General features: G+C 37.3%; 1 protein-coding gene across 1 annotated transcript; it reads right to left on the bottom strand.

The window, feature by feature from the left end:
• Positions 1-36861: 36861 nt before the first annotated feature.
• Positions 36862-129393, bottom strand: LOC138306851 (uncharacterized). Its single transcript, XM_069247357.1, has 7 exons — positions 129168-129393; positions 88322-88559; positions 46613-46809; positions 46080-46317; positions 42718-43928; positions 42254-42439; positions 36862-41513 (listed from the first exon to the last, which is right to left on the bottom strand). Exons 2-7 carry the CDS (start codon positions 88479-88481, stop codon positions 41397-41399), a joined length of 2109 nt encoding a protein of 702 aa, XP_069103458.1. The 5' UTR covers positions 88482-88559; positions 129168-129393; the 3' UTR covers positions 36862-41396.
• Positions 129394-144179: the final 14786 nt, after the last annotated feature.

Below are 144179 nucleotides of genomic sequence, written 5' to 3'. Positions count from 1 at the left end.
CATTAGTGGTAGTAACAAATCTGTCTCTCAATGAGAGGGGGCTACATTAGTGGTAGTAACAATCTGTCTCTCAATGAGAGAGGGCTACATTAGTGGTAGTAACGAAATCTGTCTCTCAATGAAAGAGGGCTACATTAGTGGTAGTAACATAATCTGTCTCTCAATGAGAGAGGGGACTACATTAGTGGTAGTAACAATCTGTCTCTCAATGAGAGAGGGGCTACATTAGTGGTAGTAAACAATCTGTCTCTCAATGAGAGGGGCTACATTAGTGGTAGTAACATATCTGTCTCTCAATGAGAGGGGGCTACATTAGTGGTAGTAACAATCTGTCTCTCAATGAGAGAGGGCTACATTAGTGGTAGTAACAAATCTGTCTCTCAATGAGAGGGGCTACATTAGTGGTAAGTAACAAATCTGTCTCTCAATGTGAGAGGGGCTACATTAGTGGTAGTAACAAATCTGTCTCTCAATGAGAGGGGGACTACATTAGTGGTAGTAACAAATCTGTCTCTCAATGAGAGAGGGCTACATTAGTGGTAGTAACAAATCTGTCTCTCAATGATGAGGGGGGCTACATTAGTGGTAGTAACAAATCTGTCTCTCAATGAGAGGGGCTACATTAGTGGTAGTAACAAATCTGTCTCTCAATGAGAGGGGGCTACATTAGTGGTAGTAACAAATCTGTATCTCAATGAGAGGGGGCTACATTAGTGGAAGTAACGAATCTGTATCTCAATGAGAGGGGGCTACATTAGTGGTAGTAACAATCTGTCTCTCAATGAGAGGGGCTACATTAGTGGTAGAAACAAATCTGTCTCTCAATGAGAGAGGGCTACATTAGTGGTAGTAACAAATCTGTCTCTCAATGAGAGGGGGCTACATTAGTGGTAGTAACAAATCTGTCTCTCAATGAGAGAGGGCTACATTAGTGGTAGTAACATATCTGTCCCTCAATGAGAGGGGACGACATTAGCGGTAGTAACGAATCTGTATCTCAATGAGAGAGGGCTACATTAGTGGTAGAAACGAATCTGTCTCTCAATGAGAGGGGGCTACATTAGTGGTAGTAACAAATCTGTCTCTCTATGAGAGGGGGCTACATTAGTGGTAGAAACAAATCTGTCTCTCAATGAGAGTGGGCTACATTAGTGGTAGTAACAAATCTGTCTCTCAATGAAAGAGGGCTACATTAGTGGTAGTAACAAATCTGTCTCTCAATGAGAGGGGACTACATTAGTGGTAGTAACAAATCTGTCTCTCAATGAGAGGGGGCTACATTAGTGGTAGTAACAAATCTGTCTCTCTATGAGAGGGGCTACATTAGTGGTAGAAACAAATCTGTCTCTCAATGAGAGGGGCTACATTAGTGGTAGTAACAAATCTGTCTCTCAATGAGAGGGGGCTACATTAGTGGTAAGTAACATAATCTGTCTCTCAATGAGAGAGGGCTACATTAGTAGTAGTAACAAATCTGTCTCTCAATGAGAGGGGGCTACATTAGTGGAAGTAACAGATCTGTATCTCAATGAGAGAGGGGCTACATTAGTGGTAGTAACAAATCTGTCTCTCAATGAGAGGGGGCTACATTAGTGGTAGTAACATGATCTGTCTCTCAATGAGAGGGGGGCTACATTAGTGGTAGTAACAAATCTGTCTCTCAATGAGAGGGGGCTACATTAGTGGTAGTAACAAATCTGTGTCTCAATGAGAGGGGGCTACATTAGTGGTAGTAACGAATCTGTATCTCAATGAGAGAGGGCTACATTAGTGGTAGTAACAGATCTGTGTCTCAATGAGAGGGGGCTACATTAGTGGTAGTAACAAATCTGTCTCTCAATGAGAGGGGGCTACATTAGTGGTAGTAAACAAATCTGTCTCTCAATGAGAGGGGTACATTAGTGGTAGAGTAACAAATCTGTCTCTCAATGAGAGGGGGCTACATTAGTGGTAGAAACGAATCTGTCTCTCAATGAGAGGGGGCTACATTAGTGGTAGTAAACAAATCTGTCTCTCAATGAGAGGGGGCTACATTAGTGGTAGTAACAAATCTGTCTCTCAATGAGAGGGGCTACATTAGTGGTAGTAAACAAATCTGTCTCTCAATGAGAGGGGGCTACATTAGTGGTAGTAACACGAATCTGTATCTCAGTACATGTCTTAGAGGGCTACATTAGTGGTAGTAACAATCTGTCTCTCAATGAGAGGGGCTACATTAGTGGTAGTAACAAATCTGTATCTCAATGAGAGAGGGCTACATTAGTGGTAGTAACAAATCTGTCTCTCAATGAGAGGGAGGGCTACATTAGTGGTAGTAACAAATCTGTCTCTCAATGAGAGGGGACTACATTAGTGGTAGTAACAAATCTGTATCTCAATGAGAGAGGGCTACATTAGTGGTAGTAACAAATCTGTCTCTCAATGAGAGAGGGCTACATTAGTGGTAGTAACAAATCTGTCTCTCAATGAGAGGGGCTACATTAGTGGTAGTAACAAATCTGTCTCTCAATGAGAGAGGGCTACATTAGTGGTAGTAACAAATCTGTCTCTCAATGAGAGAGGGCTACATTAGTGGTAGTAACATTCTGTCTCTCAATGAGAGGGGACTACATTATGGTAGAAACGAATCTGTCTCTCAATGAGAGAGGCTACATTAGTGGTAGTAACAAATCTGTCTCTCAATGAGAGGGCTACATTAGTGGTAGTAACAAATCTGTCTCTCAATGAGAGAGGGGTACATTAGTGGTAGTAACAAATCTGTCTCTCAATGAGAGAGGGCTACATTAGTGGTAGTAACAAATCTGTCTCTCAATGAGAGGGGGCTACATTAGTGGTAGTAACAATCTGTTCTCAATGAAGAGAGGGCTACATTAGTGGTAGTAACATATCTGTCTCTCAATGAGAGGGGACTACATTAGCAGTAGTAACGAATCTGTCTCTCAATGAGAGGGGCTACATTAGTGGTAGTAACATAATCTGTCTCTCAATGAGAGGGGCGACATTAGTGGTAGTAACATATCTGTCTCTCAATGAGAGGGGGCTACATTAGTGGTAGAAAACAAATCTGTCTCTCAATGAGAGGGGGCTACATTAGTGGTAGTAACATAATCTGTCTCTCAATGAGAGAGGGCTACATTAGTGGTAGTAACAATCTGTCTCTCAATGAGAGGGGAACTACATTAGTGGTAGTAACGAAATCTGTCTCTCAATGAGAGGGGGCTACATTAGTGGTAGTAACAAATCTGTCTCTCAATGAAAGAGGGCTACATTAGTGGTAGAACAATCTGTCTCTCAATGAGAGGGGGCTACATTAGTGGTAGTAACAATCTGTCTCTCAATGAGAGAGGGGACTACATTAGTGGTAGTAACAAATCTGTCTCTCAATGAGAGAGGGACTACATTAGTGGTAGTAACAAATCTGTCTCTCAATGAGAGGGGACTACATTAGTGAGTGTAAGTAACAGATCTGTCTCTCAATGAGAGAGGGCTACATTAGTGGTAGTAACAAATCTGTCTCTCAATGAGAGGGGGCTACATTAGTGGTAGTAACATATCTGTCTCTCAATGAGAGGGGGCTACATTAGTGGTAGTAACAAATCTGTCTCTCAATGAGAGGGGGCTACATTAGTGGAAGTAACAAATCTGTATCTCAATGAGAGAGGGCTACATTAGTGGTAGTAACAAATCTGTCTCTCAATGAGAGGGGGCTACATTAGTGGTAGAAAACGAATCTGTATCTCAATGAGAGAGGGCTACATTAGTGGTAGTAACAAATCTGTCTCTCAATGAGAGAGGGCTACATAAGTGGTAGTAACATATCTGTCTCTCAATGAGAGAGGGGCTACATTAGTGGTAGTAACGAATCTGTCTCGCAATGAAAGAGGGCTACATTAGTGGTAGTAAACATATTTGTCTCTCAATGAGAGAGGGCGACATTAGTGGTAGTAACATATCTGTCTCTCAATGAGAGGGGGGCTACATTAGTGGAAGTAACAGATCTGTATCTCAATGTGAGAGTGCTACATTAGTGGTAGTAAACAAATCTGTCTCTCAATGAGAGAGGGCTACATTAGTGGTAGTAACATAATCTGTCTCTCAATGAGAGAGGGCTACATTAGTGGTAGTAACATATCTGTCTCTCAATGAGAGGGGACTACATTAGTGGTAGAAACGAATCTGTGTCTCAATGAGAGGGGCTACATTAGTGGTAATAACAAATCTGTCTCTCAATGAGAGGGGACTACACATTAGCAGTAGTAACGAATCTGTATCTCAATGTGAGGGGGCTACATTAGTGGTAGTAACAAATCTGTCTCTCAATGTGAGGGGCTACATTAGTGGTAGAAACGAATCTGTATCTCAATGAGAGAGGGACTACCTTAGTGGAAGTAAAAATCTGTGTCTCAATGAGAGAGGGCTACATAAGTGGTAGTAACATATCTCTCTCAATGAGAGAGGGCTACATTAGCAGTAGTAACGAATCTGTCTCGCAATGAAAGAGGGCTACATTAGTGGTAGTAACATATTTGTCTCTCAATGAGAGGGGGCGGCACATTAGTGGTAGTGACATATCTGTCTCTCAATGAGTGGGGACTACATTAGTGGTAGAAATGAATCTGTCTCTCAATGAGAGGGGGCTACATTAGTGGTAGTAACAATATCTGTCTCTCTATGAGAGGGGGCTACATTAGTGGTAGTAACAAATCTGTCTCCCAATGAGAGGGGACTACATTAGTGGTAGAAACGAATCTGTGTCTCAATGAGAGGGGGACTCTATATTAGTGGTAGTAACAAATCTGTCTCTCAATGAAAGAGGGCTACACTAGTGGTAGAAACGAATCTGTCTCTCAATGAGAGGGGACTACATAAGTGGAAGTAATGAATCTGTCTCTCCAATGAAAGAGGGCTACATTAGTAGTGGTAACAAATCTGTCTCTCAATGAGAGGGACTACATTAGTGGAAGTAACAGATCTGTATCTCTCAATGTGAGAGGGCTACATTAGTGGTAGTAACAAATCTGTCTCTCATTGAGAGGGGACTACATTAGTGGAAGTAACAGATCTGTATCTCAATGAGAGAGGGCTACATTAGTGGTAGTAACAAATCTGTCTCTAATTGACAGGGGGCTACATTAGTGGTAGAAACGATATTTGTATCTCAATGAGAGAGGGCTACATTAGTGGTAGTAACAAATCTGTCTCTCAATGAGAGAGGGCTACATAAGTGGTTAATAACATTATCATGCTATCTCAATGACGAGAGGGCCACATTAGAGCAGTAGTAACGGAATTCTGTATCGTCAATGAAGGGTTACTTCACGTGAATATTTAGAATATCCCAAGAACAGCCATTTAATTAGCATTTTTGACAATCTGCAATGACATATTTTTGGTTGGTACTGAAGTGACTTAAGCACATCTAGCAGTGGACCAAAATATTTGTGGCACAGTGAATGCATAGTTACAAGTGGGTACTGCATGGATGGCATTCTATCATTAGCCCTCCCTCTATGGGTTATGCGAAGATTACGACGATGATTACGCCTGAAGACCTAAAATAAACCTGATGTAGGTCAGTGGTTTGTCTGTGGGTACTTACCAGATTTCCTCCACTATCCAAACCTTTCATATTCCTTAATGGATCCATCACAAGACCAAATTCATATATTGATATGTTTAACATCAATAGGATTCAAGTTATACACACGGTAAGCTACAAATTTTAGTATTCTATTCAATTCCTCGTCCGTGGGACTATCTAATTCAACGATTACTTTCCTAAGCAGTTATCATGTCAATCATATCTTATCAAAACATGTCCACAATCGGAACTACAGAATCAGTATTATAACATGAACGACCTGTAATTATTGAGTTAAAGTTTAGGATATGTGGGATGATGATTCAACCTTAGTTATGACCCAGTAAACTTGACTACAGGAGCCGGCTGTACTCAATTGAATCTATTTCTCTTTCTGGGTCATCTTTTACATGAAATATTCAATGAATCATTCGGAGGGCTCATTGATGTTGTATATAAAAGACGGTTTTCAACTGTGTAAACCATGCAAACATTCTATAATAATACAGAAAGTGCTAGCTATGTATGTATCCCATCTGGCCACGTGCAGATCTGTTTAAGAGTGATGTCAGCCTCTCTATATTTATCCAGCTGGCAGTGTATTTTAGGTGGAACCAACTGATCAAGATATAGTTTTTTACTGTCAGGACTTCATGTCTGCATGACTTGATACATAAACGCATGACTTCAGGAGCTGCAAGTAAATTCATAATGGGCAAAGCCTTAAGTTTGTCTCGAATTCAACCACTGAATTTCTCAAAATTAATGTAACCTGAAATTTGGCCTTCATGAGATAACTAAAAAAAAAAAGCCATGGATTCTTAACATTCAAAATACTTTTTCATTAACTAATATCAAAATTGAAGTCTGCGTATCTTTCCCATCAACATTGTTATCCCATATTTAATGACACCGTCGTAAAAATCTCAAAAACGAAAATATTATCGTAAAGAGAGGTGACGTCTAGTAAACAATTATTAATACTGACATGAACATTCACAGAAATGTAATCTAAAACAAATGATTTTTGTTCTTGCTTCGGACCATGTCATTTTCTAATCAAGCTAGGGCCCCATGAAAATGCCATCAGTCGGAATGAATGACCCAGACAGACCTTAGTCTGGAATAAAATCTATTTCTGGCTCATAAAACCTACAAATCAGGTCATATTTGATTGGTGTTACACAATGATTTTTTATTGATTACATCAAGTTGATAAAAAAAAGAAGGCAATAATCCACAGCTAAATTAGGTGAAAAGTCTTGTAGCTTCTACCCTGCATTACCTACCTGTAAATTCATTAGCCTACATGGCCGTGCCTGGCTCTAACCATGTAGTATGTGTCTTATCCAGAAACGATTAAAACATTTTGTAGAGAATAATCATTAGTTGAATGCACAGGAACTGAGCAAACTGAATCAAATCAATTGTGGCTTTATTGCATATTGCATGCCCTGAAGATCATATCTTTATGATAAGAATTTTATCAACAAAATGTTTCAGCAAAGCTTTTATTTTATTTGATCAGTATGATATGGGCTGAATTTAGATTTCTTAGTCAAGGTCAAAGGTACAAAAACCATGCAGTAATGACCTTCAAAATGTCATTATAAATAGCTAATCAGATTGTACACGGCACAAAAACGTAGTTGAGATCTTCACAAGGTCGTAGGAACTACCTTCAAGACAAGAGGCCCAAGGGCCTTAACGGTCATCATCTACTACATTGGCAAATAAATCATATAAAAAAATCAGATATAGTTTCATGGTAGCCAACTCGGATTTGGGATCAACTCAGAGATTGTAATAACATTTTGTCCGGACCATGTTAGGATCATTTCAAATGCACGTTCCAGCCAATTGCACAATTATAACTTGAGAAGAAGTTCGAAATGTGTTTTCAGATGGCGGCGGTGGCGGCCATCTTGGATTCGGATCGACCCAACAACACTTTGTCAGGACCATGTCAGATCATTTCATGCAAGATTCAGCAAATTGGCACCGGTAGAACTTGAGAAGAAGTTCAAAATGTGTTTCAAGATGGCGGCTGTGGCAGCAATCTTGAATTCAGATCGACCCGAAAAATAACAACACATCTCGGACTAAGTCAGAATCATTTCCTACAAGTTTCAGCCTAATTTGCAACCGGTATAAACTTTGAGTAAGAATTTCAAAATGGATGTTTATTCACAAGATGGCGGCAATGGCCACCATCTTTGAATTTTCCGGAGTAAATGACCTGAAAAATAAACAACACTGTTGTTGGGACCTATGTTCAAGGACATATCAGACAGGATTATGCTCGTATTCAGCCAAATCGCACTGGTAGAAACATTGAGAAAGGCAGTTCAAAATGTGTTTTCAAGATGGCGGGCTGTGGCCGGCCATCTTGATTTTCGTTATCGACCCGAAAAATAACAACACTATATGTTAGACCATAATTGTTGGGGTTTGGTTTTGAGATTGTCTCATGTCAGTGGTGATCATTTTGGCGTGTGTGCAATTCTGGTGGTTTGTTGGGACGTGTCTGTCTGTAATCGAGCTCCGGTAGTCCCAGCAATCTTGCAGAAATTCAAGTTTTCAAAACACCGTAGTTACTTGAGAAGAATATCCAAATGTTTTTCAGCGGCGACTGTGGCAGCCATCTTGGATTTCGGGATCGACCGGAAAACAATAACAACACTTTGTCGGGACAATGTCATGGATCATTTCATGCAAGTTTCAGCCAAATCGCACCAGGTATGAACTTTGAGAAGAAGTTCAACAATGTGTCTTCAAGATGGGCGGCTATGGCGGCCATCTTGGATTTCCGATCGACCCGAAAAATAACAACACTTTTGTCGGGACCATGTCAAGATATGTTTCATGCAAGTACGTATTCAAAGGCCAAATCAGCACCGGTAGAACTTGAGAAGTAATTCAAAATGTGTTTTCAAGATAGCGGCTGTGCGGCCATCTTGGATTTCGGATCGACCCGAAAAAATCTAACAACACTTTGTCGGGTACCCATGTCAGATTGTTTCAACATTGCAAGTTTTCAGGCCAAATCCGCACCGGTAAGAACTTGAGAAGAAGTTCAAAATGTGTTTATCAATGATGGATGCTCTGATGGCGTCCTATCTTGAATTTCAGATTCGACTCGAAAAATAACAACAACAACTCTTCTGTCGCGGACACAATGTCAGGTCCATTTTCATGTAAGTTTTCAGGAAAAAAATCCGCACCGGTCAAGACACTTCTGAGCAAGAAGTATTCACCACAGATGTGAAACAAGTTACACAGCACTGCGAACCCCGGCAGGACGGCGCATAGACGGACACACTGGACTGGCGAGACGCACACTGACACGAAACATCACAACTATAGGTCGATGAGACCTAAAAAAATACCATACTGACAAGTCCATAATGTCACAAAGATAAGAAATATTGAACTATGTACACATAATCAAAGTGCCGAGGCCACTTATAGATTGCTAGTGTATCGTGACAGGCTCTCAAACCAAATTATAAACAGAAATTGGCTTTATCATTTTAAATACTCGAATTTAGTATAACTTTAAGTGTGCAGTGTTGAACATTTTACGGAGTACTTAACAAAATAATATTTACAGTTATAGCCCGTACCTATTCATTAAGATGCTTTCCAAACGTCTTTTTTCAACAATAATAAGTTGAATACCATCATTTATGCGCAGCGACACATAACACTTGTATTTAAATCTTTGGAATCAAAGATACTATTTTCTCAAATTACAATTTTTCAGGCACAACCAATGAAACACGTTCATAATCTGAGTATCAATTCATTGTATAATAGATTCCTCTTTAATTAACACAAACATTGATTCAATTATCATCAGATTATCATTTCAAAGACAAAAAATAACATGTCAACAACATAAATCCGCACCTCTATGTACCACTGACCATTGAAGACTATTTTCAGGAAAAATATAACTTAGGAACATTTCCAGTTCCGGACAGACAAGTGTTTGTCTGCGTTTGTTCCTTTTTAGAAAACTATATTATGAGTTTAAGTACATGCTTTGACGAATTTTGACTAATAAGATCATGGTCCAGTAAACATTTGCCGAATAAAAGGTACATTACATTCCATTACGTATATCACTCGGATTATTTCCTTTTCTCAAACAAGATCGCTAGCCGTGTTAACATCAATAAAAACAATCATTGATTATGGTACGGCAACCGGACTATTTGACAAGTCTGTCGTGAAGCCCTAACAGTAACAGGTTGGCGAGAAATTGTTTTCGGTGCATAACATTATACCCTTGAGGTTGATGCTTTGGCCGAACTCTTTGACTACCATCAATAAACAACCAAGTTCACACAACTTTTTGCCAAGCTAAAAGGTGACATTAATTGGTTTACTAATTAACACTCAATATTTCCTTTTGGCCGATTCTATAACCATCTATGAACATCAGAAAACTTCATACAATACATCCAGCCTTTAGCAAGCTCTTCATTAGGCCTACCGTACGATAACACACAAATATAAGTTCCTTTATTTTGTCACGTTCTACCATGCTCGTAGACATAAATAGATCTATATCATCTATCATATTTTAGTCAAGTCTTATATGTTTTGATAAATTTTGATACCTTTCCCCTTTCCAATATGAGCAGTTTTGTCCGAAATACCAAAAGACGACCAACTCCCAGGTGACAAGACACATACTTCAAACTATTAACTTTGTTACAGCCGCAATCAAACACAGTTTTATCATCGGATATAGTTTTCCGTCCATGAAACCAACACAAAAAACTTTATAAAGAAGCGTTATAAAACACACCTTTTCATGTTGTCTATATTACCCTTCCTTAACGAATTGATTACAATACATCGACTCAGTAGTCAATGAAATAAAGTAAAATTTTTAAATAAACATCTACACAATCCCATATCCCAACCGAACGATCCTGGCCGCGTAAGGCTAGACAGCGACCAGAATGGCGTTGTTCAGTGAATTTCCACGGGAAAGACTACTAGACAGAAGTAATACCAATATCATACATGACCCTAACTGAACACGTACAACACTCCATCAATGAGTGTATACTGTGTATGTTACACTATTCAATGTCTGTGGTTTTTGAAAATTTGTGGTTTATTTTTCCTATGCCATCACTAGTATTAAGTGAAACATGCAACCAAACAACTTTAATATCTTTCATCGCCGGAGCTGGTTTTCATTGTTCTTTGATGTGCACGAAGCTCGCCGAGCGATACGTAAGAAATAGCTGTTTCACACAGCATAAAAAAAGAAAAAAAGATTTTCGAGTCATGCACGAGTCTAAGCGGTCCGAACAAAAGTCTTAAAGACCAATAAAATTGACCCATACAGAATAATAATGCGTGTTCTAGAACAGACTCTAAATCTGACCTTCCCTGGCGTGATTGTGACCTTTTGGCAGATGACCTTTGGACAGTAAGCCTTTCACAGATGTGATCTGACCTTTCACAACATTCTACTAGTCAAGGTCATCATTCTCTTTCAAATACCATAGAGGCATTAGAGAATGTACTTCTACCATGTTGTTTTTACACCATTTAACAATTAGGTTATAGCAAGACCTTCACTGCATCGTGGTAAGAGAAGAGTTTTTAATTAAAGTGGTTAATTTTTCACGATGCCGCACAAACCATTCAGAAACGCCGTGTAAGAAATCAAATAACCCAACTTGAAGCCCTGAGCCCGACTGGGTTAAATAAAGATGGAGGCCAGACATCCTAATCTATAAACTAAACACTCTCCAGTATTTTTTTCTACTTTAATCTCAAAACCATCTAGTCTGGCTTACTAATCCAACACTTTCACACTACTAAAAAAGCGTTATTATTTCGTTTTATTCATACTCCTACTCGCAGGAATTTTTCTTCTGATACGTGCAGACGTTCGGCAGCGCATCCTCAACCCCAACCATTGAAGCTTCAATTCCTAAGCCAAAGAAAGGTCATTTTCTTCGTACTGGTTACAAACATTGACATGGTGCAGGCCCTGCATGAGTATCCTAGAAGTTGAATGTGGAGGTGTTATTGCCTACATTAATTCCATCTGAATTGGGTGAACTTTTGTCAGGCTCTTCGGAGCGTCTTGTGGTGACCAGGGCTTCATCCACGGAGAATCCAATGCACAACCCAAACTCCGGTAAAACAGTCCCACAGAGGACCAGTACAACTTTCAGTTCCTTATCAGATCCACAACATAACAAGCGACAAATTGTGGAGTCAGTTGCCAATATGTTTTCATGTACAGTGGAGTATGCTTAAATTGCAAGCACAGTTACAACGCGAAAACGCCTTATGACCACATACATTTAGTCACTTCTATCATGAAGTGACAGAATGTTGGGAAATCTCTACACAGTCCTGACAACGTGTTGGCGACGATACAACTTGAAAATCTAAAGCAAGTACAAAATCAGCAAAGTTGGTTCAAAAGTGAACCACAGATTCTGTAGGTTAGGACTACATTCCATAAGCCTTAACAAAAAATAAAAAAAGTGAGAGAAGTACTCCAAATCGTGGCAAACTCAGTGACCTACATTCCAATAGAATCTCACAGTAGTGCGCGCCAATTCCAACATAAAATGAGCACCTCTCCTTCCAAATTCTTGGTCAGAATCTCATGTTGACCTGAACATTCCAATCAATACTAGACCTCCTCCAAATCTTGGGAATCTCACCTGACACTACAATTCCAATATAATCTAAAGTCCTGTGATCACTTGTCAACTGTGGTACACGTTATACATATTGAGAAGACTTTTTCTAAGTTCTGATTACAACAAACTCCAACTTAAGAATAACGTTTTTGTAGTTATCAACATACAAATAGGGACTATAATTAATTTATTCCTAGGCCTGAGCCACATTTGGTGTACAGAACGTATAACAAAAAAACGTTCTATTCTTCTCTTAAACTTTGCGCAAAAGTCACTGTCATCTACGTCCCAGTACAACTCCTTCCTACCAGATACCTGCGTACTAATAATTCCAAGCAAAAGCACTAGAACACGAGTGAACACGGTACAGAAATGGGCCCCGTCAGCTATGTGTCTGACGTGCTTAAGTGCTAGAAAAGTAGTATTTTGACAACGAATTTCTTCTCATGTGTACACGCTATATGTTGCTTAATAAATAGATTAATGTCAACATTAATTGGGAAACCGATGATTGGTACATTATTATAATTCTTTGGGAAAAGTCTTCCAAGTATTTAAACTTGAATCCTGATTCCAAGGCTAACATTACATTAAGAGCATACAATTAACTCAAATAAATTTGCGACCAATTGACCTTTCTGACTTAGTAACCTTGGCCCATGACCTTACCTATTGGACGACAGGGTCAACTCCTTGTTTTAATTTTCTGAACAACTTTGCATCATAATGTTATTAACAACAATGTTTTATCAGTTAAGAGCAACAAACATGTGTGATTTTTTAAATTGGTTTAAAAATCCAAAATCCAAGTAATGGCCGATTTTTTAATTTAATTTCAGCCAACTGAAAAATTGACCATAGCAGGATGCGTAGGAACGATGTGGAATCATCGAGTGTACACAAGTATTGGGAAAATACTTTCCACATCTGCGATGCTTCCATCTAGTAAATGTGGGGGGGCATAAAAAGAAAAATAGGGAAAAAACGGAGCAGAAGAGACGGACGAGAACCAGACAGACAGATAACGGAAGAAGGAACAAGACCGGACATCGGACAACCTGATTGAAGCGTATAAGGGTGGCGCCGGCATTCTCGATGCCCGGGTGGCCCAAATTACACAAAATTTGTTTAAGAAATTTAGAATCAATCAAATACTGAACTTAGAAAATAACTTAATATAAAAAATTATTGAATCTCCTGTAACAACCCAGCTTTTACTTCACTTCTACTTATTTAATCAAACTCCCTTTTTAGAGCAAAATTTAAAGCTCACAGAAGAAATCTTTGATACACTGCATGTATATGCCATTGCAACATCTTATACTAAACTCACGATAAACAAATTTTGTACATGTAATACAAATATGCGATAAGAGTCCCAGTACTTTCAATTCAACCGTAAGCAAACATGGAACAAGGGTCATCAGATTACTGCTAGACTTATACAAATGATAAAAATGTATGAGTATGGTGGGATTAAGGGGTGTTGATTGGTTGGGGAGATATGTGTGGTTGTTAGTTGAGAATTGTGTGTGGGGGAATGGGTTATATTTGGTTGTGGGGACAATGAGTACAAGGTGGGGGTGTAACGTATGATGTTTCATGGGAAGAGGGCATTTGTTTATTGGTTGGTATAGGTTATATTTTGATTGAGAGGGTTGGTAAAAAATATTATGTTGATGGTTGGTGTTATTGAGTGTTGGTGTGTGAGATGGTGCTCTCTTCAATTGAGAGGGGGATGGTTATGTGTGGGATAGAACAGATTGTGAGCAGGGGCTTTAGTGTTCTGTCTCAGAAATGGGGGTAAGATGGGACTAACAATAGGTAGTAACAATATCTGATGAGGGGGACTTACATTAGTGGTTGAGTAAAATCAAATCTGTCTCTCAAATGTGAAGAGGGTATAACAAATACTGTATGAAAGAGGGCTACATTAGTAGTGGTAACAAATCATGTCTCTCAATGCGAGGGGTACTACATTTAGTGGAAGTAACATATCTGTCTCTCAATGAGAGAGGGCTACATTAGTGGTAGTAACAAATCTGTCTCTCTATGAGAGGGGGCTACATTAGTGGTAGAAATGAATCTGTCTCTCAATGAGAGAGGGCTACATTAGTGGTAGTAACAAATCTGTCTCTCAATGAGAGGGGGCTACATTAGTGGTAGTAACAATCTGTCTCTCAATGAGAGGGGCTACATTAGTAGTAGTAACAATCTGTCTCTCAATGAGAGGGACTACATTAGTGGTAGTAACAAATCTGTCTCTCAATGAGAGGGGGCTACATTAGTGGTAGTAACAAATCTGTATCTCAATGAGAGGGGACTACATTAGTGGTAGTAACAAATCTGTGTCTCAATGAGAGGGGCTACATTAGTGGTAGTAACAAATCTGTCTCTCAATGAGAGAGGGCTACATTAGTGGTAGTAACAAATCTGTATCTGTCTACATCAATGAGAGGGGGCTACATTAGTGGTAGAAACGAATCTGTCTTGCAATGAAAGAGGGCTACATTAGTGGTAATAACGAATCTGTATCTCAATGAGAGGGGTCTACATTAGTGGTAGAAATGAATCTGTCTTTCAATGAGAGGGAACTACATTAGTGATAGTAACAAATCTGTCTCTCAATGAGAGGGGGCTACATTAGTGGTAGTAACAAATCTGTCTCTCAATGAGAGAGGGCTACATTAGTGGTAGTAACAAATCTGTCTCTCAATGAGAGAGGGGTACTACATTAGTGGTAGTAACAAATCTGTCTCTCAATGAGAGAGGGCTACATTAGTGGTAGTAACAAATCTGTCTCTCAATGAGAGGGGACTACATTAGTGGTAGTAACGAATCTGTATCTCAATGAGAGGGGCTACATTAGTGGCTAACAATTAGTGGTAGAACGAATCTGTCCATCAATGAGAGGGGACTACATTAGTGGTAGTAACGAATCTGTCTCTCAATGAGAGAGGGCTACATTAGTGGTAGTAACATATCTGTCTCTCAATGAGAGGGGGCTACATTAGTGGTAGTAACATATCTGTCTCTCAATGAGAGGGGACTACATTAGTGGTAGTAACATATCTGTCTCTCTATGAGAGGGGGCTACATTAGTGGTAGAAACGAATCTGTCTCTCAATGAGAGGGGGCTACATTAGTGGTAGTAACAAATCTGTCTCTCAATGAGAGGGGCTACATTAGTGGTAGAAACAATCTGTCTCTCAATGAGAGGGCTACATTAGTGGTAGTAACAAATCTGTCTCTCAATGAGAGGGGGCTACATTAGTGGTAGAAACGAATCTGTCTCTCAATGAGAGGGGGCTACATTAGTGGTAGTAACAAATCTGTCTCTCTATGAGAGGGGGCTACATTAGTGGTAGAAACAAATCTGTCTCTCAATGAGAGGGGGCTACATTAGTGGTAGTAACAAATCTGTCTCTCAATGAGAGGGGACTACATTAGTGGAAGTAACGAATCTGTCTCTCAATGAAAGAGGGCTACATTAGTGGTAGTAACAAATCTGTCTCTCAATGAGAGGGGACTACATTAGTGGTAGTAACAAATCTGTCTCTCAATGTGAGAGGGCTACATTAGTTGTAGTAACAAATCTGTCTCTCAATGAGAGGGGACTACATTAGTGGTAGTAACATATCTGTCTCTCAATGAGAGAGGGCTACATTAGTGGTAGTAACAAATCTGTCTCTCAATGAGAGGGGGCTACATTAGTGGTAGTAACATATCTGTCTCTCAATGAGAGGGGACTACATTAGTGGTAGTAACAAATCTGTCTCTCAATGAGAGAGGGCTACATTAGTGGTAGTAACATAATCTGTCTCTCAATGAGAGGGGCTACATTAGTGGTAGTAACAAATCTGTCTCTCAATGAGAGGGGCTACATTAGTGGTAAGTAACAAATCTGTCTCTCAATGAAGAGGGCTACATTAGTGGTAGTAACAAATCTGTCTCTCAATGAGAGGGGCTACATTAGTGGTAGTAACAAATCTGTCTCTCAATGAGAGGGGGCTACATTAGTGGTAGTAACAAATCTGTCTCTCAATGAGAGAGGGCTACATTAGTGGTAGTAACAAATCTGTCTCTCAATGAGAGGGGACTACATTAGTGGTAAGTAACAAATCTGTCTCTCAATGAGAGGGGCTACATTAGTGGTAGTAACAAATCTGTCTCTCAATGAGAGGGGACTACATTAGTCGTAGAAATATATCTGTATCTCAATGATAGAGGGCTACATTAGTAGTAGTTACAAATCTGTCTCTCAATGAGAGGGGGCTACATTAGTGGTAGTAACAAATCTGTCTCTCAATGAGAGGGGGCTACATTAGTGGTAGTAACAAATCTGTCTCTCAATGAGAGGGGACTACATTAGTGGTAGTAACAAATCTGTCTCTCAATGAGAGAGGGCTACATTAGTGGTAGTAACAAATCTGTCTCTCAATGAGAGAGGGCTACATTAGTGGTAGTAACAAATCTGTCTCTCAATGAGAGGGGGCTACATTAGTGGTAGTAACAAATCTGTATCTCAATGAGAGGGGGCTACATTAGTGGTAGTAACAAATCTGTCTCTCAATGAGAGAGGGCTACATTAGTGGTAGTAACGAATCTGTCTCTCAATGAGAGAGGGCTACATTAGTGGTAGTAACAAATCTGTCTCTCAATGAGAGGGGGCTACATTAGTGGAAGTAACGAATCTGTATCTCAATGAAGAGGGCTACATTAGTGGTAGTAACAAATCTGTCTCTCAATATGAGAGGGGGCTACATTAGTGGAAGTAACAGAATCTGTCTCTCAATGTGAGAGGGCTACATTAGTGGTAGTAACAAATCTGTCTCTCAATGAGAGAGGGGCTACATTAGTGGTAGTAACAAATCTGTCTCTCAATGAGAGAGGGCTACATTAGTGGTAGTAACAAATCTGTCTCTCAATGAGAGGGGGCTACATTAGTGGTAGTAACAAATCTGTCTCTCAATGAGAGAGGGCTACATTAGTGGTAGTAACAAATCTGTCTCTCAATGAGAGGGGACTACATTAGTGGTAGTAACAAATCTGTCTCTCAATGAGAGGGGGCTACATTAGTGGTAGTAACAAATCTGTCCTCTCAATGAGAGGGGCTACATTAGTGGTAGTAACAAATCTGTCTCTCAATGAGAGGGGCTACATTAGTGGTAGTAACAAATCTGTCTCTCAATGAGAGGGGGCTACATTAGTGGTAGTAACAAATCTGTCTCTCAATGAGAGAGGGGCTACATTAGTGGTAGTAACAAATCTGTCTCTCAATGAGAGGGGACTACATTAGTGGTAGTAACAAATCTGTCTCTCAATGAGAGGGGCTACATTAGTGGTAGTAAAAAATCTGTCTCTCAATGAGAGAGGGCTACATTAGTGGTAGTAACAAATCTGTCTCTCAATGAGAGGGGCTACATTAGTGGTAGTAACAAATCTGTCTCTCAATGAGAGAGGGCTACATTAGTGGTAGTAACAAATCTGTCTCTCAATGAGAGGGGGCTACATTAGTGGTAGTAACAAATCTGTCTCTCAATGAGAGAGGGCTACATTAGTGGTAGTAACAAATCTGTCTCTCAATGAGAGAGGGCTACATTAGTGGTAGTAACAAATCTGTCTCTCAATGAGAGGGGCTACATTAGTGGTAGTAACAAATCTGTCTCTCAATGAGAGGAGGGCTACATTAGTGGTAGAAACAAATCTGTCTCTCAATGAGAGAGGGCTACATTAGTGGTAGTAACAAATCTGTCTCTCAATGAGAGGGGACTACATTAGTGGTAGTAACAAATCTGTCTCTCAATGAGAGAGGGCTACATTAGTGGTAGTAACAAATCTGTCTCTCTCAATGAGAGGGGCTACATTAGTGGTAGTAACAATCTGTCTCTCAATGAGAGAGGGCTACATTAGTGGTAGTAACAAATCTGTCTCTCAATGAGAGGGGGCTACATTAGTGGTAGTAACAAATCTGTCTCTCAATGAGAGGGGACTACATTAGTGGAAGTAACAGATCTGTATCTCAATGAGAGAGGGCTACATTAGTGGTAGTAACAAATCTGTCTCTCAATGAGAGGGGGCTACATTAGTGGTAGTAACATATCTGTCTCTCAATGAGAGGGGCTACATTAGTAGTAGTAACAAATCTGTCTCTCAATGAGAGAGGGGTACATTAGTGGTAGTAACAAATCTGTCTCTCAATGAGAGAGGGCTACATTAGTGGTAGTAACATATCTGTCTCTCAATGAGAGGGGACTACATTAGTGGTAGTAACGAATCTGTGTCTCAATGAGAGAGGGCTACATTAGTGGTAATAACAAATCTGTCTCTCAATGAGAAGGGACCACATTAGCAGTAGTAACGAATCTGTATCTCAATGTGAGAGGGCTACATTAGTGGTAGTAACAAATCTGTCTCTCAATGTGAGGAGGCTACATTAGTGGTAGAAACGAATCTGTATCTCAATGAGAGAGGGCTACCTTAGTGGAAGTAACAATTCTGTGTCTCAATGAGAGAGGGCTACATTAGTGGTAGTAACAAATCTGTCTCTCAATGAGAGGGGACTACATTAGTGGAAGTAACGAATCTGTCTCGCAATGAAAGAGGGCTACATTAGTGGTAGTAACAAATCTGTCTCTCAATGAGAGGGGACTACATTAGTGGTAGTAACAGATCTGTATCTCAATGAGAGGGGGCTACATTAGTGGTAGTAACAAATCTGTCTCTCAATGAGAGGGGACTACATTAGTGGTAGTAACAAATCTGTCTCTCAATGAGAGGGGGCTACATTAGTGGTAGAAACGAATCTGTCTCTCAATGAGAGGGGACTACATTAGTGGTAGTAACAGATCTGTATCTCAATGAGAGAGGGCTACATTAGTGGTAGTAACAAATCTGTCTCTCAATGAGAGGGGGCTACATTAGTGGTAGAAACGAATCTGTCTCTCAATGAGAGGGGACTACATTAGTGGTAGTAACAAATCTGTCTCTCAATGAGAGAGGGCTACATTAGTGGTAGTAACAAATCTGTCTCTCAATGAGAGGGGACTACATTAGTGGTAGTAACAAATCTGTCTCTCAATGAGAGGGGCTACATTAGTGGTAGTAACAAATCTGTCTCTCAATGAGAGGGGACTACATTAGTGGTAGTAACAAATCTGTCTCTCAATGAGAGAGGGCTACATTAGTGGTAGTAACAAATCTGTCTCTCAATGAGAGGGGACTACATTAGTGGTAGTAACAGATCTGTATCTCAATGAGAGAGGGCTACATTAGTGGTAGTAACAAATCTGTCTCTCAATGAGAGGGGGCTACATTAGTGGTAGTAACATATCTGTCTCTCAATGAGAGAGGGCTACATTAGTGGTAGTAACGAATCTGTCTCTCAATGAAAGAGGGCTACATTAGTGGTAATAACAAATCTGTCTCTCAATGAGAGGGGACTACATTAGTGGTAGAAATGAATCTGTCTTTCAATGAGAGGGAACTACATTAGTGATAGTAACAAATCTGTCTCTCAATGAGAGGGGGCTACATTAGTGGTAGTAACAAATCTGTCTCTCAATGAGAGGGGCTACATTAGTGGTAGTAACAAATCTGTCTCTCAATGAGAGAGGGCTACATTAGTGGTAGTAACAAATCTGTCTCTCAATGAGAGGGGACTACATTAGTGGTAGTAACGAATCTGTATCTCAATGAGAGAGGGCTACATTAGTGGTAGTAACAAATCTGTCTCTCAATGAGAGAGGGCTACATTAGTGGTAGTAACATATCTGTCTCTCAATGAGAGGGGACTACATTAGTGGTAGTAACAAATCTGTCTCTCAATGAGAGAGGGCTACATTAGTGGTAGTAACAAATCTGTCTCTCAATGAGAGGGGACTACATTAGTGGTAGTAACGAATCTGTCTCTCAATGAGAGAGGGCTACATTAGTGGTAGTAACAACTCTGTCTCTCTATGAGAGGGGGCTACATAAGTGGTAGAAATGAATCTGTCTCTCAATGAGAGGGGCTACATTAGTGGTAGTAACAAATCTGTCTCTCAATGATAGGGGACTACATTAGTGGTAGTAACAAATCTGTCTCTCAATGAGAGGGGACTACATTAGTGGTAGAAACGAATCTGTGTCTCAATGAGAGGGGACTATATTAGTGGTAGTAACAAATCTGTCTCTCAATGAAAGAGGGCTACACTAGTGGTAGAAACGAATCTGTCTCTCAATGAGAGGGGACTACATAAGTGGAAGTAACGAATCTGTCTCTCAATGAAAGAGGGCTACATTAGTAGTGGTAACAAATCTGTCTCTCAATGAGAGAGGGCTACATTAGTGGTAGTAACAAATCTGTCTCTCAATGAGAGGGGGCTACATTAGTGGTAGTAACAAATCTGTCTCTCAATGAGAGGGGACTACATTAGTGGTAGTAACAAATCTGTCTCTCAATGAGAGAGGGCTACATTAGTGGTAGTAACAAATCTGTCTCTCAATGAGAGGGGGCTACATTAGTGGTAGTAACAAATCTGTCTCTCAATGAGAGGGGGCTACATTAGTGGTAGTAACAAATCTGTCTCTCAATGAGAGGGGGCTACATTAGTGGTAGTAACAAATCTGTCTCTCAATGAGAGGGGACTACATTAGTGGAAGTAACGAATCTGTCTCGCAATGAAAGAGGGCTACATTAGTAGTGGTAACAAATCTGTCTCTCAATGAGAGGGGACTACATTAGTGGAAGTAACAGATCTGTATCTCAATGTGAGAGGGCTACATTAGTGGTAGTAACAAATCTGTCTCTCAATGAGAGGGGGCTACATTAGTGGTAGAAACGAATCTGTCTCTCAATGAGAGGGGGCTACATTAGTGGTAGTAACAAATCTGTCTCTCAATGAGAGAGGGCTACATTAGTGGTAGTAACATATCTGTCTCTCAATGAGAGGGGCTACATTAGCAGTAGTAACGAATCTGTATCTCAATGAGAGAGGGCTACATTAGTGGTAGTAACATATCTGTCTCTCAATGAGAGGGGGCTACATTAGTGGTAGTAACAAATCTGTCTCTCAATGAGAGGGGGCTACATTAGTGGTAGTAACAAATCTGTCTCTCAATGAGAGGGGACTACATTAGTGGAAGTAACAAATCTGTCTCTCAATGAGAGAGGGCTACATTAGTGGTAGTAACAAATCTGTCTCTCAATGAGAGGGGACTACATTAGTGGAAGTAACAGATCTGTATCTCAATGTGAGAGGGCTACATTAGTGGTAGTAACGAATCTGTCTCTCAATGAGAGGGGACTACATTAGTGGTAGTACAACAAATGAGAGGGGCTACTTAGTGTAAACAATCTCAATGAGAGGGGCTACATTAGTGGTAGTAACAAATCTGTCTCTCAATGAGAGGGGCTACATTAGTGGTAGTAACAAATCTGTCTCTCAATGAGAGAGGGGCTACATTAGTGGTAGTAACAAATCTGTCTCTCAATGAGAGAGGGCTACATTAGTGGTAGTAACAAATCTGTCTCTCAATGAGAGGGGGCTACATTAGTGGTAGTAACAAATCTGTCTCTCAATGAGAGAGGGCTACATTAGTGGTAGTAACAAATCTGTCTCTCAATGAGAGGGGACTACATTAGTGGTAGTAACAAATCTGTCTCTCAATGAGAGAGGGCTACATTAGTGGTAGTAACAAATCTGTCTCTCAATGAGAGGGGGCTACATTAGTGGTAGTAACATATCTGTCTCTCAATGAGAGGGGACTACATTAGTGGTAGTAACAAATCTGTCTCTCAATGAGAGAGGGCTACATTAGTGGTAGAAACGAATCTGTCTCTCAATGAGAGGGGGCTACATTAGTGGTAGTAACAAATCTGTCTCTCAATGAGAGAGGGCTACATTAGTGGTAGTAACAAATCTGTCTCTCAATGAGAGAGGGCTACATTAGTGGTAGTAACAAATCTGTCTCTCAATGAGAGAGGGCTACATTAGTGGTAGTAACAAATCTGTCTCTCAATGAGAGAGGGCTACATTAGTGGTAGTAACAAATCTGTCTCTCAATGAGAGGGGGCTACATTAGTGGTAGTAACAAATCTGTCTCTCAATGAGAGAGGGCTACATTAGTGGTAGTAACAAATCTGTCTCTCAATGAGAGAGGGCTACATTAGTGGTAGTAACAAATCTGTCTCTCAATGAGAGGGGGCTACATTAGTGGTAGTAACATATCTGTCTCTGAATGAGAGAGGGCTACATTAGTGGTAGTAACAAATCTGTCTCTCATTGAGAGGGGACTACATTAGTGGAAGTAACAGATCTGTATCTCAATGTGAGAGGGCTACATTAGTGGTATTAACAAATCTGTCTCTCTATGAGAGGGGGCTACATTAGTGGTAGTAACGAATCTGTCTCGCAATGAAAGAGGGCTACATTAGTGGTAGTAACAAATCTGTCTCTCAATGAGAGAGGGGTACATTAGTGGTAGTAACAAATCTGTCTCTCAATGAGAGGGGGCTACATTAGTGGTAGTAACAAATCTGTCTCTCAATGAGAGGGGGCTACATTAGTGGTAGAAACGAATCTGTCTCTCAATGAGAGGGAGCTACATTAGTGGTAGTAACAAATCTGTCTCTCAAAGAGATGGGACTACATTAGCGGTAGTAACAAATCTGTCTCTCAATGAGAAGGGACCACATTAGCAGTAGTAACGAATCTGTATCTCAATGTGAGAGGGCTACATTAGTGGTAGTAACAAATCTGTCTCTCAATGTGAGGGGGCTACATTAGTGGTAGAAACGAATTTCTATCTCAATGAGAGAGGGCTACCTTAGTGGAAGTAACAATTCTGTCTCTCAATGAGAGAGGGCTACAAAAGTGGTAGTAACATATCTCTCTCAATGAGAGAGGGGCTACATTAGCAGTAGTAAACGAATCTGTCTCGCAATGAAAGAGGGCTACATTAGTGGTAGTAACATATTTGTCTCTCAATGAGAGGGGGCGACATTAGTGGTAGTAACATATCTGTCTCTCAATGAGAGGGGACTACATTAGTGGTAGAAACGAATCTGTCTCTCAATGAGAGGGGGCTACATTAGTGGTAGTAACATATCTGTCTCTCAATGAGAGGGGGCTACATTAGTGGTAGTAACGAATCTGTCTCTCAATGAGAGGGGGCTACATTAGTGGTAGTAACAAATCTGTCTCTCAATGAGAGAGGGCTACATTAGTGGTAGTAACAAATCTGTCTCTCAATGAGAGGGGGCTACATTAGTGGTAGTAACAAATCTGTCTCTCAATGAGAGGGGACTACATTAGTGGTAGTAACAAATCTGTCTCTCAATGAGAGGGGGCTACATTAGTGGTAGTAATGAATCTGTCTCTCAATGAGAGGGGCTACATTAGTGGTAGTAACAAATCTGTCTCTCAATGATAGGGGACTACATTAGTGGTAGTAACAAATCTGTCTCTCAATGGAGGGCTACATTAGTGGTAGTAACAAATCTGTCTCTCAATGAGAGGGGCTACATTAGTGGTAGTAACAAATCTGTCTCAATGAGAGGGGCTACATTAGGGTAGAAAATCTGTCTCAATGAAAGGGGGCTACATTAGTTGTAGTAACAAATCTGTCTCTCAATGAGAGGGGACTACATTAGTGGTAGTAACGAATCTGTCTCTCAATGAGAGAGGGCTACATTAGTGGTAGTAACAAATCTGTCTCTCAATGAGAGGGGCTACATTAGTGGTAGTAACAAATCTGTCTCTCAATGAGAGGGGCTACATTAGTAGTAGTAGTAACAAATCTGTATCTCAATGAGAGAGGGCTACCTTAGTGGTAGTAACAAATCTGTCTCTGAATGAGAGAGGGCTACATTAGTGGTAATAACAAATCTGTCTCTCAATGAGAGGGGGCTACATTAGTGGAAGTAGTAACATAATCTGTCTCTCAATGAGAGGGGCTACATTAGTGGTAGTAACAAATCTGTCTCTCAATGAGAGGGGGCTACATTAGTGGTAGTAACAAATCTGTCTCTCAATGAGAGAGGGCTACATTAGTGGTAGTAACAAATCTGTCTCTCAATGAGAGGGGGCTACATTAGTGGTAGTAACAAATCTGTCTCTCAATGAGAGAGGGCTACATTAGTGGTAGTAACAAATCTGTCTCTCAATGAGAGGGGGCTACATTAGTGGTAGTAACAAATCTGTCTCTCAATGAGAGGGGACTACATTAGTGGAAGTAACAGATCTGTCTCTCAATGAGAGAGGGCTACATTAGTGGTAGTAACAAATCTGTCTCTCAATGAGAGGGGACTACATTAGTGGTAGTAACAAATCTGTCTCTCAATGAGAGGGGGCTACATTAGTGGTAGTAACAGATCTGTCTCTCAATGAGAGAGGGCTACATTAGTGGTAGTAACAAATCTGTCTCTCATTGACAGGGGGCTACATTAGTGGTAGAAACGAATCTGTATCTCAATGAGAGAGGGCTACCTTAGTGGTAGTAACAAATCTGTCTCTCAATGAGAGAGGGCTACATAAGTGGTAGTAACATATCTGTCTCTCAATGAGAGAGGGCTACATTAGCAGTAGTAACGAATCTATCTCGCAATGAAAGAGGGCTACATTAGTGGTAGTAACATATTTGTCTCTCAATGAGAGGGGGCTACATTAGTGGTAGTAACATATCTGTCTCTCAATGAGTGGGGACTACATTAGTGGTAGAAATGAATCTGTCTCTCAATGAGAGGGGGCTACATTAGTGGTAGTAACAAATCTGTCTCTCAATGAGAGGGGGCTACATTAGTGGTAGTAACAAATCTGTCTCTCAATGAGAGGGGACTACATTAGTGGTAGTAACAAATCTGTCTCTCAATGAGAGAGGGCTACATTAGTGGTAGTAACAAATCTGTCTCTCAATGAGAGAGGGCTACATTAGTGGTAGTAACAAATCTGTCTCTCAATGAGAGGGGGCTACATTAGTGGTAGAAACGAATCTGTATCTCAATGAGAGAGGGCTACATTAGTGGTAGTAACAAATCTGTCTCTCAATGAGAGGGGGCTACATTAGTGGTAGTAACAAATCTGTCTCTCAATGAGAAGGGACCACATTAGCAGTAGTAACGAATCTGTATCTCAATGTGAGAGGGCTACATTAGTGGTAGTAACAAATCTGTCTCTCAATGAGAGGGGGCTACATTAGTGGTAGAAACGAATCTGTATCTCAATGAGAGAGGGCTACATTAGTGGTAGTAACAAATCTGTCTCTCAATGAGAGAGGGCTACATTAGTGGTAGTAACAAATCTGTCTCTCAATGAGAGAGGGCTACATTAGTGGTAGTAACGAATCTGTCTCTCAATGAGAGAGGGCTACATTAGTGGTAGTAACAAATCTGTCTCTCAATGAGAGGGGGCTACATTAGTGGTAGTAACAAATCTGTCTCTCAATGAGAGGGGGCTACATTAGTGGTAGTAACAAATCTGTCTCTCTATGAGAGGGGGCTACATTAGTGGTAGAAATGAATCTGTCTCTCAATGAGAGGGGCTACATTAGTGGTAGTAACAAATCTGTCTCTCAATGAGAGGGGACTACATTAGTGGTAGTAACAAATCTGTCTCTCAATGAGAGGGGACTACATTAGTGGTAGAAACGAATCTGTGTCTCAATGAGAGGGGACTATATTAGTGGTAGTAACAAATCTGTCTCTCAATGAGAGAGGGCTACATTAGTGGTAGTAACAAATCTGTCTCTCAATGAGAGGGGACTACATTAGTGGTAGTAACAAATCTGTCTCTCAATGAGAGAGGGCTACATTAGTGGTAGTAACAAATCTGTCTCTCAATGAGAGGGGGCTACATTAGTGGTAGTAACATATCTGTCTCTCAATGAGAGGGGCTACATTAGTGGTAGTAACAAATCTGTCTCTCAATGAGAGGGGGCTACATTAGTGGTAGTAACAAATCTGTCTCTCAATGAGAGGGGGCTACATTAGTGGTAGTAACAAATCTGTCTCTCAATGAGAGGGGACTACATTAGTGGTAGTAACAAATCTGTCTCTCAATGAGAGGGGGCTACATTAGTGGTAGTAACAAATCTGTCTCTCAATGAGAGAGGGCTACATTAGTGGTAGTAACAAATCTGTCTCTCAATGAGAGAGGGCTACATTAGTGGTAGTAACAAATCTGTCTCTCAATGAGAGGGGACTACATTAGTGGTAGTAACAAATCTGTCTCTCAATGAGAGGGGGCTACATTAGTGGTAGTAACAAATCTGTCTCTCAATGAGAGGGGACTACATTAGTGGTAGTAACAAATCTGTCTCTCAATGAGAGAGGGCTACATTAGTGGTAGTAACAAATCTGTCTCTCAATGAGAGGGGGCTACATTAGTGGTAGTAACAAATCTGTCTCTCAATGAGAGGGGGCTACATTAGTGGTAATAACAAATCTGTCTCTCAATGAAAGGGGGCTACATTAGTTGTAGTAACAATCTGTATAACATATCTGTCTCTCAATGAGAGGGGACTACATTAGTGGTAGAAACGAATCTGTATCTCAATGAGAGAGGGCTACATTAGTGGTAGTAACAAATCTGTCTCTCAATGAGAGAGGGCTACATTAGTGGTAGTAACAAATCTGTCTCTCAATGAGAGGGGACTACATTAGTGGAAGTAACAGATCTGTATCTCAATGTGAGAGGGCTACATTAGTGGTAGTAACAAATCTGTCTCTCTATGAGAGGGGGCTACATTAGTGGTAGAAATGAATCTGTCTCTCAATGAGAGGGGCTACATTAGTGGTAGTAACAAATCTGTCTCTCAATGAGAGAGGGGTACATTAGTGGTAGTAACAAATCTGTCTCTCAATGAGAGAGGGCTACATTAGTGGTAGTAACATATCTGTCTCTCAATGAGAGGGGACTACATTAGTGGTAGAAACGAATCTGTGTCTCAATGAGAGAGGGCTACATTAGTGGTAGAAACGAATCTGTGTCTCAATGAGAGAGGGCTACATTAGTGGTAATAACAAATCTGTCTCTCAATGAGAAGGGACCACATTAGCAGTAGTAACGAATCTGTATCTCAATGTGAGAGGGCTACATTAGTGGTAGTAACAAATCTGTCTCTCAATGAGAGGAGGCTACATTAGTGGTAGAAACGAATCTGTATCTCAATGAGAGAGGGCTACCTTAGTGGAAGTAACAATTCTGTGTCTCAATGAGAGAGGGCTACATAAGTGGTAGTAACATATCTCTCTCAATGAGAGAGGGCTACATTAGCAGTAGTAACGAATCTGTCTCGCAATGAAAGAGGGCTACATTAGTGGTAGTAACATATTTGTCTCTCAATGAGAGGGGGCGACATTAGTGGTAGTGACATATCTGTCTCTCAATGAGTGGGGACTACATTAGTGGTAGAAATGAATCTGTCTCTCAATGAGAGGGGGCTACATTAGTGGTAGTAACATATCTGTCTCTCTATGAGAGGGGGCTACATTAGTGGTAGAAACGAATCTGTCTCTCAATGAGAGGGGACTACATTAGTGGTAGTAACAAATCTGTCTCTCAATGAGAGAGGGGTACATTAGTGGTAGTAACAAATCTGTCTCTCAATGAGAGAGGGCTACATTAGTGGTAGTAACAAATCTGTCTCTCAATGAGAGGGGACTACATTAGTGGTAGTAACAAATCTGTCTCTCAATGAGAGAGGGCTACATTAGTGGTAGTAACAAATCTGTCTCTCAATGAGAGGGGACTACATTAGTGGTAGTAACAAATCTGTCTCTCAATGAGAGGGGACTACATTAGTGGTAGTAACGAATCTGTATCTCAATGAGAGAGGGCTACATTAGTGGTAGTAACAAATCTGTCTCTCAATGAGAGGGGGCTACATTAGTGGTAGTAACAAATCTGTCTCTCAATGAGAGGGAGCTACATTAGTGGTAGTAACAAATCTGTCTCTCAATGAGAGGGGACTACATTAGTGGTAGTAACAAATCTGTCTCTCAATGAGAGGGGGCTACATTAGTGGTAGTAACAAATCTGTCTCTCAATGAGAGAGGGCTACATTAGTGGTAGTAACAAATCTGTCTCTCAATGAGAGAGGGGGCTACATTAGTGGAAGTAACAGATCTGTCTCTCAATGAGAGAGGGCTACATTAGTGGTAGTAACAAATCTGTCTCTCAATGAGAGGGGGCTACATTAGTGGTAGTAACAAATCTGTCTCTCAATGAGAGAGGGCTACATTAGTGGAAGTAACAAATCTGTCTCTCAATGAGAGGGGCTACATAGTGGTAGAAATCTGTCTCTCAATGAGAGGGGCTACATTAGTGGTAGTAACAAATCTGTCTCTCAATGAGAGGGGACTACATTAGTGGTAGTAACATCTGTCTCTCAATGAGAGGGGACTACATTAGTGGTAGAAACGAATCTGTGTCTCAATGAGAGGGGGACTATATTAGTGGTAGTAACAAATCTGTCTCTCAATGAAAGAGGGCTACACTAGTGGCAGAAACGAATCTGTCTCTCAATGAGATGGGACTACATAAGTGGAAGTAACGAATCTGTCTCGCAATGAAAGAGGGCTACATTAGTAGTGGTAACAAATCTGTCTCTCAATGAGAGGGGACTACATTAGTGGAAGTAACATATCTGTATCTCAATGTGAGAGGGCTACATTAGTGGTAGTAACAAATCTGTCTCTCAATGAGAGGGGGCTACATTAGTGGTAGAAACGAATCTGTCTCTCAATGAGAGGGGGCTACATTAGTGGTAGTAACAAATCTGTCTCTCAATGAGAGAGGGCTACATAAGTGGTAGTAACGAATCTGTCTCTCAATGAGAGAGGGCTACATTAGTGGTAGTAACATATCTGTCTCTCAATGAGAGGGGACTTCATTAGTGGTAGAAACGAATCTGTATCTCAATGAGAGAGGGCTACATAGTGGTAGTAACAAATCTGTCCCAATGAGAGGGGACTACATTAGTGGTAGTAACAAATCTGTCTCTCAATGAGAGGGGACACATTAGCGGTAGTAACAAATCTGTCTCTCAATGAGAGAGGGCTACATTAGTGGTAGTAACAAATCTGTCTCTCAATGAGAGAGGGCTACATTAGTGGTAGTAACAAATCTGTCTCTCAATGAGAGGGGCTACATCAGTGGTAGTAACATATCTGTCTCTCAATGAGAGGGGACTACATTTGCGGTAGTAACAAATCTGTCTCTCAATGCGAGGGGGCTACATTAGTGGTAATAACAAATCTGTCTCTCAATGAAAGGGGGCTACATTAGTTGTAGTAACAAATCTGTCTCTCAATGAGAGGGGACTACATTAGTGGTAGTAACGAATCTGTCTCTCAATGAGAGAGGGCTACATTAGTGGTAGTAACAAATCTGTCTCTCAATGAGAGAGGGCTACATTAGTGGTAGTAACAAATCTGTCTCTCAATGAGAGGGGACTACATTAGTGGAAGTAACAGATCTGTATCTCAATGTGAGAGGGCTACATTAGTGGTAGTAACAAATCTGTCTCTCTATGAGAGGGGGCTACATTAGTGGTAGAAATGAATCTGTCTCTCAATGAGAGGGGCTACATTAGTAGTAGTAACAAATCTGTCTCTCAATGAGAGAGGGGTACATTAGTGGTAGTAACAAATCTGTCTCTCAATGAGAGAGGGCTACATTAGTGGTAGTAACATATCTGTCTCTCAATGAGAGGGGGCTACATTAGTGGTAGAAACGAATCTGTCTCTCAATGAGAGGGGCTACATTAGTGGTAGTAACAAATCTGTCTCTCAATGAGAGGGGACTACATTAGTGGTAGTAACAAATCTGTCTCTCAATGAGAGGGGACTACATTAGTGGTAGTAACGAATCTGTATCTCAATGAGAGAGGGCTACATTAGTGGTAGTAACAAATCTGTCTCTCAATGAGAGGGGGCTACATTAGTGGTAGAAACGAATCTGTCTCTCAATGAGAGGGGGCTACATTAGTGGTAGTAACAAATCTGTCTCTCAATGAGAGAGGGCTACATTAGTGGTAGTAACAAATCTGTCTCTCAATGAGAGGGGACTACATTAGTGGTAGTAACAAATCTGTCTCTCAATGAAAGAGGGCTACATTAGTGGTAGTAACATATTTGTCTCTCAATGTGAGGGGGCGACATTAGTGGTAGTAACATATCTGTCTCTCAATGAGTGGGGACTACATTAGTGGTAGAAAATCGTTAGAAATTAGTAAAAATCTGTCTCTCAATGAGAGGGGGCTACATTAGTGGTAGTAACATATCTGTCTCTCTATGAGAGGGGGCTACATTAGTGGTAGAAACGAATCTGTCTCTCAATGAGAGGGAGCTACATTAGTGGTAGTAACAAATCTGTCTCTCAATGAGAGAGGGCTACATAAGTGGTAGTAACAAATCTGTCCCCAATGAGAGAGGGACGACATTAGCGGTAGTAACAAATCTGTCTCTCAATGAGAAGGGACCACATTAGCAGTAGTAGTAACGAATCTGTATCTCAATGAGAGAGGGCTACATTAGTGGTAGTAAAACGAATCTGTCTCTAAATGAGAGAGGGCTACATCAGTGGTAGTAACATATCTGTCTCTCAATGAGAGGGGACTACATTTGCGGTAGTAACAAATCTGTCTCTCAATGCGAGGGGGCTACATTAGTGGTAATAACAAATCTGTCTCTCAATGAAAGGGGGCTACATTAGTGGTAGAAACATATCTGTCTCTCAATGAGAGGGGCTACATTAGTGGTAGTAACAAATCTGTCTCTCAATGAGAGGGGGCTACATTAGTGGTAGTAACAAATCTGTCTCTCAATGAGAGAGGGCTACATTAGTGGTAGTAACAAATCTGTCTCTCAATGAGAGGGGACTACATTAGTGGTAGTAACGAATCTGTATCTCAATGAGAGAGGGCTACCTTAGTGGTAGTAACAAATCTGTCTCTCAATGAGAGAGGGCTACATTAGTGGTAGTAACAAATCTGTCTCTCAATGAGAGGGGACTACATTAGTGGAAGTAACAGATCTGTATCTCAATGTGAGAGGGCTACATTAGTGGTAGTAACAAATCTGTCTCTCTATGAGAGGGGGCTACATTAGTGGTAGAAATGAATCCGTCTCTCAATGAGAGGGGCTACATTAGTAGTAGTAACAAATCTGTCTCTCAATGAGAGAGGGGTACATTAGTGGTAGTAACAAATCTGTCTCTCAATGAGAGAGGGCTACATTAGTGGTAGTAACATATCTGTCTCTCAATGAGAGGGGACTACATTAGTGGTAGAAACGAATCTGTGTCTCAATGAGAGAGGGCTACATTAGTGGTAATAACAAATCTGTCCCCAATGAGAGGGGACGACATTAGCGGTAGTAACAAATCTGTCTCTCAATGAGAAGGGACCACATTAGCAGTAGTAACGAATCTGTATCTCAATGTGAGAGGGCTACATTAGTGGTAGTAACAAATCTGTCTCTCAATGTGAGGAGGCTACATTAGTGGTAGAAACGAATCTGTATCTCAATGAGAGAGGGCTACCTTAGTGGAAGTAACAATTCTGTGTCTCAATGAGAGAGGGCTACATAAGTGGTAGTAACATATCTCTCTCAATGAGAGAGGGCTACATTAGCAGTAGTAACGAATCTGTCTCGCAATGAAAGAGGGCTACATTAGTGGTAGTAACATATTTGTCTCTCAATGAGAGGGGGCGACATTAGTGGTAGTGACATATCTGTCTCTCAATGAGTGGGGACTACATTAGTGGTAGTAACATATCTGTCTCTCTATGAGAGGGGGCTACATTAGTGGTAGAAACATATCTGTCTCTCAATGAGAGGGGGCTACATTAGTGGTAGTAACAAATCTGTCTCTCAATGAGAGGGGACTACATTAGTGGTAGTAACAAATCTGTCTCTCAATGAGAGGGGGCTACATAAGTGGTAGAAATGAATCTGTCTCTCAATGAGAGGGGCTACATTAGTGGTAGTAACAAATCTGTCTCTCAATGAATGAGAGGGGACTACATTAGTGGAAGTAACAAATCTGTCTCTCAATGATAGAGGGCTACATTAGTGGTAGTAACAAATCTGTCTCTCAATGAGAGGGGGCTACATTAGTGGTAGTAACAAATCTGTCTCTCAATGAGAGAGGGCTACATTAGTGGTAGTAACAAATCTGTCTCTCAATGAGAGGGGGCTACATTAGTGGTAGTAACAAATCTGTCTCTCAATGAGAGGGGGCTACATTAGTGGTAGTAACAAATCTGTCTCTCAATGAGAGGGGGCTACATTAGTGGTAGTAACAAATCTGTCTCTCAATGAGAGGGGGCTACATTAGTGGTAGTAACAAATCTGTCTCTCAATGAGAGGGGACTACATTAGTGGTAGTAACGAATCTGTCTCTCAATGAGAGAGGGCTACATTAGTGGTAGTAACAAATCTGTCTCTCAATGAGAGAGGGCTACATTAGTGGTAGTAACAAATCTGTCTCTCAATGAGAGGGGACTACATTAGTGGAAGTAACAGATCTGTATCTCAATGTGAGAGGGCTACATTAGTGGTAGTAACAAATCTGTCTCTCTATGAGAGGGGGCTACATTAGTGGTAGAAATGAATCTGTCTCTCAATGAGAGGGGCTACATTAGTGGTAGTAACAAATCTGTCTCTCAATGAGAGAGGGGTACATTAGTGGTAGTAACAAATCTGTCTCTCAATGAGAGAGGGCTACATTAGTGGTAGTAACATATCTGTCTCTCAATGAGAGGGGACTACATTAGTGGTAGAAACGAATCTGTGTCTCAATGAGAGAGGGCTACATTAGTGGTAATAACAAATCTGTCCCCAATGAGAGGGGACGACATTAGCGGTAGTAACAAATCTGTCTCTCAATGAGAAGGGACCACATTAGCAGTAGTAACGAATCTGTATCTCAATGAGAGAGGGCTACATTAGTGGTAGTAACAAATCTGTCTCTCAATGAGAGGGGGCTACATTAGTGGTAGTAAACGAATCTGTCTCTCAATGAGAGGGGGTGGTAGTAACTACATTAGTGGTAGTAACAAATCTGTCTCTCAATGAGATGGGACTACATAAGTGGAAGTAACGAATCTGTCTCACAATGAAAGAGGGCTACATTATAGTGGTAACAAATCTGTCTCTCAATGAGAGGGGACTACATTATTGGAAGTAACGAATCTGTATCTCAATGAAAGAGGGCTACATTAGTGGTAGTAACAAATCTGTCTCTCTATGAGAGGGGGCTACATTAGTGGTAGAAATGAATCTGTCTCTCAATGAGAGGGGCTACATTAGTGGTAGTAACAAATCTGTCTCTCAATGAGAGAGGGGTACATTAGTGGTAGTAACAAATCTGTCTCTCAATGAGAGAGGGCTACATTAGTGGTAGTAACATATCTGTCTCTCAATGAGAGGGGACTACATTAGTGGTAGAAACGAATCTGTATCTCAATGAGAGAGGGCTACATTAGTGGTAGTAACAAATCTGTCCCCAATGAGAGGGGACGACATTAGCGGTAGTAACAAATCTGTCTCTCAATGAGAAGGGACCACATTAGCAGTAGTAACGAATCTGTATCTCAATGAGAGAGGGCTACATTAGTGGTAGAAACGAATCTGTCTCTAAATGAGAGAGGGCTACATCAGTGGTAGTAACATATCTGTCTCTCAATGAGAGGGGACTACATTTGCGGTAGTAACAAATCTGTCTCTCAATGCGAGGGGGCTACATTAGTGGTAATAACAAATCTGTCTCTCAATGAAAGGGGGCTACATTAGTTGTAGTAACATATCTGTGTCTCAATGAGAGGGGCTACATTAGCAGTAGTAACGAATCTGTATCTCAATGAGAGAGGGCTACCTTAGTGGTAGTAACAAATCTGTCTCTCAATGAGAGAGGGCTACATTAGTGGTAGTAACAAATCTGTCTCTCAATGAGAGGGGACTACATTAGTGGTAGTAACAAATCTGTATCTCAATGAGAGAGGGCTACATTAGTGGTAGTAACAAATCTGTCTCTCAATGAGAGGGGGCTACATTAGTGGTAGTAACAAATCTGTCTCTCAATGAGAGGGGCTACATTAGTGGTAGTAACAAATCTGTCTCTCAATGAGAGAGGGGTACATTAGTGGTAGTAACAAATCTGTCTCTCAATGAGAGAGGGCTACATTAGTGGTAGTAACATATCTGTCTCTCAATGAGAGGGGACTACATTAGCGGTAGTAACGAATCTGTCTCTCAATGAGAGAGGGCTACATTAGTGGTAGTAACAAATCTGTCTCTCAATGAGAGGGGACTACATTAGTGGAAGTAACATATCTGTATCTCAATGAGAGAGGGCTACATTAGTGGTAGTAACGAATCTGTCTCTCAATGAGAGGGGGCTACATTAGTGGTAGTAACAAATCTGTCTCTCTATGAGAGGGGGCTACATTAGTGGTAGAAACAAATCTGTCTCTCAATGAGAGGGAGCTACATTAGTGGTAGTAACAAATCTGTCTCTCAATGAGAGAGGGCTACATTAAGTGGTAGTAACAAATCTGTCTCTCAATGAGAGAGGGCTACATTAGTGGTAGTAACGAATCTGTCTCTCAATGAGAGGGGCTACATTAGTGGTAGTAACATATTCTGTCTCTCAATGAGAGGGGACTACATTAGTTGTAGTAACATATCTGTCTCTCAATGAGAGGGGGCTACATTAGTGGTAGTAACATATCTGTCTCTCAATGAGAGGGGGCTACATTAGTGGTAGTAACAAATCTGTCTCTCAATGAGAGGGGACTACATTAGTGGAAGTAACGAATCTGTCTCTCAATGAGAGAGGGCTACATTAGTGGTAGTAACAAATCTGTCTCTCAATGAGAGGGGACTACATTAGTGGTAGTAACAAATCTGTCTCTCAATGAGAGGGGGCTACATTAGTGGTAGTAACAAATCTGTCTCTCAATGAGAGGGGGCTACATTAGTGGTAGAAATGAATCTGTCTCTCAATGATAGGGGACTACATTAGTGGTAGTAACAAATCTGTCTCTCAATGAGAGGGGACTACATTAGTGGAAGTAACGAATCTGTCTCTCAATGAGAGAGGGCTACATTAGTGGTAGTAACAAATCTGTCTCTCAATGAGAGGGGACTACATTAGTGGTAGTAACAAATCTGTCTCTCAATGAGAGGGGGCTACATTAGTGGTAGTAACAAATCTGTCTCTCAATGAGAGGGGACTACATTAGTGGTAGTAACAAATCTGTCTCTCAATGAGAGGGGACTACATTAGTGGTAGTAACATATCTGTCTCTCAATGAGAGAGGGCTACATTAGTGGTAGTAACAAATCTGTCTCTCAATGAGAGGGGACTACATTAGTGGTAGTAACAAATCTGTATCTCAATGAGAGGGGACTACATTAGTGGTAGTAACAAATCTGTCTCTCAATGAGAGGGGACTACTTTAGCGGTAGTAACAAATCTGTCCATCAATGAGAGGGGGCTACATTAGTGGTAGTGACAAATCTGTCTCTCAATAAGAGGGGACTACATAATGTAGTAACAAATCTGTCTCTCAATGCGAGGGGGCTACATTAGTGGTAGTAACGAATCTGTATCTCAATGAGAGGGGGCTACATTAGTGGTAGTAACAAATCTGTCTCTCAATGAGAGGGGGCTACATTAGTGGTAGTAACAAATCTGTCTCTCAATGAGAGGGGGCTACATTAGTGGTAGTAACAAATCTGTCTCTCAATGAGAGGGGACTACATTAGTGGTAGTAACAAATCTGTCTCTCAATGAGAGGGGACTACATTAGCAGTAGTAACAAATCTGTCTCTCAATGAGAGGGGACTACATTAGTGGTAGTAACATATCTGTATCTCAATGAGAGGGGACTACATTAGCGGTAGTAACGAATCTGTCTCTCAATGAGATAGGGCTACATTAGCAGTAGTAACAAATCTGTCTCTCAATGAGAGGTGGCTACATTAGTGGTAGTAACAAATCTGTCTCTCAATGAGAGGGGACTACATTAGTGATAGTAACAAATGTGTCTCTTAATGAGAGGGGGCTACATTAGTGGTAGTAACAAATCTGTCTCTCAATGAGAGGGGACTACATGAGTTGTATGATTTAAGTGTCCAGGTATGAACACTAAGTATTATTACAGTAGTTGGTGGTTTTCTCTGGATACTCTTGCATGTCTTTCAATTATCCTTGTAATTAATAAGATGTAAAATAAAGCAAACCCAAGAAACTCTTCATAAGTCTAAGGCTCAATTAATTGACTTTGATAACAAGAATTTTCTCTGGACTCTGAACAGCATTTGTATGCTTTATTTAATATTATTGACTTGCATTTTTAGCCCACCATTAAACTAGGAACTTGGACTACTATGTACTATCATTTCATACATGTGTCAAACTTCTGCATGATTGTTATTGATGAAAGATCCTTTATTTCTATTTTAGTCAGATAGTCAAATTTTCATACAAGAACCGCTCTATAAGAAAGCCAATAAGTGTGAATAAGATCCTTCTAGGATGTTTTCTCTTGACCAAAGTAAGGGAAGCCTGATAAATAAAACACAACAGCTAGTTAAAAATGTACCTTTTAATGTGTTTATCTGCCTGAACAAAACGTCTCCATCTACAGAGATAACTTCTGTAAAATAACGTTGACCTATACACTGGACATTCAACACATGTAAATATGGCATAATCATGATACAGGGCATCCAACGTATGCTGTCATGGAAAATATGGTATACCATTGATGTACATATGGCACCCGAAAACGTTTAAGGGGATATAACTCTATCTTAAATTTCAATTTTATGATTAATACTTCAGTATTGATTTGGTTTATACAAACATTTAGAATGTACAATGTCTGGTTTTGTGTTTGATATTAAAGTCTTCCTTGGAAAATAAGTGATATCTCTGAAACACTAAGGTACATATATGGTCATACTACCCTAAAATGGAGTATCTTGGGTGCCCATGTAAATTCTTTAAAATAAAATGGACAGTAGCTTTAGTAAATCACCTTGAACCATAGTAATACTGACAGAATAAAATTTGTCTGTACAGATACTTCATATAAACTGCTGGTCTGGAAACTAAATCTGTCCCTGAAGATCAGGTGAGATAACTGTTGGCTCTCAAACCAACACATCTGTCCTTTGAATATCCGAGGGAATAGCTGCTAACCTTTTAATGGGTAACAAGAAGGACCACTTAGTAAAATGGGAGACCTTATAACAATGGCAATACATTATTGCAGCGATAGATGGTGCTTGGATAAATGAAGATATATTGCACTAAATGCCCAACAGGTAGTGATGTAAAAAGAACAAGGTATTCTTGTGACTCACTTATAAACAATTGGTCTGGTATTACATTAATCTGACACCAAAGTACAGAATGAACACATTTTACTGAATGTATAGAAAGACTTGTCCAGACAGACAGAGGTCGGTGTTTAACCTGTAATAGCAGATCAAACCAGGAATGGTTACTGATACAGTACACATGTGGCTCAGAGGGTGGAATGTCTTGCCTTTTAATCATGTATATAAACAAGAAATCACGTCAAGCTCAACACAAGTATTGACAAGATATTTTGAGACTGGATATAATTCCATTTTCTGAAGGTAATCTTATAGCAGAGGAAATAACCTGTTATAACCCTATACTTATAGCAGGGGAGACAATCTGTTATTACCTTACTTATAGCAGGGGAGACAATCTGTAATAACCTTATACTAATAGCAGGGGAGAAAATCTGTAATAACCCTATACTTACAGCAGGGGAGACAATCTGTTATTACCTTACTTATAGCAGGGGAGATACTTTAAAATAACCCTACTTATATCAAGGGAGATAATCTGCAATAACACATATTTAATAAACCTACTTAAAACAAGGGATATAATCTGTAATATCCCTACTGAAGTCAGGGGAAATAATCTAATAATCCTATTCTTAGAGCAGGGGAGATAATATGTAATAACCCTACTGATATCAGGGGAGACAATCAAATCTTGTATTAACTTTGAGGAATGTGAAAGAACTTTGCTTAACTTTACAGTAAGATAATCTCAATCATGAACAAGAGGCCCATGGGCCTTAACGGTCATCTGACTATTAGCACAACACAATGTAGTCATTTAAAGATTTTAGCATATTTGACCTCTGTGACCTTGAATGAAGATAAAGGTCTTTCATTTGAACAAACTTGGTACCCCTTCATCCCAGCATGTCACAGGCCCAATATCAGGTCTCTAGACCTCCTAGTTATTTTCAAGAAGTCGTTTAAAGATTTTAACCTTTTTGACCCCTGTGACCTTGAATGAAGGTCAAGATCATTCATTTGAACAAACTTGGTAGTCCTTCATCCCAGCGTGCTGCAGGCCCAATATGAGTATCCTGGGCCTTTTGGTTCTTGAGAAGAAGTTGTTTAAAAATTTAAGCCTATTTGACCCCTGTGACCTTGAATGAAGATTAATGTCATTCATTTGAACAAACTTGATAGCCCTTCATCCCAGCATATCAAAGGCCCAATATCAGGTCTCTAGACCTCCTTTTTATTCTAAAGAAGTCGTTTAAAATATTTTAGCCAATTTGACCCCTGTGACCTTAAATGAGGGTCAAGGTAATTAATTTTATCAAACTTGGTAGCCCTTCATCCAAGCATGCTGCAAGCCCAATATGAGTATCCTGGGCCTTTTGGTTCTTGAGAAGAAGTCATTTAAAGATTTCAGCCTTTTTGACCCCTGTGACCTTGAATGAAGATTAATGTCATTCATTTGAACAAACTTGATAGCCCTTCATCCCAGCATATCAAAGGCCCAATATCAGGTCTCTAGACCTCCTATTTATTCTAAAGAAGACGTTTAAAATATTTTAGCCAATTTGACCCCTGTGACCTTAAATGAAGGTCAAGGTCATTCATTTGAACAAACTTGGTAGCCCTTTGTCCCAACATATTACAGGCCAAATATCAGTACCCTGGGCCTTTCGGTTATTGAGAAGAAGTCGTTTGAATGAAAAGTTTACGCACGGCGCACTGGGTACGACGACGGACGGTGCATAATGACAATAGGTCATCCTGACCCTTCGGGTCAGATGACCTAAAAATAAACATTCATCCTAAGACGAAAGAAAGATTAAATCTAGAAGTTGTTAAATAGGTCCTCTTTTCTGGTTATAAATATACATCAGCAATATAATTAATGTCTTAAAACTACAAAGAATGAAAAACACTAAATGATATAATAGAATACAGGCCATTAGTTTATTTAGTCAACCTGATAGGAATATTTGTGGTTAAAATGATATACCAAATAAAAACATTTTGGCATATGATGACAAAAATAAAAAGTTAAAGAGAAAACAACATAACAAAACCGTATTCAGTATATATGTAATTGTATGGCAGTATTGATTATCACAGACAGGCAATAACCAGTTAAGTAGTTAAACACAGACTAGCAACGAGACTTTGGCTCAAATAAGTCGTCAACGACAACTGTAAAAACTAAATCTACAATAGGGTTTTGACTAGATTGCATTTGAGGACAAAAATATGTGTAGTTACCAAGCTCTACAACACTGGACAACTATAAGGGACAAATATTAAAATATCTTAGAGAGTCCCTGTAAGTAAACTACAATATCATGCACATAACATCAGTAGCTATATATATATATATACAATGTAAAGGGATTTCAAGGTGGGCTTGTTTGTAACCATTGTAGACTCCTGAAATGGGTAAAACATATGTTATACGTAAATCTTTGGTCCTAAAACTAGAACAACCTAACAAAGTGTTAACTACACCACCCGATAGGTGATTCAACTGAGAGATGGCCGGATTCTTCAAATAACAGTAATACATCTCATATAAGGGAAAATCATATCATTCTAAAATGACACTTGGAATGGTTGATTGTTGTTTTTTTTTTTTCTTTTAAAAATTGTTTCCTTAGTTTTTTTAAAGATGCTCCATCGCCGACAGAGCATAAATGATACTCTTCATTTGAACAATAATTGGGGTTAAATTGTGTATACAAAATGAATATGTCTAACTAACACAAAAAATATTATAAGATAATTAATTTACTTGTGGTTCAAGTGCAACCAGTTCTTCATTCTATATAAGAAATACAAAAATGTAGTGCCACAGAACATGTTTTCGGGAAGCATTCAATTATTTTGAATATTTTTATCTTGAAGTAAAATAGAAAGCTCAAACTTTTCAGTGGTGGTAATGGTGTAAAGTTAGAAACATTTATAACTGAAGAAAAATAGATAGAGAAAAAATACCATTTGTCAGCGGTGGAGCATCTTTAATAAAAATAAAGTTTTCCTTTGGATAAGTAACAACAAATTAATGTTGATATTTTTTACCTTAAATTTTATCAATTATATTTTTGGTGTTTGCTAAGAAAATCAATTTCCATTACAATTTATAAGAGACCACAAGTATGATGACTCCTGAACTTTACATGGAGCACAGCCATGATGTATAAAATATAAATCTCAGTGGAAACAATTTCATCTGTATAGTAAAGGTTTTAACAAAGAGTAAAAAAATGATAATTTGGTTGTAAACAAAATCAAAATCTGAAAGTTTTTCATTTTACAACATGCTTCAGTCCCACCGGAAATATTGTTCCTAACAAGAGTTACTTCCCTTCCAACACACTATTTTATTTTTCACAGGTAAATATTCTCGTATTTGGCTGTCGTTTTGTTGACGCCTGACCTGATATTTTTCAACCCATGTGTCTTTTGGCTAACAATCCACTGAGTTAATCCTAACATCCAGGCCCAACAAGCTCTCTATTATAAGGACCGACTCCAGTCTCTATTCACTTTAATCAGCCATACTGCAGCTTGCTTGACTTCATACAGACTACACTTTAAAATCTGTAAACTGGAAGCATATAGCACACTCCTTTCATAAGAACTCAACCTGGATTTCTTACTATGACAGCTTTTTCAGTGGTCAAATTTTTGATCTTATTTACATCCTGTGACAGGGTAAATGTTTTTGAGTGGTCACATTTTTGAGCTTATATTCACTTCCTGTGACAGGGTAAATGGTGAGTAGTCTGGTGTTTAAGTCTTTTCATTTGAGTCTTTGAGTTACGTTAGCCAGAGCAACAGCGAATGCCTGAATGGCAGTAAATGGGTACTGAAAGTCCAGTGTGTAGGCGTTACTGTCTATCCGTCCAAACTGCATAACCTAGGGAGTAAAATATCTTTTCTGAATTATTCATGAAGTAGTAGGATTCAAAGTTATAAATTTTCACAATTTATTTTATTTATTACACATCTCAGTCTGTAGAAGAATATTTTATTCTGAGTAAATTGTTTGCCCAAGGAAAAACCTACAACAGCCAAGTCCAGTCTGTTTCCTATTTTCCTTTACAGAATGAATTGCTGAGTGTATTGAACTCACACCTAGAATTACCGCCTGAAGTAACTACTGTATTCGTCCCAATATGCACCCCCTTCCTTATAAGCGCCCCTCCACCTTTTTTAGGCCTCAATTTCATTGACCTTGAATCAAAGTCAGGCTGAAAAGTGTGGCTTTTTTTATTGGTTTCTTTTGCAAAATGATTGACTGCTGACTTTCTACAATATATTTATGTAGTCCAAACTTGGTTCTATTTAACACCCTCTTATTTATTTCAATTTTCCCAGCACCTGGATATTTGTTGGGTCGAATACGGTACTCATATTTCAGTAAGTTATCCTGAATATAATGAAAAATTAACATATATAACCAGGGACCATCATGGTACTAAATATTTACGGCAGATAACCATTGAATTACAAGGAAATGAGTATTTTTCTTATTCCAGGTCATGTAAATATCAGAATGTTTTTCAAATGAGATCATCAACAATGCATTGGTGTACAAATTCAACTGCTTGTCAAATTTCCAGCACCATCCTCACTGACTGGACACTTCACACTTACCTGTCGACCTCTGAACTCTATCTGAAAGTTTTTAGCTGACTCCTGCGTGACCCGGCCTCCAAAGTCGAGCTGGTACACCTGACTGTTTTCATTCCACAGAGGTGCCTTGTTGTGCATAACAAATTGACGCATACCCATCTGTGGGAAGCTTGATCGATCTTCACTCTTACGTCTCACCTTCCGTAACTATGGAAATAAAAACATTTAATCCTCCGTAACTATGGAAATAAAAACATTTAATCCTCTGTAACTATGGAAACTGTACAGGGTATCACCCTTACATGTTTTCCCTCAAAAAATGTTGAAACATAGAAGTTACCAGTACATTGAGTTCTCAAATACATTTTATTTAACGTAATAACTATGAGAAAAAAAAGATTATTCAAACACAAATCTTTTGTATTGACAAACTATCATTGCTGCCGTGAAAAAAAAATACAAAAAAATAATTTTATAAAACTTACCTTCTGTTTAAATTGAGCTTTCTGGAATGATTCTAAATTCTTATAATTGTGAGAAAAACGGATTTCTTCAACAGATGATGATAAGTCCTCATCAGAACTTTCCATTTGTGCTGTAGAGTACTTTGACTTCCGTTTGAATATCGGACTATAATGTTTACATTTGCTTTTCAGCACTTCTTCTCGGAGTTTCCGTGTTGGAGAGTCCCCTTTCGGACTTCTCCGGATAGGAGATGCAGGTAAAGAAGCACTGTGATTAATTTCAAAGTCAGGTGTGCTCACAGAAAATGGATCCCTGTGGAGGCCGGGGCCATCATCACTGAAGAAATCTTTGGACTTTAAAGTACATGAGTGTGATTTTGGTGAATATGACGGACTACTTGTTATACTCCCATTATCAGTTAGGTTCATGTGTGAATCCATGTAATCCACACTATCGTCTGTCGCTAAGGAATCTACACTTTCTCTCCGGTCAAATAATAATTCTGGTACACCCTTGCCGGCATCCTTCAGCAGTTCCTCTGACGCTGCCAGATACAACCGTTTTTGATGTTCAGATGTTAGATTAGATGTTGGTGTTAGTTGACTTGAATCACAAATTACTGTATTTTCATGGTTTGTCTCCACGGTTTTACTGTAATCGTTGTCATCGTCTATAAACTTTATACCACAATTGGCACGATCCGCCCATCGGTTCTCCTCATCATATTTCATAATGTGTTCTACTTCATTATGTAAACTTGTCCGCATCACACCATTCATGGTTGGACTATGGTTCACCTCAGAATTCCCACTTTCCTCTGATGCAGAGGAAACGTTCACCTCCGTCACTTGAGATCCAGTGGATAAGTTTTTGACCTTTGGCTTGGCCCCTTGGCCGACATATTTATCTTTGAGCACTGAATTGGAGTCACAATTAAAGGCATTGTTTTGAGCAAGAGATTCTGTGGCGGGCGACAGTGACCTATTTTTCATGTTTGGCGTCCTTAAAGGTCTCTCAGTACCAACTAACACATTACTAATACCACAACTATCGCCCATCAGGTCCAACAAAGGTTTGTTTTCTTCACTCTGATTGGTTGAAGAATTGGATGGAAGCACGTCAACTACAACTTGGTTTTTGTTGTTGCTCCCGGCAACAGCAGTTTCTGTGACAACAAGTATTCCTTCATCATGACAGTAGTCTGCACCATCATATAACATTTCATCAAAAGCTACAAAAGACAAAAAAATATCATGATATTATATGGAACAAAAGCTGCATACATATGGTAAGGGAAAAACATAAAAAAGAATGTTAAGTCACCATTATAAAGTAAGCTTTCATTGAAACCTTGAATAGACACTAACAATATCATATCATGTTATAATAAAAGTCTCCACTATCATATCAAAAGCTTCTGACAGCCTTTTTGACCTGAATTTCTACTAAGTTGTCATTGTTATTGAATAGAAGTTATTTTGTGAAGATTATAGTTTATTTGACCCCTTTTGAACTTGGATAAACTTTCACCCTTGTATGTTGCAATCCCTATAAATATGTATGTTGGGTCCCTGAGTGGTGTACAGCAGCAATTGGTCATCTGAGCTCTTAATCTCAGGTGACCAAAAATGAGTAATAAAGTATATTTTATTCAATCAACATAATAATGGATTTTACCACATAGATACATAGTGGTAGTCTATGTGTCTTATCAAACCACATAGCTATATATATATAGAGGTAGCCTGTGTATCTTATCAAACCACATAGCTATATATATATAGAGGTAGCCTGTGTATCTTATCAAACCACATAGCTATATATATATAGAGGTAGCCTGTGTATCTTATCAAACCACATAGCTATATATATATAGAGGTAGCCTGTGTATCTTATAAACCACATAGCTATATATATATAGAGGTAGTCTGTGTGTCTTATCAAACCACATAGCTATATATATATAGAGGTAGCCTGTGTATCTTATCAAACCACATAGCTATATATATATAGAGGTAGCCTGTGTATCTTATCAAACCACATAGCTATATATATATAGAGGTAGCCTGTGTATCTTATCAAACCACATAGCTATATATATATAGAGGTAGCCTGTGTATCTTATCAAACCACATAGCTATATATATATAGAGGTAGCCTGTTTTATCAAACCACATAGCTATATATATATAGAGGTAGCCTGTGTATCTTATCAAACCACATAGCTATATATATATAGTGGTAGTTTGTGTGTCTTATCAAACCACATAGCTATATATATATAGAGGTAGTCTGTGTGTCTTATCAAACCACATAGCAATATATATAGAGGTAGTCTGTGTGTCTTATCAAACCACATAGCTATATATATATAGAGGTAGTCTGTGTGTCTTATCAAACCACATAGCTATATATATATAGTGGTAGTTTGTGTGTCTTATCAAACCACATAGCAATATATATAGTGGTAGTCTATGTGTCTTATCAAACCACATAGCTATATATATATAGAGGTAGCCTGTGTATCTTATCAAACCACATAGCTATATAAATATAGTGGTAGTTTGTGTGTCTTATCAAACCACATAGCTATATATATATAGAGGTAGTCTGTGTGTCTTATCAAACCACATAGCTATATATATATAGTGGTAGTTTGTGTGTCTTATCAAACCACATAGCAATATATATAGTGGTAGTTTGTGTGTCTTATCATACCACATAGCTATAAATATATAGAGGTAGTCTGTGTATCTTATCAAACCACATAGCTATATATATAGAGGTAGTCTGTGTATCTTATCAAACCACAAAGCTATATATATAGAGAGAGGTAGTCTGTGTGTCTTATCAAACCACATAGCTATAAATATAGAGAGAGGTAGTCTGTGTATCTTATCAAACCACAAAGCTATATATATAGAGAGAGGTACTCTGTGTGTCTTATCAAACCACATAGCTATAAATATATATAGGTAGTCTGTGTGTCTTATCAAACCACATAGCTATATATATATAGAGGTAGTCTGTGTGTCTTATCAAACCACATAGCTATATATATAGAGGTAGCCTGTGTGTCTTATCAAACCACATAGTCTGTCTTATCAAACCACATAGCTATATATATATAGAGGTAGCCTGTATGTCTTATCAAACCACATAGCTATATATATATAGTGGTAGTTTGTGTGTCTTATCAAACCACATAGCAATATATATAGAGGTAGTCTGTGTGTCTTATCAAACCACATAGCTATATATATATAGAGGTAGTCTGTGTGTCTTATCAAACCACATAGCTATAAATATATAGAGGTAGTCTATGTGTCTTATCAAACCACATAGCTATAAAGAGTGATAGTCTTTGTGTCTTATCACCTACATGACTGATCACTTTCCTCCTCAATGGCGCGTGCTGGTGAAAAGTTGGGGTCACGGCTCAGTAGCTGACCATCACTGCGAATCTCGGTCACGGTAATGGTCATCTGGCGAGGCTGTAGGTGGAGTAAGCTCGTCTTGTAGAGAATGTGACCTAGATCTTCTGGCAGGAATGGCATGGTCCCTGTGATGTGGAACTTGGTGCCCCATATGTTAGATGTGACTTCTAACAGCTTCGAGCTCTGTCAATTAGCAGAGATTAATTTTATAACACAAATCATTTCACATCAAACTTCGAGCGAACAGCACTTCATTTCCATATTTATTACATTTTTGATTATATAAAGCAAGATTTCAAATCAGTTTTAAATCTGCGAAAATCATAAAACTAATCTTAAAATTATTTTTTTATTTTAATGAAAATCAGCCATTAATCTTAGAACAGATATGAATGCAAGATAATATTTATCACATTCATACAGTCATAAACATGAACACCAAGTCATTTCCAAAGTGTGAATCAGAAACGTGACAAACCTCAGGTAAGCTATCGTTGTAGAGGAGCTCGTCCAGAGTACGGAATGTTATAGATCGCTCTACTTTGGCAGCTCGAAACTGTTTTGGCCTTTTCTTGCGTTGCATTCTCGGAGAACCACATCCATCTGTTGAAATGTCGCTGTCAGAATCAGACTCACTTTCATACTGAGGCTCATAAGGAAGGTTTCCATTGGCTGCTGAAAATAAAAGAAAAAGAAATTCAATTTATAATCAATATTAGTACTATAACACTTCAACTAAAACATTTAGTCAGTGACTAACTAATACCCCTCTAGTACCTCCCCATTGAGACCAAGTGTGGCAACCAAATTACATGTAATTTTTGAAAATAGGACCATTATATTTGTCATCCTTTAAAACCAAACATGCTAACCAATGATCCACACGTACAGTTTGTTTATGTTTATTTTGATGTTTTCATTTATTAACCAAGGCAACCAAATGTCCTCAGATGTTTCGAAAACTTTACGTTGTGTTTGCAATACTTTGAAATAGCAATTTCATTCTTAATAAGACAATATCTAAATTTTGTCTAATCAGAAACCTCAATTATAATAAAAAAGTAAATAAATGGATTGCGAAAAAGGTTATATAACTTATACAATTCACTTTCCATGGCCTGGATGAAAGCCACTGAAGGCTCTTTGTTTTAGAGAAACCGGAGTGCCCAGAGAACAAGAGGCCCATGGGCCTTAACGGTCATCTGACTCATGGCACAAAACAACAAAGTCACAGTATAAAGTATCGGTTAACGATTAATATAAACAATACAAGGAACTCCTTAGTTGAATATGTAAGTTTCTGAAAAAGGTAAATGTCATTTGTTGAACAAACTTGATAGCCCTTCATCCAAATATGGTCGAAACCCATTCAAGGATTAATATAAGGAGGAGTCAGATTTTAAAGCCAAATTTCAGCAAAGCTCCCATTTTGGACCGCGGTCATACTATCCCCATGGGTCTTACCTCGGTCCTTTATAAAATATGATTGTCATTACCTAAAGTTCCCCCTTCTGAATCAATTAAAACCACTATAGACCAATTTTCATTAAGATCGGAGACTGAAACCTTAAAACAGGAAGTGGGCCAGCGGCCATCTTGGAATACCAAAATCTTTAAGAAATTTTTTGCATGTTGTTTGGCATCAATTAAAACCCCTATAGACCAATTTTCATTGAGATCGGAGACTGAAACCTTAAAACAGGAAGTGGGCCAGTGGCCATCTTGGAATACCAAAATCTTTACGAAAATGTTTGCATGTTGTTCGGCATCAATTAAAACCCCTATAGACCAATTTTCATTGAGATCGGAGACTGAAACCTTAAAACAGGAAGTGGGCCAGCGGCCATCTTGGAATACCAAAATCTTTACGAAAATGTTTGCATGTTGTTCGGCATCAATTAAAACCCCTATAGACCAATTTTCATTGAGATCGGAGACTGAAACCTTAAAACAGGAAGTGGGCCAGCGGCCATCTTGGAATACCAAAATCTTTACAAAAATGTTTGCATGTTGTTCGGCATCAATTAAAACCCCTATAGACCAATTTTCATTGAGATCGGAGACTGAAACCTTAAAACAGGAAGTGGGACAGCAACCATCTTGGAATACCAAAATCTTTACGAAAATGTTTGCATGTTGTTCGGCATCAATTAAAACCCCTATAGACCAATTTTCATTGAGATCGGAGACTGAAACCTTAAAACAGGAAGTGGGCCAGCGGCCATCTTGGAATACCAAAATCTTTACGAAAATGTTTGCATGTTGTTCGGCATCAATTAAAACCCCTATAGACCAATTTTCATTGAGATCGGAGACTGAAACCTTAAAACAGGAAGTGAGCCAGCTAAAATTAAGAAAATTTGCCCTTTTGGGGCCCCACCCCTCAGTTCCTAGGGTTCATACCAGACTCATTTATATAAAATATAATTGTGTTTCCCCAATGATGCTTCACACCAAATATGGATAAAATTCATCCAAGGATGGAGGAGGAGTAGGATTTTAAATCTAAAATCAAGAAAATTTCCCCATTTGGGGCCCCACCTCTCAGCCCCTAGGGGTCGGACCATGCTCATTTATATCAAATATGATTGTCCGTCCCCAATGATGTTTCACACCAAATATGGATGAAATCCATCCAAGGATGAAGGAGGAGTAGGATTTTAAAGCTAAAATTAAGAAAATTTGCCCATTTGGGGCCCCACCCCTCAGCCCCTAGGGGTTGGACCACGCTCATTTACATCAAATATGATTATCCTTCCCCAATAATGTTTTACACTAAATATAGATGAAATAAATCCAAATAAGGAGGAGTAGGATTTTAAAGCTAAAATTAAGAAAATTTGCCCTTTGGGGGCCCCACCCCTCAGCCCCTAGGGGTTGGACCACGCTCATTTATATAAAATATGATTGTCCGTCCCAAATAATGTTTCACACCAAATATGGATGAAATCCATCCAAGGATGAAGGAGAAGTAGGATTTTAAAGCTAAAATTAAGAAAATTTGCCTTTTTGGGGCCCTACCCCTCAGCCCCTAGGGGTCGGACCAGGCTCATTTATATAAAATATGTTTGTCCATCCCAAATGATGTTTCACACCAAATATGGATGAAATCCATCCAAGGATGAAGGAGGAGTAGGTTTTTAAAGCTAAAATTAAGAAAATTTGCCCTTTTGGGGCCCCACCATTCAGCCCCTAGGGGTCGGACCAAGCTCATTTATATAAAATATGATTGTCCTTCATCAATAATGTTTCACACCAAATATGGATGAAATCCATCCAAGGATAAAGGAGGAGTAGGATTTTAAAGCTAAAATAAGAAAATTCGCCCTTTTGGGGCCCCGCCCCTCTGACCCTAGGGGTCGGACCAGGCTCATTTATATAAAATATGATTGTCCTTCCCTAATGAAGTTTCACACCAAATATGGATGAAATCCATCCAAGGATGAAGGAGGAGTAGGATTTTAAAGCTAAAATTAAGAAAATTTGCCCTTTTGAGGCCCTGCCCCTCTGACCCTAGGGGTCGGACCAAGCTCATTTATATAAAATATGATTGTCCTTCCCCAATGAAGTTTCACACCAAATATGGATGAAATCCATCCAAGGATGAAGGAGGAGTAGGATTTTAAAGCTTAAAATAAGAAAATTTGCCCTTTTGGTGCCCCACCCCTCAGCCCCTAGGGGTCGGACCAGGCTCATTTATATAAAATATGATTGTCCTTCCCTAATGATGCTTCAAACCAAATATGGATGAAATCCATCAAAGGATGAAGGAGGAGTAGGCTTTTGTATAAATAGTCTTACGCACGACGCACGGCGCACGGCGGACGGCGGACGGCGCACGACGACGGACGAAACACGATGACAATAGGTCATCCTGACCTTTGGTCAGATGACCTAAAAACCCACATGATTGGGCAGGTGACCACTAACCTTTTCACATCCGTGCTGGGTACAGAACCCGGCCAGCTAGGTGAAAGGCAAGCGGCTTAACCACTACACCACCCGATCACTCTTATTATTCTATTCTATGGTAACCGTTGTAAAACCATTTGATTGAGTCAAAATTCATACTTATTCTTTGCAGTACGAAACAAAAATTTACACACTCATTCTAGCACAAAAAAACAACACTTTTCCATTTGGTACATGTCAGTCAGTTTGACAAAACAGGTACATAGTCTTCCAAATCAATAAGACAACTTATTCTCATTGTGTCTAACAACAATAACCCTTCAATGGTAAGCCTGTAGGAATTCCCAACTGAGGGCATGTTTTATCATCAAAATATGTCAGATGAGAATATCAAGTTCCTATCCTGAGGGCTAATGAATGTATTTGGTCCTGTGAGGGAAGTTAATTCTCTGTTTGTTCCATTGTGACATACTTGTAGGATCAGTTTCACAGAATATGACCTGTCTTTAAGTAGCAGAGTATCAACAAACTGACAGACTCCGGGCGGACAACATACAGATATAAATGGTGGCTGATATCACATCCATCTATATCTATAGGAAACTCATCACTACTTCTTAATGGTAGTCACGTGGACAACGTAAACAAGTACATGTAAACTTGTGTGATACATCACAAAGGCTATCACGCACATTTCAGTTCTGCTGTCTACTATTAATTAGGTCAGGTTCTTGTTCTTAGGACAAATATCCAACAAAACATTTCCACAACAGTAATACAATAAGTTATATTTCTCAAAAATAATCACTCACAGGACAAGGATGGTTCAGAACGTTTAACAGCCTGGTTTATCCCCAGTAAAGCTGGTCAAACAATATCAACATGCTATTTCATACTTGGACACAAGAGAGAACATACACAGAGGCTTGTAGATATTTGAGTCTTTAATAGATTAATATATTTTAATTTGACAGAATGGAATATCTAACGGCAATCTATCATATAGTCATTGACCTGTTCCTGCTGTATGATCATCTGGGTAATGTAGGTTGGGGATTACCTATTCCTGCTGTATGATCATCTGGGTAATGTAGGTTGGGGATTACCTATTCCTGCTGTATGATCATCTGGGTAATGTAGGTTGGGCTGGGGGTACTTAATGCCATCAGTCACTGCTTGGACTTAGTGCTGGATTGTCAAAATAAAATCTCAGAAAGTTTTACATTCTAACAATGATATTTGTGTATTGAAGAAACACTTGTTACTCACCTTTTCTAATAGGGGTTAAATTTTCATGTAATACCATTCATAAAAAACAGAAGATGTACAAAGATGTGAGCTAAAAACAAATCACTGGGTCTGTGAGATCTGTGGCCTTACCCATGACAATATAAATGAGTTGATTTTGAGATTTTATTGGTCTGTAGCCTGTGAGATGACAGGACAAATGGATTTGCCAATATCTTACCATGGGAATGATTAGGTATGGAGTGTAAGCTACAGTGGTTTGTAATTCATCAACAGGCGTATGTGATCCTTACTAACAGATGTCTAATGATGGATGGACACTGGAAATCTCCAGTGACAGAACTACTGAATAGCCATCTTGACCACAGCATAGTTGACAGTTACATACCCTACATAGTAACAGCTGATTCATTAAGGGTGACAAAAACAGGTTAAACAAGAGGCCCACGGTCACCTGATATTTGATACAAATTAGTTATGTCATTTACTAGCCAACTGATGTCTTTTGTTCATGAAATAGGAACATAGATCTAATAGGATCTAATTACATACAAAGTTTCATTAAGGTTGGTGCATATTAACTCACAAAATCGTGTTCACAAGGTTCAGTAATTATAATTGCAAAGGGAAATAACTCGGTAACTAAATTACAGCTGAATCAAGCTGATTTTCGAACTTGTCCAAGATCTTTCGATTGTTTCTACATACAGTTTCATTAAGCTGAGTACATATTTACTCAAGTTATCATGTTCACAACGTCCAATAATAATAATTAGTGCAAAGGGCAATAATCTAGTAAATTACAGTTGAATCAAGCTGATTTTCAAACTTTGCCGAAATATTTCCAATGTTAGTATACACACAAAGTCTCATTAAGCTTGGTTCATATTTACTCAAGATATTATGTTCAAAAGGTCCAATAATAATTATTAGTGCAAAAACTAACTCCGTAAATTACCATTGAATCAAGCTGAATTTCAAACACATTCGAGATCTTCCCAATGTTAGTCTACACAAAAAGTTTCATTAAGCTCAGTTAATATTTACTCAAGTTATCATGTTCACATGTTTCAATAATAATTAGTAGTGCAAAGGGCAATAACTCCATAAATTACTGTCGAATCAAACTGAATTTTGAACTCTTACAGAATCTTTCCAATATCAGTCTACACACAAAGTTTCATGAAGCTAGGTTAATATTAAGTTATCTTGTTCACAAGGAAATGTTAAATGTACGTCGCATGATGACGGACAAAAGACTATCGCAATAGGTCACTGACCTATGGTCAGGTGACCTAAAAACTTTTGTATTGATACAATTTTTTCCCCTTTTCAGACGGAGCTTGTAATATGGTCATCGTTTCCAGGAAAGTAACAGTCATTTTTAGAGGTGACCTAGTTACTGGTGTTGGAATTGGTGGTTCTATAAGGACACATGATCTGTCAAACCAGTTTTCATTTCAATACTGTTTGCTAATGTCTTTCTTATCCAAATGGCTTACAAGGAAGGCATACCCAAAGGGCTTACAAGGCAGGCATATCCAAAAGGCTTACAAGGCAGGCATATCCAAAAGGCTTACAAGGCAGGCATACCCAAAGGGCTTACACGGCATGCATACCCAAAAGGCTTACAAGGCAGGCATACCCAAAAGGCTTACAAGGCTTGCATACCCAAAAGGCTTCTAAGGCAGGCATACCCAAAGGGCTTACACGGCATGCATACCCAAAAGGCTTACAAGGCTTGCATACCCAAAGGGCTTACATGGCAGGTATATCCAAAGACTTACATGACAGGCATATTCAAAGGGCTTACAAGGCATGCATACCCAAAAGGCTTACAAGGCATGCATACCCAAAAGGCTTACAAGGCTTGCATATCCAAAAGGCTTACATGGCAGGTATATCCAAAAGGCTTACAAGGCAGGCAGATCCAAAGGGCTTACAAGACTGGCATATCCAAAGGGCTTACATGGCAGGTATATCCAAAAGGCTTACAAGGCAGGCAGATCCAAAGGGCTTACAAGACTGGCATATCCAAAGGGCTTACATGGCAGGTATATCCAAAAGGCTTACAAGGCAGGCAGATCCAAAGGGCTTACAAGACTGGCATATCCAAAGGGCTTACATGGCAGGTATATCCAAAAGGCTTACAAGGTAGGCATATTCAAAGACTTACATGACAGGCATATTCAAAGGGCTTACAAGGCAGGCATACCCAAAGGCTTACAAGGCAGGAATATCCAAAGGGCTTACAAGGCAGGCATATCCAAAGGGCTTACATGGCAGGTATATCCAAAGGACTTACAAGGCATGCATATCTAAAGTGCTTACAAAGCAGGCATATTCAAAGGGTTTAAAAACCAAGCATATTCATAGGGTTTACAAGGTAGGCATATCCAAAAGGCTTATATGGCAGGAATATCCAAAGGGCTTACAAAGCAAGCATAGCCAAAGGACTTACATGGCAGGCATATTCAAAGCACTTACAAGGCAGGGCTATTCAAAGGGCTTATAAGGCAATATTATCCAAAGGGCTTACATGTCAGGCAAATCCAAAAGACTTACAAGGCAGGCATATCCGAAGGGTTTACCGGGCAGGCATATCCAAAGGGCTTAAAAGAAGAGGGGAAAGAACTCTGCTGTAACATAAGCTGGCCAAATCTTTTGACTGTAGGGCCAGGCCAGTGAACCTACAACGATGATGGACAGACTAGTGGACGCTGTCCAGTCTAATGGTCAATATTAGCCTTGATGTCTAGACTTAACATCACTTCCAACCACAACAAGAGGCCCATGGGCCTTTACGGTCATCTGACTCATGGCACAAAACAACAAAGTCACAGTATAAAGTAGTGGTTAACAATTAATATAAATAATACAAGGAACTCCTTAGTTGAATATGTAAGTTTCTGAAATAGGTAAATGTCATTTGTTGAACAAACTTGGTAGCCCTTCATCCATATATGGTTGTAACCCATTCAAGGATTAATATAAGGAGTCAGATTTTAAAGCCAAATTTCAGCTAAGCTCCCAGTTTGGACCTCCGCTGTACTATCCCCATGGGTCTAAGCCTGGTCCTTTAAAGTTCCCCCTTCTGAATCAATTAAAACCCCTATAGACCAATTATCATTGAGATCTGGAATGGAATGAACCCGAACACAGGAAGTGGGCCAGCAGCCATCTTGAAATACCAAAATTTTTACAAAAATGTTTGCATGTTGTTCGGCATCAATTAAAACCCCTTTATAGACCAATTTTCATTAAGATCAGAGACTGAAACCTTAAAACAGGAAGTGGGCCAGCGGCCATCTTGGAATACAATAATCTTTACGAAAATGTTTGCACGTTGTTCGGCATCAATTAAAACCTCTATAGACCAATTTTCATTGAGATCAGAGACTGAAACCTAAAAACAGGAAGTGGGCCAGATAAAATTAAGAAAATTTGCCCTTTTGGGGCCACCCCTCAGCCCCAAGGGGTCGGACCAGGCTCTTTTATATAAAATATGATTGTCCTTCCCCAATGATGTTTAACACCAAATATAAATGAAATCCATCCAAGGATGAAGGAGGAGTAGGATTTTAAAGCTTAAAATAAGAAAGTTTGCCCTTTTGGGGCCCCATCCCTCAGCCCCTAGGGGTCGGACCAGGCTCATTTATATAAAATATGATTGTCCTTCCCCAATGATGTTTCACACTAAATATGGATGAAATCCATCCAAGGATGAAGGAGGAGTAGGATTTTAAAGCTAAAATAAGAAAGTTTGCCCTTTTGGGGCCCCACATCTCAGCCCCTAGGGGTCGGACCAGGCTCATTTATATAAAATATGATTGTCCTTCCCCAATGATGTTTCAAACCAAATATAAATGAAATCCATCCAAGGATGAAGGAGGAGTAGGATTTTAAAGCTTAAAATAAGAAAGTTTGCCCTTTTGGGGCCCCACCCCTCAGCCCCTAGGGGTCAGACCAGGCTCATTTATATAAAATATGATTGTCCTTGCCAAATGATGTTTCACACTAAATATGGATGAAATCCATCCAAGGATGAAGGAGGAGTAGGATTTTAAAGCTTAAAATAAGAAAGTTTGCCCTTTTGGGACCCCATCCCTCAGCCCCTAGAGGTCAGACCTATCTCAAATATATAAAATATGATTGTCCTTCCCCAATGATGTTTCACACTAAATATGGATGAAATCCATCCAAGGATGAAGGAGGAGTAGGATTTTAAAGCTAAAATAAGAAAATTTGCCCTTTTGGGGCCCCACATCTCAGCCCCTAGGGGTCGGACCAGGCTCATTTATATAAAATATGATTGTCCTTCCCCAATGATGTTTCAAACCAAATATAAATGAAATCCATCCAAGGATGAAGGAGGAGTAGGATTTTAAAGCTTAAAATAAGAAAGTTTGCCCTTTTGGGGCCCCACCCCTCAGCCCCTAGGGGTCAGACCAGGCTCATTTATATAAAATATGATTGTCCTTGCCAAATGATGTTTCACACTAAATATGGATGAAATCCATCCAAGGATGAAGGAGGAGTAGGATTTTAAAGCTTAAAATAAGAAAATTTGCCCTTTTGGGACCCCATCCCTCAGCCCCTAGAGGTCAGACCTATCTCAAATATATAAAATATGATTGTCCTTGCCAAATAATGTTTCACACTAAATATGGATGAAATCCATCCAAGGATGAAGAAGGAATAGGATTTTAAAGATAAAATAAGAAAATTTGCCCTTTTGGGGCCCCACCCCTCAGCCCCTAGGGGTCGGACCAGGCTCATTTATTTAAAATATGATTGTCCTTCCCCAATGATGTTTCAAACCAAATATAAATGAAAACCATCCAAGGATGAAGGAGGAGTAGGATTTTAAAGCTAAAAATAAGAAAGTTTGCCCTTTTGGGGCCCCATCCCTCAGCCCCTAGGGGTCGGACTAGGCTCATTTATATAAAATATGATTGTCCTTGCCCATTGATGTTTCACACTATGGATGAAATCCATCCAAGGATGAAGGAGGAGTAGGATTTTAAAGCTAAAATAAGAAAATTTGCCCTTTTGGGGCCCCACATCTCAGCCCCTAGAGGTCAGACCAGGCTCATTTATAAAAAATATGATTGTCCTTCCCCAATGATGTTTCAAACCAAATATGGATGAAATCCATCCAAGGATGAAGGAGGAGTAGGATTTTAAAGCTAAAATTAAGAAAATTTGCCCTTTTGGGGCCCCGCTCCTCTGACCCTAGGGGTCGGACCAGGCTCATTTATATAAAATATGATTGTCCTTCCCTAATGAAGTTTCACACCAAATATGGATGAAATCCATCCAAGGATGAAGGAGGAGTAGGATTTTAAAGCTAAAATTAAGAAAATTTGCCCTTTTGGGGCCCCACCCCTCTGACCCTAGGGGTCGGACCAGGCTCGTTTATAAAAAAATATGATTGTCCTTCCCTAATGATGTTTCAAACCAAATATGGATGAAATCCATCAAAGGATGAAGGAGGAGTAGGCTTTTGTATAAATAGTCTTACCCACGACGCACGGCGCACGGCGCACGGCACACGACGACAGACGAAACACGATGACAATAGGTCAGGCTAAAAATTCAAAATTAATGCTTTCAGTTTGATGATTTTGTATAGATATCGATCAGAACCCTTAACTGTCAGATTTAGTTGGATCATGATGCTCGAATAACTCACATTGGTCATTCTGAGTGACATCTCATATATATAGCGTATTATGTACCAAAAATGGGATAGAATGAGATTGGCTTGACCAAGCCTGTAATCTGTAGCAGTCTTATATATCCCCAACGATCCATCAACAAAGACATTATCGCAGTTAAAACTACGTCATCCATCTCATCGTGATTCACAAATAGCTTTCATTACATCGGCCAATCACTAGGTGTCTCAGGCATTTGTTTGTCCTAATTTGATACAGCCATTGGTCCTCTCCCTCACAACGCTGTTATTCTATCATGTAAAGATTAATCTGCAAATCTCCTGTATTCCTATTACTATGACAAATGACATGACATTGGTTTGAGTCCTATCAACTACAAAATATACACACAAGGGTAAAACAAGAGGCCCATGGACCTTAACAGTCATCTGACTGAGGACCTTAGGACCATAACCACCATGGCAACATTTTAAACCCACACACAATATTTGTTTTCATAATGGCAACTGTGGCAGTCTTGATTATTATTTAACCAGCCCAAAAATGCACAAACTTTTATCAGGACAATCCCAGTATCGTTCCAGACTCAATCCCAATGCTGGACTCATATAACAAAATGGCCATAATAGCTGGAACAGCATTTGATGATGGTTAAAGCCTGATGACTATTGGTATTATTTTATGTTTGATGACTTACCTACACTGTATCAAATCCTCCTAGCTCTAACAATAGACTATTTTGTACAAGAGATCATAGAGGAATCATGGTGCCCACAATTGCTAATGTATGGTATTGCCGGTGTTTCTCTTTTTGTTTGCCTCCAAAACAACGATAATTTTAGTGAACACACAGATCTATTTGGAAGTAGTTTTGACTTCTAATGTCAAATTCCGAAAATGACACTCAGTTACCATGTTACTTCTGTTATTGTATAATTGATCTCAAAATAAATCATGCACCACATGGATATGAAGCCAATTCAAAACACGTCATTCCTCTATCACAAGAAGGTGTAGCAAGCTTCACTATTCAAAATTCAAGACGGCTTCATATAAGCTGTGTTGTTTGCACACTTTAGAGACCAAGGAAAACTTATACAGCTGAAATTTGTTAACTCAATTTGAAGACTTATTGTTTCAATTGAAAGCATTTAGTTGGTCCAGTCACCAATCTCTCCACACTGTATAGTGAAATAGACTTCACTTTCATTCTTTTAATGGTACCACCAGCCCTGAGTGAACATAAGCTTTGACTGTATATGGAATTAGAAAAAGATTCATTCGGACATTTCTGTATAATAGCGGTACCATTAAGTATTGACAGACGGAAGACAGATGATGGACCAGGACCAGGATGTCTGACTAAACATTACACAATTCCTGTGTAAACTACTGAAACATTAAGGAAAAGACCCTAGAGCACTATCACTTTCCCTTCTTGTAACAGCAATTTTCCATCGGAGACATGGCCTTCTTTGTGCAGACTGGTTTACCCGTGTATAAGGTTTTGTTTGTAATGCTTACATTTCAGTCTCAAACATTTGAGCCCAATATCTTTTATACCAACACTGACTAAAAGCAATAAAAACAAGAGATCCCAGAGGGATCTTGGCGCCCACCAAAGAATGATCTATGTCTGACAATGGAAAGAGGGATCTTTTCCCTGCTTTTCAAACTTTTTCAAACACACGACATATAAAATTTGAGACAGATCGCTATAGTACTTTCTAAGAAATAGTGGTAACAAACTTCAACAATGAAATCTAAGATGGCGGCCGGTTGGCTATCTTGTTTACCGATCAGTCCCGAAAGGCATTATGCATCAGTCCTAAAAGGTACTATGCACAACTATGGTACAAGGGGAACCTACACATAAAATTTGAGAGAGATCCCTTCAGTACTTTCTGAGAAATAGCGGTAACAAACTTAAACAATCAAAATCCAAGATGGCCGTCGGTCGGCCATCTTGTTTACCGATCGGTCACAAATAACAATATGCACAACTAGGGTCCTTGGGGAACCTTCATATGAAATTTGTGAACGATACCTTTAGTACTTTTTGAGAAATAGCGGTAACAATCTTTAACTATCAAAATCCAAGATGGCCGCCTGTTGGCCATCTTGTTGAACGATCGGTCCCAAAATGCAATATGCACAACTAGGGCCCTAGGAGAACCTATATACGAAATTTGAGAAAGACCCCTTCAGTACTTTTTGAGTAATAGCTGTAACAAACTTTAACTATCAAAATCCAAGATGGCCACCTGTCGGCCATCTTGTTCACCGATCGGTCCCAAAATGCAATATGCACAACTAGGGCTCTAGGGGAATCTATGTATGAAATTTGAGAAAGATCCCTTCAGTACTTTTTGAGAAATAGCAGTAACAAACTTTAACTATCAAAATACAAGATGGCTGCCTGTCTGCCATCTTGTTGACCGATCGGTCCCAAAATGCAATATGCACAACTAGGGCTCTAGGGGAACCTACATATGAAATTTGAGAAAGATCCCTTCAGTACTTTTTGAGAAATAGTGGTAACAAAATTTAACTATCAAAATCCAAGATGGCCGCCTGTCGGCCATCTTGTTGACCGATCGGAGCCAAAATGCAATATGCACAACTAGGGTCCTAGGGGAACCTGTATATGAAATTTGAGAAACATCCTTTCAGCACTTTTTGAGAAATAGCGGTAACAAACTTTAACTATCAAAATCCAAGATGGCCGCCTGTCGGCCATCTTGTTGAACGATCGGTCCCAAAATGCAATATGCACAACTAGGGCCCTTGGGGAACCTACATATGAAATTTGAGAAAGATCCCTTCAGTACTTTCTGAGAAATAGTGGTAACAAGTATTGTTAACGGACGGACGGACGGACGGACGGACGGACGGAAGGACGGACGGACGACGGACCACGGACGAAAGGCGATTTGAATAGCCCACCATCTAATGATGGTGGGCTAAAAAAAAACCATATACATGTATATGGTGATAAATATATCAAAAAGCTTTCTCCATGTTGAAAATTACCCAACAGTATGAACCCCTTGGTTGATGTGCACACTCTAGGCAAAAGTATGGTGTCTATATAATGGGTACCACCACTGATGTTGAAGATACCATGGATATTCAAGGCACTTTATAGTCCCATACTAGTATGCTATTGGCAAAACTTTAAAGGCATTTCCCACTGGTACGGCACTCTGGCCAGTATTGGGAATGAGAGTCCTTTTGAGATATTTCTATATCATGTGTGCCTTTTTAGCTACAATGATTGGCCGGTACCATAAATTCTGACACCATATCAATGAATGTGCATAGTCATATACTGAAAACCATCATAAGCATGATTGAATTACCTTGGACTATTATGGGATGGATGAATTTTCAGTAACTGTTACTGAACGGTTATGTTCACTAGAACTATTATGAGATATATATGCTTCCTCTGTCAATAACAATTATTAGATAAATGAAATGTGATAAGATTTATCAATCGACTATTTTTGGGATGGATTGGTTGTAAACAAACTAATATGGGCAAGGACCTATCAAAGGTTAAAAACTGACCTATCAAAGGTTAAAAACTGACCTATCAAAGGTTAAAAACTGACCTATCAAAGGTTAAAAACTGACCTATCAAAGGTTAAAGTCAACAACAACAACCTAATAGGTACGCATTGTCTAAACCAAGTTCTAATAGATAAACAAGAGGCCCAGAGGACCTGTATCACTCACCTGGATAGTAATGCCAAGTAATGTTCTGGATACACGTTCATTGCTTCTTTTCTAAAGGAAATTAAATATTCACCTCTATTTCTCCTATCAGGTCAGAGAACAATTTTATACAAATAGAGGTTCCCCAACAGGCGACTGTTGTTTATCATGTTTTTCAAACTCGAGTTAGTTAATTTTTAAATTTGAAAAAAGACACAAGCTTTAGCAAGTGTCTTCTGAATATTTGAAAATTAACTAATGAGAATATAGATAAACATGATTAAACAACAGCCACATGATGGGGAACTTGTTTATCCCATAACGTTAACTTTATATTTATACCGATATATGTAGTCCGAAGTTGAAAGCCAATCGGAATCAAGAGATGTAGGAGTTGACCAACCAGAGGTGCATAGGTGTTTACACACTGGATGTTACGCAAGGATGTTTCTGGCCAAATTTGGTTACAATTCATGCAGAACTCTAGGACAAGTAGTGATTTATAGGATTTACCTCTATTTCCCCTATTGGGCCCCGCCCCTCCTGCTCTGGGGGGGTCAGAGTCAAAATTTATACAAACTCTGTTTCTCTTCCCCCAAGGATGTTTCTGGCCAAATTTGGTTATAATCCATGCAAAACTCTATGACCTAGTAGCGATTTAAATGATTTACCTCTATTTCCCTTTGGGACCCGCCCATCCTACTTCCGGGGGGTCAGAGTCAAAATTTATACAAACTCTGTTTCTCTCCCCCCAAGGATGTTTCTGGCCAGATTAGGTTAAAATCCATGCAGAACTCTATGACAAGAAGCAATTTTTAAAGGAATGACATAAGCTCACCGGCCCTCGAGCCAGGTGAGCTAAAAAAACACTTCAATTTTTTTTACTTCTATATATAGAAGCCTGAATTTAGAGAAAAGAACTACAGTGAAACCTCGATGTATCGAGGTTCAAGGGATCGTCAGAAAAACTTCGAAACATCGAGACTTCGAATTATTCATGGTTGCAATTAGACCGATTTTTTTACCATGACCAACTATGGTAGCCTAGTTGTGTACTTGTCATCTCCGTTTCGTAAATTTTATAATCACTGTATTTACCACAAACAAAACAAAATAAAAACGAAGTATGCAATTTAATTACACGTATTGCTATCGTTAGCAATATATGTATATTATAAACAAGACTTACGTGAACTAGGCCTAACCCATGTACATGTGCACGTTTGTTGACTAGTTAAGCGATGGTTGATATTACGGAATGATTATAAAAAGGAAAACACATTGTAAAAACAAAACTAAAAAGGGGGAACCGAAAGCGCTACAACACCTACAAAATACTTTGATTTAGAATGATCGATTTGCTCCAGTATGTATGCCAAAGTTTTGCAATGTAAAAGTTTTGAGGATGAGTTACTAATAATGTGGCTCGCTATTTACCGTTCCGTAAATTCTACAAACCGCTACCGATGGCGGCGGCGAACATAAAAAACACGACTAACTGTATCTTTGCCGTACTAATGATTTGATAATGCAGCTTGTAAAAACAAAGCATCAGGTATCAGCCTGATCAGTGATATTAATTATCTCGTTGTCGCGAGACAGGTGTGACAGCATGCTGCGGGGTATCGGCGAACAACTGACCTGTACAGGTAAACTTTTATTCGAATCATCGAGTGTCAGTTACCTATAATTCTATAACAAATGGTCCATGAAAAAAGTTCGATACATCGAGAACTTCGATTCATAAAACTTCGATTCATACATGGGTTAGTTAGTAATGTTATATAGTGAAGAAATTCGGGACCAGACAAAAAGTTCGATACAGCGAGAAATTTGATTCATCGAAGTTCGAATCATCGAGGTTTGACTGTACATGTACCAACCCCTGACCACAAAAGTCTCATTTTTTTAGAAACACATAAATAATTCTATGATTTATATTTCACAATTTACTGAAAGAAGCCACCAGTAATAACCTTTAAGCAATAGCTGATAAAGCTTACCTTCCAATTTAACATTTTAACAGAACATTTTTTTTTTTTTTTTCAGAATATTTTATTGTAGTATTACAATCGGGATTGGGCAACAGGCTATGCCTATATTAGCCCTCTCCCCGATAGCTACATGAATAACAGTACAATACATAAAATCCATCAAATCAATAGAAATAGCATCTCGTTAACAGAAATTACAAATAATTTAGGAGAATCTCAGAAGCTTAAAATAAAGCATAAGAAATTATTGTCAGATAAGTATCACAATTTTTTTACAATATGTTAAAGATGCTCCACCACCAACAAGGAATAAATGAATTTCATTATTTGAGCAATAATTAGCATTTAATCATGTTAATATATATCTATTGAAGTAATTTACAATACATTTGGTGAGTGTGTTCCATATAGGGCACAGTGGCATGGACATTTCTCGGGATGTAATAAATTATTTTATATTTTATTTAGAAGTAAAAAAGAAGTTAAGACTTTCTGTAGAAAACATCAATTCGTTTGCTCATGTATTTGATGGAAAGAAAATAGCATTCGTTGGTGGAAAAGCATATTTAATAAATGTTCACAATATCTTAATGAATAGAATTAAATGTTCTCAGTGTCAATGACATCTCATACAAAACGTCTGGTATCTCTAATGTATTCATGTACAATTTTCAATAGTTTATCATTTGAATTAAAATAATGGCGATTATATCCATAGAGGTAAGTGTCGATAGAATGAGGAATGTTGATATCTAGTGCAAGAATTGAATTACACAAGCGAGTTCTTTGATTATTATAGAGAGGGCAATAAAGGAAATAATGATAGGAATCTTCAATTGGAAAACCACACAGGCAGGCAGGACTGTCGGTTAAATGAGAGTTAAATAAATCAGAGTTTAGATTACTAGCGGAATTTCTTAATTGGCACAATGTAATATTTGTTTGCCTCTCGCCAGAATATTTAAATGCTTCCGAACATATTGGAAAATTATCGGTAATACCAGATTGTAAACATTCCTTTTTTATTGCACGTATGGATGACATAGAGGGAAACGGACAGGACGGAGAGTTCCATTCTGACATTAAAGACGGAAAAAAAGCTATTATTGTATATTTGAGTTCTGGAGATTGGAATATTAAACAATCTAGTATGGCGAAAAGTATAGGCAGTACTGGTGTTAATGAATGGTTGTAGTCGGTCTTTTATATGGTTGGGACAGTTATTGTTGAAGATATTATAAAAAGTGATATTTTGATGAAGATGTCTTCTCTTAATGAGAGGTACAATACCAACTTCATTATATAATATATTATGACTCGTCCCCTTTCTTAAACCTGTAATTATACGTATTGCTTCAAGCTGGATTGACTCCAAGAGGTCACATTCTGCCTGGGTACAATTTGACCACACGATACTAGCATATTCAAGAATAGGTCGGATAAAAGAAGTATATATAGTTGTTAAAGACTTTCTATCTATTTTGTATTTTAACATTCTGAGTATATTTATCTTTTTGTATGCTTTTTCATAAATGAAATTGACATGATTCGACCAATTAGCCATAGAATTAAAGAAGAGACCAAGATGTTTGTGGTTAGCTACATTCACTATTGTACGGTTATTACACCCGGTCCACCCCAACTGCGAATGATAAATATTATGAAGTTCCTTACCGTCAATCGATTGATTTGTAACACAGCGAGAAATTCTGTACCGTGTAGCGATAAACGCTAACACTCTACCGACACAACGTGGCTATTTTTAGACTCGAGTACTGTCGCCAAATCCACAGGTAAATCGCGGGGCGCTCTGGCTACATCAGCTATACCAAACACAATCGTAAATGTTACAAATACCGTAAAATCTTGTGTTACTTACACACCAGTGTACTTTGCACATGTATTTTTTCTTATGGCTTTAAATACTGAAAAAAATCTACTATCGGTATATTTTGCGCATTCAAATTTTGGGGAAAACGATGTCCGGGGAACCACAAATTCAGTGTTATAAAGGTGGTAATTTCATTGCAAAACATTCACAATAAATGCTTGACAACTTGCACAAAAAGTGTTGTATTTAGAAGAAATAACATAATATAATTGCACTGTGCTTGTTTTCTTTTATTGGCCACCGTAACTGAAACAGTGAAATATATCTTGCAGAACATGTCAAAAACATTGGCAGTCCGCCGTATTCGATCCGTACACATGTCAATGTCTGGAGATATTACACATGAATAGTTATCAGAACTATTTGAAAATATTATAATTTAGTTACTTTAATATTGCCACAATAAGTTTTAAGTGTGTTTGAGATCATTAACAAACTTTAAAGAGCATTCCGATAGCATTTACGTTGGCTTGCAATAATCACATCGTGAGTGAACTCACTATCTGTACGGCACCAGATCCAAGCTGATGGCTAACTATATATAACAGTACGGTTAAAATGCCACTAACCTTCTAGCTTGTCAGTTTTGCTGTAATAATATTACAAACCACTTATTGAAAATCCTAAATATAGGACAGTTTAGGACTCGTCTTATAAATCCCACGTGGGTTTTTTTTCACACACGGCCTGCAGCCGGGACATGTTATGGCGGTTCCCTACGTAATGAGCATAGCTAGATCTATAAGGAGTTTCATATGCAGTTTTACTAGAAATATGAAGATTTGTTAAAATATCTAAAATAAAGAAATACTAGTCAAGTGAATTTTTATGCAATTTGAAGAATATTTGTTTTGTTTTTAAGTAGATACAGACGCATTGTTGATGATATATAGATCGGTTAAGCTAACTAGCCATTCAGTTTCGTTAAGCTGGATGAGAGGCCCGAGCGTAGCATCCAGTACCAGTTTACCTGTGGATTTGGCGACAGTACTCGAGTCTAAAAATAGCCACGTTGTGTCGGTAGAGTGTTAGCGTTTATCGCTACACGGTACAGAATTTCTCGCTGTGTTACAAATCAATCGATTGACGGTAAGGAACTTCATAATATTTATCATTCGCAGTTGGGGTGGACCGGGTGTAAAGACTAGGTCAGGATGTAAAGCCTGGGAGTCAGAAAATAGAAGAGCTACTGTTTTATCTGGATTAAAAGCAATTCCCCAAGCGTTTGCCCACAAAGTGATTTTTCTAAGATCAGAATTTAAGATATTTGCAGATTCATGTCCGTCTCCCTCTATAAGTGTATATAATGATGTGTCATCATCAAATAGTTTTACGTTAGAATTTAAAATTTCACTAATATCATTTATGTATAAAAGAAAGAGATAGGGACCTAACACTGAACCTTGTGGTACACCTGCCTGAATGGTTTTCCAAGAAGATCTGAATCCATCAACGACCACTCTCTGCATCCTATTACATAAGTACGATGAAAACCACTTAATCATGTTTCCGCTAATACCATATTTTTTTAATTTATATATAAGACCATCATGCCAAACGCGGTCAAATGCTTTACTAATATCACAGAAAACCATTCTTACTTCTTTACCCTTATCCATATGTTTAACAATTGTATCATATACATTTTGTATATTCAATAATTGAAAAGTAGTTGAATCTTTAGGTAAAAAAACAGATTGATTTTTGGAAATGATATTATTCTCTGAGAGAAAATTAAACATGTATTTGAAAACAATCTTTTCTAGTATTTTACTAAAAATAGAGGTTACAGAGATTGGTCGAAAATTTGATGGATCAGATCGTAGACCTTTGCCTTTATAAATTGGAGTGACATTGGAATGTTTCCATACATTTGGAAGAGTACCGGTAGAAATAGACTTGTTAAATATGATGTGTAGTGGTTTAATTAGCGAATTAGATACATTTTTAATAAATTTGGGGGGAATAGTATCCGGGCCAGCTGGTTTATTAACGTTGAGGAGATGTAACTGGTCTTTAATATCTTGTTCAGTGATATTAATATTAGAGAAGAGATGTTGAGGTTGGGGACAGTTAGGGGGTAAATCATCAGCATTCTTATTGGAGACAGATATAGAAGTAAAATAATCGTTAAAAGATTCAGCTTTATCAATAGGATGTAATTTTAACTCCCCATTTATGACCAATGGGGCATCAGTTTCATTTTTTGATTTTAAATTCATAACTGATTTGGCGATATGCCACCATTTACCAGGAGGGATAGACTTATCAACTAAGGATGATTGGAGTTTACAAAGGTACTTTTCTTTTGCCTCTCGGATAGAAGAAATTACTTGGTTTCGAATGGTTCTAAACTTGTTCCAAGAGGCAGGGGTATTGGTGAATTTAGCTTTAGAATGCTGACGATTTCTCTGTCGTATTTTTACTCTAATGTCATTCGTCATCCAAATTTTATCATTGGGCCTAATAGTTACAGTTTTTTTGGGAACATATTGGTCAATAGCTGAAAGAATTGTATCAGTGAGAATATCATTCATGTTATTAATATCACCTTGTAAGCGTTCATTCCAATCAATAGAATTAAGAAAGTTGTAAGACCCATCATAGTCTGTGTTATTAAAGTATAAAAGAGTTTTTTTAAAAGCATGCTTCTTCAGAGATTTGAAATTTAGCTCTGTAGCTATTGGACAGTGATCACTACAGGACGGACTATGCACTAAGGTATTAGAAACAAGATTAGTATTATTAGTTATGATAACATCTATTAATTTTGAAGACAAAGAAGTAATTCTAGTGGGTTCCGAGACGGTATTTTCTAATCCATATTTTAATAGAATTCTATGAAAGTGAGAATTTGGATTGAGATTAATCATATCTTGATTTATATCGCCCATTAGTATAACGTCTCTTTGTAAATCAACTACATTGTTGAGATTATCGTCAAGAATATCCCAATAATTCACTAATGAGTTAGGGGGCCTATAGATACATCCAATTAGAATAGACTTGTTATTAGTAGATATTTCAGTCCAAATGAGTTCGAGATTGTTCGACTCAAGGTCCGGTCTGCGTTTAATATTAATGTTATTTTTAGCATAAATAAGCACACCACCCCCATTATTATCGCGATCTTTCCTAAACATATTGTCAAAACTTTCCAAGGAAATATTACAATCAGGTATAGAATCATGTAAATGTGTTTCAGATATACAGAGTATATCATAATCTGAGAATTCTGCTTCCAGAGTGTCAAGTTTATTACGTAAAGAGCAAATGTTGATGTGGCATAAAGATAAGTTTTCTAACTGAGTATTGTATTGTGGACCGGGATTCGGTTGAATATCACCACAAATATATAAAATTTGATATTTGAATAATTGGAAATTGATATTTTTGAAAAAGGACAGAAATACACCAGAGAACCAGTCTGATAAAAAGTCAATCACTGTTCCTACCCTATCTGAGCAATATAATTTATCAACCATTATCAAAAATCATCATAGTAAATAAGAGATGTAATTGTGGAGGAAGTAAAACATGAGTGATAATTACATAAACCTTAAGATATGGAGACTTATCTTGGCTATATTTGAGGATTAGATAGTATGTATGACTGTTCATATTCTGAGATACATGTTGATAATTTGAAGCTAAATATTTTAACAAAAAAGATATTAGAAAATAAATCATTAAGCAAAACGCTTCAAACTCTTCCGTTGTTGACATTCTAAATCCATATTTTTTTTTATATTCTGCACACCTTATTTTTATTCTGAACAGAAGAGTAAAGAATAGCATATTCTTTAGCAAGTTATACCAATTACCTCCCTTGGTAGTGATAGAAAAGAAAATAATAATAAAAAAAAAAATGAAATAAAAAATAGAGACCGAAAAACAATCGTGATATATAATATGAAAATAAACACGAGTAAGAAAAATGATTTGGAATAGTATTTGCCAACTACACAGTAGTCTTACTATTCAGTGTATGTATACATACAACGAGCCTTGAGAAATAAAAAGGGGTTAGGATGTAATGTACAATTGTTTTGTATGTTACAATTTCATCCATATTTCCAAATAAAATACAACTACATTCCGTATATATATACTTATACAAAAATCAATGCACATTCCGGAATATGTGACCATATAGGGGTGTAAATTTGAGCCACGCCGATAATTTTAGTCCTATTCCGCACGTGTTACTACTAAATTTACCTGTAAGAGTGCACGTGACTATACGATCTCATCGACATTGGCACACATAGGCTTACAAAATAATACAAAAAACATCCATCGCATTTATGTGTACTCGCGCGCGTGTCCACATATGTATTCAGAGATTACGATCGGAACACATGCGGAAAAGTCATCAGTGAATAAACCTTTTTCTATTTAGCTGAAATCAAAATGTACTGTGTTCCATTAAGTTGGAGATGAGCTATTAAAGAGAAAACTCTACAAATTGACAAAAACATCCCCAACACTTGGTATTAAGGAAGTTTCACCGAAGAACTAAATCAATTGACTTTGAGCCAGAGAAAATAATTGGTTTTCCAGGGAAGTAAAAATGTGGAGACATTTGACATTACATAATGGGTGTCACTGGGACTTGGTGTCACACCAAACTCTGCTGCAGGTTATAACAGTACTTCTCACCCTGGCAAATCTGATGTGATCAGATTACTATATGTGCATATCAATATAAAGACAAAGTTACAGTATAAAGTATTGGTTAACGATTAATATAAACAATACAACGAACTCCTTAGTTGAATATGTAAGTTTCTGAAATAGGTAAATGTCATTTGTTGAACATACTTGGTAGCCCTTCATCCATATATGGTTGTAACCCATTCACGGATTAATATAAGGAGGAGTCAGATTTTAAAGCCAAATTTCAGCAAAGTTTCCATTTTGGACATCTGCCGTACTATCCCCATGGCTCTTAGCACTGTCCTTTATAAAATATAATTGTCGTCACCTAAAGTTCCCCCTTCTGAATCAATTAAAACCCCTATAGACCATTAAATTTTCCTTGAAATTGGAGACTGAAACGAGGGCTGGCGGCCATCTTGGAATACCAAAATCTTTATGAAAATGTTTGCATGTTGTTCCGCATCAATTTAAACCCCTATAGACCAATTTTCATCGGAGACCGAAATCGGAAAACAGGAAGTGGGCCAGCTTAAATTAAGAAAATTTGCCCTTTTGAGGCCCCACCCTTCAGCCCCTAGAGGTCGGACCAGACTCATTTATATAAAATATGATTGTCCTTCCCCAATGATGTTTCACACCAAATGTGGATGAAATTCATCCCTTTTTTGGGCCCCGCCCCTCTGCTCCTTGGGGTCGGACCTATCTCATTTATATACAAGAGATCCCAGAGGGAACTTGGCGCCCACCAAAGAATGATATATATCTGACAAAGGAAAGATGGATCTTTTCTTTACTTTTTAAACTTTTTCAAACATACTACATATGAAATTTGAGACAGATTGCTTCAGTACCTTTTGAGAAATAGCGGTAACAAACTTCAACTATCAAAATCAAAGACGACTCCTTGGCAGCAATCTTGTTAACCGATCAGTCCCAAATCGCAATATGCACAACTAGGGCCCTAGGGGAACCTACATGTGAAATTTGAGAAAGATCCGTTCAATACTTTCTGAGAAATAGCGATAACAAACTTTGAATAACAAAATCCAAGATGGCTGCCTGGCGGCCATTTTGTTGACCGATCGGTCCCAAAATACAATATGCACAACTAGGTCCCTAGGGGAACCTACATATAAAATTTGAGACAGATCCCTTCAGTACTATCTGAGAAATAGCGATAACAAACTTTAACTATCAAAATCCAAGATGGCAGCCTGGCAGCCATATTGTTCACCGATTGGTCCAAAAATGCAATATGCACAACTAGGGCCATAAAGGAACCTACATATTAAATTTGAGAAAGATCCCTTCAGCACTTTTTGAGAAATAGGGATATCAAACCTTAACAATCAAAATCCAAGATGACCGCCTGGCGGCCATCTTGTTTTTCCTATCAGCCTCAAAATCTGTACAGCACAACTAGGGACCAAGGGTAACCTCCATGTGAAGTTTGAACAAAATCCCTTCAGTAGTTCTCAAGAAATATCGATAACAAATTTCAACTGCCAAAATCAAAGATGGCTGCCTGGCGGCCATCTTGTTTTTCCGATCAGGCTCAAAATCTGAATGGCACAACTAAGGACCAAGGGTAACCTCCATGTGAAGTTTGAACAAAATCCCTGCTGTAGTTTTTAGGAAATAGTGATAACAAGCATTGTTTACGGACGACGGACGGCGGACGACGGACCACAGACGCAGGGCAATTTGAATAGCCCACCATCATCAGATGGTGGGCTAAAAAAATGATTGTCCTTCCCCAATGATATTTTACAATAAATATAGATGAAACCCATTCAAGGATGAAAGAGGAGTAGGATTTTAAAGCTAAAATTAAGAAAATTCCCCCTTTTGGGGCCCCGACCCTCAGCCACTAGGGGTTGGACCAGGCTCATTTATATAAAATTTGATTGTCCATCCCCAATGATGTTTCACAACAAATATGGATGGAATCCATCGAAGGATGAAGGAGGAGTAAGATTTTAAAGCTAAAATTAAGAAAATTTGCCCTTTTTTGGGCCCCATCCCTCAGCCCCTAGGGGTCGGACCAGGCTTATTTATATAAAACTTGATTGTCCTTCCTAAATGATCTTTCACACCAAATATGGATGAAATCCATCCAAGGATGAAAGAGGAGTAGGATTTTAAAGTTTAAATTAAGAAAATTTGCCCTTTTTTAGGCCCCATCCCTCAGCCCCTAAGGGTCGGATTAGGCTCATTTATATAAAATATGACTGTCCTTCCCCAATGATGTTTTACACCAAATATGGATAAAATCCATCCAAGGATGAAAGAGGAGTAGGATTTTAAAGCTTAAATAAAGAAAATTTGCCCTTTTGGGGCCCCACCCCTCAGCCCTTAGGGGTCGGACCAGGCTCATTTATATACCATATGATTTACCTTCCCCAATGAGGAGTAGGATCAAGCTTAAATTAAGAAAGTTTGCCCTTTTGGAGCCCCGCCCCTCTAGCCTAGGGGTCCGATCTGTCTCATTTATATAAAATATGATTGTCCTTCCCCAATGATGTTTCACACCAAATATGGATGTAATCCTCTCAAGGGTTAAGGAGGAGTAGGCTTTTGTATAAATAGTCTTACGCACAATGCATGGCGCACGGCTGACGGCGCACGACGACGGACAAAACATGATGACAATAGGTCATCCTGACCTTCGGTCAGATTTCACAACTGTTAAATGATTTCAGTCTGTACATAACAATGGAGCTGAATGGACCAAACTGAAAATCTACAGGGGTGTATGAGAAACAGTCTGAGAAATAGGGAGAGGATGGAACTAGGAATTAAAATAGTCTTCATGGGTCTATCCACAGTTAAACAGAATGTTCACTACTGAACGACTCAAGACCTAATTAAACAAGTCTAACTATATATATAGGCAACGTCAACTGTAAATCAAACTAATGTCTAACAAGAGGCCCATGGGCCTTAACATGGGCCTTAATGGTCACCTGAGTTCTGATACAGAATGAAACAAAGACATACACTATATTTGCCCATCAGGCCCTTGAAGTCAGTCAGTGATTTTATAAATTTGACTTTTTAATCTATGAAGATTATTTGGTTCCATCGACAAATCTGTGAATTCAGAAGAAAGATTTTTGAAATGTTATCCATTTTGACCCATTTTGGCCCCACCCCTCTGGCCATTGGGGGCGGCCAGGACCAATATGGATATGATGTTAAAATGCTATCTCTGGCTAATAATTCTAACCCAGATTGACTAATTTCCTATGAAAACTAAGCAAATAATGTTCCTAAATGTGTTTTTCTATATAAACTATAGTAAATTTGACCCCATCCCCAGGGGAAAATCTGAGATCCCAGGGCCATGAAATTCACAAATTTTTGTAAAGAGCCTTAAGACCTTCCAATCTATCAAGAGTATCTGGTTCCAACAAATCTGTGAATTCAAAAAGAAGATTTTTGAAATTACCATTTTGACCCCTTTTGGCTCCGCCCCTTTGGCCCCTGGGGGTCGGCCATGACCAATATGGATATGATGTTAAAATGCTATTTCAGACTAATAATTCTAACCCAGTTTGACTAATTTCCTATGAAAAATAAGGCAAATAATGTTCATAAATGTGTTTTCCTATATGAATTAAAGTAAACTTGACCCCCTCCCTAGAGGGAAACATGAGACCCCAGGGTCATATTATTCACAATTTTTGTAAAGGACTTTAAGACCTTTCCATTTATGCAGAGTATTTGATTCTATCAGGTCCAGAATTTCAGAAGAAGATTTTTGAAGTTATAGCCTTTTTTACCCCTTTTGACCCCACCCCTAAGACCCCTGGGAGTCAGTCATGGAAAATTGGTTAATAGGATTCAATGGCCATTTCATACTGATAATTCTGACAATATTTGACTCATTTCCTATTACAAATGATCAAATAATACTCAAAAATGTGTTTTCCCTATATAAACTATAGTAAAGTTAACCCCTCCCCAGGGGGAAACTTGAGACTCCAGGGTCATATAATTCACAATTTTTGTAAAGGACCTTAGGACCTTTCTATCTATGAAGAGTATTTAATTCCATCACATCTGTGAGTGGAGAAGAAGATTTTTGAAATTTTAGTAAATTTTACCCCTTTTGGCCCCTCCCACAGCTCCCTGAGGGGTGGGGACCATATAATTCACAATTTTGATTGGCCTTATGCCTTAGAAGGTTTGTGCAAAATTTCACTGAAATTGCTTCAGCAGTTTTGGAGAAGAAGTCGAAAATGTAAATTGTTTACGGACATACGACGGACGACGGACAAAAGGCGATTAGAATAGGTCATTTGAGACTTCGTCTCAGGTGACCTAAAAATTGTACCTGGTCACTGAAGCAGTGCATGGTCCTTGCTAAGTAAGTATCAATCTTCCATTGGAGATCAACTAGTTAATGAGGCAGGGATCCCAGTCAGTGCCTGAGGTTGTGGTGAGAGTCAGCATCCATATAAATAGATAACCAATTCTGGATTGGTACCATGAACCTGTACTACTGGTAACCTTTTAATTAGTCTTAATTGGCTGTGTTTTATTGATCTTTTTATACAACATGACATCTCCTTCCATTCAATGTCCTATCTCCATCACGTTGGAAACGTGTCTGTATTCATGCCTGTATTGGACATGGTTTATAACAAACAGAATCTTCAATGATAAATAATGTACTTGATTAGTTCATCAGTGTTCATTCACATAAAAAATAGCTGTCAAACCTGTCCAAAAGACGTCCCAAAGGGCAAAGAAAATGTTCATTAGACCCAAGTGGTCTTTATAAATGAGTCAAATTTTGAAACCAAGCAAGTTTGTATCTCAGAAAGTGGTCTGATTACACAGGTGGTCTATAAACAAAGGTGGTTACTATCATACAAAGGTGGTTACTATCATACAAAGGTGGTTACTATTATACAAAGGTGATTACTATTATACAAAGGTAGTTACTATCATACAAAGGTGGTTACTATTATACAAAGGTGATTACTATTATACAAAGGTAGTTACTATCATACAAAGGTGGTAACTATCATACAAAGGTGATTACTATTATACAAAGGTGATTACTATCATATAAAAAGGTGGTTACTATCATACACAGGTGGTTACTATCATACACAGGTGGTTACTAACTATTATACAAAGGTGGTTACTATTATACAAAGGTGATTACTATTATACAAAGGTGGTTACTATTATACAAAGGTGGTTACTATTATACAAAGGTGGTTACTATCATACAAAGGTGGTTACTATCATACACAGGTGGTTACTATTATACAAAGGTGATTACTATTATACAAAGGTGATTACTATCATACAAAGGTGTTTACTATCATACAAAGGTGTTTACTATCATACAAAGGTGGTTACTATCATACAAAGGTGGTTGCTATTATACAAAGGTGGTTACTATCATACAAAGATGGTTACTATCATACAAAGGTGGTAACTATCATACAAAAGTGGTAACTATCATACAAAGGTGCTTACTATCATACAAAGGTGGTTACTATCATACAAAGGTGGTAACTATCATACAAATGTGGTAATTATCATACAAAATTACTATCATACAATGGTGGTTACTATCATACAATGGTGGTTACTATCATACAAAGGTGGTAACTATCATACAAAGGTGGTTACTATCATACAAAGGTGGTTGCTATCATACAAAGGTGTTAAGTATCATACAAAGGTGGTAACTATCATACAAAGGTGGTTACTATCAAACAAAGGTGGTAACTATCATACAAAGGTGGTTACTATCATACAAAGGTGGTTACTATCATACAATGGTGGTTACTATCAAACAAAGGTGGTAACTATCATACAAAGGTGGTTACTATCATACAAAGGTGGTTACTATCATACAAAACTGGTAACTATCATACAAAGGTGGTTACTATCATACAAAGGTGGTTACTATCATACAAAGGTGTTTACTATCATACAAAGGTGGTTACTATCATACAAAGGTGTTTACTATCATACAAAGGTGGTTACTATCATACAATGGTGGTTACTATCATACAATGGTGGTTACTATCATACAAAGGTGTTTACTATCATACAATGATGGTTACTATCATACAAAGGTGGTTACTATCATACAAAGGTGGTTACTATCATACAATGGTGGTTACTATCATACAAAGGTGTTTACTATCATACAATGGTGGTTACTATCATACAAATGTGGTTACTATCATACACAGGTGGTTACTATCATACAAAGGTGTTTACTATCATACAAAGGTGGTTACTATCATACAATGGTGGTTACTATCATACAAAGGTGGTTACTATCATACAAAGGTGTTTACTATCATACAAAGGTGTTTACACAAGTCATACAATGGTGGTTACTATCATACAAAGGTGGTAACTATCATACAATGGTGGTTACTATCATACAAAGGTGGTTACTATCATACAAAGGTGTTTACTATCATACAAAGATGTTTACTATCATATACAATGGTGGTTACTATCATACAAAGGTGGTAACTATCATACAATGGTGGTTACTATCATACAATGGTGGTTACTATCATACAATGGTGGTTACTATCAAACAAAGGTGGTAACTATCATACAAAGGTGGTTACTATCATACAAAGGTGGTTACAATGGTGGTTACTATCAAACAAAGGTGGTAACTATCATACAAAGGTGGTTACTATCATACAAAGGTGGTTACTATCATACAAAACTGGTAACTATCATACAAAGGTGGTTACTATCATACAAAGGTGTTTACTATCATACAAAGGTGGTTACTATCATACAAAGGTGGTTACTATCATACAATGGTGGTTACTATCATACAAAGGTGTTTACTATCATACAATGGTGGTTACTATCATACAAAGGTGGTTACTATTATACAAAGGTGATTACTATTATACAAAAGTGATTACTATCATACAAAGGTGTTTACTATCATACAAAGGTGTTTACTATCATACAAAGGTGGGTGGTTACTATCATACAAAGGTGGTTGCTATTATACAAAGGTGGTTACTATCATACAAAGATGGTTACTATCATATTACATACAAAGGTGGTAACTATCATACAAAAGTGGTAACTATCATACAAAGGTGTTACTATCATACAAAGGTGGTTACTATCATACAAAGGTGGTAACTATCATACAAAGTGGTAATTATCATACAAAATTACTATCATACAATGGTGGTTACTATCATACAAATGGTGGTTACTATCATACAAAGGTGGTAACTATCATACAAAGGTGGTTACTATCATACAAAGGTGGTTGCTATCATACAAAGGTGTTACTATCATACAAAGGTGGTAACTATCATACAAAGGTGGTTACTATCATACAAAGGTGGTTAACTATCATACAAAGGTGGTTACTATCATACAAAGGTGGTTACTATCATACAAAGGTGGTTACTATACTAAAACAAAAGTGGTTACTATCATACAAAGGTGGTTACTATCATACAAAGGTGGTTACTATCATACAAAGTGTACTATAACAGGTACTATCATACAAAGGTGGTTACTATCATACAAAGGTGGTTACTATCATACAAAGGTGGTTACTATCATACAAAGGTGGTTACTATCATACAAAGGTGGTTACTATCATACAATGGTGGTTACTATCATACAAAGGTGTTTACTATCATACAATGGTGGTTACTATCATACAAAGGTGGTTACTATCATACAAAGGTGGTTACTATCATACAAAGGTGGTTACTATCATCACAAAGGTGGTTATATACTATCATACAAGGTGGTTACTATAACAAAGTGGTACTATCATACAAGGTGGTTACTATCATACAAGTGTTACAACAAGGTGGTACTATCATCATAAAGGTGGTTACTATCATACAAAGGTGTGTACTATCATACAAAGGGTGGTTACTATGGTTACTATCATACAAGGGTTACTATCATACAAGTGTTTACTATCATACAAAGGTGTTTACTATCATACAATGGTGGTTACTATCATACAAAGGTGGTTACTATCATACAAAGGTGGTTACTATCATACAATGGTGGTTACTATCATACAAAGGTGGTTACTATCATACAAAGGTGGTTACTATCATACAAAGGTGGTTACTATCATACAAAGGTGTTTACTATCATACAAAGGTGGTTACTATCATACAATGGTGGTTACTATCATACAAAGGTGTTTACTATCATACAAAGATGTTTACTATCATACAATGGTGGTTACTATCATACAAAGGTGGTAACTATCATACAATGGTGGTTACTATCATACAAAGGTGGTTACTATCATACAAAGGTGTTTACTATCATACAAAGATGTTTACTATCATACAATGGTGGTTACTATCATACAAAGGTGGTAACTATCATACAATGGTGGTTACTATCATACAATGGTGGTTACTATCATACAATGGTGGTTACTATCAAACAAAGGTGGTAACTATCATACAAAGGTGGTTACTATCATACAAAGGTGGTTACTATCATACAAAGGTGTTTACTATCATACAAAGGTGGTTACTATCATACAAGGGTACTATCATACAATGGTGGTTACTATCATACAATGGTGGTTACTATCATACAATGGTGGTTACTACTATCATACAAAGGTGGTTACTATCATCATACAATGGTGGTTACTATCATACAAAGGTGGTTACTATCATACAAAGGTGGTTACTATCATACAATGGTGGTTACTATCATACAAAGGTGTTTACTATCATACAATGGTGGTTACTATCATACAAAGGTGGTTACTATCATACACAGGTGGTTACTATCATACAAAGGTGTTTACTATCATACAAAGATGTTTACTATCATACAATGGTGGTTACTATCATACAAAGGTGGTTACTATCATACAATGGTGTTTACTATCATACAAAGGTGGTTACTATCATACAAAGGTGGTTACCATCATACAATGGTGGTTACTATCATACAATGGTGGTTACTATCATACAAAGGTGGTAACTATCATACAATGGTGGTTACTATCATACAATGGTGGTTACTAGTGTGACAAGATGAGATCTTGTGTTTCTGTGATGTGTCACGTTTATTACGATATTATTTCAATCTGTAGGAATATCAGAACATCTGTGAATAATTATTAACTAGAAGATACTAGGAAATGTAATTCAACCTTTGGTAAATATATACCTGATCTTTAATGCATCGTAACTGGCCGATAATCAGATAAAGTATGAGCGATCGTTGACCGTTGAGAGAAAGCGTGGTTAGTTACAGGAAGTGTGAACCGGAAATAACGTAGTACGCAAGTTGTCGTGTGTGAAATATTCCTATTTTTTTAGTAAGAGCGAGTATAGCAGAGTTTCGGATGTAAGTACAGTTCGTATGCAAATTATAACTAATTTTGTAGGTTAGGATGTGTTTATTTATTACTATCATACAATGATAGTAAAATACAAATATATAAAATACGTATAATACAAATGTTGCAAATTGTGTACGCAACCTTTTCCAACAAGAATCCAGCAATAGAATAATCTCGCGTGGTTACTATGGTTTTCCAGCAACGCTCCAGCAAGGTTCCGTTACTTCAGGTTGGGATTTCACTTCTGCTTTGGGAGTCAAGGTGTGAGTACGTCTAGTGATGTTTCTCTGTGTAACTTTCCGCTATGGATGTAAGAGGTGTTTCCTCGATCCCGATGCGGTTGTCTTGTCATTGTATTGTGTATGTGTACATGTGTACGTGTTAAATATGGGAAATTTTCCAATATTTTTATAGGATTTTCGTAACTAGGAAACTTAGATTATTCTGTCATTATTTGGGAATGGATTGTAGTCAACTTAACTGTTCTGATTCTAGAGAATCGTTTTGGGGAAATGATTATTATGCAGTGGTAGATTTTTATATAGAGGTACATTTTTATTCAGAAGTATTAGGGAATTATTTTTACATTTTTTAGATGTTGGAGATTGCTGGATTTATTGGTAGGAAATATTGTAATTTAACCATAGGATAGCTACGTACTGTGAGAGTGTGTTGAGTAAGGAATAGATCTTCAGGATTGTATCATTGTTTATTGTAATATATTTCAAACATAATTAAATTATTTAACTTTATTTAACTCTTGGTTGTATTTGATTAGGAATCACAGTCTCGATGACAGTGATTATTTGGTATGAGAATCTTGAAACCTCATACCTATGTAACTAAAGTTTGTTATAAATTATACATTGTACCTAATGGTCCAAGGGTAGACAACTCAAGGAAACCTTGAGATATGTTTGAAGACTGAGATGACTAATTGGTACTGCAGATGCTGAGACGAAGAAGATTCCTGTGGATGAAGATGCCTTACAAGAGACTTTTATGACTCATAATAGATTTAAGTGAGATAGTCCTTGACCATTAGTCGAGTCCTTTATGGACATGGTATCAATCAGTTTGATACCCAACCTATGTAACGGTCAGACACGCTACCTGAATTTGCTGGTTTTGGTTATACCACTTGGCCGTTACACTATCATACTAAGGTGGTTACTATCATACAAACAATGATGGTTACTATCATACAATGATGGTTACTATCATACAAAGATGGTTACTATCATACAAAGGTGGTTACTATCATACAAAGGTGTTTACTATGAAACAAATGTGGTAACTATCATACACAGGTGGTTACTATCATACAAAGGTGGTTACTATCATACAAAGGTGGTTACTATCATACAAAGGGGTTTACTATTGTACAAAGGTGGTTACTATCATACAAAGGTGGTTACCATCATACAAAGGTGGTTACTATCATTCAAAGGTGGTTACTATCATACAAAGGTGGTTACTATCATATAAAGGTGGTAACTATCATACAAGTGTGGTAATTATCATACAAAGGTGTTTACTATCATACAAAGGTGGTTACTATCATACAAAGGTGGTTACTATCATACAAAGGGGTTTACTATTGTACAAAGGTGGTTACTATCATACAAAGGTGGTTACCATCATACAAAGGTGGTTACTATCATTCAAAGGTGTTTACTATCATACAAAGGTGTTTACTATCATACAAAGTTGGTAACTATCATACAAAGGTGGTTACTATCATACAAAGGTGGTTACTATTATACAATGGTGTTTACTATCATACAAAGGTGGTAACTATCATTCAAAGGTGGTTACTATCATACACAGGTGGTTACTATCATACAAAGGTGTTTACTATCATACAAAGGTGGTTACTATCATACAATGGTGGTTACTATCATACAAAGGTGGTTACTATCATACAATGGTGGTAACTATCATACAAAGGTGGTAACTATCATACAAAGGTGCTTACTATCATACAAAGGCAGTTATTATCATACAATGGTGGTTACTATCATACGAAGGTGGTTACTATCATACAAAGGTGGTAACTATCATACAAAGGTGGTTACTATCATACACAGGTGGTTACTATCATGCAAATGTGGTAACTATCATACAAAGATGGTTACTATCATACAATGGTGGTTACTATCATACAAAGGTGGTAACTATCATACAATTGTGGTTACTATCATACAAAGGTGGTTACTATCATACAAAGTTGGTAACTATCATACAAATATGGTAACTATCATACAAAGATGGTTACTATCATACAAAGGTGGTTACTATCATACAAAGGCAGTTACTATCATACAAAGGTGGTTACTATCATACACAGGTGGTTACTATCATGCAAATGTGGTAACTATCATACAAAGATGGTTACTATCATACAAAGGTGGTTACTATCATACAAAGATGGTTACTATCATAAAAATATGGTTACTATCATACAAAGGTGGTTACTATCATACAATGATGGTTACTATCATACAAAGGTGGTTACTATCATACAAAGGTGGTTAATATCAAATAAAGGTGGTAACTATCATACAAAGGTGGTAACTATCATACAAAGGTGGTTACTATCATACAATGGTGGTTACTATCATACAAAGGTGGTAACTATCATACAAAGGTGGTTACTATCATACAAAGGTGGTTACTATCATACAAAACTGGTAACTATCATACAAAGGTGGTTACTATCATACAAAGGTGGTTACTATCATACAAAGGTGCTTATTATCATACAAAGGTGCTTTCTATTAGACAGGTTTTACTATAAATCTTTATTTCTTATACATTAGAAGAAAGAAGATGGCATATTTTACTTAATAGTAAGTACCAATAAGACTACAGTTTAACCCACTTATATTGAACTCGCAAACTTGAATAACCCGGCTTTATGTGTGTAAAAAAAAACTCGGAAAATTCAAACTCGGAAAACTCGAAAAACTCGCTTAGTACGAAGTACATGTTTGGTCTGAATGACAAAAATCTGTAAAAAAGCCGCTTTTAACTACGTAAACACGGAGATAACTGTTAAATGTTTAGCAATATTGTTAATTCTTTATATCAGCAATAATCAGTGATCATCAAATTTAAAATTGTGGTACATGTACGCTGTACTTAGGTAAACATTATCCTATGACTGGCACAGCAAAATAATACAAAATAAATGGTCCTGGCCGCCTGTCACTAATGTGATCACTAAAGCAGAACTAAGCTCTACCACTTGGCACCGTGTTAAAATCACAATCTGGAGCCGGTAACCGCTTACTGTTTTTACAGGTGTATACGTTAGTTAATTATCGTGTCAAAGTCGAAAAATATGAAAGAAGCAATGGTGTAATTAGTCCCGAAGTACTCATTAAAAGTAGCTCTGTAACTGAGGAGGTGTCATGTACGTGTATCATAAATGCACTGCAGTTTCACAGCAATATCATACCCGTTTCGGAAATGTCGAAGTCAACTGAGCAATCCAACGAAGGACCCGGTACAACCGGGGGGATAATTGGATCAGTTGATAGGGTGAAAACCGGAGTGAAGAGGAAGATGACGGCCCAGACAATTGAGACGAAATACAAGGCCATCTTAGCTGTTGAAAGGGGAGAAAGGTCAAAGTCGTTGATTGTTAAGAATTTGGCAAACCACCAAATACCCTGTCGACATGGCTGAAGTTGAAAGAAAAAATCAAGACTGCTTTTAGCAGTGATGGAACGAGCCCAGCAAGAAAGAAGATGCGTACAGCGAAATTTGAAGACATTGAAGCAGCCCTTCTGAAGTGGTTCGCCCATGCCAGAGATCAAAATCTTCCTATTTCCGGCCCGATGCTTAACGTAAAAGCGAACGAACTTGCCTCAAGAATTGGAGAGCCTAGCTTCAACTGCAGTACTGGCTGGATTGATCTATTTAAAGACAGACATAGTATCTGCTTCAAGAAAATCTGTGGTGAAGCAAAGTCCATAGACAAATCCAGTGACGCAATGGTGCAGTGGGCCAACGACCTCCATACTCTCCTATCACAGTACAACCACAGCGATATCTTTAATGCTGATGAGACTGGTATATTTTATCGAATGCTGCCTGACAGTACCCTGGACTTCAAAGGTAATGACTGCCACAGAGGAAAACGTAGCAAAGACAGACTCACCGCCCTGATTTGCGCCAACATGACTGGTACTGAGAAACTCCCTCTATTCATCATTGGAAAGTCAGCAAAGCCAAAATGTTTCAAGAACGTGGACCCTCCAGACTGAATACACAGCAAACCACAAGGCATGGATGACCAGTGATATTTTCAGAGAATGGATCCGCAAAGCTGACCGGAAGTTCGCCAACCAGCAACGCCGCATTGCTATGGTGATTGATAATTTTCCCGCCCATCCACAAATCCATGATCTCCGAGCCATCAAACTCATATTCCTGCCTCCGAACACTACCAGCAACACACAGCCGATGGACCAAGGTGTGATTCAAAATCTCAAAGTTCACTACAGAAAGCGTCTACTACTGCGTCACATTAAAGCAATCGACCTACAGCAGACAGCAGAGATCACTGTTCTTGATGCAATGAAATTTCTTGCCGTATCCTGGCGATGTGTGACAGCGACAACAATCAGGAACTGTTTCCACCACGCAGGCTTTAAGAACGACAGCAGTCCTACCCCCAGCAGCGATAGCGAAGAAGACGATGACATTCCCCTCACTCACCTCATCAACCTCCACGTTCCTTTTGATACGTACGCCTCCGTTGATTCTGACTTCCCCACTAGTGCTACCATGACAGACGATGACATTATCGACGACATCATTCAATGCAGAAACGCCACCACGGATGAAGATACTGATGCTGACAGTACTTTTTTCGTGGTCCCTTCGAGTTCGTATTAACGGAGTTTGACTGTATTGAAATCCCGCTTAATATGAACAAATATTCAACCCCCTTCTACATTCCTATCAATCCTGTGTTGTATGAAGTCTTTTCTTGTCCCCGTCATCACTTTTTCAACTAATATTTACCCGGATATTATGTGACTGATATGCATCGATGGATCTAGCACAGACATAATGTACATTGTACATAAAGGCTAGAATGGGCCATGCCCTGAATGAATGGAAAGTTACTTGACTGTGAAGTTAGTATTCAGGTGAGTTTTGATGTAGTGAGTAAATGTCATAACAAAAATATAAACCAGTCTTTGTTATGTGTTTGATAAGAATGGACGTCGCCAGTAGTTCGCCGACTCGGAAAAGAAAAACATTTACTGTAGACAAGAAGTTTGAAATCATCAAAGCCATGGAACAAGGAACTAAAACAAGAGGCCCATGGGCCTTAACGGTCACCTGAGTTAGAATATATAATGAAACAAATAATGAAACAAATTAAAGACATATAAACACTATATGCTGGGCCTTGAAGTTGGTCAGTGATTTATAAATTTGACATTTTTAGACTATGAAGAGTATTTGCTTCCATCAAACCTGTGAACTTAGAGGTATTTTTGAAATTTTAATCAATTTGACCCTGTTTGGTCCTGCCCCTCTGGTCCCCCAGGGGGTCATCGAGGACGGATATGGATGTTAAAATGCTATATCTTCGGCTAATAATTCTAATCAAATTTGACTAATTTCCTACGAAAATTGGGCAAATAATATTCACAAATATGTTTTTCCTATATAAACTAAAGTAAACTTGACCCCTCCCCAGGGGGTAACGTGAGACCCCAAGATCATATAATTCACAGTTTTTATAAAACACCTGAAGACATTTCCATCTATAATTATTTGATTCTACTATATCCAGAATTTTAGAAGATTTTTGAAGTTTTAGTCTATTTGACCCTTTTTTACCCCCCCCCCCCCCCTGCCCCCAGGGGGTCGGCCAGGACCAATGTGGATATGATATTAAAATGCTATCTCAGGCTAATAATTCTAACCAAGTTTGACTCATTTCCTATGAAAATTGAGCAAAAAATGCTCATTAATGTGTTTTTCCTATATAAACTATAGTAAACTTGACCCCCTCCCCAAGGGGAAACAGGAGACCCCAGGGTCATATAATGTACAATTTTTATAAACAAACTTTAAGACCTTTTCATATCTATAAAGTGTATTTGATTATACCATTTCCAGAATTTTAAAAGAATATTTTTGAAGTTTTAGCCTATTTGACCTTTTTTGGCCCCGCCCCTCTGCCCCCAGGGGGTCGGCCAGGACCAATATGGATATGATATTAAAATGCTATCTCAGGCTAATAATTCTAACCAAGTTTGACTCATTTCCTATGAAAATTGAGCAAAAAATGCTCATTAATGTGTTTTTCCTATACAAACTATAGTAAACTTGACCCCCTCTCCAAGGGGAAACAGGAGACCCCAGGGTCATATAATTCACAATTTTTGTAAAGGACCTTAAGACCTTTCTATTTATGAAAAGTATTTGTTTCTACCATTTCCAGAATTTCAGAAGAAGATTTTTGAAGTTTTAGCCTATTTGACCCTTTTTTAGCCCCGCCCCTCTGCCCCCAGGGGGTCGGCCAGGACCAATGTGGATATGATATTAAAATGCTATCTCAGGCTAATAATTCTAACCAAGTTTGACTCGTTTCCAATGAAAATTGAGCAAAAAATGCTCATAAATGTGTTTTCCCTATATAAACTATAGTAGACTTGACCCCCTCCCCAGGGGGAAACGTGAGACCCCAGGGTCATATAATTCACAATTTTTGTAAAGGACCTTAAGACCTTTCTATTTATGAAAAGTATTTGATTCTACCATATCCAGAATTTCAGAAGAAGATTTTTGAAGTTTTAGCCTATTCGACCCCTTCTGACCCCGCCTCTAAGGCCCCTGAGGGTCAGTTATAGAAAATTTGTTAATAGGATTAAATGGCCATCTCATACTGATAATTCTGACAACATTTGACTCATTTCCTATTACAAATGACCAAATAATGCGCAAAAATGTGTTTTTTCAATATAAAGTATAGTAAACTTAACCCCCTCCCCAGGAGGAAACTAGAGACCCCAGGGTCATATAATTCACAAGTTTTGTAGAGGACCTTAAGACCTTTCTATCTGTGAAGAGTATTTGATTCTACCACATCTGTGAGTAGAGAAGAAGATTTTTGAAATTTTACTCAATTTTACCCCTTTTGGCACCTCCCACAGCCCCCTGGGGGGTGGGGACCATATAATTCACAATTTTGATTGGCCTTATGCCTTAGAAGGTTTGTGCAAAATTTCATTGAAATTGCTTCAGCAATTTTTGGAGAAGAAGTCGAAAATGTAAATTGTTTACGGACATACGACGGACGACGGACGACGCACGACGCACGACGACAGACAGAGGCGATTAGAATAGGTCACTGGAGACTTCTTCTCAGGTGACCTAACAAAAACACAAATAGCAAAGGAATTTGACATAAAACCCAGTACAATAAGATAAATTTTGAAACAAAAGGAAAGAGTATTTGACGCATGTGAAAGTGGAAATTCATTTCCGAAGTTGAAACGTTTTCGATCGGGAAATTATAATGACATTGAACAATGACTTTTTAAATGGTTTACTGATGCTAGATATATAAATGTGCCAATATCTGGAAATGTCTTGATGAAAAAAGCAGAGAATTTTTCAAATGGATCTTGGCTATGTTAACTTTATCTGTTCCAATGGTTTCCTTGACTGTTTTAAAAAACGGCATAATATCTTATACAAAAATGTCTAAGAGTGTATCGGACGAAACCGTTGACAATTGGATTAACACTTCTCTACCCAAAATCGTTCATAATTACTCACCGTGTGACATTTTTAATTGTGATGAGACAGGTTTGTTTTACAAGTGTGAACCATCGAAATCAATGCATCTGAAATGTGATCAATGTCACGGAGGCAAACGATTCAAAGACAGAATAACTGTTATGCTTGGCTGTAATCAAAATGGAACCGAGAAACTAACCCCTGTTGTTATTGGAAAATTTAATAAACCAAAGTGTTTTAAAAATGCAAACAGCTTACCAGTGCACTACTACGCAAATAAAAGAGCATGGATGACAAGCAAACTCTTTATAAAATGGGTGAGGATGTTGGACAGCAAAATCTTGCGGCAGAAGCGTCACATTCTTCTCTTTATTGACAGTTGCCCGGCCCATCCACGCATTAATGGACTAAAATCTGTAAAACTTGTGTTCTTTCCTCCCAATACTACGTCAAAGTTACAACCAATGGACCAGGGTGTCATAAATATTGTAAAAATAAACTATAGAAAGTGTCTAGTCAAAGAAAAAATTTGTTGTTTAGACAGCTCAGTAGACTTCAGTGTAAATTTGAGAATGGCCATCGATTGGATAAACAAAGCATGGTTCAACATGACCCCTTCCGCGATTCGGAAGTCGGATGACCCAGATGACATGATTCCATTAGCGGAACTTAAAAAAATATGGGTACAGAACGCAGATATTTCTGTTGAGGATTACGTGTCTATGGATGATAATGTCATCACAACCACAGCATTATCAGACCACGACATCGTAGAATCTGTTATCTGTACTAACGTCCAAATTGACAAGGATGACGACGATGATAGTAAAGAAATTGAAAACGTGAATGATGCTGAGGCATGAAACTGCATTGTTACATTAACAAGGTACATTCAGCAAAAACAAAACGTCAGTGACAATATTTTCGGAAGTCTCACTGCATTAGATTTATTTGTCAGCAACGAATTTGTTGAAAATAAGAGACAGTCTCGCATCAGCGAGCTCTTTACAAATTGATAATAAGGCAAAGGCCTACCGGAGTCTGGCAGTATCAAGAAATTCTGTACTGCAGTAGAGTACAAATGTTAAATGAAATCATTTTTATGAGAAAAAAAATCCACATACATAAATTAAATGATTACATAATTTGTTTATTAAACTAAAATCTTATTTTTGATTTTCTTTTTGTCGTTGTTGATGGTCGGATATACATGTATCTGCGTCTATATATCAAGGGAAATAACTTCAGATGTACTATAAAAATGCCAACCCGGTTATATTGAAACCCGCTTATTATGAACAAATTCATAGGGTCCCCTGGATTTCATTATATCTGAGTTAGACTGTAATATATTTTCTCATTCTCCATTACTAATTCCATGACTAACATGTAACTTGACCTTATCACTAATATCAGAATATTATGCCATCATGACCTACAACAGACTCGTATTTCATTGGACGTTCATGTACATTTAAGTACTCTAAATTACCTCCCTTGTGTGACCTTGGTTACAGTGTCCGTACATTTTAGTACTCTAAATTACCTCCCTTGTGTGACCTTGGTTACAGTGTCCGTACATTTAAGTACTCTAAATTACCTCCCTTGTGTGACCTTGGTTACAGTGTCCGTACATTTAAGTACTCTAAATTACCTCCCTTGTGTGACCTTGGTTACAGTGTCCGTACATTTAAGTACTCTAAATTACCTCCCTTGTGTGACCTTGGTTAGTGTCCGTACATTTAAGTACTCTAAATTATCTCCCTTGTGTGACGTTGGTTACAGTGTCCGTATATTTAAGTACTCTAAATTATCTCCCTTGTGTGACATTGGTTACAGTGTCCGTATATTTAAGTACTCTAAATTACCTCCCTTGTGTGACCTTGGTTACAATGTCCATCCCAAACAACAACTGAGATACCAATATGCTTACCCTCTGGATTTGTCTTTGTTTTAATCTTAGGATCAAAAACCACGAAGTCTGGCCTGAGTTTGCTGGCTCGCTTGCCTTTAAGAAGCGGAATGAGTCCCCCGAGGTACTCCAGATACAGAGTGTAATGGCCGCCCGAAGTCTCTTCCCCGTGCCGAACCATCGTACAGAATAGACGCTCGTTCCCAGGAGGTGTGGACGTAACAAATTCTCGTAATTTGAATGGATCAGGTACATAACTCTGAAACAAGGATGTTTATATAACAATGTTACACAGTTCAGTGCTAAACATAGACATCAATAAAATATCTTTATACAAATTCTTTGCATGAGGTCAGGTCGTTTGAACATTAACAGTAGCCCCATAGGAAAACAAGTTGTCAGTTATGATTAACATTAAATAAATATGATTTTACCATCAATCATATAATGAATGAAATGTCTGTTTGAGGTGATATTGATAACGTATTTACCGGTAAGTCTTTATGATGTGGTCACCACCAATATAATGTATAGTTACACCTACTTACACATTTAAGGTTATATTCTTCTGAGGTTTCAGTCCCGTTGAAGTCTCGTTTCGACAAAGATCAAAGAAGTTATGAGATTTTCAAACACAATTTATCAATACCTGTAGCAAGTTGCCAGTTGCAAATTTTGCCAAAAAATTACATTTCTAACTTCAGCAGATTTTTTTATACGGGGATTTTAAGAAATGGCCCATTTGGCGGCCATTTTGAAATTGTGTCTTTTTTCGCTTTGAGTAGAGCCAAAGTTTCACCATTTTTTACTGAAATTGTTTTTACTTAAATCATCACTGCACCAGCATTTTTAGCTGTATCAAGCTAATTTTTGCTGTAAATCTTTACTTGGTTTGTGATAATTAAAATATTGAGCATTAACGTATGAAATGATTCACTTTTTTCACTTTATTTTTACATTTAATGGTAATTTTAGCACTTTTATTTTTCACTCTAAAATACTGAAAAATAACAAATATTCAAGTGGAGCAAAAAATTAAGCACACGGACCCCCCATTTTTCTGCCTGATTCTGAAAGAACAACCCTTTCCCTATTGATATGCAAAATATTAACAAAAGTTTAATACCAGAACTTTTTCTATAAAGGGTTAGATTTGGCAAAAATGGCTGAAAATGGTGCATTTTGTAGCTCAAAATTAAGGGGTAGGGGTAGCATATGTTGTTATTATGAGAAAAAAATATTAGTCTTTTTGATCAAAACTGGTATATTTTAAAAGAAGACTACTGGAAAATAAATTCTACAAACATAAATACATATCAATCACCTCATTAGGAAATTATAGATTTAAAATCTTGTGCATATGGTCAAAACGGCAAAATTCCCATAAAATCCAATATTTTGTCAACAAGGTATCTTTGAGCGACAGTAGCTCAAAAACGAGCACACGGACATATGTTTTTTCTTTCATTTTCTTTCATGGCATGAACTCCTCTTTCCAATAATCTATATGAGAAAAAAAGTTTAATACAAGAAAATTTTGACTTCTCAGAGGAGTACATCCTTAAAGAATGAAATAAAAACTTGTCAGCGAAGGATTTTGTTCAGGATGTTCATCATTAGTACTATTTATAGGAAGTTTCAAAGGCTAAAGGTTTTTGGAAAAATTAAGTTTAAAGATGCTCCACCGCCGACAGAGCATAAATGGTATTTATCATTTGAACAATAGTTTGTGTTTAATCGTGTATATATATGCCAAACTAAAACAAAAAATAATATAACATAATTTATTTCGCCTTTGGTGCATGCGCAATCATTATTTCATTCCATATAGGATATAGTGCAAAGGAATTTTTCCGGGATGCAATTAATTATTTTTCATATTTTTTGACTTAAGTAAAATTAGAAGCTCAAACTTTTCAATAGTGGTAATGGTGTAAAGTAAGTAACTTTTGTAACTGAAGAAAAAAACTAAATCGTCTGCTCCTGTCTTTGATGGTGAAAAAATACCATTTGTCAGCGGTGGAGCATCTTTAAGACAGACAACTCGCCAGCTGTCAAGCAAGCCTCTCCGCATGTCACTTCCACAGCATTGTTTACAACAATAATACTTAAACTTTGAATGTGTAAATGTGCAATCGGGTGAATAATAACTGGATATCAGGCAATTCTGTACAGTTTTACTATATACAATATATCTAAGTATTTGGTATACCTCTGTGTGGTATCACATGATATTACTAATGAAGAAATCAGCAAAATCTACCACATTAATACACAACTTGAGAGTTTAGAATTGACAACCACTTATATCTGACAAAAATAGTTCCAAGCCTTACCACTTGATTAATAAAGTTGGTCAAGCAAGTAATTATTGCTATGGTGTGATACTGGACCTAGTTAAGCTAGCTACGGAGCCTGGACTTAAGGGGATACAGTGTCAAATAGTCAGTCAAGTGAATAATGGAAACCCATACCAAGGATTGGCCAAGACCATATAGCCTTGGTACACACTAGAGAGACATGACCTAGAGTATATAGTCTGGGTACACAGTGGAGAGACATGGCCTAGAGTATATTGTCTGTGTACACAGTGGAGAGACATGGCCTAGAGTATATAGTCTGTGTACACAGTGGAGAGACATGGCCTAGAGTATATAGTCTGTGTACACAGTGGAGAGACATGGCCTAGAGTATATAGTCTGTGTACACAGTGGAGAGACATGGCCTAGAGTATATAGTCTGTGTACACAGTGGAGAGACATGGCCTAGAGTATATAGTCTGTGTACACAGTGGAGAGATATGGCCTAGAGTATATAGTCTGTGTACACAGTGGAGAGACATGGCCAAGAGTATATAGTCTGTGTACACAGTGGAGAGACATGGCCTAGAGTATATAGTCTGTGTACACAGTGGAGAGACATGGCCTAGAGTATATAGTCTGTGTACACAGTGGAGAGATATGGCCTTGAGTATATAGTCTAGGTACACAGTGGAGAGACATGGCCTAGAGTATATAGTGTGGGTACACAGTGGAGAGACATGGCATAGAGTATATAGTCTGTGTACACAGTGGAGAGACATGGCCTAGAGTATATAGTCTGTGTACACAGTGGAGAGACATGGCCTAGAGTATATAGTCTGTGTACACAGTGGAGAGACATGGCCTAGAGTATATAGTCTGAATACACAGTGGAGAGACAAGACCTAGAGTATATAGTCTGAGTACACAGTGGAGAGACATGGCCTAGAGTATATAGTCTGGGTACACAGTGGAGAGACATGGCCTAGAGTATATAGTGTGGGTACACAGTGGAGAGACATGGCATAGAGTATATAGTCTGTGTACACAGTGGAGAGACATGGTCTATAGTATATAGTCTGTGTACACAGTGGAGAGACATGGCCTAGAGTATATAGTCTGTGTACACAGTGGAGAGACATGGTCTATAGTATATAGTCTGTGTACACAGTGGAGAGATATGGCCTAGAGTATATAGTCTGTGTACACAGTGGAGAGACATGGCCTATAGTATATAGTCTGTGTACACAGTGGAGAGACATGGCCTAGAGTATATAGTCTGGGTACACAGTTGAGAGACATGACCTAGAGTATATAGTCTGGGTACACAGTGGAGAGATATGGCCTAGAGTATATAGTCTGTGTACACAATGGAGAGACATGGCCTAAAGTATATTGTCTGTGTACACAGTGGAGAGACATGGCCTATAGTATATAGTCTGGGTACACAGTGGAGAGACATGGCCTATAGTATATAGTCTGTGTACACAGTGGAGAGACATGGCCTAGAGTATATAGTCTGGGTACACAGTGGAGAGACATGACCTAGAGTATATAGTCTGGGTACACAGTGGAGAGACATGGCCTATAGTATATAGTCTGTGTACACAGTGGAGAGACATGGCCTATAGTATATAGTCTGGGTACACAGTGGAGAGACATGACCTAGAGTATATTATCTGTGTACTCAGTGGAGAGACATGGCCTATAGTATATAGTCTGTGTACACAGTGGAGAGACATGGCCTAGAGTATATAGTCTGGGTACACAGTGGAGAGACATGGCCTAGAGTATATAGTCTGGGTACACAGTGGAGAGACATGGCCTATAGTATATAGTCTGTGTACACAGTGGAGAGACATGGCCTATAGTATATAGTCTGGGTACACAGTGGAGAGACATGGCCTATAGTATATAGTCTGTGTACACAGTGGAGAGACATGGCCTAGAGTATATAGTCTGGGTACACAGTGGAGAGACATGACCTAGAGTATATAGTCTGGGTACCACAGTGGAGAGACATGGCCTATAGTATATAGTCTGTGTACACAGTGGAGAGACATGGCCTATAGTATATAGTCTGGGTACACAGTGGAGAGACATGACCTAGAGTATATTATCTGTGTACTCAGTGGAGAAACATGGCCTATAGTATATAGTCTGTGTACACAGTGGAGAGACATGGCCTAGAGTATATAGTCTGGGTACACAGTGGAGAGACATGGCCTAGAGTATATAGTCTGGGTACACAGTGGAGAGACATGGCCTATAGTATATAGTCTGTGTACACAGTGGAGAGACATGGCCTAGAGTATATAGTCTGGGTACACAGTGGAAAGACATGACCTATAGTATATAGTCTGTGTACACAATGGAGAGACATGGCCTAGAGTATATAGTCTGTGTACACAGTGGAGAGACATGGCCTATAGTATATAGTCTGGGTACACAGTGGAGAGACATGGCCTATAGTATATAGTCTGGGTACACAGTGGAGAGACATGGCCTAGAGTATATAGTCTGGGTACACAGTGGAAAGACATGACCTAGAGTATATAGTCTGTGTACACAATGGAGAGACATGGCCTAGAGTATATAGTCTGTGTACACAGTGGAGAGACATGGCCTAGAGTATATAGTCTGTGTACACAGTGGAGAGACATGGCTTATAGTATATAGTCTGTGTACACAGTGGAGAGACATGACCTAGAGTATATTATCTGTGTACTCAGTGGAGAGACATGGCCTAGAGTATATAGTCTGTGTACACAGTGGAGAGACATGGCCTAGAGTATATAGTCTGGGTACACAGTTGAGAGACATGGCCTAGAGTATATAGTGTGGGTACACAGTGGAGAGACATGACCTAGAGTATATAATCTTGGTACACAGTGGAGAGACATGGCCTAGAGTATATAGTCTGGGTACACAGTGGAGAGACATGGCCTATAGTATATAGTCCGTGTACACAGTGGAGAGATATGGCCTAGAGTATATAGTCTGTGTACACAGTGGAGAGATATGGCCTTGAGTATATAGTCTGGGTACACAGGGGTACACAGTGGAGGGACATGACCTAGAGTATATAGTCTGTGTACACAGTGGAGAGACATGGCCTAGAGTATATAGTCTGTGTACACAGTGGAGAGACATGGCCTAGAGTATATAGTCTGTGTACACAGTGGAGAGACATGGCCTAGAGTATATAGTCTGTGTACACAGTGGAGAGACATGGCCTAGAGTATATTGTCTGTGTACACAGTGGAGAGACATGGCCTATAGTATATAGTCTGTGTACACAGTGGAGAGACATGGCCTAGAGTATATAGTCTGTGTACACAGTGGAGAGACATGGCCTAGAGTATATAGTCTGGGTACACAGTGGAGAGACATGACCTAGAGTATATCAGAGATGAAATTGGAAAAATCTGAAAAAGGCTGAAATTTATGTTTCGTGGTAAAATAATATGGAATTCCATATACCAGGAACCTATTTTCTGAAAGTCAAAATGGCTGAAATCAGCCAATCTGCTGAACATTTTCATCCCTGGTATATAGTCTGGGTACACAGTGGAGAGACATGACCTAGAGTATATAGTCTGGGTACACAGTGGAGAGACATGACCTAGAGTATATAGTCTGGGTACACAGTGGAAAGACGTGACCTAGAGTATATAGTCTGGGTACACAGTGGAGAGACATGGCCTAGAGTATATAGTCTGTGTACACAGTGGAGAGACATGGCCTAGAGTATATAGTCTGTGTACACAGTGGAGAGACATGACCTAGAGTATATAGTCTGGGTACACAGTGGAGAGACATGGCCTAGAGTATATAGTCTGTGTACACAGTGGAGAGACATGGCCTAGAGTATATAGTCTGGGTACACAGTGGAGAGACATGGCCTAGAGTATATAGTGTGGGTACACAGTGGAAAGATATGGCCTTGAGCATATAGTCTGGGTACACAGTGGAGAGACATGGCCTATAGTATATAGTCTGTGTACACAGTGGAGAGACATGGCCTAGAGTATATAGTCTAGGTACACAGTTGAGAGACATGACCTAGAGTATATAGTCTGAGTACACAGTGGAAAGACATGGCCTTTAGTATATTGTCTGTGTACACAGTGGAGAGACATGACCTAGAGTATATAGTCTGGGTACACAGTGGAGAGACATGACCTAGAGTATATAGTCTGGGTACACAGTGGAGAGACATGGCCTAGAGTATATAGTCTGGGTACACAGTGGAGAGACATGACCTAGAGTATATAGTCTGGGTACACAGTGGAGAGACATGGCCTCAAGTATATAGTCTGTGTACACAGTGGAGAGACATGACCTAGAGTATATAGTCTGGGTACACAGTGGAGAGACATGGCCTAGAGTATATAGTCTGGGTACACAGTGGAGAGACATGGCCTATAGTATATAGTCTGTGTACACAGTGGAGAGACATGGCCTAGAGTATATAGTCTGTGTACACAGTGGAGAGACATGGCCTAGAGTATATAGTCTGGGTACGTAGTGGAGAGACATGGCCTAGAGTATATAGTGTGGGTACACAGTGGAAAGATATGGCCTTGAGCATATAGTCTTGGTACACAGTGGAGAGACATGGCCTATAGTATATAGTCTGTGTACACAGTTGAGAGACATGGCCTAGAGTATATAGTCTGTGTACACAGTGGAGAGATATGGCCTTGAGTATATAGTCTGGGTACACAGTGGAGAGACATGACCTAGAGTATATAGTCTGGGTACACAGTGGAGAGACATGACCTAGAGTATATAGTCTGGGTACACAGTGGAGAGACATGGCCTAGAGTATATTGTCTGTGTACACAGTGGAGAGACATGGCCTATAGTATATAGTCTGTGTACACAGTGGAGAGTCATGGCCTAGAGTATATAGTCTGGGTACACAGTGGAGAGATATGGCCTTGAGTATATAGTCTGGGTACACAGTGGAGAGATATGGCCTTGAGTATATAGTCTAGGTACACAGTGGAGAGACATGACCTAGAGTATATAGTCTGGGTACACAGTGGAGAGACATGGCCTAGAGTATATAGTCTGTGTACACAGTGGAGAGACATGACCTAGAGTATATAGTCTGTGTACACAGTGGAGAGATATGGCCTTGAGTATATAGTCTAGGTACACAGTGGAGAGACATGACCTAGAGTATATAGTCTGGGTACACAGTGGAGAGACATGGCCTAGAGTATATAGTCTGTGTACACAGTGGAGAGACATGACCTAGAGTATATAGTCTGGGTACACAGTGGAGAGACATTGCCTAGAGTATATAGTCTGTGTACACAGTGGAGAGACATGACCTAGAGTATATAGTCTGGGTACACAGTGGAGAGACATGGCCTAGAGTATATAGTCTGTGTACACAGTGGAGAGACATGGCCTATAGTATATAGTCTGTGTACACAGTGGAGAGACATGACCTAGAGTATATAGTCTGTGTACACAGTGGAGAGACATGGCCTAGAGTATATAGTCTGGGTACACAGTGGAGAGTCATGGCCTAGAGTATATAGTCTGTGTACACAGTGGAGAGACATGGCCTAGAGTATATAGTCTGTGTACACAGTGGAGAGATATGGCCTTGAGTATATAGTCTGGGTACACAGTGGAGAGACATGGCCTATAGTATATAGTCTGTGTACACAGTGGAGAGACATGGCCTAGAGTATATAGTCTGTGTACACAGTGGAGAGACATGACCTAGAGTATATAGTCTGAGTACACAGTGGAGAGACATGGCCTAGAGTATATTATCTGTGTACTCAGTGGAGAGACATGGCCTAGAGTATATAGTCTGTGTACACAGTGGAGAGACATGACCTAGAGTTTATAGTCTGTGTACACAGTGGAGAGACATGGCCTAGAGTATATAGTCTGTGTACACAGTGGAGAGACATGGCCTAGAGTATTTAATTTGGGTACACAGCGGAGAGACATGGCCTAGAGTATATAGTCTGGGTACACAGTGGAGAGACATGGCCTAGAGTATATAGTCTGTGTACACAGCGGAGAGACATGACCTATAGTATATAGTCTGGGTACACAATGGAGAGACATGGCCTAGAGTATATAGTTTGGGTACACAGTGAAGAGACATGGCCTAGAGTATATGGTCTGTGTACACATGTAGTGGAAAGACATGAATGTAGTGGAAAGACCTACAGTACACAGTGGAGACTGGTTTTGTTAACTTTCTAGGATCTATCAAACATTTCAAATACTATGACTTAGTTGACCAGAACCAGATATCTGTGTGACATCTCCTTGACACTGAATAGTTACTTTTCCCTACACATTATGCCTAGAACTTTCTGTCTACAGAACATTAGGACACAGAAGTCATCGGTACAGAAATGTCAGCAATGATAAAAATGAAAAGGCTTAAAACAAATGGCCATTAAGTATAACTTGTCTAGATTTCCGTGACAACTGTGGAGATCAAACCACACTGGTATCGTTTGTAGATCTGGAAATAAGGCTTCTGTGATTGAAGTTATTGGGAATCTCAGCCTAGATAAGCCACAGACTTCAGGACCTATCTCCTGGGTTTTCTATAGGTTTACACTAATGCTTCAGCCATTCCAGTGTTAGTAATAAAACACGTAACAAAATCTGCAGGCAATTTGATTCTGGATATATCCTCTAACTTATAAAGGACATACAGGACACAACAAAGGTCAACTCTGTTATATAGCAATATGGGACAGGCTACAGAGGTTAGAGGTCATTCAGGTCATGGTATGGTGTCTATAGGCTTTTGTTTTATTTCTAATTCTTTCTTATTGAATTTTTTCTATTGTCTGTTTTTTTTTAACAAAACATTCAAATTTGCAACAAGTCAGGGAAAAGAGAGACTCAATATTGTGCTTACTTTTATACCTTTATGGTTGTGGAGAAGAGAGACTGAATATTGTGCTTACTTTTATACCTTTATGGTTGTGGAGAAGAGAGACTGAATATTGTTCTGCACTTTTATACCTTTATGGTTGAGGAGAAGAGAGACTGAATGTTGTGCTGTATTTTTATACCTTTACGGTTGTGGAGAAGAGAGACTGAATATTGTGCTTACTTTTATACCTTTATGGTTGTGGAGAAGAGAGACTGCATGTTGTGCTGTACTTTTATACCTTTATGGTTGGGGAAAAGAGAGACTGAATGTTGTGCTGCACTTTTATACCTTTATGGTTGTGGAGAAGAGAGACTGAATATTGTGCTGTACTTTTATACCTTTATGGTTGTGGAGAAGAGAGACTGAATGTTGTGCGGTACTTTTATACCTTTATGGTTGTGGAGAAGAGAGACTGAATGTTGTGCTGTACTTTTATACCTTTATGGTTGTGGAGAAGAGAGACTGAATGTTGTGCGGTACTTTTATACCTTTATGGTTGTGGAGAAGAGAGACTGCATGTTGTGCTTACTTTTATACCTTTATGGTTGTGGAGAAGAGAGACTGAATATTGTGCTGTACTTTTATACCTTTATGGTTGTGGAGAAGAGAGACTGCATGTTGTGCTGTACTTTTATACCTTTATGGTTGTGGAGAAGAGAGACTGAATGTTGTGCTGTACTTTTATACCTTTATGGTCGGGGAAAAGAGAGACTGAATATTGTGCTTACTTTTATACCTTTATGGTTGTGGAGAAGAGAGACTGAATGTTGTGCTGTACTTTTATACCTTTATGGTTGTGGAGAAGAGAGACTGAATATTGTGCTTACTTTTATACCTTTATGGTTGTGGAGAAGAGAGACTGAATGTTGTGTTGTACTTTTATACCTTTATGGTTGTGGAGAAGAGAGACTGAATGTTGTGCTGTACTTTTATACCTTTATGGTTGGGGAAAAGAGAGACTGAATATTGTGCTGTACTTTTATACCTTTATGGTTGTGGAGAAGAGAGACTGAATGTTGTGCTGTACTTTTATACCTTTATGGTTGTGGAGAAGAGAGACTGAATGTTGTGCTGTACTTTTATACCTTTATGGTTGTGGAGAAGAGAGACTGCATGTTGTGCTGTACTTTTATACCTTTATGGTTGTGGAGAAGAGAGACTGAATGTTGTGCTGTACTTTTATACCTTTATAGTTGTGGAGAAGAGAGACTGAATGTTGTGCTGTACTTTTATACCTTTATGGACGGGGAAAAGAGAGACTGAATATTGTGCTTACTTTTATACCTTTATGGTTGTGGAGAAGAGAGACTGAATGTTGTGCTGTACTTTTATACCTTTATGGTTGGGGAAAAGAGAGACTGAATGTTGTGCTGTACTTTTATACCTTTATGGTTGTGGAGAAGAGAGACTGAATGTTGTGCTGTACTTTTATACCTTTATGGTTGGGGAAAAGAGAGACTGAATATTGTGTGCTGTACTTTTATACCTTTATGGTTGTGGAGAAGAGAGACTGAATGTTGTGCTGTACTTTTATACCTTTATGGTTGTGGAGAAGAGAGACTGAATATTGTGCTTACTTTTATACCTTTATGGTTGTGGAGAAGAGAGACTGAATATTGTTCTGTACTTTTATACCTTTATGGTTGTGGAGAAGAGAGACTGAATGTTGTGCTGTATTTTTATACCTTTACGGTTGTGGAGAAGAGAGACTGAATATTGTGCTTACTTTTATACCTTTATGGTTGTGGAGAAGAGAGACTGCATGTTGTGCTGTACTTTTATACCTTTATGGTTGGGGAAAAGAGAGACTGAATGTTGTGCTGCACTTTTATACCTTTATGGTTGTGGAGAAGAGAGACTGAATATTGTGCTGTACTTTTATACCTTTATGGTTGTGGAGAAGAGAGACTGAATGTTGTGCTGTACTTTTATACCTTTATGGTTGTGGAGAAGAGAGACTGAATGTTGTGCTGTACTTTTATACATTTATGGTTGTGGAGAAGAGAGACTGCATGTTGTGCTGTACTTTTATACCTTTATGGTTGTGGAGAAGAGAGACTGAATATTGTGCTTACTTTTATACCTTTATGGTTGTGGAGAAGAGAGACTGCATGTTGTGCTGTACTTTTATACATTTATGGTTGTGGAGAAGAGAGACTGCATGTTGTGCTGTATTTTTATACCTTTATGGTTGTGGAGAAGAGAGACTGAATATTGTGCTTACTTTTATACCTTTATGGTTGTGGAGAAGAGAGACTGAATGTTGTGCTGTACTTTTATACCTTTATGGTTGTGGAGAAGAGAGACTGAATATTGTGCTTACTTTTATACCTTTATGGTTGTGGAGAAGAGAGACTGAATGTTGTGTTGTACTTTTATACCTTTATGGTTGTGGAGAAGAGAGACTGAATGTTGTGCTGTACTTTTATACCTTTATGGTTGGGGAAAAGAGAGACTGAATATTGTGCTGTACTTTTATACCTTTATGGTTGTGGAGAAGAGAGACTGAATGTTGTGCTGTACTTTTATACCTTTATGGTTGTGGAGAAGAGAGACTGAATATTGTGCTTACTTTTATACCTTTATGGTTGTGGAGAAGAGAGACTGAATGTTGTGCTGTACTTTTATACCTTTATGGTTGTGGAGAAGAGAGACTGAATGTTGTGCTGTACTTTTATACCTTTATGGTTGTGGAGAAGAGAGACTGAATATTGTGCTGTACTTTTATACCTTTATGGTTGTGGAGAAGAGAGACTGAATGTTGTGCTGTACTTTTATACCTTTATGGTTGTGGAGGAAGAGAGACTGTTGTGCTGTATTTTTATACCTTTACGGTTGTGGAGAAGAGAGACTGAATATTGTGCTTACTTTTATACCTTTATGGTTGTGGAGAAGAGAGACTGAATGTTGTGCTGTACTTTTATACCTTTATGGTTGTGGAGAAGAGAGACTGAATATTGTGCTGTACTTTTATACCTTTATGGTTGTGGAGAAGAGAGACTGAATGTTGTGCTGTACTTTTATACATTTATGGTTGTGGAGAAGAGAGACTGCATGTTGTGCTGTATTTTTATACCTTTATGGTTGTGGAGAAGAGAGACTGAATATTGTGCTGTACTTTTATACCTTTATGGTTGTGGAGAAGAGAGACTGCTGTTGTGCTGTACTTTTTATACCTTTATGGTTGTGGAGAAGAGAGACTGAATGTTGTGCTGTACTTTTATACCTTTATGGTTGTGGAGAAGAGAGACTGAATATTGTGCTTACTTTTATACCTTTATGGTTGTGGAGAAGAGAGACTGAATGTTGTGCTGTACTTTTATACCTTTATGGTTGTGGAGAAGAGAGACTGAATATTGTGCTGTACTTTTATACCTTTATGGTTGTGGGAAAAGAGAGACTGAATGTTGTGCTGTACTTTTATACCTTTATGGTTGTGGAGAAGAGAGAGACTGAATGTTGTGCTGTACTTTTATACCTTTATGGTTGTGGAGAAGAGAGACTGAATGTTGTGCTGTACTTTTATACCTTTATGGTTGTGGAGAAGAGAGACTGAATGTTGTGCTGTACTTTTATACCTTTATGGTTGTGGAGAAGAGAGACTGAATGTTGTGCTGTACTTTTATACCTTTATGGTTGTGGAGAAGAGAGACTGAATGTTGTGCTGTACTTTTATACCTTTATTGGTTGTGGAGAAGAGAGACTGAATGTTGTGCTGTACTTTTATACCTTTATGGTTGTGGAGAAGAGAGACTGAATGTTGTGCTGTACTTTTATACCTTTATGGTTGTGGAGAAGAGAGACTGAATGTTGTGCTGTACTTTTATACCTTTATGGTTGTGGAGAAGAGAGAGACTGAATGTTGTGCTGTACTTTTATACCTTTATGGTTGTGGAGAAGAGAGACTGAATGTTGTGCTGTACTTTTATACCTTTATGGTTGGGGAAAAGAGAGACTGAATATTGTGCTTACTTTTATACCTTTATGGTTGTGGAGAAGAGAGACTGAATGTTGTGCTGTACTTTTATACCTTTATGGTTGGGGAAAAGAGAGACTGAATGTTGTGCTGTACTTTTATACCTTTATGGTTGTGGAGAAGAGAGACTGAATGTTGTGCTGTACTTTTATACCTTTATGGTTGGGGAAAAGAGAGACTGAATATTGTGCTTACTTTTATACCTTTATGGTTGTGGAGAAGAGAGACTGAATATTGTGCTTACTTTTATACCTTTATGGTTGTGGAGAAGAGAGACTGAATGTTGTGCTGTACTTTTATACCTTTATGGTTGTGGAGAAGAGAGACTGAATGTTGTGCTTACTTTTATACCTTTATGGTTGTGGAGAAGAGAGACTGAATGTTGTGCTGTACTTTTATACCTTTATGGTTGTGGAGAAGAGAGACTGAATGTTGTGCTGTACTTTTATACCTTTATGGTTGGGGAAAGAGAGACTGAATATTGTGCTTACTTTTATACCTTTATGGTTGTGGGAGAAGAGAGACTGAATGTTGTGCTGTACTTTTATACCTTTATGGTTGTGGAGAAGAGAGACTGAATGTTGTGCTGTACTTTTATACCTTTATGGTTGGGGAGAAAGAGAGACTGAATGTTGTGCTGTACTTTTATACCTTTATGGTTGTGGAGAAGAGAGACTGAATGTTGTGCTGTACTTTTATACCTTTATGGTTGTGGAGAAGAGAGAGACTGAATGTTGTGCTTACTTTTATACCTTTATGGTTGTGGAGAAGAGAGACTGAATGTTGTGCTGTACTTTTATACCTTTATGGTTGGGGAGAAGAGAGACTGAATGTTGTGCTGTACTTTTATACCTTTATGGTTGGGAGAAGAGAGACTGAATGTTGTGCTGTACTTTTATACCTTTATGGTTGTGGAGAAGAGAGACTGAATGTTGTGCTGTACTTTTATACCTTTATTATTTGGTGGAAAGAGAGACTGAATGTTGTGCTTACTTTTATACCTTTATGGTTGGGGAAAGAGAGACTGAATGTTGTGCTGTACTTTTATACCTTTATGGTTGTGGAGAAGAGAGACTGAATGTTGTGCTGTACTTTTATACCTTTATGGTTGTGGAGAAGAGAAGAGACTGAATATTGTGCTGTACTTTTATACCTTTATGGTTGTGGAGAAGAGAGACTGAATGTTGTGCTGTACTTTTATACCTTTATGGTTGTGGAGAAGAGAGACTGAATATTGTGCTGTACTTTTATACCTTTATGGTTGTGGAGAAGAGAGACTGAATATTGTGCTGTACTTTTATACCTTTATGGTTGTGGAGAAGAGAGACTGAATGTTGTGCTGTACTTTTATACCTTTATGGTTGTGGAGAAGAGAGACTGAATGTTGTGCTGTACTTTTATACCTTTATGGTTGTGGAGAAGAGAGACTGAATGTTGTGCTGTACTTTTATACCTTTATGGTTGTGGAGAAGAGAGACTGAATGTTGTGCTGTACTTTTATACCTTTATGGTTGTGGAGAAGAGAGACTGAATGTTGTGCTGTACTTTTATACCTTTATGGTTGTGGAGAAGAGAGACTGAATGTTGTGCTGTACTTTTATACCTTTATGGTTGGGGAGAAGAGAGACTGAATATTGTGCTGTACTTTTATACCTTTATGGTTGTGGAGAAGAGAGACTGAATGTTGTGCTGTACTTTTATACCTTTATGGTTGTGGAGAAAGAGAGACTGAATGTTGTGCTGTACTTTTATACCTTTATGGTTGTGGAGAAGAGAGACTGAATGTTGTGCTGTACTTTTATACCTTTATGGTTGTGGAGAAGAGAGACTGAATATTGTGCTGTACTTTTATACCTTTATGGTTGTGGAGAAGAGAGACTGAATGTTGTGCTGTACTTTTATACCTTTATGGTTGGGAGAAGAGAGACTGAATATTGTGCTTACTTTTATACCTTTATGGTTGTGGAGAAGAGAGACTGAATGTTGTGCTGTACTTTTATACCTTTATGGGGGAAAAGAGAGACTGAATATTGTGCTTACTTTTATACCTTTATGGTTGTGGAGAAGAGAGACTGAATGTTGTGCTGTACTTTTATACCTTTATGGTTGTGGAGAAAGAGAGACTGAATGTTGTGCTGTACTTTTATACCTTTATGGTTGTGGAGAAGAGAGACTGAATGTTGTGCTTACTTTTATACCTTTATGGTTGTGGAGAAGAGAGACTGAATGTTGTGCTGTACTTTTATACCTTTATGGTTGGTGTGGAGAAGAGAGACTGAATGTTGTGCTGTACTTTTATACCTTTATGGTTGTGGAGAAGAGAGACTGAATGTTGTGCTGTACTTTTATACCTTTATGGTTGTGGAGAAGAGAGACTGAATATTGTGCTGTACTTTTATACCTTTATGGTTGTGGAGAAGAGAGACTGAATATTGTGCTGTACTTTTATACCTTTATGGTTGTGGAGAAGAGAGACTGAATGTTGTGCTTACTTTTATACCTTTATGGTCGGGGAGAAGAGAGACTGAATATTGTGCTTACTTTTATACCTTTATGGTTGTGGAGAAGAGAGACTGAATGTTGTGCTGTACTTTTATACCTTTATGGTTGTGGAGAAGAGAGACTGAATATTGTGCTTACTTTTATACCTTTATGGTTGTGGAGAAGAGAGACTGAATGTTGTGCTGTACTTTTATACCTTTATGGTTGTGGAGAAGAGAGACTGAATGTTGTGCTGTACTTTTATACCTTTATGGTTGTGGAGAAGAGAGACTGAATGTTGTGCTTACTTTTATACCTTTATGGTTGTGGAGAAGAGAGACTGAATGTTGTGCTGTACTTTTATACCTTTATGGTTGTGGAGAAGAGAGACTGAATGTTGTGCTGTACTTTTATACCTTTATGGTTGTGGGAGAAGAGAGACTGAATGTTGTGCTGTACTTTTATACCTTTATGGTTGTGGAGAAGAGAGACTGAATGTTGTGCTGTACTTTTATACCTTTATGGTTGTGGAGAAGACTTTTAGACTGAATGATTGTGCTGTACTTTTATACCTTTATGGTTGGGAGAAGAGAGACTGAATATTGTGCTTACTTTTATACCTTTATGGTTGTGGAGAAGAGAGACTGAATGTTGTGCTGTACTTTTATACCTTTATGGTTGTGGAAAGAGAGACTGAATATTGTGCTGTACTTTTATACCTTTATGGTTGTGGAGAAGAGAGACTGAATGTTGTGCTGTACTTTTATACCTTTATGGTTGGGGAAAAGAGAGACTGAATATTGTGCTGTACTTTTATACCTTTATGGTTGTGGAGAAGAGAGACTGAATGTTGTGCTGTACTTTTATACCTTTATGGTTGGGAAAGAGAGACTGAATATTGTGCTTACTTTTATACCTTTATGGTTGTGGTGAAGAGAGACTGAATGTTGTGCTGTACTTTTATACCTTTATGGTTGTGGAGAAGAGAGACTGAATGTTGTGCTGTACTTTTATACCTTTATGGTTGTGGAGAAGAGAGACTGAATGTTGTGCTGTACTTTTATACCTTTATGGTTGTGGAGAAGAGAGAGACTGAATGTTGTGCTGTACTTTTATACCTTTATGGTTGTGGAGAAGAGAGACTGAATATTGTGCTTACTTTTATACCTTTATGGTTGTGGAGAAGAGAGACTGAATGTTGTGCTGTACTTTTATACCTTTATGGTTGGGGAGAAGAGAGACTGAATGTTGTGCTGTACTTTTATACCTTTATGGTTGTGGAGAAGAGAGACTGAATGTTGTGCTGTACTTTTATACCTTTATGGTTGTGGAAAAGAGAGACTGAATATTGTGCTTACTTTTATACCTTTATGGTTGTGGAGAAGAGAGACTGAATATTGTGCTTACTTTTATACCTTTATGGTTGTGGAGAAAGAGAGACTGAATGTTGTGCTGTACTTTTATACCTTTATGGTTGTGGAGAAGAGAGACTGAATATTGTGCTTACTTTTATACCTTTATGGTTGTGGAGAAGAGAGACTGAATGTTGTGCTGTACTTTTATACCTTTATGGTCGGGGAGAAAGAGAGACTGAATGTTGTGCTGTACTTTTATACCTTTATGGTTGTGGAGAAGAGAGACTGAATGTTGTGCTGTACTTTTATACCTTTATGGTTGTGGAGAAGAGAGACTGAATATTGTGCTTACTTTTATACCTTTATGGTTGTGGAGAAGAGAGACTGAATGTTGTGTTGTACTTTTATACCTTTATGGTTGTGGAGAAGAGAGACTGAATGTTGTGCTGTACTTTTATACCTTTATGGTTGGGGAAAGAGAGACTGAATATTGTGCTTACTTTTATACCTTTATGGTTGTGGAGAAGAGAGACTGAATGTTGTGCTGTACTTATTTATACCTTTATGGTTGTGGAGAAGAGAGACTGAATGTTGTGCTGTACTTTTATACCTTTATGGTCGGGAAAAGAGAGACTGAATATTGTGCTTACTTTTATACCTTTATGGTTGTGGAGAAGAGAGACTGAATGTTGTGCTGTACTTTTATACCTTTATGGTTTGTGGAAAAGAGAGACTGAATATTGTGCTTACTTTTATACCTTTATGGTTGTGGAGAAGAGAGACTGAATGTTGTGTGCTGTACTTTTATACCTTTATGGTTGGGAGAAAGAGAGACTGAATGTTGTGCTGTACTTTTATACCTTTATGGTTGGGAGAAGAGAGACTGAATGTTGTGCTGTACTTTTATACCTTTATGGTTGTGGAGAAGAGAGACTGAATGTTGTGCTGTACTTTTATACCTTTATGGTTGTGGAGAAGAGAGACTGATGTTTGCTGACTTTTATACCTTATGGTTGTGGAGAAGAGAGACTGAATATTGTGCTGTACTTTTATACCTTTATGGTTGTGGAGAAGAGAGACTGAATGTTGTGCTGTACTTTTATACCTTTATGGTTGGGAGAAGAGAGACTGAATGTTGTGCTGTACTTTTATACCTTTATGGTTGTGGAGAAGAGAGACTGAATATTGTGCTGTACTTTTATACCTTTATGGTTGTGGAGAAGAGAGACTGAATGTTGTGCTGTACTTTTATACCTTTATGGTTGTGGAGAAGAGAGACTGAATGTTGTGCTGTACTTTTATACCTTTATGGTTGTGGAGAAGAGAGACTGAATGTTGTGCTGTACTTTTATACCTTTATGGTTGTGAGTGAGAGACTGAATGTTGTGCTTACTTTTATACCTTAGAGAAGAGAGACTGAATGTTGTGCTGTACTTTTATACCTTTATGGTTGTTTGGTGGAGAAGAGAGACTGAATGTTGTGCTTACTTTTATACCTTTATGGTTGTGGAGAAGAGAGACTGAATGTTGTGCTGTACTTTTATACCTTTATTTATGGTTGTGGAGAAGAGAGACTGAATGTTGTGCTGTACTTTTATACCTTTATGGTTGTGGAAGAGAGACTGAATATTGTGCTGTACTTTTTATACCTTTATGGTTGTGGAGAAGAGAGACTGAATGTTGTGCTGTACTTTTATACCTTTATGGTTGTGGAGAAGAGAGACTGAATATTGTGCTTACTTTTATACCTTTATGGTTGTGGAGAAGAGAGACTGAATGTTGTGCTGTACTTTTATACCTTTATGGTTGTGGAGAAGAGAGACTGAATGTTGTGCTGTACTTTTATACCTTTATGGTTGTGGAGAAGAGAGACTGAATGTTGTGCTGTACTTTTATACCTTTATGGTTGTGGAGAAGAGAGACTGAATGTTGTGCTGTACTTTTATACCTTTATGGTTGTGGAGAAGAGAGACTGAATATTGTGCTGTACTTTTATACCTTTATGGTTGTGGAGAAGAGAGACTGAATGTTGTGCTGTACTTTTATACCTTTATGGTTGTGGAGAAGAGAGACTGAATATTGTGCTGTACTTTTATACCTTTATGGTTGTGGAGAAGAGAGAGACTGAATAATTGTGCTTACTTTTATACCTTTATGGTTGTGGAAGAGAGACTGAATATTGTGCTGTACTTTTATACCTTTATGGTTGTGGAAAAGAGAGACTGAATATTGTGCTTACTTTTATACCTTTATGGTTTTGGAGAAAGACTGAATATTGTGCTGTACTGTTTATAACCTTTATGGTTGTGGAGAAGAGAGACTGAATATTGTGCTGTACTTTTATACCTTTATGGTTGTGGAGAAGAGAGACTGAATGTTGTGCTGTATTTTATGTGCTGTACTTTTATACCTTTATGGTTGTGGTGGATACTTTTATACATTTATTGTTTGAGAGAGACTGAATGTTGTGCTGTACTTTTTATACCTTTATGGTTGTGGAGAAGAGAGACTGGAATGTTGTGCTGTACTTTTATACCTTTATGGTTGTGGAGAAGAGAGACTGAATGTTGTGCTGTACTTTTTATACCTTTTATGGTTGTGGAGAAGAGAGACTGAATGTTGTGCTGTACTTTTATAACCTTTATGGTTGTGGAGAAGAGAGAGACTGAATATTGTGCTGTACTGTACTTTATACCTTTATGGTTGTGGAGAAGAGAGACTGAATGTTGTGCTGTACTATTTTATACCTTTATGGTTGTGGAGAAGAGAGACTGAATATGTGCTGTACTTTTATACCTTTATGGTTGTGGAGAAGAGAGACTGAATATGTGTGTACTATTTTTATACTCTTTATGTGTTGTGGGAGTAAGAGAGACTGAATATTGTGTCTGTACATTAAATACCTTTATGGTTGTGGAGAAGAGAGACTGAATGTTGTGCTGTACTTTTATACCTTTATGGTTTGTGGAGAAGAGAGACTGAATATTGTGGTACTTACTTTTATACCTTTATGGTTGTGGAGAAGAGAGACTGAATATGTTGTGCTGTACTTTTATACCTTTATGGTTGTGGAGAAGAGGAGACTGAATGTTGTGCTAGTACTTTTATACCTTTATAAGTTGTTGTGGAGAAGAGATAGACTGAATGTTGTGCTGTACTTTTATACCTTTATGGTTGTGGAAAGAGAGACTGAATGTTGTGCTGTACTTTTATACCTTTATGGTTGTGGAAAAGAGATCTACTGAATGTTGTGCTGTACTTACTTATACCTTTATGGTACTGTGGAGCAGATAGAGACTCGAATGATTGTGCTGTACTTTTATAGCCTTACTTTATGGTTTGTGGAGAAAGAGATGACTGAATGTTGTGGCTGTACTTTATACCTTTATGGTTGTGGAGAAGTAGAGAACATGAATGTTGTGCTTACTTTTATACTTTATGGTTGTGGAGAAGAGAGACTGAATGTTGTGCTGTACTTTTTATACCTTTATGGTTGTCTACTATGGAGAAGAGAGACTGAATATTGTGCTGTACTTTTATACTTTATGGTTTGTTGGAGAAGAGAGTACTGGTTGCTGTAACTATTAACCCTTTATACGGTTGTGGAGAAGAGAGACTGAATGTTGTGCTGTACTTTTATACCTTTATGGTTGTGGAGAAGAGAGACTGAATATTGTGCTGTAACTTATATACCTTTATGGTACTCTATGTGGAAAGACTCTAGACTGTGTTGTGCTGTACTTTTATACCTTTATGGTACTGTGGAGACCTTTTATACTTAGAGATACTATGATATACTGTGTGTACTTACATTTATACTTTTATACCTGTACTCTGACTTTTACTACTGTGTGTACTTACTATACTATACTCTTATATTTGTCTACTGTGGTACTGTACATGTACTTTTTTACTACTCTTTATGGATCTACTGTACTGAATACTTACTGTACTTTTATACCTTTATGGTTGTGGATAAGAGAGACTGAATACTTGTGCTGTACTTTTATACCTTACTCTATGGTTGTGGAGAAGAAACTACCACCGGTAACTGTACATTGTACTTTTATACTGTACTCTATACTAAACTGACTGTGTACTGTACTTTGTACTTTTATACTGTATGGTCTATAGAATAGATCTACTGTGGTACTGTACATTGTACTTTTATACTGTACTCTATACTATAGATCTACTGAGTACTGAATGTTGTACTTTTATACTGTACTTTATGGTTGTAGATACTGTGACTGACATGTACTGTTATTGTACTTACTATACTTTATGGTACTTTACTGGTGTACTTTTACTTATGGTACTGTACATTGTACTTATATACTGTACTGTGATCTACAGGTACTGACATGTACTGATACTGTACTCTATACTATACCTTTATGGTGTAGTACTCTAAGACTAACTGTTGTACTGTACTTTTATATACCTTTATGTACTCTAGATCTACTGTTACTGTGCTGTACTTTTATACTTTATGGTACGGGGAAAAGAGAGACTGAACATTGTGTGCTTACTTTTATACTTTATACTGGAGACTAGAAACTTGTACTGACTGTACTGTTGTACTGTACTTTTATACTTTATGGTACATAAAAGAGACTGGTACTGTAATATTGTAGCTTTTATACTTACTTATACCTTTATGGTTGTGGACTGTAGAGACTGTACTGTTATTGTACTGTACTTTTACTTTTACCTTTATGGTTGTGGAGAACTGTGGTGGTAAGAGTACTGAATGTTGTTCTGTACTTTTATACTTTATGGTACTGGAGAAGATAGATCTACTGTGGTAATGTTGTGTACATTGTACTTTTATACTTTACTTGTGGATACTATAGATCTACTGTGGTACTGTACTTTTATACCTTTTATACTGTACTATTTAATACTGTAGATCTATAGAGACTGAATGTACTGTACATTGTACTTTTATACTTTATGGTACTATAACTATAGAGAGATACTGTGGTGTTTACTGTACTTATACTTTTATACTTGATATACTGTACTATAGATCTAATGTGTGTGCTGTACTTTTATACCTTTATTGTACTACTGAGACTAATGAGTACTTTTATATTTTACTCTACTTTATGGTTGTACTAAGAGACTACTGTATGTTGTATTGTACTTTTATACTTTATTTGGGAGATACTACTGTGGTGCTGTACTTTTATACTTTTATACTGGTTGTGGAGTAAGAGACTGTCTATAATGGTGGTACTGTACTTTTTTATACACCTTGGTTTATACTACTACTCTACTGAACTGTAGACTTTTATACTTTGGTACTGTGGACTGTATACTACTTACTTACTGTACTACCTTTATGGTATGGGGATAGATAGAGACTGAATGATACTGTACTTTTATACCTTTATACTGTACTCTATACTAGAGAGATATCTACTATGGTACTGTACACCTTTGTACTGTTGTACTTTATGGTTACTGTATAGACTAATGTTGTGCTGTACCATACTTGTACTTTTATACCTTTATGTTGTACTGTGAGACTGACACTGATGTATTGTGCTGTACTTTTATACTGTTTATACTTTGGTAGAAGAGAGACTGAATGTACTGTACATTGTACTTTTATTTTATACCTGTACTCTACTACTATGTTTTTATACTGTACTCTATACTTAGATACTGTATGTTGTACTTTTATACTGTACTCTATACTGTACTGTTTTACTTTTATACTGTACTCTATAAAATAGATCTACTACTGTGGTACTGTACATTGTACTTTTATACTGTACTCTACTTGTAAGATCTACTGTGACTACTGTACACTGTACTTTTATACTGGTACTGTATACTATAGAGACTGTATGACTGTACTGTAATACTTTATGTACTTTTATACTACTAATACTTTATGGTACTGTACATTGACTTTATAAGACTGTATACTAGACTGATATGTGGTACTGTACTTTTTTTACTGTACTCTATACCTTATGGTTGATCTACTAGACTGGTACTGTACTGTACTTTTATACTTTACTTGTATACTATAGATCTACTGTGGTACATTGTACTTTTATACCTTTATGGTTGTGGTGAACTAGTGGATACTGTACTTGTACTTTTACTCTAGATCTACTGTGGTACTGTACATTGTACTTTTATACTGTACTCTATACTTTAGATCTACTGTGTACTGTACTTTTATACCTTTACTTTTATCTGGGACTAAAGAGAGACTGAATGTTACTATGGTACTGTACTTTGTACTTTTATATGTATGTATACTAAGAGATCTACTGACTGTACATTGTACTTTTATACTTTACTCTATACTAAGATCTACTATGGTACTGTACTGTACTGTACTTTTATACTTTATGGTATACTATAGATCTACTTTGGTACTGTACATTGTACTGTACTGTACTGTTTGTGTACTGTACATTTTATACTTTATGGTTGTGGAGAAGATCTAGACTGAATGTTGTACTGTACTTTTATACTTTACTTGATATACTATAGATCTACTGTATGTACTGTTTACTGTTTTTACTTTTATACCTGTACTTTTATACTGTACTTTGTATGTGCTAGTACTTTTATACTTTATGGTACTGTGGACTGATATCTACTGAGTGACTTGTACTATACCTTTATACTGTACTCTTTACTAGACTACTTACTGTACATGTACTTTTATACTGTACTCTATACTATAGACTGCTTATGTGTGCTGTACTATTGTACCTTTATGGTTGTGGAGAATAGAGAGACTGTGGTACTGTATACATGTACTTTTATACTGTACTCTATGGTACTATAGATCTACTGTGTGGTACATTGTAGATACTGTACTGTTGTACTGTACTTTTGGTACTGTACACTGTACTTTTATACTGTATGGTATACGGATAGATCTGGTACTGGTACTGTACATTGTACTTTTATACTGTACTATACTATATCTACTACTACTGTATTGTACTTTTATACTATACTCTATACTATAGATCTACTGTGGTACTGTGCTGTACTTTTATACTTTACTCTATGGTACTGAGACTACTGATACTGTACATTGTACTTTTATACTGTACTATACTGTACTTTTGTATACTGTACTCTTTATACTGGTACTATACTGGATCTACTGTGGTACTGTACATGTACTTTTATACTGTTATACTTTATACTTGTGGAGAACTACCCTGGTACTGTACTGTACTTTTATACTGTACTTTATACTTTATACTGTGGTACTGTACTGTACTTTTATATGTACTTATACTTATGGTTGTCTACTACTGGTACTGTTGTATGTACTTTTATACTGTACTCTATACTATAGATACTATAATGTATTTTATACTGTACTACACCTTTATACTGTAATATGTACTTTTATACTGTACTCTATACTAATAGACTGTGGTACTGTACATTGTTTTATACTGTACTTATACTATAGATCTACTGTGGTACTGTACACTTGTACTTTTATACTGTACTCTATACTATATAGATCTATTTATGTGGTACTGTACATTGTACTACTTTTATACTTTACTCTATATGGTACTATAGATCTACTGTGGTACTGTACATTGTACTTTTATACTGTACTATACTTTATATACTGTGGTTACTGTACATTGTACTTGGTTACTGTAGAAGACTATACTGACTGTGTATTTTATGTACTTTTATACTGTACTATAACTATATCTACTGTGGACTGTACATTGTACTTTTACTAATGTTACTCTACCTGTACATTGTACTTTTATTGTACTGTGGTACTGTACATTTGTACTTACTGTTATACTGTACTTTTATTGATGGTACTGTACTTTATTTACTATACCTTTACTTTTATACTGTACTCTACAAAATAGACTATGAATGTTGTACTGTACTTTTATACTTTATGGTTGTATACTGTACATTACTAAGATGTATACTGTACTACTGTGTACTGTTTTATACTGTACTTATGAGTGGAGAAGAGATACTGTAATGTTGTGCTATACTTTATACCTTTATACTTTGTGGAGAAGAGAGACTTAATGTGTGCTGTACTTTTTTTATACTGTACTGGTTGTACTTTTATAGACTGAATGTGTACTGTACTACTTTTATACCTTTACATGGTTGTGGACTAGAGAGACTGAATACTGTGCTTTGTACTTTTTACTACTTTATGGTTGTGTGGAGACTATACTGATACTACTGTATTGTACTGTACTTTTATAATGTTACTGTGGTACTACTACTTACTTTTAATACTATAGATATATCTACTGTGGTATTGTACACTGTACTTTTATACTGTACTCTATACTATAGACTACTGTTGTACTGTACATTTACTTTTACTGTACTCTATACTATAGATCTACTGTGTACTGTACTGTACTTTTATACCTTTATGGTTGTACTATAGATCTACTGTGGTACTGTAATGCTTTTATACTTTTATACTTTATGGTACTGTACTACTGTACTTTGGTTCATTGTACTACTTTATACTTTATGGTTGTACTGTTACTGACTATGACTGAATGTTGTGTGTACTTATACCTACCTTTTATGGTTGTGGACTCTATACTATAGACTGACTGTTGTTGCTGTACTTTATATACCTTTATGGTTGTGTATCTACTGAATGGTACTGTACATGTACTTTTATACTGTACTTATTCTAAGACTATACATGATGTACTGTTATTGTACTTTTATACTTGTGGATACTAGAGAGACTGATGGTGCTGTACTTTTACTACTTTATACTTGTTACTAACTACTAGATACTGAATATACATACTGTGCTGTACTTTTATACCTTTATGGTTACTGGAGAACTAGTACTGTACATTGTACTTTGTTTATACTGTACTCTTATACTTATGGTTGTACTGTACTGAGACTGGTTGTTGTACTGTGTACTTATATACTTTATACTGGTACGGGAGAAGAGAGACTGAATGTTGTGCTGTACTTTTATACCTTTATACTTGTGGAGAAGACTGTAGACTGAATATTGTGCTGTACTTTATACCTTGGTTGTGGAGTACACTGTACTTTTATACTGTTGTACTCTATAATGATCTTACTGTACACTGTACTTTATGGTTTACTGTACTCTATACGATACTACCTGGTACTGTACATTGTACTTTATACTGTTTATGGTACTATAGATCTACTATGTATATTGTACATTTTATACTTTTATACTGTACTCTATACTATAGATCTACTGTGGTACTGTACATTGTACTTTTATACTTACTTGGTATGTATAGAAGAGAGACTGATATGTACCTGTACTTTTATACTTTTATGGTTACTGGGAAGAGATTACTGAATACTGTACTTATACACTTTACTTTACTGTACTACTGTTGTTGTACTTTTATATACTGACTCTATGGTACTACTGAATGTACTGATGGTACTGTACTGTACTTTTATACTGTACTTACTATATGGTTGTGGAGATTGAGAGATACTGAATGTTGTGCTGTACTTTTATACTGTTATGGTTGTATACTACTAGAAATACTGTGACTGAATGTTATGTACTTTACTTTTATACTTTACTACTGGTTGTACTAGAGATCTATGATGTACTGGAATACTGTACTCTTGACTGTACTGTACTTTTACTGTACATTGTACTTTTATACTGTACTAATGTACTAGAGACTAATGACTGTACATTGTACTTTTATACTGTACTTATACTAATAGATATACTGTGGTACTGTACATGTACTTTTATACTTAATACTCTATACTATAGATCTGAATGATACTGTACTTGTACTTTTATACCTTTATGTACTTTGTACTTACTACTGTTACTGTCACTGTACTTTTATACTTTATGGTACTATAATATGATCTACTGTGTGTATTGTACTTTACTTTTATACTTTATATGGTACTGTTGTACTATACTTTACCTTTATGTAGAGACTGACTGTATGTGTGCTGTACTTTTATACCTTTATACTGTGGAATATAGATCTACTGTGGTACTGTACATTGTACTATTATACTTGGTGTATATAATACTGTACTGTGTACTGTACATTGTACTTTTATACTGTACTCTATACTATAGATCTACTACTATGGTACTGTACATGGTAATTTACTGTACTCTACTTTTACTGTGGTACTACTGTACATTGTACTTTTATACTGTACTCTTTATACTACTATTGGTACTGTACTGTGTACTTTTATACTGTACTCTTTACTATACTACTGTGGTATGTACACGGTACTTTTATACTGTACTCTATACTATACTCTACTTATACTGTACACTGTACTAGAGACTGTATGTGTGCTGTACTTTTATACTTTATGGTACTATGTTAGATCTACTGTGGTACTGTACTGTTACACTATTTATGCTGTACTCTATATACTATAGATACTACTGGTACTGTACATTGTACTTTTGATACTTACTGTATACTACTAGTCTACTAAATACTGTTAATTGTACTTTTATACTGTACTCTATGTATATTATACTAGTACTGTATACTACTACTGACTCTGTACTGTGTTACTTTATACAAATGGTTTTATACTGTACTCTATACTATGATCTACTTGTGTACTGTACTTTTATACTTTTATACTGTACTGACTATAGAGAGACTGAATACTGTTGTACATGTACTTTTATACTGTACTTTATACTATGTGGTACTGTACATTGAGACTGACTTTTTACTGTTTTTTATACTTTACTCTATGTGGACTAGAGACTTTAATGTGGTACTGTACATTGTACTTTTATTACTTTGGTATTATAGATCTACTGTGGTACTGTACTTGTATACTTTTGGTTGTGTACTGTAAGAGATGAATTTACTGTACTACTTTTACTTTTATTTTATACTTGTGGACTATAGAGAGAGACTATTGTACTGTACATTGTACTTTTTATACTGTACTCTATACTACTAGAGACTACTGTGGTACTGTACATTGTACTTTTATACTGTTGTGGACTATACTAAGATTACTGAATGTGTACTGTACTGTACTTTTATACTTTTATGGTTGTACTCTATACTACAGAGATCTACTGAATGGTACTGTACATTGTACTTTTATACTTACTCTATTGGGAGTACTCTATAATACTACTGTGTACTGTACTTTGTACTTTACTTTGACTGTACTGTACTCTATACTATATTGTGTTTACTGTACTACCTTTACTGTTATACTGTACTGTACACTTTGTACTACTTTGGTACTGTACACTGTACTTTTATACTGATACTCTATGACTGTTACTACTGTGTACTGTACATTGTACTTACTGTTACATGTACTTATACTAGTATTACTGTACACTGTACATTAACTTTTATACTGTACTATATACTTATGGAGATAGAGAGACTGGTACTGTACATTGTACTTTACTACTGTACTTATACTATAGATCTACTGTGGTACTGTACTTTTGTACTTTTTATAGTACTTTGTACTGTATAATTACTATTACTACTGTACACTACTTTTATACTGTACTCTACTACCTGTACTGTACTTACTTTATATACTGTACTACTGTGAGACTTTTACTTAACTATAGATTGTACATTGTACTTTTATACTTTATTACTGACTACTGGTAGAATGAGAGACTGTAATGTTGTACTGTACTTTTATACTTTATGGTTGTGGGAGAAGAGACTACTAGAGACTGAATATTGCTATACTTTTATACTTTATTATACTTTTCTACTGGTGTGTACTGTAATGTTTATACTGTACACTTACTTTATAGGTTGTATAATGACTACTGTACATGGTTACTTTTACTGTACTGTTTACTGTACTTTACTGTACTGTGGACTAGATACTACTGATGTACATTGGTACTGTACATTTACTTTTATACTGTACTTTACTTACTAACTATAGATCTGTAATGTGTACTGTACATTGTACTTTTATACTGTACTCTATACTATACTACTACTGTGGTACTGTAATTGACTTACTGTACTGTACTTATATTATACTGGTATGGTACACTGATACTTTTATTACTTACTACTTTATACCTACTGTACATGTATACTACTACTAATGGTACTGTACTTTTTTACTTTTATACTGTACTCTATACTAAGATCTACTGTGGTACTGTACTTGTACTATTATACTGTACTGTATACTATTGTATAGTTCTATTATACTTTACTGTACACTGTGTGTACTTTTATACTGTACTCTATACTTTTATCTACTGTGGTACTGAATACATTGTACTGTGTACTACTTATACTATAGATCTACTGTGGTACTGGTACACTGTACTTTTATACCTGTACTCTATACTAAAGAGAGACTGTGGTACTGTACATTGTGCTTTTATGTACTTTGTACTTTATTTATACTTTATATTACTAAGAGACTGTACATGTACTTTTATACTGTACTCTATACTATAGATCTACTGTGGTACTGTACATTGTACTTTTACTGGAGTACTAATACTATACTGATCAATACTGTTTATACTGTACTATTTATTTTATACTGGTCTTTTATTTTACTCTGACTGAGAAGAGAGACTTGTGTACTGTACTGTACTTTTATACTTTATGTGTACTAATACTACTGTGGTATGTACATTTACTTTTATACTTTACTATACTGTGTACTGTACTGTACATGTACTTTTATACTTACTGTATACTATAGACTGTATATTGTACTGTACTTTTATACTTTTATACTGTACTTGGTATACTAGAAGATCTACTGTGGTACTGTACATTTATACTTATTTAATTACTGTACTCTATACTATAGATTACTGGTACTGTACATTGTACTTTTATACTGTACTTACTTAGACTGTGGTACTAATACTTGTATTTTACTTTTATACTGTACTCTATACTAAAATACTACTTTATGGTACTGTACTTTATTTACTTGTACTAGAAGAGAGTAGATCTACTACCTGGTACTGTACATTACTTTTATACTGTACTGTACTTATATACTACTGGTTATACTACTTACCTTTTATGTACTGACTATACTGGTACTTACTTACCACTGTACTTACTGTTTACTGGTACTGTACTTTTATACTTTACTCTAATATAGGTATGTACTGAATGACTGTACATTTACTTTTGATACTGTACTCTATACTATATGTACTGTACTGTGGTACTGTTAATATACCTTTTTATATAATATACTTTCACTGTACTTGTACTACTTGATGTACTAATACTACTGTACTGTACTTTTATACTTTTATGTACTCTATACTACCTGGATCTACTGATACTGTACTATTACTACTTATACTGTACTTTATACTGTACTGTTTACTGTGAGAACTAGACTTTTACTGTTTACTTACGTGTACTTGTACTTACTTTTATACTCTATTTGGTACTGTTGTGGTACTGTACATTGTACTGTTTATGTGTACTGTATACTACTTATTACTGTTACTGTACATTGTACTTTTATACTACTTACTGACTATATATACTACTGTGGTACTGTACATTGTTTTTTTATACCTTGTATGTACTGTATACTAATACTACCTGTGGTGTACTGTACTTTTATACTGACTGTATACTGTGGTACTGTACATTGTACTTTTTATACCTTTATGGTTGTGGAGAGATAACTGTAATGTTGTACATTTACTTTTTTATACTTTATATGTACTATAGTCTACTAGAGAGACTGTACATGTTGTACTTTACTAATTATACTGGTATATGGTTATACTGGACTTGATATACTACTAGACTACATTTACTTTTATACTGTACTCTATACTATAGTGATTACTGTGATGGTACTGTACATTGTACTTTTATACTGTACTGTATAATAGATCTACTGTGGTACTGTACTTGTACTTTTATACCTTTATACTACTATACTAAGATCTACTGAATACTGTACTTGTACTTTATACTTTTATACCTTTTATGGTCTGTACTATATAGACTCTACTGTGGTACTGTACTACTTGTACTACTTTATACTGTACTCTTTACTATATAGTGTCTACTGGTACACTGTACATTGTACTTTTATACTTTACTGTATACTATAGACTACTGTGGTACTATGTACATTTACTTTTATGGTACTGTACTGTACTAAGACTAATGGTACTGTTTACTTTTATACTTTTATACTGTACTCTATACTAAGAGAGATGAACTATGGTACTGTACATTGTACTTTTATACTGTACTTATACTTTATAGATCTACTGTACTGTACTACCTGTACTTGTACTTTTATACTTTACTCTATACTATAAGAATGAGAACTGTGGTACTGTACATTGTACTTTTATACTTACTGGACTAATACTACCTAGATCTACTGTGTTACTGTACACTGTACTTTTTATTACTTTACTGTACTGTGATGTACTACTGTATACTGTACTTTACTTTTACTTATGGTTGTGGAGAAGAGAGACTGAATACTTTGCATTTGTACTTTTATACTTTATACTTATACTATAGATACTAATGTTACTGTACTTTTACTTTTATACTGTACTGTAAAAGAGACTGATCTACTGTGGTACTGTACTATGTACTTTTATACTGTACTCTATACTATAGATTACTGTGGTACTGTACATTTACTTTTATACTTGGTACTCTATACTAGATAATGTTGTACTGTACATGTACTTTATACTGTACTCTTTACTGTACTCTACTGTGGTACTGTACATTGTACTTTTATACTGTACTTACTATATATCTACTGTGGTACTGTACACTTTACTTTTATAAAGTACTGGTATACTATAACTGTGGTACTGTACACTGTACTTTTATACTGTGTACCTATACTATATATACTACTGTTGGTACTGTACATTTGTACTTTTAGTACTCTATACTATAGATGACTTGGTACTATACTGTGTACTTTTATACCTTTACATCTTGGAGAAGAGAGACTAATGTTGTACTGTACATTTATACTTTACCTATACTACTGTACATGTGTACTACTGTAGTTTGTGTACTAATTGTACTGTACTTTTATACTTACTTTATACTATACTTATCTACTGTGGTACTGTACATTGTACTTTTACTATACTGTACTCTATACTATAGATCTACTGTGGTACTGTACACTGTACTTTTATACTGTACTCTATACTTTATATACTACTGTGGTACTGTACTTTTATACCTTTATGGTTGTGGAGAAGAAGAGACTGAATACTGTACATTGTACTTTTTATACCTTTATGGTACTGTAATAAGACTGAGACTGACTGTTGTGCTGTACTTTTATACTGTTATGGTCATTTACTTTAAGATCTACTATACTACTGTACTGTATGTACTTTTATATGTACTTTACCTACTGTAAATGATACTACTGATGTACTGTACTTGTACTTTTACACTATACTGTACTTATACTAATACTCTACTGTGGTACTGTACATTTACTTTTATACTGTACTAGATACTATATCTACTGTGTACTGTACATTGTACTTTTTATACTGTACTTATACTTTATACTGTGGTACTGTACATTGTACTTTTATACTGTACTACTATATTGGTATAGATAATACTATGGTGGTCACTGTACATTGTACTTTTATACTGTACTTACTACTGGTCATACTACTGTACTACTGTACATTGTACTGTACTGTACATTTACTTTTACTACTGTGGTACTGTACACCTGTACATTTATACTTTATGGTACTGTTGATACTGATACTACTGTTACTGTACTACTTTTATACTTTATGGTTGTATACATAAGATCTACTGTGGTACTGAATTGTGCTGTACTTTTATACTGTACTGTATACTATACTACGATCTACTGTGGTACTGTACATGTGTACTTTTATACTGTACTTATACTATTATGATCTACTGTGGTACTAATACTACTGTACATTGTACTTTTATACTGTACTCTATACTACCTAGATCTACTGTACTGTACTGTACTTTTATACTGTACTTATATACTATTTATACTGTGGTACTGTACACTGTACTGACATGTACTGTATACTGATGTACTGTTGTATTGTACTACTTACTTACACTTGTACTTTTACTACTGGTGATTACTAGAGAGACTGAATGTGTGTACTGTACATTGTACTATTATACTGTACTCTATACTACTATAGATCTACTGTGGTACTGTACATGTACTTTTATACCTTACTGTACTCTGTACTATAGATCTACTGTGAGTACTGTAACATGTACTGTACTGTACTTTTATGGTCTATTTACTTGTAGTACACTGTACTTTTTATACTGTACTGGTACTGTACATGGTACTGACTTTACTTACTGTACTTTTTGTACTTTATACTACCTGGTATCTACTTGGACTGACATTGTACTTTGTACTGTGTACTGTACTTTTATACTTACTTTGTACTATATACTACTGTGGTACTGTATTGTACTTTTATACTGTACTTTTACTATACTATTACTGTGGTACTGTACATTGTACTTTTATACTGTACTCTATAATAGATCTACTGTGGTACTGTACATGTACTTACTTTTATACTGTACTCTATACTATAGATCTACTGTTGTACTGTACATTGTACTTTTATACTGTACTCTTTACTTATAATCTACTGTGGTACTGTACATTTACTTTTATACTGTACTCTATACTATAGTATGTGATACTGTGGTACTGTACATTGTACTTTGTGGAGATACTGTACTAGTAGACTGAATGTTGTGCTGTACTTTTATACCTTTATGGTTGTGGACAAGAGAGACTGACTTATTGTTGTACTGTTACTACTTTTATACCTTTATGGTACTATGGTACTGTACTAATGTACTTTTTACTGTACTCTACTTTAATGTTACTGTGGTACTGTACATTTACTTTTTTACTGTACTACTATACTAGAGACTGAATGTGTGTTACTTGTACTTTTATACTCTAATACTTTATGGTACTGTACATTGTACTTATATAAAACTTTTATACTAGTAATACTGTGCTGTACTTACATTGTACTTTTATATGGTACTCTATAGAAGAGAGAGATGACTGTTGTACTGTACATGTACTTTTATACTGTACTCTATGTGTACTAAGAGATACTGTGGTTTGTACATTGTACTTTATATACTGTACTGTACTATAGATCTACTGTGGTACTGTACATTGTACTTTTATACCTGTACTACTATACTAGAGACTACTTTTACTGTACTTTTATACCTTTATGTTGTGGAAAATAGAGACTGACTGTGTATACTAATACTACACTTACTTTTATACTGTACACCTTTATGTACTGTACTATAGAGAAGAGAGACTGTACTTTTATACTTTATGTACTGTACATTACTATGTTTACTACTTTATACTGTTGACTATACTTACTGTACTTTTACATTTGTACTTTTATACTGGAGAGACTGAATGTGGTACTGCTGTACTTTTATATACCTTATGGTGTATTATACTGTAGAGACTGAATGTTGTGTACTGTACTTTTATACTATACTTTATGGTTTGTGGAGAAGAGAGACTGTACTACTGTAAACTTGTGTACATGTACTACATGGAGACTCTATACTATAGATTGTACTGTGGTACTGTACATTACTTACTTTTATACTGTATCTACTATACTATAGATACTGAATATGTACTGTGTACACTGTACTTTTTTATACCTTTATACTAGTACTCTACTGTAGAAGTAGAGACTGAATGTTGTGTGTACTGTACTTTTATACCTTTATGGTTGTGGAGACTAGACTGATACACTGTACACTGTACTTTTATACCTTGGTGTTTATGGTACCTGTTGACTTTTATACTGTACTCTAGATACTACTGTGGTACTGTACATGTACTTTTATACTGTACTCTATAACTAGATCTACTGTGGTTGTGCTTACTTTTATACCTTTTGGTTGTGTACTTAAGAGACTACTGTTGTGCTGTACTTTTATATAGATTATGGTACTGTGTGGAAATGATTACTGAATATGTGTACTTTTTTATACTTTACTCTATACTATATACTTACTGTGGTACTGTACATTGTACTTTTATACTGTTTATGGTACTAAGAAGACTGAGACTGACTGTGTGTACTGTACTTTTATACCTTTATACTGTACTTGTAATACTATACTAGAGATCTACTGAACTGTTGTGTGCTGTACTTTTTATACTTTTATGGTACTGTGGACTTGTAGAGAGACTGAACTTTATTACTGTGGTACTATTTACTTTATACTTTACTGGATACCTATAGTACTAATGAATACTGTACATTGTACTTTTATACCTTTATGGTCTATACTATATCTACTGTGTACTGTACATTTACTTTTATACTGTACTTTATGGTTCTACTTTGGTACTGTGTACTACATTGTACTTTTATACTGTACTGTACGTTATACTATAGATCTACTGTGGTACTGTGCATGTGGTATACTATAGATCTACTACTGACTGTACATTGTACTTTTATACTTACTGTACTAAGAGAGACTGAATGTACTGTACACTGTACTTTTATACTGTACTATATATATGGTTTACTTGGTACTGACGACTTGTACTTTATACTGTACTGACTGAGTCTATGTGGTACTGTACTTTTACTTTATACTGTACTGGTCATACTACTTTATGGTTATGTAGACTGTTACTTACTGTACTGTACATTTACTTTTATACTGTACTCTATACTACTGAGATCTACTGTGAGTACTGTACATTGTACTTTTATACTGTACTATACTTTATACTTTATGGTTGTGGAGAAGAGAGACTGAATATGTTGTGCTGTACTTTTATACCTTTATGGTTGGTACTGTGTAGAAGAGAGACTGTACCTGGTGCTACTAATTTATACCTTTACTTTTATACTGTACTTGTAGAAGATAGACTAATGTTGTACTGTACTTTTATACTTTTATTGTACTTAAAAGACCTAGACTGAATGAATGTACTGTACATTGTACTTTTATACCTTACTGGTACTATAGATCTACTGACTGACATTGTACTTTTATGTACTTTTATACTTTATGGTTGTGTGATACTACATCTTTATTTTATACTTACTATAATACTACTGGGTATGTACATTGTACTTTTATACTGTACTCTATACTATAGATCTACTGACTGGGTACTGTACATTGTACTTTTATACTTTACTGGTATACTAGAGATCTACTGTGTACTGTGTACATTGTACTTTTATACTGTGGTACTCTATACTAAGATCTACTACCTGTACTGTACTTTTATACCTTTACTGTACTACTAGATGAGATACTGAATGTTGTACTGTACTTTTATACTTTTATACTTTACTGGTATACTATAGATCTACTGTGGTACTGTTTGTACTTTTATACCTTTGTACTGTGGAGAAGACTGTAGACTGGTGTTGTACTTGTACTTTTATACTTTTTACTACCTTACTATGGTACTGTACATTGTACTTTTATACTGTACTTGAGAGACTGATAATGTGTTTGTACTTACTTTTATACCTTTATGGTTGTATACTATGGTAACTGAATGTTGTGGAGTACTAAGTATACTGTACTATACTACTGTACACTACTGAATACTTTTTATACTACTTACATACTACCTTTTTATGGTACTATACTGGACATCTACTTTAGAGAGACTGAATGGTTTACTGTACACATACTTACTTATACTTTATACTGTGAGTAATTGAATACTTTTATTATAATATTGGACTTACTTTTTTACCTGTTAATGGTTGTATAGACTAGATCTACTGTGGTACTGTACATTGTACTTTTATACTGTACTCTATACTTATGATCTACTGTGGTACTAATTGTACATTGTACTTTTATACCTTACTCTATACTATAGATCTACTGTGGTACTGTACATGTGTACTTTTATTTATACTTTATACTATGATCTACTTGGTATGTACATGTGTACTTTTATACTGTACTCTGGTATAGACTACTGAATGTACTGTTGTACTTTTATACTGTACTCTATACATACTTGTGGTACTGTATACTAATTTGTATACTGTACACTATACTTTATACCTTACTGGGTACTAGAGACTACTGTTATACTGTACTTTTATACCTTTATGGTACTGTGGTACTAAAGATGATACTGTACATTGTACTTACTTTTATACCTTTACTGTACTTACTATACTACTATATACTGGTATATTGTTTTATTGTACCTTATGGTTACTCTATACTATAGATCTACTGAATGTACTGTACACTGTACTTTTATACTGTACTCTATATTATACCTCTACTGTGGTACTGTAATGTAGATGTACTATTGTCATGTACTTTTATACTGAGATGACTGGAATAGTTACTGTACTGTACATTTACTTTTATACTTACTCTATACTAAGAGAGAGACTGAATGTTGTGCTGTACTTTTATACCTCTATGGTGTGGAGATCTACTGAGACTGTACATTTTGTTTTATAATACTGTACTTATTATACTTTTATTTATACTAATGGTGGTACATTGTACTTTTATACTGTACTTTATGACTATAGATCTACTGAATGTACTGTACATTGTACTTTTATACCTTTATGGTTGTGGGAAAGATAGACTGAATGTTGTACTGTACATTGTACTTTTATACTTTATGGTTACTATAGAGACTAGAGAGACTAATGTCATTTACTTTTATACCTTTATGGTTGTGGAGAACTAGACTGAATGTTGTGTGTACTTTTATACTTTATGGTTGTGGAGAAGAGAGACTGAATGTTGTGCTGTACTTTTATACCTTTATGGTTGTGAACTAAGTTGGTATTGACTGATATATTGTGTTACTAATACTACTGTACATTTACTTTATGGTTGTTGTAGAAGAGAGACTGAATGTTGTGCATTGTACTTTTATACCTTTATGGACTAATAGAGACTGAATATTGTACTTTACTTTTACCCTTTATGGTTGTGGAGAATAGAGAGACTGTACTGTGTGTACTTTTATACTGTTATACCTTTATTGTTGTCGGATACTATAGAGAAAATTCTAGAGACTCATTTACTTGTTGTTCTGTACTTTTATACCTTTATGGTTTGGAGAAGAGAGACTGAATGTTGTGCTTACTTTTATACCTTTATGGTTGTGGAGAAAAGAGAGACTGAATGTTGTTTGTACTTTTATACCTTGCTGTACTCTTATGGTACTTGTGGAGACATTGAATGTTTTTACTTGTACCTTTATACCTTTATGGTTGTGGAGAAGAGAGACTGAATGTTGTTCTGTACTTTTATACCTTTATGGTTGTGGAGAAGAGAGACTGAATATGTTGTGCTGTACTTTTATACCTTTATGGTCGTGGGAAAAGAGAGACTGAATGTTGTGCTGTACTTTTATACCCTTTATGGTTGGGAGAAGAGAGACTGAATGTTGTGCTGTACTTTTATACCTTTATGGTCGGGGAAAGTGAGAAGATTGAATATTGTGCTCGTACTCTATTATACCGTCTTATGGTTGTCGAGAGACGCAGAGAACTGAGGGTCTTGTAGCTTTACCTTTTCATACCTGTTTATGGCTCGGTGAAAATGAAGACACCTGTATTGTTGTTGTGCTGTACTTTTATACCGCCTGTTTATGGTTGTTGGGCAGATAGAGATCCTGAGACGTGCTTCTGTGCTGTACTTCTAGATATTGTCCTTACATTGGTCTGCTGTAGATGATGAGACTGTAATGTCTTGTGCTCGGTGCACCTTGTCTTATCAGCCTTCTCTGCTTCGTGGAAAAGAGAGATGCAGAATGTTGTGCTGTAACTTTGTATTACCTTTTATGGTTTGTGGAGGAAGAGAGACTGGAAATATTCGTGTGCTGTCACTTTTGGTATACCCTTTATGGCTTGGGGATAAAGTAGAGACTGGAATATTAATTGTGCTTAACCGTTTATCAACCTTTATTGAGGTGTGTGGATGATCGTGAGAACTGATATGTTGTTGCCTGTACTTTTATACTCCTTAATGGTTGTGGAGAAGAGAGACTAGAAATTATTGTGCCTTTTAAAAAACTTTTTTCATACTATTATTGTTGACTCTGGTAGATGATGAGACTGACCTGTGCAATATTGTCCTTCACAACTATACCTTTAGGTTGTGGGCTCAAAGATGCAGAACTTGATACTTAGATTTTTGGTTGGCTGTACTTTTTATACCCTGGAGGTTATGGTTGTGCTGATCCTTTATGACTTCTTTATACCTAGTGCGTGGACTGAATATTGGTGCAATATTTGTGGAGAAAGAGTGACTGGAATACTTTTATAACCTTTATGGTTGGGGAGAAGAGAGACTGCAATGTTGTGCTGTACTTTTTATACCTTTATGTTTTGTGGAGAAGAGAGACTGAATGTTGTGCTAGCTTTTATACCTTTATGGTTTGTGGAGAAGAGAGACTGAATTGTGTGCTTACTTTTATAAAACCTTTATGGTTGTGGAGAAGAGAGACTGAATGTTGTGCTGTACTTTTATACCTTTATGGTCGGGGAAAAGAGAGACTGAATATTGTGCTTACTTTTATACATTTATGGTTGTGGAGAAGAGAGACTGAATGTTGTGCTGTACTTTTATATCTTTATGGTTGTGGAGAAGAGAGAGACTGAATGTTGTGCTGTACTTTTATACCTTTATGGTTGTGGAGAAGAGAGACTGAATGTTGTGCTGTACTTTTATACATTTATAGTTGGGGAGAAGAGAGACTGCATGTTGTGCTTACTTTTATACCTTTATGGTTGTGGAGAAGAGAGACTGAATGTTGTGCTGTACTTTTATACCTTTATGGTTGTGGAGAAGAGAGACTGAATGTTGTGCTGTACTTTTATACATTTATAGTTGGGGAGAAGAGAGACTGCATGTTGTGCTTACTTTTATACCTTTATGGTTGTGGAGAAGAGAGACTGAATGTTGTGCTGTACTTTTATACCTTTATGGTTGTGGAGAAGAGAGACTGAATGTTGTGCTGTACTTTTATACATTTATAGTTGGGGAGAAGAGAGACTGCATGTTGTGCTTACTTTTATACTTTTATGGTTGTGGAGAAGAGAGACTAAATGTTGTTCTGTACTTTTATACCATTATGGTTGTGGAGAAGAGAGACTGAATGTTGTGCTGTATTTTTATACCTTTATGGTTGTGGAAAAGAGAAACTGAATGTTGTTCTGTACTTTTATACCTTTATGGTTGTGGAGAAGAGAGACTGAATGTTGTGCTGTACTTTTATACCTTTATGGTTGTGGAGAAGAGAAACTGAATGTTGTGCTGTATTTTTATACCTTTATGGTTGTGGAAAAGAGAAACTGAATGTTGTTCTGTACTTTTATACCTTTATGGTTGTGGAGAAGAGAGACTGAATGTTGTGCTGTACTTTTATACCTTTATGGTTGTGGAGAAGAGAAACTGAATGTTGTTCTGTACTTTTATACCTTTATGGTTGTGGAGAAGAGTGACTGAATGTTGTGCTGTACTTTTATATTATTATGGTTGTGGAGAAGAGAAACTGAATGTTGTGCTGTATTTTTATACCTTTATGGTTGTGGAAAAGAGAAACTGAATGTTGTTCTGTACTTTTATACCTTTATGGTTGTGGAGAAGAGAGACTGAATGTTGTGCTGTACTTTTATACCTTTATGGCTGTGGAGAAGAGAGAGACTGAATGTTGTGCTGTACTTTTATACCTTTATGGTTGGGGAGAAGAGAGACTGAATGTTGTGTCGTAGCCGTGACGGTAGAGGTAGCTTGGAGACTTTCCTTTCTTGTGTGATGTTATCCTGGATTGTCCGCTGACACAGAAACTGCAGTGGGGCTACCTGTTTGGTTACCCAAGCCACATGTAGATTGAAACCAGAAGCTAAAAATAAGCGTTTGTCATTGTGGCCCCAACACAACGCTGTTAAGGGTTTCCCCTGAAAATTGAAAAAAAAATTGATTGGCATCATGAATATGTAAATCTGCCATAAAATATCAAACTATATGGTCATATTAAATTGCAAAAAAACCCTGTTGGTTTAGAAATTTAGAATTCCCATAGAAATACCAGGGACTTAGACTTATGGCTGGCAACTACCCGTAAAGGGCCTCAAAATAGCACTTCAAAGTTTGAACAAGAGACATAGTACTATATTGCAGAATACAACTAACAGTAATCTACATGTCCTAGACAAGAGGCCCATGGGCCTAAACGGTCAGAATTGAGTTAGAATATATAATGAAACAAATAATGAAACAAATTAAAGACATATAAACACTATATGCTGGGCCTTGAAGTTTGTCAGTGATTCATAAATTTGACTTTTAAGACTATGAAGAGTATATGCTTCCATCAAATCTGTGAACTTAGAGGTATTTTTTGAAAGGAGGTGTTGCATGGCCGCCCACGATCGATTTTGAATTTTTTGGTGCAAATACATCAATCGGCACATAATACATATCGGAACAGTACTTATTCCATGAATAGATTAATCTTGCGAATACAGCGCCACCTTTTATAAGTTTTACGTCCGATTCCTACTTGTGCGCCTTTAATGTATCATATTAAGGCATACAAAAGCCAAAGATAAATTATTTTGGTGTAATAACATAGCATTTTGTATTATCTTTTTAACGATATACAATGCTTCATCATATCTGTTGGTGTTTTCTTGCAATTTCCTGTTTTGCTCTTATTTTGTCTTGAAAATAGAGCAATTTCATTTCATTAGTTTTTAATTAATTCCTTAGATAACAATGACAAACCCCGAGTACCCTAAAATTTTAGCAATCAAAAATATCTTCATATATCATTTATTGAAGCATGAAAATATTGTGTCGATGAATCACTGGATATGCCGACTTTTTAGCACTTTTTTACGTCTACCCCCTTTATTTCTTACCCAATATCAAAGTACTGAGAGTACTGAAACTTAAAAATGTAAAACGAAAACTGTCCTTCTCTCGGCTCTATCATGAATATTACTTGAGTAAAACGTATCCCATGTAAGTTGGTGTACCAAAGTTCGGTCGAACTGACATGTATTGACCTTTGACCAAGTTTTGCGTATATATCATATAGGACTATTCACAAAATGTTAATTTTAGGGTCATATATTTGACTAGACAATCAAGCAAAATAAGGTCAATATCACATATATTTCCTACACCACTTGTCAGAAGTATTTCCTATTTTTGTCGTCATGGGTTTATTTACAAATTGATAAGCAAATGCATCATTAAGCAAAACGTATACCGGTGTAATTTATATGTTGACCTTAGATATTTCTCAAAAGAATATACTGTTGTTTTGATATGTCATAAACATGTCATGGATAACTAGGATTTCATTCTTAAGCCAAACACCTCATGTCTGACTATTATTCACACAATAAAACATGGTCAAACTATATACAGTAATGAAAAAAGAATCCAGTGGACTGAAATTACGTAACTTTTTGGGGGCAACACATTGGATATTGCACGCTAGGAGCTCTTCAATAGACGTACTTGGTGTCTGATATATTTTTTTTAAATGTTACCATGAAAGTAGGTCAAGTAAACAAATTATGTGGAGTAGTACAGACCCACTATCTGAGTTCTTTAGGCATTTCACCTATTGAAAAGCTGTTTTAAGATTTTCATACATTAGACCTGTCTGAAGCTCTTTATTCCAGCATACTGCAAGGTGTCTTAGTTATTGTCAAGAAGTCGTTTATGTTTGCCAATTTGGACCCTGTGATCTTGAATTAACGTTAAGGTCATTCATTTGACAAACAGCTTTGTAGCCCTTTATTCAAGAATACGTAAGGTCTAACATCATGTTCCGATGCCTTTCAGTTATTGAGAAGAAGTCGTTTGAATGAAAAGTGTATGCATGACGGACGGCGCACCAAGTACGATCACTATGTCACCACTGATCCCTTCTCGGGCAAGATGATTTAAGAACATTTGCCCTTAATTCCCAATAATGCATGAACATGTATAATACCAGGTCTCTAGCTCATCCTCTTAATTATTCACAGGAACTCGTTTTATAAAGATTTTAGTCTATTTGACCCAATGTAAAACCTATAATGATAGGTCAAGGTCATTCATTTGAACCAAACTTGGTAGTCCTTCCCCCTGCTAGCCCATCCTCTTACTGTTCCCAATATCAGATTCCAATGCCTCTTAGCTTATTCACAATAAGTCGTTTAAAGTCTCGTTACGCTCAATATTTCCATTGTGCCCCTTTTAACTTTAAATGAACTTGGTTGCCTATCATGCATCCTCAGACAGCACTAAGCCCCTTACCCACGGTATTCTAGGCATCTTAGTTATTTCACAAGAAATCGTTTAAAGATTTAGCTTTATTTGACTTCCACGTGACCTTGGAATGGGAAGGTCCAAGGTAAATTCATTTCCTCTCACCACTCTTGGTAGTGTCCTTCCAGCATTCTATATGCCCTTAATATCAGTTTCCTTTGGAGCCTTTCGGATAATGACCCTAAGATAGTCGTTTTGGTTGGATGACAAGTTTTCGGAGGACGAAAATGCGAACAGCGCCCCCCACTCCACAACGGACAATGGATGAAAGCATGGTTTGACACGCATAGAGTCATGTCTGGACCGTTCGGGTTAGTTAGAGTCCTCATGGACATTAAAAAATGAAACTTATGGGCGTATAGATTAGAATTGTATCCCTGTCCTTGTTTCAATGTTCTTTTTATAAGGCGACCCAAATGCTGACAGAAATAACATCTTAGCTTTCTTTTCTTCCCCTAAATTTCTGGAGTGACTGACGTACGTATCCCTGGTCACCTCATCTCGGTATTTGTCTTAGTTTGTGTAGGCCTCCCCAGCGCTCTGGGCCCTCTGTCTCCTTGCCCGAGCACACACCCTGCCTTAGCGTTCAAGCAATTAAGCCGAAAGTTTCTAGGAAGGATCTGTGTTCGCCTGTGGTCTGTATATGTGATGGAGTGGGATGTGCTGCTTGGTGTGTATTGCGGCGGCTAATGTTTCAGTGATATAGCACTATGAATAATGTAAAGGACAAGGAAGATTCCACTATAGAAGAAGGACACAAACATGGACATATAACGCTGTCTCCCATTTTCATATTTCCAGGCTCTTCATACACGCGAGACACTGCATACATGGATGCCGTCCTTACATGACCCTGGCTGTTAATAGGACGTTGATTTAATCAAACAAACATTAAAAACGATTTTATAGAGTCAAGAATGCAGGAATCGGTCTACCACGAAAGCAAACTGGTTGATTCGCTGATTTTTACTGACGTACTACTACAGCTATAGTCATTTAAGGACGGCATCCGGTGTATGTCATTTGATATATTCTACGGTGTTGCCCCACCAAAGGACAGAACCAAGAGATTTTTCCCCAGAATTAATTTAGTAACAATAGTATTTTTTTTTAAATAGTTATAACAACATTGACCGACATATTATTATTTAAACTAATTGATATGCGTATTACGGTCTCCCTTTGTTCTAAGAAGTTAGACGAAAATCTCTAGCAAAATGAAGCTGCTAGAAAGCAATGGCCATTGAAGGATGCACTTTCATGAAGGATGTTGGATGAGAAAAAGCTTATACTTATGTAATCAGTACCTGGTAAACTTTTTGTTAGTATTATTTCGCGATACCTATAGGCTACTAAATGTAAACTGAGACATAGAGCCTCGTCTGATGTCTGATTGACGCCAGCAAAAAAGGTACTAAATTTTGTCGCCTTTTACGATCATGCAATTGGTACAGCAGGTGCAATTCCTACGCCCTTCATGAGACGATGGCAACATTGATTGTTCCCTTTAACCGTGGGCAAAGGACACATACTGTCGTATTTGATCTTTATTACCTTAATGCTTATACAGTTTCTGGAATGCAACATGTCATTGTGTATATGTTAAATCACAACTGTCAGTATTATGTGTCCCACTCTTTCAAAACGGATAAGTAGAATTTCCGAAAAATATTATAAACATGAGTTTATGATGATAATTTCAAGGTTTGGTCGAAATACACACCTCATCATCACGTTCTACTCTTACAGTAAAGTCGATAATATATGACAGTGTACTCTCAGTACTTTGATATTATGGAAAAAAAATAGGGGGTAGGGGAAATTAATCTAAAAAAACGTGGCATATCCAGTGATTCATCAACTTGAGCTGTTTATGGTGAAACGATGATAATCTGAATATAATTTTAAACATCAAAATTTTAGGGTACTCGAGTAGTGCCTTACTTATTCTGTCGCTCAAACGAAAAATAAAAAACTTCAAAAAGTTGTATTTTCTGTCATATTTGATATTTACGTTCGATTTGTGATAGAATGATATTGGATACAACCAAGTGTGATATGTCGTTAAAAAGGCATTTTTATGTGGTATTTTCGATCACAACGAAAACGTGATTTTATTGTTTTTACTATGACTTATGCCAGGTAAAAGGCCCAATAGGCTTTAAATTTACCAGTGTTAATGTAGGGGGCGCTGTAGTCATAATAATAGTCCAATCGGGTTTTAAGTATTATAGACATATGTGTATTAATGCAATTAACTAATTAAAATTTAAAAATCAAAAATTTATCGTGGGCGGATTTTCACCCTATATGCAACACCTCCTTTTAATCATTTTGACCCTGTTTGGTCCTGCTCCTCTGGTCCCCATGGGGGTCATCGAGGACGGATATGGATGTTAAAATGCTATATCTTAGGCTTATAATTCTAATCAAGTTTGACTAATTTCCTATGAAAATTGGGCAAATAATGTTCACAAATATGTTTTTCCTATATAAACTAAAGTAAACTTGACCCCTCCCCAAGGAGAAACAGGACAACCCAGGGTCATATAATTTACAATTTTTATAAACAAACTTTAAGACCTTTTCATCTATAAAGTGTATTTGATTATACCATTTCCAGAATTTTAAAAGAATATTTTTGAAGTTTTAGCCTATTTGACCTTTTTTGGCCCCGCCCCTCTGCCCCAAGGGGGTCGGCCAGGACCAATGTGGATATGATATTAAAATGCTATCTCAGGCTAATAATTCTAACCAAGTTTGACTCATTTCCTGGGTTGAGTGAGATAGCATGCCGTAGTGTATGAATGTCTGCCGTGACTTGACACAAACACACTTCCACTCCCACTGAAAACTGCCACGAATTACAGTACTTAATGCGTCTAACATTCCCTCGAAACGAGCGCGAAACGCAAAACGCAAACGAAATGTTAAACGAAAACAAACAAAAACGCAAACGAAAAACGAAAAACGCAAACGAAAAATGAATAGCGTAAAACGAAAAACGCATTTCGTCAAGCGCTAAACGCAAAACGAAAAACGCAAACGAAAAAAAAAAAACGTAATCGAAGTGAAAGCGTGACCGGAAGACCAGAATGCAATCATAAATGTCGATCGGGACTCCGGTAGCTTAGTGATCCGGATTCTGAAAGCGATGTCTATTTTACGTTCGCAATTTTGATTTAGTGCGATTTATCATTATGAAAAATATATCTTGTCTTAGAAAATATGCAATTGTTATAAATATATTACCAATAAGTATGTGATTACGTATATATATCCAAGCATTAATACATTTTTTTAACTTATAAAGCGAGATTTTAAAAATAATTATAAAACATGCATGTGTACAAATAGTTTTCAATAAATTCTAGTATCTACAAGTCTGCTCTGAATTTGTCACACATACTAGTACTGTTTTATAGAAATTATCAGTTTCAGAAAAGAAAACACTTCAGAAGAACTTCTTATTTTAGTGAAGGTATTGTGAACATGTACGGTTGACTACTGCAAGTATAAACCCTGGGTCTAGCGGTTAGGTAGTTATATATTACATGTATATATATGACTCCAGAGGAGGTCCCCGTACCCGTTATATAGATATCAATGTGGACAGTCACCTGTAGCATTTATATTACCCGACCCATTTGGAGGTCTTAAATAAATTTGCTTTATAATTCACGGACAACACATGTACAACACTCTACCCCCTCTCCATCCCCCACTCCCCCCCTCTCGATTTACCTGCTTTCATTTATACCATTTATTTGACAGCGGCATATTTTGATTTTGTGTCAACTTGTATCACACCTGGTCAAGTGCAGTCACCCATGAACAATGGCTCACTGATTGCCTCAGACGCGCACGGCCCCTCACATGTTTATTTAGGCTACGATGTATAATACGCGTACGTGACCCCGTGCATGTACATGTACCAAAGCATACCACAAAAACAACAATGTTGTGTTATTCTAGTCATTACAGAAAACCAGCTCTATGGTGTTTTATTCCTCGTGTGTTTTGTTACATCAACATACCAATAAAATACATGATCAATTATATCAATGGCGAATACGTGTAAATACAGAGATACAGTTGAATGTACATGTATCAACTGTCAGTTCGTGTTGGACGATTATGTATATATATATAAGTCAATTATGATTTGATATCTATTGACTTCGGTACGTTCTTAATTTCACATAAAATATGTAAAAAAAAGTATTCGTTTTATGGTTGAGATATTATTAATTGTGTTATTTTATTATTAGAATAGTGTGTATCACTAGAAAATAATGTGATCCAATGCTAACAGTGATGAGTCGGATATAATTTTTTTATAATGTATGCACCAGTGAGTTATATATATATTATGACCAGCAGTACGGCGTCCTGTGGCGTGAGTTCACACCTGTCTGTAATCCTTCAGTCCACTTTATCGAGCCCCGCGGGTGTTACAAGTGTATATTGTACCTGTCCCCCTGTAGCACATACACGTGTATACATGTAGCTAGTACTAAGCTTATATAAGACCTTGCAGAAAGGTATACACATGATCCTTACTATCAAACAATGTGTGTAGGTTACATGTATCAAATGTAATTAATGTCTAGATACAAAAGGATTTTTTTAAAAATTTATTTGTGTATGTTTACTACATTGTCCAGAACACGTAAATTTATCGGCCTACACCGTCGTTTGACTTTTTATACCTTTATGGTTGTGGAGAAGAGAGACTGAATGTTGTGCTGTACTTTTATACCTTTATGGTTGTGGAGAAGAGAGACTGAATGTTGTGCTGTACTTTTATATACCTTTATGGTTGTGGAGAAGAGAGACTGAATGTTGTGCTGTACTTTTATACCTTTATGGTTGTGGAGAAGAGAGACTGAATGTTGTGCTGTACTTTTATACCTTTATGGTTGTGGAGAAGAGAGACTGAATATTGTGCTGTACTTTTATACCTTTATGGTTGTGGAGAAGAGAGACTGAATGTTGTGCTGTACTTTTATACCTTTATGGTTGTGGAGAAGAGAGACTGAATGTTGTGCTGTACTTTTATACCTTTATGGTTGTGGAGAAGAGAGACTGAATGTTGTGCTGTACTTTTATACCTTTATGGTTGTGGAGAAGAGAGACTGAATGTTGTGCTGTACTTTTATACCTTTATGGTTGTGGAGAAGAGAGACTGAATGTTGTGCTGTACTTTTATACCTTTATGGTTGTGGAGAAGAGAGACTGAATGTTGTGCTGTACTTTTATACCTTTATGGTTGGGGAAAAGAGAGACTGAATATTGTGCTGTACTTTTATACCTTTATGGTTGTGGAGAAGAGAGACTGAATGTTGTGCTGTACTTTTATACCTTTATGGTTGTGGAGAAGAGAGACTGAATGTTGTGCTGTACTTTTATACCTTTATGGTTGTGGAGAAGAGAGACTGAATGTTGTGCTGTACTTTTATACCTTTATGGTTGTGGAGAAGAGAGACTGAATGTTGTGCTGTACTTTTATACCTTTATGGTTGTGGAGAAGAGAGACTGAATGTTGTGCTGTACTTTTATACCTTTATGGTTGTGGGAGAAGAGAGACTGAATGTTGTGCTGTACTTTTATACCTTTATGGTTGTGGAGAAGAGAGACTGAATGTTGTGCTGTACTTTTATACCTTTATGGTTGTGGAGAAGAGAGACTGAATGTTGTGCTGTACTTTTATACCTTTATGGTTGTGGAGAAGAGAGACTGAATGTTGTGCTGTACTTTTATACCTTTATGGTTGTGGAGAAGAGAGACTGAATGTTGTGCTGTACTTTTATACCTTTATGGTTGTGGAGAAAGAGAGACTGAATGTTGTGCTGTACTTTTATACCTTTATGGTTGTGGAGAAGAGAGACTGAATGTTGTGCTGTACTTTTATACCTTTATGGTTGTGGAGAAGAGAGACTGAATGTTGTGCTGTACTTTTATACCTTTATGGTTGTGGAGAAGAGAGACTGAATGTTGTGCTGTACTTTTATACCTTTTTTATGGTTGTGGAGAAGAGAGACTGAATGTTGTGCTGTACTTTTATACCTTTATGGTTGGGGAAAAGAGAGACTGAATATTGTGCTTACTTTTATACCTTTATGGTTGTGGAGAAGAGAGACTGAATGTTGTGCTGTACTTTTATACCTTTATGGTTGTGGAGAAGAGAGACTGAATGTTGTGCTGTACTTTTATACCTTTATGGTTGTGGAGAAGAGAGACTGAATTCTGAATACTTTGGTGTGGAGAAGAGAGACTGTGTTGTGCTGTACTTTTATACCTTTATGGTTGTGGAGAAGAGAGACTGAATGTTGTGCTGTACTTTTATACCTTTATGGTTGTGGAGAAGAGAGACTGAATATTGTGCTGTACTTTTATACCTTTATGGTTGTGGAGAAGAGAGACTGAATGTTGTGCTGTACTTTTATACCTTTATGGTTGTGGAGAAGAGAGACTGAATGTTGTGCTGTACTTTTATACCTTTATGGTTGTGGAGAAGAGAGACTGAATGTTGTGCTGTACTTTTATACCTTTATGGTTGTGGAGAAGAGAGACTGAATGTTGTGCTGTACTTTTATACCTTTATGGTTGTGGAGAAGAGAGACTGAATATTGTGCTGTACTTTTATACCTTTATGGTTGTGGAGAAGAGAGACTGAATATTGTGCTGTACTTTTTATACCTTTATGGTTGTGGAGAAGAGAGACTGAATGTTGTTCTGTACTTTTATACCTTTATGGTTGTGGAGAAGAGAGACTGAATGTTGTGCTGTACTTTTATACCTTTATGGTTGTGGAGAAGAGAGACTGAATGTTGTGCTGTACTTTTATACCTTTATGGTTGTGGAGAAGAGAGACTGAATGTTGTGCTTACTTTTATACCTTTATGGTTGTGGAGAAGAGAGACTGAATGTTGTGCTGTACTTTTATACCTTTATGGTTGTGGAGAAGAGAGACTGAATGTTGTGCTGTACTTTTATACCTTTATGGACGGGGAAAAGAGAGACTGAATATTGTGCTTACTTTTATACCTTTATGGTTGTGGAGAAGAGAGACTGAATGTTGTGCTGTACTTTTATACCTTTATGGTCGGGGAAAAGAGAGACTGAATATTGTGCTTACTTTTATACCTTTATGGTTGTGGAGAAGAGAGACTGAATGTTGTGCTGTACTTTTATACCTTTATGGTTGTGGAGAAGAGAGACTGAATGTTGTGCTGTACTTTTATACCTTTATGGTTGTGGAGAAGAGAGACTGAATGTTGTGCTGTACTTTTATACCTTTATGGTTGTGGAGAAGAGAGACTGAATGTTGTGCTGTACTTTTATACCTTTATGGTTGTGGAGAAGAGAGACTGAATATTGTGCTGTACTTTTATACCTTTATGGTTGTGGAGAAGAGAGACTGAATGTTGTGCTGTACTTTTATACCTTTATGGTTGTGGAGAAGAGAGACTGAATGTTGTGCTGTACTTTTATACCTTTATGGTTGTGGAGAAGAGAGACTGAATATTGTGCTGTACTTTTATACCTTTATGGTTGTGGAGAAGAGAGACTGAATGTTGTGCTGTACTTTTATACCTTTATGGTCGGGGAGAAGAGAGACTGAATGTTGTGCTGTACTTTTATACCTTTATGGTTGTGGAGAAGAGAGACTGAATGTTGTGCTGTACTTTTATACCTTTATGGTTGTGGAGAAGAGAGACTGAATGTTGTGCTGTACTTTTATACCTTTATGGTTGTGGAGAAGAGAGACTGAATGTTGTGCTGTACTTTTATACCTTTATGGTTGTGGAGAAGAGAGACTGAATGTTGTGCTGTACTTTTATACCTTTATGGTTGTGGAGAAGAGAGACTGAATGTTGTGCTGTACTTTTATACCTTTATGGTTGGGAGAAGAGAGACTGAATGTTGTGCTGTACTTTTATACCTTTATGGTTGTGGAGAAGAGAGACTGAATGTTGTGCTGTACTTTTATACCTTTATGGTTGTGGAGAAGAGAGACTGAATGTTGTGCTGTACTTTTATACCTTTATGGTTGTGGAGAAGAGAGACTGAATGTTGTGCTGTACTTTTATACCTTTATGGTTGTGGAGAAGAGAGACTGAATGTTGTGCTGTACTTTTATACCTTTATGGTTGTGGAGAAGAGAGACTGAATGTTGTGCTGTACTTTTATACCTTTATGGTTGTGGAGAAGAGAGACTGAATGTTGTGCTGTACTTTTATACCTTTATGGTTGTGGAGAAGAGAGACTGAATGTTGTGCTGTACTTTTATACCTTTATGGTTGTGGAGAAGAGAGACTGAATGTTGTGCTGTACTTTTATACCTTTATGGTTGGGGAGAAGAGAGACTGAATGTTGTGCTGTACTTTTATACCTTTATGGTTGTGGAGAAGAGAGACTGAATATTGTGCTGTACTTTTATACCTTTATGGTTGTGGAGAAGAGAGACTGAAATTGTGCTGTACTTTTATACCTTTATGGTTGTGGAGAAGAGAGACTGAATGTTGTGCTGTACTTTTATACATTTATGGTTGTGGAGAAGAGAGACTGCATGTTGTGCTGTATTTTTATACCTTTATGGTTGTGGAGAAGAGAGACTGAATATTGTGCTGTACTTTTATACCTTTATGGTTGTGGAGAAGAGAGACTGAATGTTGTGCTGTACTTTTATACCTTTATGGTTGTGGAGAAGAGAGACTGAATGTTGTGCTGTACTTTTATACCTTTATGGTTGTGGAGAAGAGAGACTGAATGTTGTGCTGTACTTTTATACCTTTATGGTTGTGGAGAAGAGAGACTGAATGTTGTGCTGTACTTTTATACCTTTATGGTTGTGGAGAAGAGAGACTGAATGTTGTGCTGTACTTTTATACCTTTATGGTTGTGGAGAAGAGAGACTGAATGTTGTGCTGTACTTTTATACCTTTATGGTTGTGGAGAAGAGAGACTGAATATTGTGCTGTACTTTTATACCTTTATGGTTGTGGAGAAGAGAGACTGAATGTTGTGCTGTACTTTTATACCTTTATGGTTGTGGAGAAGAGAGACTGAATGTTGTGCTGTACTTTTATACCTTTATGGTTGTGGAGAAGAGAGACTGAATGTTGTGCTGTACTTTTATACCTTTATGGTTGTGGAGAAGAGAGACTGAATGTTGTGCTGTACTTTTATACCTTTATGGTTGTGGAGAAGAGAGACTGAATGTTGTGCTGTACTTTTATACCTTTATGGTTGTGGAGAAGAGAGACTGAATGTTGTGCTGTACTTTTATACCTTTATGGTTGTGGAGAAGAGAGACTGAATGTTGTGCTGTACTTTTATACCTTTATGGTTGTGGAGAAGAGAGACTGAATGTTGTGCTGTACTTTTATACCTTTATGGTTGTGGAGAAGAGAGACTGAATGTTGTGCTGTACTTTTATACCTTTATGGTTGTGGAGAAGAGAGACTGAATGTTGTGCTGTACTTTTATACCTTTATGGTTGTGGAGAAGAGAGACTGAATGTTGTGCTGTACTTTTATACCTTTATGGTTGTGGAGAAGAGAGACTGAATGTTGTGCTGTACTTTTATACCTTTATGGTTGTGGAGAAGAGAGAGACTGAATGTTGTGCTGTACTTTTATACCTTTATGGTTGTGGAGAAGAGAGACTGAATGTTGTGCTGTACTTTTATACCTTTATGGTTGTGGAGAAGAGAGACTGAATGTTGTGCTGTACTTTTATACCTTTATGGTTGTGGAGAAGAGAGACTGAATGTTGTGCTGTACTTTTATACCTTTATGGTTGTGGAGAAAGAGAGACTGAATGTTGTGCTGTACTTTTATACCTTTATGGTTGTGGAGAAGAGAGACTGAATGTTGTGCTGTACTTTTATACCTTTATGGTTGTGGAGAAGAGAGACTGAATATTGTGCTGTACTTTTATACCTTTATGGTTGTGGAGAAGAGAGACTGAATGTTGTGCTGTACTTTTATACCTTTATGGTTGTGGAGAAGAGAGACTGAATATTGTGCTGTACTTTTATACCTTTATGGTTGTGGAGAAGAGAGACTGAATGTTGTGCTGTACTTTTATACCTTTATGGTTGTGGAGAAGAGAGACTGAATGTTGTGTGCTGTACTTTTATACCTTTATGGTTGTGGAGAAGAGAGACTGAATGTTGTGCTGTACTTTTATACCTTTATGGTTGTGGAGAAGAGAGACTGAATGTTGTGCTGTACTTTTATACCTTTATGGTTGTGGAGAAGAGAGACTGAATGTTGTGCTGTACTTTTATACCTTTATGGTTGTGGAGAAGAGAGACTGAATGTTGTGCTGTACTTTTATACCTTTATGGTTGGGAGAAGAGAGACTGAATATTGTGCTTACTTTTATACCTTTATGGTTGTGGAGAAGAGAGACTGAATGTTGTGCTGTACTTTTATACCTTTATGGTTGTGGAGAAGAGAGACTGAATATTGTGCTGTACTTTTATACCTTTATGGTTGTGGAGAAGAGAGACTGAATGTTGTGCTGTACTTTTATACCTTTATGGTTGTGGAGAAGAGAGACTGAATGTTGTGCTGTACTTTTATACCTTTATGGTTGTGGAGAAGAGAGACTGAATGATTTGTGCTGTACTTTTATACCTTTATGGTTGTGGAGAAGAGAGAGACTGAATGTTGTGCTGTACTTTTATACCTTTATGGTTGTGGAGAAGAGAGACTGAATGTTGTGCTGTACTTTTATACCTTTATGGTTGTGGAGAAGAGAGACTGAATGTTGTGCTGTACTTTTATACCTTTATGGTTGTGGAGAAGAGAGAGACTGAATGTTGTGCTGTACTTTTATACCTTTATGGTTGTGGAGAAGAGAGACTGAATGTTGTGCTGTACTTTTATACCTTTATGGTTGTGGAGAAGAGAGACTGAATGTTGTGCTGTACTTTTATACCTTTATGGTTGTGGAGAAGAGAGACTGAATGTTGTGCTGTACTTTTATACCTTTATGGTTGTGGAGAAGAGAGACTGAATGTTGTGCTGTACTTTTATACCTTTATGGTTGTGGAGAAGAGAGACTGAATGTTGTGCTGTACTTTTATACCTTTATGGTTGTGGAGAAGAGAGACTGAATGTTGTGCTTACTTTTATACCTTTATGGTTGTGGAGAAGAGAGACTGAATGTTGTGCTGTACTTTTATACCTTTATGGTTGTGGAGAAGAGAGACTGAATGTTGTGCTGTACTTTTATACCTTTATGGTTGTGGAGAAGAGAGACTGAATGTTGTGCTGTACTTTTATACCTTTATGGTTGTGGAGAAGAGAGACTGAATGTTGTGCTGTACTTTTATACCTTTATGGTTGTGGAGAAGAGAGACTGAATGTTGTGCTGTACTTTTATACCTTTATGGTTGTGGAGAAGAGAGACTGAATGTTGTGCTGTACTTTTATACCTTTATGGTTGTGGAGAAGAGAGACTGAATATTGTGCTGTACTTTTATACCTTTATGGTTGTGGAGAAGAGAGACTGAATGTTGTGCTGTACTTTTATACCTTTATGGTTGTGGAGAAGAGAGACTGAATGTTGTGCTGTACTTTTATACCTTTATGGTTGTGGAGAAGAGAGACTGAATGTTGTGCTGTACTTTTATACCTTTATGGTTGGGGAAAAGAGAGACTGAATGTTGTGCTGTACTTTTATACCTTTATGGTTGTGGAGAAGAGAGACTGAATGTTGTGCTTACTTTTATACCTTTATGGTTGTGGAGAAGAGAGACTGAATGTTGTGCTGTACTTTTATACCTTTATGGTTGGGGAAAAGAGAGACTGAATATTGTGCTTACTTTTATACCTTTATGGTTGTGGAGAAGAGAGACTGAATGTTGTGCTGTACTTTTATACCTTTATGGTTGTGGAGAAGAGAGACTGAATGTTGTGCTGTACTTTTATACCTTTATGGTTGTGGAGAAGAGAGACTGAATGTTGTGCTGTACTTTTATACCTTTATGGTTGGGGAGAAGAGAGACTGAATGTTGTGCTGTACTTTTATACCTTTATGGTTGTGGAGAAGAGAGACTGAATGTTGTGCTGTACTTTTATACCTTTATGGTTGGGGAAAAGAGAGACTGAATATTGTGCTGTACTTTTATACCTTTATGGTTGTGGAGAAGAGAGACTGAATGTTGTGCTGTACTTTTATACCTTTATGGTTGTGGAGAAGAGAGACTGAATGTTGTGCTGTACTTTTATACCTTTATGGTTGGGAAAGAGAGACTGAATTGCTTACTTTTATACCTTTATGGTTGTGGAGAAGAGAGACTGAATGTTGTGCTGTACTTTTATACCTTTATGGTTGGGGAAAAGAGAGACTGAATGTTGTGCTGTACTTTTATACCTTTATGGTTGTGGAGA

Source organism: Argopecten irradians, chromosome 1, assembly GCF_041381155.1.
Source record: "Argopecten irradians isolate NY chromosome 1, Ai_NY, whole genome shotgun sequence".
Lineage (NCBI taxonomy): Eukaryota > Metazoa > Mollusca > Bivalvia > Pectinida > Pectinidae > Argopecten > Argopecten irradians.
The sequence above is the reverse complement of the archived record's forward strand: the minus strand, read 5'-3'. Positions and strand labels throughout refer to the sequence as shown.

What these genes read in the sequence shown, in the direction of transcription:
- LOC138306851 (XM_069247357.1), bottom strand. Translation starts at nt 88,481, where the DNA reads ATGGTTCGGCACGGGGAAGAGACTTCGGGCGGCCATTACACTCTGTAT. An exon ending in GGAGGAAAGTGATCAGTCAT is followed by an intron (nt 43,929 to 46,079) that starts GTAGGTGATAAG and finishes TGTCTTTTGTAG; the next exon opens with CTTTTGATGAAATGTTATAT. An exon ending in AAGCTCAATTTAAACAGAAG is followed by an intron (nt 42,440 to 42,717) that starts GTAAGTTTTATA and finishes TTATTTCCATAG; the next exon opens with TTACGGAAGGTGAGACGTAA.